Source organism: Mus caroli, unplaced genomic scaffold (genome assembly GCF_978045245.1).
Source record: "Mus caroli unplaced genomic scaffold, Mus_caroli_1 scaffold_15, whole genome shotgun sequence".
NCBI classification, from domain to species: domain Eukaryota; kingdom Metazoa; phylum Chordata; class Mammalia; order Rodentia; family Muridae; genus Mus; species Mus caroli.
This window is the reverse complement of record NW_028227270.1, coordinates 47,918,013-48,062,191: the sequence shown is the minus strand read 5'-3', so window position 1 is coordinate 48,062,191 and position 144,179 is coordinate 47,918,013. Positions and strand designations below refer to the sequence as shown.

The 144,179-nt window shown below is 46.3% G+C and overlaps 1 protein-coding gene across 1 annotated transcript; it reads left to right on the top strand.

Annotated features, from left to right (window-relative positions):
- Positions 1 to 71,608: 71,608 nt before the first annotated feature.
- Lpcat1 (lysophosphatidylcholine acyltransferase 1) lies at positions 71,609 to 127,296 on the top strand. The gene is made up of 14 exons (XM_029468612.2): positions 71,609 to 71,881; positions 89,042 to 89,184; positions 93,524 to 93,738; positions 105,241 to 105,353; positions 106,637 to 106,697; positions 109,684 to 109,742; positions 111,744 to 111,778; positions 113,429 to 113,483; positions 116,067 to 116,149; positions 120,511 to 120,636; positions 121,367 to 121,520; positions 121,825 to 121,923; positions 124,681 to 124,822; positions 125,214 to 127,296. The coding sequence occupies exons 1-14, from the start codon at positions 71,747 to 71,749 to the stop codon at positions 125,396 to 125,398; spliced, it is 1,605 nt and encodes a 534-aa protein (XP_029324472.1). The 5' UTR covers positions 71,609 to 71,746; the 3' UTR covers positions 125,399 to 127,296.
- Positions 127,297 to 144,179: the final 16,883 nt, after the last annotated feature.

Below are 144,179 nucleotides of genomic sequence, written 5' to 3'. Positions count from 1 at the left end.
GTTAGCTACAGTGTACTTAAGATATAATAAATAAATCTTAAAAAAAAAAAAAAAAGTTGCCTTGGTCATGGTGTCTGTTTACAGCAATGAAAACCCTAACTAAGATACGGGGTCTAGTTTGAAATGTGTATTTCTCTCTCTTCTCTCTTTCCCTGTCTTCTCTCCTCTCCTCCCTCATCTTCATCTTCCTTTTTGCCTTACACTCTCCTCTCTCCCTCATGTCTACCATGAGTGAACTGCTGTACAACACACTCCTAGATATGAGGCTGTACTTTTCCAAAGGGCCAGAGGCAATGAAGCCAGAGGCCTGGGCTGAAAACTGCAAAGTCCTGGGCCAAAGGAGCCCTTATTCTGCATATTGGGATAGACTGTTTGCTTGTACCCTCAGCCATTGAATTTCCACTGCTTGATTATTCCAGTGGGAACTCGGGTCATTGCTTTTGATTTTCCACATTTTGTTTTAAGTATTTAATACTATACATTTTCTCCAAACACTGCTTTATGGCAGCAATAAATCTGCTATGATGTCTTCTCATTATCACCCAGTTTAAAATTCTTTCCAGTGTCCCTTATGATGTCTTCATGGAAACAATTACTTAGAAATGTGGTGTTTAAATTTCAAATAATTTGAGATTTCCCCATATCTACTTGTTTATGGTTTTTAGTTTAATTCTTTTGCAGTCAGACATGTACAGAATAATTCCAGCCCATTCAAATGCATGTGTCTTTAAGTTTTTGTTGCTGTGATAAAACACCATGACCACAGGCAACTTGGTCTCACCTTACTGCTTAAAGTTTGTCATCCAGGAAAGTCAGGGCAGGAACTCAAGACAGGAACTTGTGGACAGAAACTGATGCAGAAGCCACAGAGGAGTGGCACATACTGGCTTGCTCCCCATGGCTTACTCAGCCTGATCTCTTATATACACCTACTAGGGCTGACACCACTCATAATGGGCTGGGCCCTCCCACATCAATCACTAATTAAATATGAAGCAGTAGACACTTTGAAGTGATGCAATCACAGGGATTAAGCACGCTCACCAAAGGGCCTGACTTGGGAAGCTTTTCCCTCCCCACCTTCATGTTCTCCCTGTGAGAACAGTCACAGAACCACAGTGAAGGCAGAGCAGCCTTCTCCAGACACTGACTTTCCCAGAGCCTTGATCTTGGACCCCACCCCTAAAACTATGGGAAGTGAATTTCTGTTCTTTGTAATTGATTTGGTCTGAGTAGTGTGTTAAAGCAACACACATGGACATGGGTGTTTACTCTGGCAACAGATCCCAAGGTGACAATGATAACTGTGAATATGGCCAGTGTCTTAAGGAAACAGACCATGGCTCTGGCTTTTCTGGATCCTTTTAGGGTTTCCTGCACTGCTTCAATTATAATGTCCTCTACAAGCAGATTGTACTTGCTGAATATTGTGATTCACTGTAATACTTACATTTCTAGATTGGTGTCTCTAAATAGTTCTAGAAATTTCCCATACATTATTCTGTCACATAGACTGATCAAAAAAAATGTGTTCTTTTCTAAATCTTTTTGTGAAACTTATTTTTTTAATAGCTTTCTTTATAAACTTTTCTATTTTAGTAGTGTTTTGATCATTTTGTGGTTCATTAATCCTTCCCTCAGCTGTGTTTTCTATTGAGCCCATGTATTAAAGTGAGGGTTTTTTTTTTAGCTTTTTAAATTTTATGTCTAAAAAAAATTATGTCTAAAAGTTCTGCTTAATTATTTTGTAAGTTATCATCAACACAAGTTTTAAGCTTCTCTGATCTCTACAAATATTACCAGCCTGACTCTTACTCTGTTGTTTTATACCTTATGTTTAAACACTCTTGTTTCTATATTCTTGTGAGTATTTCCTACCAAAGTGTGCCTTCATAGACCTGAATAATCTCACCCAACAGGGAATCATGCCAGTGAATGTGGGAGGAACGTCTGCCTCTGGTTACAAATGAAATAAGGCATAGAAATCAAATTTCTGAACAAGCTTTTATAGCCTAAAATGGTGACGACCCACATGCCTAGGGAGTTGTTGGCAGTTGGTAGGTGCTGGGAGAGTCCGTTTCCTCTAAAGGTGCAGTCACTGGTAAGTTAACCATGTTCCAGTGAAGCCCACACATCCAACAGTATATGGGCAGCACCAAGTATATTTGGTTGGTGTATTAGTTAGGGTTCTCTAGAGTCAAAAACCTTATGGACTATCTCTATACATTAAGGGATCTTGTTGGAATGACTTGTAGTCTACAGTCTAACTAACCCAACAATGGGCAGTTGTGAGTAGGAAGTCCAATAATCTAGTAGTTGCTCAGTCCCACCAGGCTGGTTGTTTCAGCTGCTCTTCTGTAGAAGCTGGAATCCTGAAGAAGGTTCCAATAGATGTGCTGGCAAGTAAGTGCAAGCAGGCAAAGAAGAGCGAGCCTTCCTTCTTCCAATGTCCTTATGTAGGCCTCCAGCAGAAGGTGTAACTCAAATTAAAGATGTGTACTACTATGCTTAGTTAGATCTGGAACTTGCTCTGTCCCAGGCTAGCCATAAACTCAGAGGTCTCCTGGGATTAAAGGCATGTACTACCTTGACTGGACCTACGCTTTTTATGGCCACTATGCCTCGAGATCTGGATCAAAAGCGTATGTCATCCCATGTCAAGATCTAGGTCAGAAGCCTGTGTCTTCCAGTCTTAAGATCTGGATCACATGTGTGCCCTCCATTTCTGGATTGTAGTTCATTCCAGATATAATCAAGTTGACAACCAGGAATAGTCATCACAGTTGATATACAAATGAATAAAAGAGGACAAAAAGTGTGGTAGGCACGGGAGAGAGACTGGGTTTGGGAGAAATTAAGAGTGGGGAGAAAATATAACCAAAATGCACTGTACAAATTTCTCAAAGAACTAATATAAATGAGAAGAGATCAAAAGTCTTAATAGAGAGAGAGGCTGGAGCACCTGGGCCTAAGACCAGGGCATCAGGCATAATGCCTGTATGAACCTGCTCTCCTTCTGTTGTTCTGTCTGTTTGTTGTTAAGGCTCTTCAGTGGTGGTGGACGAGCTGACCATGACTTTGTCTTCGCTTGGCACAGGGCTGCAGTGGCTCCTCACTCACACAGAACCATCTACCTTTGTTTCCCTCCACTCCAAACGTTTTCATGGTGCCAGTCCAGCTACATTCTCTAGAATGTTTAGGAAAAAAAAAAAGCAAAGTCAATTAGAGACCATAAATGAAAGGAAGGTCACCATCTCTTGGCCCTACAGTTACAGGAAGGTGCAATCAGCTGGCTCCCAAGCAACACTAAGGAAGCCTGTGTATGACAGAGATGAGACTTCGGGGCCCTGGCCTTTTATCCGATATTAGTTGAAACCAGTCAGGGAGGGAGAAGATTACATCATAAGTAGCAGCAAGCTCTGCCATCCAGTGTGCTTCCCACAGAATGTGACCGTGATGGAGATAGACTCATCCACTGCACAGCCCTGAGGTAAATACGATGACTATTCAGCTGAACCTGAATGCCTAAGAGGGCCTGACAACTCAAAGAGCAAAACTAAAACTACTGCAAACCAAAAGCCACTTGCAAGGAGGAGCAAGAGTAATGTGCTTTCATTCCTAAGGCATGGTTTAAGGCTTGAAGGGGACACTGCAGCAGGGACACCTGGGCTGGGTAGTTTTCTGTCAACTTGACACAAAATAGAATCATTTGGGAAAAGGGAAAAAATGCCAACTGAAGAAATGCCCCAGCAGATGGCCTAGCGGGCAACACTACGATGCATCTCCTTGATTGGTGATTGATGTGGGAGGGTCCACCCACTGTGGATGTGTTATCCCTTATGCCTGGGCAAATGGTCCTGAGTACTATAAGAAGGCAGTCTGAGAGCCGGGCGTGGTGGCGCACGCCTTTAATCCCAGCACTCGGGAGGCAGAGGCAGGCGGATTTCTGAGTTCGAGGCCAGCCTGGTCTACAGAGTGAGTTCCAGGACAGCCAAGGCTACACAGAGAAACCCTGTCTCGAAAAACCAAAAAAAAAAAAAAAAAAAAAAAAAAAGAAGGCAGTCTGAACAAGCCCTGGGGGACAACTGAGTAAGCAGCACCCCTCCATAGCCTGTACAGTAATTCCTGCCTCCAGATTCCTGTTTTATTTGAATTCCTGCCCTGACTTTTCTCAGTGATGGGCTGTGCTGTCAAACTATAAGTTGAAATTAACCTATTCCCGCACAATCTTCTTTTGGTCACCATATTATATCACAGCAATAAAAACCCTAACTTAAGACAGCCAAGTCCCCTGAGACCCTTTTGCCCTTACAGCTCCTGGAAGACCTGAGTTTCCAAAATCCAGAAAACAGCTGTCTGTTGAGCTATTTCTGTGGTATTTCCAGTCAATTCAATTCAACAGCCAATCTCTGACTTACCAGTTCTGTGCCCATGATCAAACCCTGGAAATCCATGTAACAGGACTTATGATAGAGGAGCTCTGGGCTCTGGACTCTGAGCAGGAGGTAAGACCTGCTCCCTCAGACATGAACTAAGGAATATTTGGGGTACTCACAATCAGTGTGAGGAGGAAACTCAAGACTGCTTGTCTCCTTCTAACCAGGCACTGGGGGAACTTTGGGTAGTACAACAAGGCTTCCTTGGTCTATCACATGAGAACCAGGACCTTCCTGGTCCATTGCAGGATGGGGGTGAGCCAAAGCTAGTCATTAAGTTCCCTCCATCTCTTGGGAGTCAGTCTACAAACTAAGCAAGCAAGCAAACAAAAAACAACAAGCAAACAAAACAAATGAACAACCCTCCCAAACCCAATAGACAACAAAAACAACAACAAAAAACTACTGTCCCAACAGTTGTGCATGGGATACATTCAGGCAGTGTGAAATCCGCTTCTCCTTCCAGATCTGGAAAAGAGCCCTCATTGCCCACCAGCATTTGGATATCAGCCCTCTACAGACACACCTAGACCCTCTTCAGAATGCTGGTGCCTCTTCTAAACAGATCAAAGCCGCTGTTCGCTCTCTCGGTTAACAGCCTCCTTGTAAATTATGCAGCTGACAGCAATGGATATGGAAACACAGAGATGAGTGTCATGGATGTTCCAACCACTGGACTGTTTGAGCTTCAGCAGCTCTCAGAGCAGCCATCATCACCAGAGTCTATTGCTCTGTCAAGTGCTTTGTCATAGACTGGACTCTGTGTGTCCACCTGGCAGGCAGTGGGACTGAGTCCTGGCTATCATCCATGTTTCCTTTTCTCTTTAGAGGCAGCTTTAGCAGCTAAACACAGCTGCCTTCCCTGACTCCTGCTTCTCATTCTCCTGTGCCTAGACCCTGCTGTCATGTCTCCTGTCTTTGTTTAAACATGACTGTGATAATAGAATTCCCAAGCCAACACCTGCTCCTTCCTTTTCTGATTGTTCTTTCTTTTTTGGGGGGGACAAGGTCACATATGAAATCCTGGTTAGCCTGCTGTGTAGACCAGGCCAGGCTGGCCTTGAACCTGCAACCATCTTCCTGCCTCAGCTTCCTGGGAAGCGGGATTACAGACATATGCCACACTTAGCTGTCCTTTTCCACAAGACTCTAGTCCGAGAGAAAGATCACCTTATTTTCAGTGAATAGAAACCAGCTGGAGATTTCTCCAGTCTCCTCCCCTGCAGGGCAGTGGTCTTCTGGTCTGATTAACCACAGGTCCCTCAGCCTCTGTCCCAAGCCATACAGCCCCAAGTAGCAGAGGGGCAGTCCTATTCTAGTGCATCAGGTCAACACTTGGGGCTTAGGGTAGGTGAAGGCTGAACCCACCTGTCACCTTTCTCCTGCTGGGCTGATGGACAGGCCTTACAGGACTCATCCTTAACTTTAGTCTTTAATAACCAAGCTTCAGGCCACTCCACCTGTAAGACCCAGCATGCAAGTCAAGAGTCCAGAGGATAACCAAGTCTTTAACTAGAGACACCTCTGCAAGCACACCAGTGAGCCTAGTGTGACCTGAGCAGGAGAGGCTTGTCTGCAGGGCCCAGGTGTATGCTGAAGCAAAAGTGCAATACAGGTGGGGATTCTCGGGCCCAGGTAAGAGCCTAAGCATCTGTACCAGTTGGTTTGTGTGCCAACTTTATACAAGCTGGAGTTATCACAGAGAAAGGAGCCCCTCTTGAGGAAATGCCTCCATGAGATCCAGCTATAAGGCATTTTCTCAATTAGTGATCAAGGGTGGGAGGGCCCATTGTGGATGGTGCCATCCCTGGGCTGGGAGTCTTGGGTTCTATAAAAGAGCAAGCTGAGCAAGCCAGGGGAAGCAAGCCAGTAAGTAACATCCCTCCATGGCCTCTGCATCAGCTCCTGCTTCCTGTCCTGCTTGAGTTCCAGTCCTGACTTCCTTTGGTGATGAAGAGCAATGTGGAAATGTAAGCTGAATAAATCCTTTCCTTCCCAACTTGCTTCTTGGTTATGATGCTTGTGTAGGAATAGAAACCCTGACTAAGACAGAATCTTTGCCACAAAGTCTGTAGGTCAGTGGTTTCCAACCTTTCTAATGCGTCAGCAACCCTTTAATACAATTTTCCATGTTGTGGTGACCCCCCTCCCACTATAAACTATTTCTTTGTTACTTTATTACTGTAGGTTTGCTACTGTGTTTTTTTGTTTTTTTGTTTTTTGGTTTTTTTTTTTTTTTTTTTTTTTTTTTGGTTTTTTTCCAGACAGGGTTTGTCTGTGTAGCCCTGGCTGTCCTGGCACTCACTTTGTAGACCAGGCTGGCCTCGAACTCAGAAATCCGCCTGCCTCTGCCTCCCGAGTGCTGGGATTAAAGGCGTGCGCCACCACGCCCGGCTGGTTTGCTACTGTTATGAATCATAAATATTTGATATGTGGCACTGGGTGGGGGTCGTGACCCACAGGTTGAGAACTGCTGCTGTAGGTCCAAATGGGGTGAGGCAGCTATACTGGGTTATGGGTGGGAATCTCCTTTACCGATTACGAGATGATCTTCAACTAGGCTGAGAAATGGAGAGAGTTAGCAAAATTGCCTGTGGGAAGTGACAGGGTTTCTCTTGACAGGTACTCTGACCTGCCTCAAAGAAGCGTCTCTTCACACCACTGAAAAACTGTCCTGGGACAAGCTCAGCCACAGACCTCCAGTCTCCTGCAACCTGACACCCTAAGGTCAGTACCAGGGTGGAGCCAGACCCCGCTGTCAGAGCCTCAGGGTTCCGCGTTCCCAGAGCAAGGGCGCCACCGCTGGGCGGGCGAGGGGAGGGCATCCCGCAGGCAGATTGAGGAGCCGCTTGAGGGGATGCTCTGATTGTGGATCTTTGGAATAAGGAGACTGTCCCCCAGAATCCCTTTCGTAGGGAAGTGGACAAAGTAGCGATTGATACTCCTACCCCAACTCTGGAGACCAGGCCGGCCACGCTCTACCGGAAAGGGGAGGACCACTGTGAGTGGAATGTGGGCCAGCAGTTTCCGAAGCTTGTTGGAGCAGGGTGAGGTCCCTGCCAACTTCCAATCCCTAGATCCTTTGCCTGAGGACATAGGCTAGGTAAACTTATTCCCTCAGTTCCCCTTCTGGACTGCTGAAAGACTATGGAGTAGAAGGGCTGCTTCACCCCTCAAGACTCTTTTCTCCACTCCAGCTGCCTGGATCCCAGCCTGCCTTGAGCACCTTGCCACTAGCCTGTAGTGGGCATCCTTGACTGCTCCCGCTTTGGACAGTTTCACAGGCTCTAGGGCCCAGCTATTGTGGTCCACAGCCCTTGCACCTCCCTCTATCCTGGGGTTCCGCTGCCCTCACTTCTGCTTGGATTCGGCATCACCCCCTGCTTCTCTCCCTCTGTCCTCCTTTTGGAGCCCCTAAGAGATCCTCAGTTGCTGATTATTTGTATATATTGCTTTCCTCCCGGGTCTAAGCTGAATACTAAACCGGTCCCTGCTTTCCACTTTCTCATGAAACTCCTGCCGACCCTTTCTTACCCTTCCAGAACTCTCAGGCTCTGATCTCAGTCCCCACACCTGCCAGGCGGCTTCAAACATGCTTGGATTCTCTTTGGAACAAGTAGGCTCCCAGCCCTGCCTGTGGACACTGTCCCAGGACTGGATGGATGGATGGATGGATGGATGGATGGATGGATGGATAGATGGATGGATGAGCAAGCTAAGGAATGAATAAGCATCTTTTCTTCCAGGCACTGGCACCAAGCTTTCAGTCAGTCCAATTTGGAGGACTGAACTGAGCTTATCGAGTTTGAACACAATTGTCTGCTACAACCCAGTTATGTCTCCTGCTGGTCTATAACATCCAAAAGTGAAACAGTTGCATTTAAGAACCCCTTAAGCCGGGCGTGGTGGCGCACGCCTTTAATCCCAGCACTCGGGAGGCAGAGGCAGGCAGATTTCTGAGTTCGAGGCCAGCCTGGTCTACAAAGTGAGTGCCAGGACAGCCAGGGCTACACAGAGAAACCCTGTCTCGAAAAAACCAAAAAAAAAAAAAAAAAAAAAAAAAAAAAAGAACCTCTTAAATCTGAAAGTGAGAAAAGCCTTGCACGGTTTTCTCTATCCTTTTCTGAGACTCCCCTGGCTGGGCATTTGGCTGCACACCAAGCTTCTTGCCTTCCAGCAGGGTAGGGGCACCTCAGGGAAGGCTATTATTCCACTCATCTGCTGGCCACTGTAGGGGCCCACTGGACTTCACCCTTTCTCTGCAGTCCTGTAGATACCAGTGATCCCTGTCCTCAGTGATAGTAAGGACTCGCCACAGCTGCAGAACCAACTGGATTAGGACATTGTTTCTATATAAACACCCATGATGGTCCTCTACTTCAGAAGACACTCGTCTAAGCATATCCTCCTAAAATCCAACAAACATGATGGTACACATCTGTAAGCCCAGCATTTCAGATCCTGAAGGAGAATAACAGAACTCAAGGCCAGCCCAGGCTATACAAATTCTCAAATTTTAAATTCCATCAACAATGAACAGAGGATGTCTGATGATAAAGCGGCAGATCCTGCAAGATCTGCCACCACCACCACCCTCCACCCCATCCCCTTTGTCCCTCAGACTTCAGGGCTCATCCCAGTCAAATCTTGGATAGACAAAGCTAGTGCAATTCACTGCTGGAGAGAAAATGCGTCCCCTCCCCCGTTCATCCAATTTCACTCATTGCCAAATGCTTCAGCATCGCTCACTAAATGGGAATTAGACAAATCTCTGTAGGTAATGTAACACCTGTAAGCTAGAAAAAAGCCCCTGGCTTTGGAACTTTGTTTTCTGAAAAGAGAATATTAGGATAACTACTGTCAAGGACCTGCAGCAAGGTAGTATGGTAGGATAGCTCTAGGGCTGTTCTCTGTGGCCAACCAGACTGTCCTTTTGTTATTGTGATGGCTAATTACGGCCAACTGAGGCAGGTTCTTCAGCCTCTACCTCTCTTGTGTGGTAGAAATCTCACTACTTCCTTGTTGAGTGAAAAGCTCGGAAAATATATCTATTGAGGTCTGTGAAAGCACTACTCTGTCACATGACTCCATGCTGGAAAATGCCTACTTATAAGATGCAGTCCTCTCTCAGAGTCTGTCAATAATGACTATGTTTTTTGACTACAGCTATAGAGAAGCTCATTACCACTCTCTAGTTCATATAGTGAGATATCAGTATAGACCTGGAATCCACAGATAGGAGCTGTGGAAGAGAAAGTGACCCCAGATCTGTTGGGAGTCAGTGAGAGCCCAGTGATAGAATGGGCGTCTCTATTGATAGTTATATGTCTGCCTTCCTTGCAGAAAGAAGAGCATAGCCCTGCAAGTCAGCTTGAAATGATGTTTCAAGATCAACCATGAAAGTTCATAATTTTTCAAGTCTTAGAATGTTGGAGTCTGTCTAAGTGTAACCATGTATCCCAGCCTATCAGTGGAGTAGACAGTATGTAATGCCAAATGATACAATTTAACATAGTGCAATGCAAGGGGCTACAGTGTAATGGACTAGCACAATATAGTAGGAATGTTACAGAAACCTCAGTGTGTCATATGTGCTCATGTCCTTAGATGCCATGCTGTGTGACCTCCATGCTAGAGCAGCAGCAGTGCAGAATCAGCCAGCTGGCATTCTGCTGCCTAGGATATTGCCACTCCAAGCACTGATATACCATTAATACACTGTCCCTAGACATAGAGGATGCCTGACTCTTGTACCTGGATTCTGTCAAAGTTTTCTGTATTGTGGCTCAGCTGGGAATACTTGAACATGGTCCTCCTGTAGAATAGAGTCCAGTGACACTAAGTGATGACCTAGGTTGTTCTGAGCACCAAAACAATTTCTTGAGAGTGAAGGTGGCTATATCTGCCTCCCACAAGTTCTGAGGACTACTAGCTCCTGATAACAGATTAAGGGGACCTTTCTGTGCAGATGTAGAGTATAGATGTAGGCTGAGTGAGGACAAGCCAGAATGCTTGATCCAGGATAGAATGTCTCTCTCCTACAACCTTCCTATTATGCCTTAATTTTCTTCCCATGCCCCATGGAGTGGGGCCAGGGTCATGGACACTGCAGAGACAGCTGTCTCTTTTATGGGGATATTGCTCTCCAACAGAGCCTGGAGCCAGCTCTTATTTCACCAGCATAGAGTGTGAGTACTTGGCAATCACAGGATGAATATTCCCTTCCTGGGCTGTAAGAATAATGGGTTAAGTCTGGGCTCTGTGGGTATGGAGCTCCCTTAGATCACACAAGTGAGTGGCAATCATTCTGGATCACCAGACACTAGGACAGACAACTGTCAGTGTCCCTACCTGCCTCTGTCCCTGCTGCCTCAACCTTGCGAGTATCTGGAATTCCAAGCTAGTGATCTGGGTATGGGTGAGAAGGAGACCATTCAAAGAGAACAAAGAACCCCATGAAACCACAGCACACAGCCTCAGCTCTATGATAGCGACATCCTTTCAGTGAGAGACCTATCTCTTCACCGCTGGGCATTTTGATGGTTTCCTGATGACAGGGAAGAGACCTGACAGACCTGCCCAAGATTCCAGCAACAGTCAAGAGAGGCTGTGCTTTGTGCCAGACCACTGTGAAGGCTGGGGAGGAACCAGAGGCTCCTTTCCGACATAGAAGCCATTCGGAATTTCTCTTCCTAACCAGTAGGACTGGTGTTTTGTCACAGGGATGAGGGAAATTCTTAATACATCTTGTCACTCAACACTTTCAACTATAAAGGTACTGTGGCCACCACCTCGGTCCCATTGCGAGAAGTGAAGGAAATAAAAGGTAATAGATGTAGTGTGGAGTTTTGAGAACTGACAATTTCTGATATTCCCGAAAGGTCATCATATCAATAACAGGGTGCATGTACATGGTATACAGACATAGGCAGACAAAGAGAGGAGAGGCAGATACACAGAGAGAAGGATGAACAGAGAGAATACAGATAGACACAGAGAAAGAGACAGGGAGAAACAAAAGGAAGAGAGACACAGATAGAGCAGAGAGGACCAAGGTCCTTTCTGGACAATCAAGTTGCTGGTGATTTTTATCTCCTTGACTATTTTCAATCTACAATGGACACGTGTGACCACAAGAAGTACAATCAGATGACAGGTATTTTTGCCTAAATAAGTAATCCAGAGAGGAATCTCTCAACACATTATAGTCAACGGGACAAAATTATGAAACAATATTAAAAACTACAAGGAAAAACAACAAATTCATTCACAAAGTATATTCATCACAATAACATCTGATCATGAACACTAAAAGTCAGGATCTATGAGATGATATATTTTAAGATCTGAAGGAAGTTGGGCAGTGGTGGCGCACGCCTTTAATCCTGCACTTGGGGGACAGAGGCAGGTGGATTTCTGAGTTCAAGGCCAACCTGGTCTACAGAGTGAGTTCCAGGACAGTCAGGGCTATACAGAGAAATCTTGTCTCGAAAAACAAAAAAAAAAAACAAACAAGCAAACAAAAAAGTTCTGAAGGTAAGTAAATGCCCATGTAAGATGACTATTTCCACAAAAATTGTCTTCTTAAACATATACAGATATCAGGACTCATCTAGGAAAAGCATGCAAGTAAGTTTTCTGGAGATGATCCACCACTTTGCATGGCTGCAATGGGTAAACTTTGAATTGCAGAGTCTTAAGAGATTTTGTCCTGGGATTGCTGGTTGCTACTGATATGCCTTTCTTGTTCTATTACATAGTCTAATGATTCCTGGGCATCTGCCCACCCTACTGGGCAGTATGAAGATGTATTATCATGTAGCAGTGCTGTATAGACAAACTGATGACTTCATAATTCCTGATAATGATTTTATAGAATTCCTGATTTGTTTCAAATAATTTTAGGAATAAAGTTTTAAGAGATGGTTTTCGTTGTTTTGTCAGAAAGATGTAATAAAGTTAGAATCAAGAGTAGAATGTAGGGCTGGTGAGATGGTTCAGTGGTTAAGAGCACTGAGTGCTCTTCCAAAGGTCCTGAGTTAAATTCCCAGTGACTACATGGTGGCTCACAACCATCTGCAGTGTGATCTGATGCCCTCTTCTGGTGTGTCTGAAGACAACTACAGTGTACTCATATACATAAAATAAATAATTAAATCTTTTTTTAAAAAAAAGAACAAGAAAAAAACTTTAAAAAAAAATAGAATGTACCCATTCCTCATAGAATAGCAAGTACAGGCTGCATAATAAGGAATACAATGAGTTTTCACAATTACACTAAAAGGAGAAATAGGCTTGGGACAAATTTGTGATCAAGGAAAAATATCCATTCTAGGTCAGGTCCAAGGATGAGCCACAGGTGTGCACTGTGATAAAGCAAGGCCTGTGAAACTGTTGCTTTGAACTTATAATGAGCTTACAGAATGAAACACTGCTTTGAACTGATTATCAACATACTTCTGTAACTCCCCTTTTGTTTATAAAATTTCATCTATTGGGTAATTTTCTAAAGAACTTTTGTCTAAGAGAGTATAAAAAGGCCAGAGAGAAGATATAAGGTAGTGGCTTCCAGCCCCCATCCAAATGAATATGTCTATTTGTCTAGATGCATATGTGTATAAATATATGTATGTGTGTAAGTAAACATGAACACTTGAGATGCTGATGAGACATGTGATCAGGTCTAATAAGAGTATGTGTATGTCTGTGCATGTTGTCTGTGTAAATGAATTTTCTTTTTCTTCTTTTCTTTTCTGTCTGGTCCACAAAGAATTAACAAGTCCAACCTTCTCGCCTGGCCAGAAAGAGATCCTTAAGCAACAGAGAAAACTAGTTTATTACCACAAAACAGTAAGAGAGATTAACAAGGAAAAAGCAGTGCTTATTAGCATAGAACAGTAAGAAAGAGTTAAGTTTCCAGAGACTGGAGAACAGTAAGAGAGTTACATGGCCATGGATCATCAGTCTTTGGCATTTGTCCAACTCTGTGTCTCACCTCGGTACTTATGATGCTGGGAAGGTCCCCAGCATATAAATAAAGACACATCAAGGCAAACGCAAACTAAAGCAATTCTTGACATACATACACAGAGGGAAGAAAGGAGGTCGCAATACGGCAGCAAAGGAAAGAATGGATTTTTTGAAATGAATAAATAGACAAAGGAGATCTAAGAAAAATTTAACTATGTCCAACTCTGTAAATAGCAAATCCTTAATATGAATATTAGAGAAAGGAACAACAAAGTTACAAGAGCCAACAAACTACTATCAAAAAATAACACTAAATGTATAATAAATAGTCATAACTCCGCAACTTATGTATCAGAGAAGGGTGGGAGAGACAGCGTAACATTTAAGAGTGCTTCCTACGCTTGCAGAGTACTGGAGTCCAGTTCCAAGCATCTGTATCAGAAGGCTCATAACTGTGTATAACTCTAGCTCCAGGAGATCTACTATTCTCCTCTGGTCTTTGTGAATACCTGCACACATTAGATGCACATACATACGCATTCGTGAAAATAAAATAGATCTAAAAATAAATAACAGAGTAGTTGATTGGATTAAAAGCAAGATCTAACCATCCATGCCTACAAGAAACCACACAGAGATGGAAAATTAATGTATCAAGCAAATAGAAGTTGAAAACAAGCAGAAGTAGCTATATGTACTGGCTATTCCTGGTTGTCAGCTTGACTATATCTGGAATGAACTACAATCCAGAATTGGAGGGTTCACCTGTGATCCGGATCTTGAGGCCGAAAGACACAAGTTTCTGACCTGGATCTTGGCATGGATATCTTGAGGCATAGTGGCCATGAAAAGCTTAGGCCCAGGCAAGGTAGTACACGCCTTTAATTCCAGTAGATTGAGACAAGGAGATCTCTGAATTCAAGGTCAGCCTGGGACACACCTTTAATCTTGGCCACACTTTCTGCTGGAGACCTACATAAGGACATTGAAAGAAGGAAGATTCACTGTTCTTTACCTGCTCGAATTTACTTGCCAGCACATCTGTTGGAACCTACTTCTACAGAAGACCAGCTTGTACCTCTAGCCTTGTGGGATTGAGCAACTACTAGATTCTTGGACTTTCCATTCACACCTGACCATTGTTGAGTTAGTTGGACCACAGTCTGTAAGTAATCACAATGAATTCCCTCAATATAAAGAGATACTCCATAATTTCTGTGACTCTAGAAAACCCTGACTATATACTATGCTTAAGTTTTATAAAATAGATATCAAACCAAACTAATTAGAGGAGATAAAGGAAGTCACTATAATTAACAAAGAAAGCAACCAACCAAGAAGATATGGTGACTGTAACCATACAAGCACAAACACTGGGACACGTAATTTCTTTTTTTTTTTTATTACATATTTTCCTCAATTACATTTCCAATGCTATCCCAAAAGTCCCCCATAGCGCCCCCCACTTCCCTACCCACCCATTCCCATTCTTTTGGCCCTGGCATTCCCCTATATTGGGGCATATAAAGTTTGCAAGTCCAATGGGCCTCTCTTTCCATTGATGGCCGACTAGGCCATCTTTCGATACATATGCAGCTAGAGACAAGAGCTCCGGGGTTCTGGTTAGTACATCATGTTGTTCCAACAATAGGGTTGCAGATCCCTTTAGCTCCTTGGGTACTTTCTCTAGCTTCTCCATTGGGAGCCCTGTGATACATCCAATAGCTGACTGTGAACATCCACTCCTGTGTTTGCTAGGCCCCGGCATCGTCTCACAAGAGACAGCTATATTTGGGTCCTTTCAGCAAAATCTTGCTAGTGTATGCAATGGTGTCAGCGTTTAGAAGCTGATTATGGGATGGATCCCTGGATACGGCAGTCTCTAAATGGTCCATCCTTTCATCACAGCTACGAACTTTGTCTCTGTAACTCCTTCCCTGGGTGTTTTGTTCCCAATTCTAAGAAGGTGCACAGTGTCCACACTTTGGTCTTCATTCTTCTTGAGTTTCATGCGTTTATCAAATTGTATCTTATATCTTGGGTATCCTAAGTTTTGGGCTAATATCCACTTATCAGTGAATACATATTGTGTGAGTTCTTTTGTGATTGTGTTATTTCACTCAAGATGATGCCCTCCAGGTCCATCCATTTGGCTAGGAATTTCATAAATTCATTCTTTTTAATAGCTGAGTAGTACTCCATTGTGTAAATGTACCATAATTTCTGTATCCATTCCTCTGTTGAGGGACATCTGGGTTCTTTCCAGCTTCTGGCTATTATAAATAGGGCTGCTATGAACATAGTGGAGCATGTGTCCTTTTTACCGGTTGGGACATCTTCTGGATATATGCCCAGGAGAGGTATTGCTGGATCCTCCGGTAGTACTATGTCCAATTTTCTGAGGAACCGCCAGACTGATTTCCAGAGTGGTTGTACAAGCTTGCAATCCCACCAACAATGGAGGAGTGTTCCTCTTTCTCCACATCCTCGCCAGCATCTGCTGTCACCTGAATTTTTGATCTTAGCCATTCTGACTGGTGTGAGGTGGAATCTCAGGGTTGTTTTGATTTGCATTTCCCTGATGATTAAGGATGTTGAACATTTTTTCAGGTGTTTCTCTGCCATTCGGTATTCCTCAGGTGAGAATTCTTTGTTCAGTTCTGAGCCCCATTTTTTAATGGGGTTATTTGACTTTCTGGAGTCCATCTTCTTGAGTTCTTTATATATATTGGATATTAGGCCCTTATCTGATTTAGGATAGGTGAAGATCCTTTCCCAATCTGTTGGTGGTTTTTTTGTCTTATTGATGGTGTCTTTAGCCTTGCAGAAGCTTTGTAGTTTCATGAGGTCCCACTTGTCAATTCTCGATCTTACAGCACAAGCCATCACTGTTCTATTCAGGAATTTTTCCCCTGTGCCCATATCTTCAAGGCTTTTCCCCACTTTCTCCTCTATAAGTTTCAGTGTCTCTGGTTTTATGTGAAGTTCCTTGATCCACTTAGACTTGACCTTAGTACAAGGAGATAGGAATGGATCGATTCGCATTCTTCTACATGTTAACAACCAGTTGTGCCAGCACCATTTGTTGAAAATGCTGTCTTTCTTCCACTGGATGTTTTTAGCTCCCTTGTCGAAGATCAAGTGACCATAGGTGTGTGGGTTCATTTCTGGGTCTTCAATTCTATTCCATTGGTCTATTTGTCTGTCACTATACCAGTACCATGCAGTTTTTATCACAATTGCTCTGTAGTAGAGCTTTAGGTCCGGCATGGTGATTCCACCAGAGGTTCTTTTATCCTTGAGAAGAGTTTTTGCTATCCTAGGTTTTTTGTTATTCCAGATGAATTTGCAGATTGCACTTTCTAATTCGTTGAAGAATTGATTTGGAATTTTGATGGGGATTGCATTGAATCTGTAGATTGCTTTTGGCAAGATAGCCATTTTTACAATGTTGATCCTGCCAATCCATGAGCATGGGAGATCTTTCCATCTTCTGAGATCTTCTATAATTTCTTTCTTCAGAGACTTGAAGTTTTTATTATACAGATCTTTCACTTCCTTAGTTAGAGTCACGCCAAGATATTTTATATTATTTGTGACTATTGATAAGGGTGTTGTTTCCCTAATTTCTTTCTCAGCCTGTTTATTCTTTGTGTAGAGAAAGGCCATTGATTTGTTTGAGTTAATTTTATATCCAGCTACTTCACCGAAGCTGTTTATCAGGCTTAGGAGTTCTCTGGTGGAATTTTTAGGGTCACTTATATATACTATCATATCATCTGCAAAAAGTGATATTTTGACTTCATCTTTTCCAATTTGTATCCCTTTGATCTCCTTTTGTTGTCGAATTGCTCTGGCTAGCGTAATTTCTTGACATTAACACTGTTGGACATAATAGCACAGGGAGTTCCAGGCACAATAATAGTGGATGGCTTCAATACTCTACTCTAGTTGATAAATAAGTCATTTAGACAAAAAAGAATTCAAGGGGAAAAAAGTCAAATTATCCCTATTTGTACACATGTTCCTACTATACTTAAATGACTTTAGACAGTCTATCAAAACATTTGTAGACATGACAAGTCCAGTAAAATAGGAGAATTAAGCATCAACATCCAGAAGTCTGTATGCCAATAACAGGCATCCTGGGAAAGAAATTGGGAGGATCTCATTCACAAGATTTCTCCAGAAGAGAACAGACAGACCGGGGAATAAATCTAATGATAGAGGAGAATGACCTCTTCAGTGAAAATTATAAGACACTGAAAAAGAGTGTGTAAGATTCCAGACAATGGGTTGTAGAGATGGCTCAGCAGTTAAGAGCACTGACTGGTCTTGCAGAGGTCCTGAGTTCAATTCCCAACAACCACATGGTGGCTCACAATCATCTGTAATGGGATCAGATGACCTTTGCTGGTGTGTCTGAAGACAGCTACAGTGTATTCATAAAAATAAAAGATTCTGCTGGGCAGTGGTGGTGCACGCCTTTAATCCCAGCACTCGGGAGGCAGAGGCAGGCGGATTTCTGAGTTTGAGGCCAGCTTGGTCTACAAAGTGAGTTCCAGGACAGCCAAAGCTATACAGAGAAACCCTGTCTCGAAAAAAAATAAAATAAAATAAAATAAAAATAAAAGAAAAGATTCCAGTTGATGAAAACCACTCCATCCAAACAGCTTGATATAATTGATAACAGTCAAGCATTTTATCACAATGGGAAAAGTAACTAACACAAAGGCATGTTGCTAAAAAAAAAAAATTTTTTTTTTTTACTTATTTGGGAAAATCCAGATCAAAATTCCAATCACATCATTCACAGAAATAGAGGGAACCCTATTTATGTATGGAAACACAAGATACCCCAAATATCCTAGGCAGAGTACTGCTAAAGGTTTTGTAATACTTGGTCTCGAATTATACTCCCGTGACACACACACACACACAAACATGCTACTGGCACAGAAACAGATGTGTAGACCAATGTGATAGAACAGAGGGACCAAGAAACCAATCCATGCAGCAACAGCCGCCTGACTTCTTACAACACCCTTAAGAGAAAATGCACTCCCTTCAGTGCCAGGAAAAGAATGTAGGGTATTCACAAATCAAAGAATAAAAGGTACACACATTAATTACAAGAGGTCAGAAGTTCTCCATGTAATGCCTGTAAACTGAAACTACAGAAAGACACAAGTAAAGAGGTTCAAGTCCTGTGGAAGCTGAAGCCTGGTTGAGGGAAGCCGGTCACTGAGAATGGACATTTGAAGGGTGTAGCCCTTCCAGTTACTCCTTTCTGCATCCTGGAATTTCCATCATGAAGCAAGCAGCTTTGCTTCCTAGGCCCTCTTCCCATGATGCTCTGCTTTACCACAGCTCACATCAGAAGAGCCAAATGCCCATGCCCTCTGTCTTCAGAAATGCTGAGCCAAAAGTAAATCTTTCCTTTTCCAGTGCATTTCTTTCAGGGGGTTGTCATGGCTATGGAAAAGTCAAGAAAGGGAGTTTCTTTCCCATCTGTGAACGAGGTGCATAACCCAGACCTAACAAGTCTGGAATCTGGATAAACCAAATGGCCCAGAGTTGAGACCCAGATGAACAGAACATCAGAATCCTCGGAAGTCAAAAGAGAGTGTGTCCCTGCACATGAGACATGGACTGCACTCAGATAATTCATATGCAGGCCTATGGTCTAAGTGCCCAGGTGTTGAAGGACCTAGAACACTCCTGACTAACCTCTAAACCCATAGCATCTACAGTTCTCTTGACATGAATTTATTAGTACTGTAAATTAGCAATCAACTGTGAGTAGATAGATTGAAAACAGGAGCATTTTGTAAGCCACCTTGTATAAAACGCATGGCACACTGTTGTGTCACTTCATCTGATGCCCATTTGGGCTGAGAGTCCTGCACAGGGGACATGGAGCTAGGCTGGCATCTTTGGTATGATTGGGAGATCCTCAGCCAGGCAGGGGCTTGTAATTATTAGCCTTTTATACTTCTTGATTGGCTGATTCTTTTCAAAACAGAGGTATTGTTCTCATATTTTTTAAAAGCATGTTTTTTAAAAAAACAAACAATATGTTTCTGTTTTATTCTTTAAGAATATCATACATGTATACAGTGATATATGGTCATACATGCTCCCCAGTTTTTCCCTTCACCTTCCCCAGTATTCCCTCAATAAGTGGTACTTTCATCTTACACTGATGTTTAGTAAATTCAAATAAATTAACAGAATAACTACAGATAAGCCACACTTAAACTGGGTAGAAAGGTTAAAGTACAACATTTAAGACCCAAGAACATCAACAGTAAAAAATTAACACAAGCTTTGGGATCATGTTTCAAAGTGGTTTTTTTTTTTAAGATATTTTCTTTATTCACATTTCAAATGTTATCCCCTTTCCTAATTTCCCCTCCAAAAATCCTCTATCCCCTCCCCTCTCCCCCTGCTCCCCCAATCCATCCACTCCCATTCCTGGTCCTGGCATTCCCCTATACTGGGGCATAGAGCCTTCACAGGACCAAGGGCCTCTCTTAAAACTACCATGTATTGATGAGAGAGCTAGCTCCTGACACTATTAATGAAACTCTGCTATGTTTGAAGACAGGAGTCTAGAACAACTGTCTTCTGAGAGACTTCATCCAGCAGCAGATGGAAACAGAGGCAGAGACCCACGACCAAACATCAGGTGGAGCTTGGGGAATCTTGTGGAAGAGTAGGGGAATAGAATTGAGCAAGCCAGAGGGATCAAGGACACCACAAGAAGACCGACAGAGTCAAGTAACCTGGGCCCAGGAGGCCTCATATAGACTAAATCACTAACCAACGAGTATGCAGGGGTTGGCCCTAGGCCCCCTATACATTTGCAGCAGATGTGCATCTTGGTCTTCATATGGGTCCCTTAACAATTGGAATGGGGGGGGGGTTCTCTGACTCTGTTACCTGACATTGGATTCCCCTTTCCCTACCTGGACTCTTTGGTTGGGCCTCAGTGAGAGAAGATGTGCCTAGTCCTACCGGGACTAGATGCCCTAGGGTGAAGTGGTACCCAAGGGGGGCTTCCTCTTCTCTGAGGAGAAGGGAAGAGAATAATTGGAAGGGGGACTTGTGAGGTCAAGATTGGGAGGAGAGGAGGAGAGGCTGCAATCGGGATGTCAAGTGAATAAAAACTAAATTATCAAGAAAAAAGTTAAAAGGGTTTTAATTTTTTGTTTGTTTGAGACAGGGTTTCTCTGTATAATAGCCCTGGCTGTCCTGGAACTCACTTTGTAGACCAGGCTGACCTCGAACTCAGAAATCCGCCTGCCTCTGCCTCCCGAATGCTGGGATTAAAGGCATGTGCCACCAAGCCCGGCTAGGTTTTCAAATTTTTAACTGTCCTTGAAAAGCAATGTTGAGCCTGAGAATCAAAGGGCAAAGAGATGGATGGCTGTTGTTTTGGGGTTCTTTGTCCACTGCTGACCCAAATGCAAGTCCCACTACTGACAGCCTCTCTGGGACTTTCCACCCAGGGGCTGCTGTCCTGAGCTCCCAGAATCCCTAGCTAATGGCAGGTGAGGTGGTCACTGCTATGGCAGAGATGGCTCTAAGAACACTGAACCAGCAAACAAATCATTTTACCACCTCATTGAGAAGAGACCTACCATTAGGCTGTATTGCAAAGCACTTGGGAATTTCATACCGTACAAGTTATGCAGCCTAGAAAAGGCCAAGCCTCCCCTTCTGCAACTTCCTTCCTTTACTTCAGGACCCCACCCTCAGGGCTAAAGGAACAAAACAACCAAAGCTAGCCTGCTTTATCAGCCCCTCCTAGAAGATGGGTCCAGGGAGGGAGATGCCAGAAGCCCAGGGTTCTCCAACCCAGCTCTGCCACAGCGGATAAAAGGCCATTATGAATGGATCTCTGGATTCAAAGGATATTTTCTTCATTGGACAGTCTAGACAGTGTCTGCTGTACAGCAGCCTCGAGAGGACACTGCTGTCAAGTCCGAGGTCTCAGACCGGTGACAGCCTCTGTCCATCCTAAACTCCTTTGACAACCTGGGGACAATTAGAGCAAGTTAGTCACTCATTTCTGCCTCATTCTCTATAAGGTGGGAACAATGACTTGTGTGTAGTCAGTGCTATACAAGAAATGTAAAGGTTTTACCCCATAAGGCCCAGTCTAAAGTATGCCAGTTGCTACAGCCCAGGGTTCCCCAGGGACAAAGAATTTGCTAGTTACCCTCAGTGACAAGGATGGAAACTGCCCTGGGGTAAAACAGTGTCTCCTCCAAAGTGGGATGGCAGCATTCGGAGGTCCCCATGTTAACTCAAGTCACAAGGGTGGACCCTCATGAAAGAACCCAAGCTTTCTCCCTGCATCTTCTCTTTACAGACTCAGGGAGTGAGTACCATCTGTAAATGAGGACCTGACCATGCCAGGGCCGGTCTGAGACAACCCTCCAAAGGACATTGTGACACCTGACCTCTCTGTTTAAACAGCAGCATTTCAATAGCGGAGGCTTTTTGTAGACCCCAAAGTAGAAACTGAGAGAGCAGAGCTGGGGATGACATAGGAAGAGAGCGACGGGGAGTTCTCCACAGAACCCCGCGTGCTCTGCAGGCACTGTCAGTCACACAAGAAGGCCATGTCCAGAGCCTAGAGGAGTCCTGGCGCTGACTGCCGCTCCACTCAGTGAAACGCCCTCTACTGGGGGCTCCGCTACACCTCTTCCTCTAGGATTCGCCAGACCCTTCTTTTGCTGGGCAATTCTCTAATGACCTCCCTGAAAACAACCAAACGAATCCTTCAACGAAAATAAACTTCAAAGACAAAAGTCACCTGTGATTCTCAACAAAACAGGAAGCCCGGGATTCCCGAGGAGAAAACGTAGTTCCTGCTTTCCTGAGACTTTCAAAAGTTAAAGAAAATTCTCTTTGTTTCTAAGATTCCAGCATGTCGGAGAGATTTCATTTTAAGTGTGCTTCCCTTGTGATGATCGCCACAGATCCGTTGTTAAAATGCACTGCCCTTGAGCTATGAAGAAAATTAGACACCCTCCTTTACATGGACAACCGAGGGAAGAGAGCAGGTGGCTGGCTTTGTGTTGGTAAATTGCATTTCTCTTCTTAAAAAATTCCACTGTTGTGATGTGCCCTGATTAGATGGGGCTTGCCATTAACCTGCCGCCCTGGGGCCTGAGCCTTCCGCGCCCGCTTGCCTCCCCACCTGCCGGTCCAGCCGGCTGCAAGCTCCATACAGTTATCTCCGTCTAAATTAAAATTGTAAGTCTCCCAGTCCCAGTTACACAAAGCCTCAGCTTTGACACATGCAATTACTACGGACATTGGGGCAACAGGATTGCTAAGGGCCCAGAAAAAGACTTTAATCAGAAAACATGGTCCTGTTCCGGCCCATTTATAATTTCACTACTTGCTATTCCTTTATGTTCTTATGTGTTCTGATAATTAGATACACTAGTTCTTGCTTCCCAAGAGGCCAGAAAGGGCAAAATTCCTATTCTTTTTACATTAAAAAGATTAAATTATAATATAGAAAATCTGTAACGTGGGGCAGAAATGACAAATTCACACTACATTAATTTCAGTGCTTACAAAAATGTTACAAATAATTTGTCCATTCCTCCCCTCTCTTGTAGGCTTGTGTGAATTAATTACCTATCCAATTTCAACATCTTTCAAGTCAGCTTGCCACAGACAACTCTGAAATTAAAAGAAAATAAGGTCTGATTTCCACTAGCAGAGTATATTTGCTTTAGATGTTTAACCATTTAAGCCTTCGTACATGTACATAAGTACATGGACATTAACGGACGTGTTCACCATGCAAACATCATGTGAGACAACAAAGCCCACAGGATGGTAATTACGGAGCACTGGGGGTGAATCTCTGAGTAAGGACACTGCATAGAGGACATGCTGCCACTGCGTACAAGCTCGTTCTGCACCCCCAGGTCAGGAGATTCTGACTCATTCATGGTGGGGAAGCCTCTGATAAGGTGGGGGTTAAATAGTGGTGGACAGAAGCCCAGCCACCACCGGGAGGTAAGCAGAGTGGTCAGGAAGGTCATGGCCTCTGTGTGGCACAGAGAGAACACCCCTGGTCACAGCCACTGATCTGGTACTGGTTGGGTGTGACAAATGCCATGCTGGAAAACCAAACAAGACAACTGTTGTGAGCAGCAGCACCGGGGTGAAGAATAACCCCATGTCTGTGTCCACCTGGAGCCTCAGACTGTATCTTCTCTTTACATGGCCTGAAGATGTGGTCGTGTCATGGTGACATTCATTACCTAGCTTAGAAACTCATCTGGACACCAGAAGCCTGGAAAAGCAGAAACATCTCTACCCTACGACCTACAGCAGGAGCCAGCTGTCCAGCCCATGGGCTCAGACCGCAGATTCCAGGGCTGCCAGGAGGTGAATTCCTGCTGTTCTGGAGAAATGGCCAATGGTGCTTTGTTACAGGAGGCTACTACAGCTGATGTCTGATGAGAAGAAGAAATAGAGGCAGACAGACTGACAGACGGGAGTGCGTGAGGAAGATGGCTTGAGAGACACAGGGAAAGTGCCACAACAAACCCCTTACTTCACAGGCTAATGTAAAAAGTAGTTAAGAAAATTAAAACTAAAAAATTTTTAAAAGTGTGGGGTTGTAGCAGTTCAGGGAAGTGGGAAAGGCAGCTCTAAGAAGGAACAGAAGCAGGAGGATGCTCTATCATCAGAAACAGGACACACAGGTTCACCGCACCAGACTCTGGAGGGTGCTGGAGCATAAACAAAGATGTGCTCTTGCCACTGAGGGGAGCGAGCCCCACCCTCTTACTCTCCACAGCTTCAGGGAAGATCCTGGCGTTGCCCTGGGAGGCTGGACACAGTCCTGCCTGTGTCTAGGTATGTGTCTAGCTGTATAAGATGAATTCGGCAAGTGTGTACCTGTTTTTAACCACAGGTCTATGCTAAAGAATCCTTCTCAGAGACATCAGCACTCTGATGACCAAGTGCTGTCAGGGAAATTATTTTCCCCTGCCTTGGCCCTGCCTCCCCAGCTGTACACAGCCAGGTGGAAGCAGACTCAGGTGGCCCTCAGCTAGGGCTTCCCAGGTGGGAATCCTGCCTTCTTAGTCATCCTGTCAGAAAACAGAGCCCGGTGGATATTTATGGAGACTCTGAGGAAATAGCCACAGATCGTGGCTCCATGCTAACGCTGTGGATAAAGGATGCCTCTTCAATTATTTATAGCGACTCTGAGGATATCACTGGTATCCTGCTGCAATCTCCTCTGAAGAGATGTGGATCACTCAGGAGCCTCCTGGGCTGATAAATGGCATCTTCTAAGGGACATATGGCCCAGAAGCTGGGCCTGTGGGCACCTTCCAAATAAGTTGTACTTGAGGTTAGTGCTTGTGGCTGGCCATGAAGGTCCAACAGAGAAAGAAGAAGCAGGCTCACTGCTGCTGCTTCTCTCTCCCTCGTCCCCTCTTTGTCTCTTCTGCGTTCTATCCTCTGTGTTGAAATGTGTGTTGGAACAAGTCTTCTACTGGGTGCTTTATACTAGTTCCTGTCCTTAGTCAGGGACCTCAAAAAACCCCAGAGGAACCCGGACCTCCATCCTGAGTTGATTCTTCCCACCTAAAAGGCTGAGGGGATAGGAGGAGGCTGTATTAACAACATCCTGCAGTCTCTACAATGAACAAGAGCACCAATCCCTGAAGCTATGATTCAGCATAATTAACAGCTCTGTAACATGGTGGATCCTATCCCAGCCTTCCACTCACCAGCACTGGATGGTCTAGGAACAGCCTCTGCCCTCTTTCATGATGTCACTGCATACCTTTAGACCACAAAGAAATTTCTTTACTAAAAATCTATGAGTTATCCACTGATATATATATATATATATATATATATATATATATATATATATATACACACACACAATAATAACTTTGGTACTTTCTATCAAATACATGTTCAGTTTGACATTGCCTCTGCCCCCCCCCCCTTTTAGAGAGTACCTTCCACCTTCTCTAGGGCTGTGGAGCCCCATGAGATAAAACAAGCACCGGGGAACACTATTAGCATTGTTTGGCTGAAGCTATCTAGGAAAATGCAGTTGGGACTCCGGGGCAATGTTTGTCTATGCTGCACATGAAGGCAGAGGGCAGATAGGCTGATCACCAGCACTATGGCTACCTGTATCTCAGACTTAAGCAGGCCTGTTCCTGAATGGAGCTCGACTAAAGACAGTGTTCACTCACCCTGAACTAAATCTGTGGACATTCCACCCTATATTATCCTCTTTCCAGAGTCCTGCTTACAAGAAGGCTGGTAGAGGAAGAACAGGTCACCTTAGAAAAGGAACAAAGTAGAAGGAAAACAGCAGTAAAGTGTACTCTGCCTGGGGCATAAGAAAGTACAGGAACTGTGTACTATATACCTTCCACTAACACACACACACATATAACATGAACACACGGCACAAAAGCACACTCACACTATAACACACCCTATGTGAGTGGAGATGAACACACACATTTTCACACACCCACAAACAAATACACAGGTTATTGTTACTAAGTAGGAAGATTTTTAAATACCAGGTACACATCTGTCACCAAACAAAGAGAGGCTGGGGGAGGAAGGAAAGCTCTCCAGTACTGCAAAGAAATGCTTTCTTTGTGTTTTTTTACATAATAAACAAGCATTATAGATACGTTACAGCTCAGCAGCGTTTTCAGAGCAGTATGAAAAGAAAACTTTTCCTTCCCACATGAGATGTCCAGGTTAATGACCCACGAGCATCAGTAGGTCTCCAGATCTTTGCAGTGCGCACAAGCACACATAAAAGGTAACATCCTCGCATCTGACTTCTCTTCTTCCCCATGCTACAGCTAGGGGAACACGCGCTCCAGTTTCTCCTGGGTCTAAGGCACAAAGAATAGAAGCTAGGTAGAAAGCCAGTGGCAGGGGGAGTTGAGCAGAGCCCAGGTTGACCATGAGGCTCTGCTGCAACCTGGTATGACTGATGGGGTGGAATTTTTAAAACGTGTCTGAATTTGATCTTTGATAATGTTTAAGGTATATTGGATCAATATTTAGATCTACATTTATATTGATCCAGGGTCATGTTCAAATAAATATCTCACTTGATATTGGGCATTTTCTAAGACTTGATACCCCCAAATTACACCTATACATGAGAGAGAATAGGTGAGACATTGTGCCTTTGCCTAATGCTCTCTGCCACCCCCCAAATCTTCTTAAGGAAAGTAAACAAAAGCAAATTCGCTTGATTAATAGGTTAATTTAGAAAAAAAAAAAACAGAAGTGCATACTCCTCTCTCTCTCTCCCTCTTTTTCTCCCTCTCTCTCTTTCTCCCTCTCTCTCTCCCTCTCCCTCTCTCTCCTCTCTCTCCTTCTCTCTTTTTCTCCCTCTCTCTCATTCCCTCTCTCTCCTCTCTCTCTCCTTCTCTCTCTCTCTCTCTCTCTCTCTCTCTCTCTCTCTCTCTCTCTCTCTCTCTCTTTCTCTCTCTCTCTCTCTCTGTCTCTCTGTGTGTGTTCTAGACCCAGTATGACCTGCCCACCTGTATTTACTGGTGGTAGGATTTTTATTTTATTCTATCCACTTTTACAGAGTCCATAGACTCCCGCAGAGTTAATTTATTAATTTTATGGCTAGGACAGGAAAATAAAGCAGCCTAATTTAATTTAAAGGTCTTAGAAGAAAGTCATCCAGCCCCCAAGAGATAGCATTGGGCCAAATAGAATCTAGAGCCCTGGGGTGGGGGGAGGGGTCTCAAGGACCAGAAAGAGACCAGGCTCTGAGCAGGAACTCCCAGTCAAGAGTGGGCTCACCCAACCAATCCTCTCTTCATTCCTTTCACCTGAGCAGTCCTGTATACTCAGGCTCTTTACCAACCTGCTCCCAATGCCCAGGTGTGAGCTACCTGCCACACAGACAAACCCCACCACCTCCCTAGCCTCTGGCACCCTTCAGGTCTCTACTAAGGCAAAGTCCCATAGAACCACCCTTCTCCCTTCATTCGGGAATTTTCCCAGTGCTTTCCATGTGGTGAGTTTACTATGGAGCATCAGAGGCCAAATAGAGGTTCTTCGGGTACTGGTGGGAAATGCCACATAACTCATACCTCAAGATGATGTTTTAACCTCTAAATAAAATGAGAATAAAGCTGTGTGTGAGCTGACTTTCTTGCCTGGCAATAGGGACTTCACCGCCTTTTTTAAGTTCCCCTGAAATACTGTATTCTGACAGTATCTGCAATTACAGGACTTGAATTTGCCAGTCTGCTAAACTACCTGATGTCCCAGAGACAGACATTTATTCTTGCTTTTATTTTGACTAATGTAGAAAGTGCTGCCCAAAGACTGTCCAGGGACACTGCTGATGCTGACAAACTTGCTCTTCGCTTAGGCTGTTGTCCAGCAGGCTCCTTATCGAGAGCACAGTAGGGCTCGAAGTCTTTGTGGCCACACATGGCTTCCATTAAACTCTTCTTTGTAGTTTCTAGAACTTTAAAAAGTCCAGCCACAGGGGCTAGATAAATGACTCGGTGGCTAAGAACAGTCTCTGCTCCTCCAGAGGACCCAAATTCAGTATCCTACATGGGATAGCTCACAACTTCCTATAACATCAGCTGCAGGGGGCCCGGCACCCTCTTCTGTCTCCTGTGGTCACCCACATACATATATCCATAAACTTAAAATAATAATAAAATATTTTTGAATGCTCAGGATCAGAAGCTGCACCAGGCTTGGCTTCCATTAGCCCCTTCGGTTATTCCCAGGTATACACTGTGGTGGCGGTGGTGGTGGTGGTGGTGGTAGTGGTGGTGGTGGTGGTGGCGGTGGTGGTGGTGTTGGTGGCGGTGGTTGTCAGCTTGGCACAGTTAGGATCGTCTGGGAGGAAGGAACCTGTGCTGATCAGGAAAGGAGTGTTACTTTTGATTATGGTGTTTTGGTTTTGGTTTGGTTTAGTTTTTTGTTTTGTTTTATTTTTTTGTATTTTTGTTTTTTTGGTTTTTCGAGACAGGGTTTCTCTGTATAGCCCTGGCTGTCCTGGAGCTCACTCTGTAGACCAGGCTGGCCTCGAACTCAGAAATCCACCTGCCTCTGCCTTCCAAGTGCTGGGATTAAAGATGTGCACCACCACCACCTGGCTGATTATGGTGTTTTATCACAGCAATATAAGCAAACAAAAGCAGATGCACACACTCGAATTTCTCTACAGAAAAATTATATAAATCTGTGCTGTCCATAGCAGTGACTGAAATTTTTTTTTAAAGATTTATTTATTTTATATATGTGAGTACACTGTCGCTGTCTTCAGACACACCGGAAGAGGACATCGGATTTCCATTACCGATGGTTGTGAGCCACCATGTGGTTGCTTGGAATTGAACTCAGGACCTTTGGAAGAGCAGTCTATGCTCTTAGCCACAGAGCCATCTCTCCAGCCTTGTGTCTGAAATATTTACTGGATATCATGACCATTTTTAAATGGGTTAAATCCACCTTGTGTCTAGTGTCTTCATAGTTCTGGAAGATCTTTGCATATAGAGGGGGTGCCTACCCCTCCGTCTTTATCCTGGATGCCACTAACGTGAGCTGCACTGTCCTGTGATGTATTAAACGTTTTGTCTTTGTAATCAAACTTCAGCTCCTTATTTTGATTTTCTCCTTATTTTGCTTCAGTCAGGAGTGTCAGCCATGCCTCAGAACCCCCAGTTCTGTTCCTCTGGGTGTGGTCCAGGCACTCAGTTGAAGAGCCTGAGTTGCTTCTGAGCTCCAAGGAGAACAAAACTCTCTGGCATTCAGTACACTGGGGCCGTGGTAAAGACCACAGGAAAATCCCAGTGAGGATCTTCCTGGTCACTGCGGATTTTGGTACTAGCTCGGCAGTTGTTATTTCCTGGGGCACGCTGCAACTGGAGTACTGAGTAATGGACCTCACAGAGTCGGGGGATAGCAAGGAAGGGTTTGAACATCCCTTGGGCCACTCAGGCTAGCATGCACAGAGGCTGGGAAATGTAATCCATCTACCTCAAAGATTCTTTTTTTTTATATGAGTCCTGGCGAAAAATACTTATCCAAACTTGAGAATGAATACACAGGCCAGAGGATAGGTTGTTAAAGTTTGCATGTGAGGGCCACATGAAAACAAGCTCCAGAGAGCCACGCTCCCAGGACCTCAAGGAGGGTGTGAGCTCCAGCCTGGAAAGGTGGATCCCACCTTAGAGCTTTATTGACGGACACATTCCCTTTCTCGCCTTGAGAAAAGCCGATCTTCTTTCCTTATGGTTGTGTTTGTCCAACGGCTAGTTGCCAAGTCAAAGGGTTCTTCTTGCAGGACATTTCTTTAGCTTCCGAGGATTTTTTTCACATACTTCAAGATTCCTTCCTTCCCACACATGCTTGCCACCCTAACTGGACTTAACATGTCTTAATTGGCACGACTGTCCGGAAACAATATATCAGGGTGGCTACAGGCCAGAGGACAGGGTGTTAGGGTTTGCACGTGAGGGCCACGCTCTTTGCAACGAACCATGAAAACAAGCTCCAGAGAGCCACGTTCTCAGAACCTCAGGGAAGGAGTGGGCGAGCTCAGGTTAGGAAGTGCCCTGGCAAGTGGCCCCTGCTTGCGTTGCATCTTGACCTCATGGCCACACGGTGGCACTGTGAGCAAGGTTTTCCCCGATGATGCATGAATGTTAATTCGAGAGCTTTATTCCCTCTCTAAAGATTTCATGCTGCCGTCAGTTAGCACACACTAAGCCCAACAAAGAAGAAATGGGAGGTAAAAGAGAGAGGGTCAGTAAACCACCCGTTTAACCCCCAAACTTCATTCGTAACACCACATACACACAGGGACACCATGTTCCGTATGTATTTGGAGCAGTACCAAAAGGCATTGTAATACCTCTGTGAGGCCAAAAAGAAAACCGCTCAACACAGCAACATCATCAGGAAACACAAACACAGTACCTCATGGTGCTCTTGACAGGGAGAATATGGATTAACTGATTTTTACAAAATATATACATATGTATGTGGATATATGTATGTGTGTTTATATATTTGTGTATATATATATATATATTCAATTTTAACAAAATCAGTATTCCCTGACCATCAAAGGGGCAAGTAGGACTCCAGAAGGAAGCTGATCTTTGTCTCGTAGTCTGTGAGGGATGAGCATGTAGGGAAGTTTGGAGAGCTCCCCAGAGGCTCTTCTTAGGAACTTTAAAGGATGGTATTTAATCGCAACTCTGGATCCTCTGCCTGGGATAGCCAGATAGCTTGCCCCTTATTCCTGAGGTATTTCTATGTTCTGAGCATGAGCAAGCAAATTTCCCCAGCAGGCCCACTGCACCCACTGAGTCAGAATCCCCACTCCAGGTCTAATTTAAGCCTGCCGTGACTCACAGCCACATGGTGTCTGAGAAGGAAGCACCTCTAGGCTGGTGGGTATCCGAGGGATACCTCCATTCACCAGGCACTGAAGGTGGTGCTATCTTGGGTGCATGGACTGTGGGAAAGAACCTCATCCCCTACCTGTCACCTGCGGCATCAGGAAGAGCTGTCAGTTCTCTACTCTTGCCACTGAGCAAATCTATACGCCCACCTGACCTTTCTACTAGGCCACTGTCCTTGTTTCTTCAAAAATCCTATTAGGTTCCAGGTCTTTCGTACCACTGAGGAGAACCTGGCCCGCCAGGTTGTTCCTCTAAGCATAGTGGGTCTGTCCTTGGAATGTATGGGACCCAGGCCTATGGAAAAGACATGGAGGGCCATTCCTATGGAGTTGAGAAGGATTTACTGTGCGATTCGGAGGACAACGTCCTCTAGCATTAGGAGCAGCAACCTCAATGTCTGGCAGAGCCCTGATTTCAGCAAAGAAAACAATATAGAACTCCATCTACCTGACAGTACGCCTTCCCCAGCCCTCCATCACCCTCGGAAACCTCACTGCTCACTTAGAGCCTCTGCTTCATTATGACCTGGGTTATAGGTGAGTGACAGCTCATGTGCCCGTGAGGGTGACCTTACCAAGGGAGAGTCTCAGAAAAGTAATCGTTAAAAATGAAACTCTCAGAAAACCCTGATCCAGCGTTACTGTCCTTTTGGCAAGGTGGGCGGTGGTTGGAGGTAAACCTATAGAAAGAAGAAAAGGAGAGCAAACACCGAACCTAGTCACATTGAATCATGTCATAGGAGGGCAGGAAGATCCTCCCACCCCCTCAAAAGGTGTAACATCCATCCTGGCCTCAGATTCAGAGTTCTAGAGAAAGTAGTCTCATTGGGTCAGCTGCCAAGTTTATGGAGCCAGGAAGCCCTGCTTGAAATTGGTCAGAGCAAGAGACCATCATGGGTAGAAAGGTGCACAGCACCTAAGCAATGCAAGACTGACTGACACCTGATGCTCATCCTATAAGATCTCTTTATACAATACTAACCCTTGAGAGTCTCAAAAGCATCTGCGTTAGAAGAATAGTGACTACAGAAGTCAACACATGTAAACTAAAACAGGCTGTGTGAAAAGGAAAGGACACTCATAGAACATAACACTTTTGGATAAAAATCCCAGTGTCTGAGGTAGGCTATCTTCAGATAACTTGTTGGCCAGCGAGACCCTCTAGGCTCCACAAACCATAAAGCTATGGCCACTGCTGTTGGTCACATTCAAGAATTAGACTACAAGCCCTCATTGCTGAAGATTTAACTACAATCTTTGGCTGAAAGACTTGTTGAAGTCAGTCTAGGACTTCCTCCATACTAACTTGCCTTTATAGTGATAAGAGGTAGCATACAGGCTGCTGGCAGGAAATCATCACTAGCAGTAGACACATATTAATAGAGTGTGATAAGGGGCTGGAGAGGTGGCTCAGTGGTTAAGAGCACTGCTGCTCTTGAAGAGGATCTGGGTTCAGTTCTAAGAACCTACATGGAGGCTCACAACCATCTGTAACTCCAATTCCAGGGAATCCCTCTTCATCTCTGTATGCCATGCGCAACAGGCATGCACATGGTATATATATATCTGCAGGCAAAACACTCATATACGTATGAGAGAGAGAGAGAGAGAGAGAGAGAGAGAGAGAGGGAGAGGGAGAGAATTTTTTTAAAACTCAGCTCTAGGTTTGGATGTCAGCTCTCTACTCAACAGAGAGAACACCTGTCTGCATCCACAATCAGAAAGTACTTGCAGAGCAGTCTTTCCCAAGCTTACCAGCCATATTTCGGGATAATTCTCATCTCTATGTGGGGTGGCTCCCTGGCTCTTTCAGACAATACCATGGTGTATTATGTGTGTCACTAGATGTTCTTGGCCTGTTAAGAATTGTCCCTTGAACCCATACTTACTGCAGCCCAGCACTATGGGTGCTGTCTACTAAAGTCATGGGGATTACCCTAGATGCCCCCTGACCTTCACTGCCTGCACAGCCTGTGCAATATGCAGCAGAAACAGGGGCCTAGGGAATTCGTCAGGTGGGATGAAACATGGGGTGCTCCCGGGCCTTGGAGCCATCTAGTTCAGACCACTGGTACAGCTGGTGTACAATGGTCTTAACACAGAAGGGCTAACCTGGGGCATGTACAACTTCTACTAGGAGGTCTGCGGCAAGTGCTAGAGGAGATTCAAAGAGGGAGGTGGGAAAGTGACACAGAGAAGAAAGAAGTGGGAGAGACACAAGAAACATTGATTGCTTCAGGACAATCAAGGATCTGACTTCACGAAGGGTATTTCCCACCATCAATGCCAGTGTTGGGCACAACATGCTTGTAGAAGCCTCCTGGTTAGCATCTCCTTGGCTCCTGTTAGGTTTCCTCAAATGATTCTTCTAAGGTCAAGAGTCACCCCAGGCAGAAAACAGAACTGGTTTGGGGTGGTGGTAGTGGCGGTGGTGGGGGTGGGGGTGGGTGGGGGGGTGGGGGGTGGTTAAAGAGTTTTAGAAAGTTAAAAAGAAAAATAAACCCGCCTTCTTGTGAATAATTGTAAAGCAGTGTGCCAACAAGGATCAAAATTAAAAATCAGAGTTAAGACAGGCAAAAGTCTCAGAAATGGTGCTTATGCTGTTGGCGCTGTCTATTTTTAAATCTCCCACAAATCCATAAAACATGAAAACCAGAGACAGGGTGCGAATAAATAATTCAAAGAACAGAGATACAAGTGACTAGTAACAATGCCTATTAACCACAAAGAAAATCCCAGGATCCCGCTTTGGCTGGGTGGGCAGGTAGAATGGGCAGCTCAAGAATGCATCATGGCTACCGCCGGCAAGCTGTGCACCTCTCTCTTGGGCTCTGAGGAGAATGTTTGAGTCCACACAATGGACTCATGACAGCCAACCTCACCCCATCATGAGAGGTGCCAGGATGGACAAGGTGAGGAAGCCACAGAACCTCTACTGGGGCCTTAGCAGGAGTCAGGCATCCCCATCCCCTCACTAAGTCATTGACCAGACGGGCTCCATGTGCCCTGGGAGAAGTGAGTCACAGAGAACTTCTGAAAATAGCAGTTCTTGGGAAGAACTCTCAGGCTAGCTCCCCAATCACCCCACAGCCTTCCCTCCCCTCTGAGACATCAGTTCTACTAGCACCTTGACCTTGGACGTTGGCCTGCAGAACTACGAAAAGTGCATACTTATCCATAAGCTAGCCAGTGCAATGGTGCTGAGCAGACAAGGCAGGTTTCCACACAGATTCCCTCGTGTGGAAGGGACACGGTTCATCCCACAGGCTGCCTTCCCAAGCTCCTCCTCTGTACAGCTCCATGATTCATATTCATTCAGGACATTCCTATGACTTCTTTTCTGGTTGCTAATTCTTTTTCCAGTCACATCTAAACTACTGTTAAGTCCATGCACCGAGTTTTAAGTGTTTGCTTATTGAGGTTTTCGACTAGGACAATCTCTGTGCTGTATTTACCCAGACACAGGCATATGAGAAGATGTACCTTTCAAGCTATGAAGTTCTAGAAAAGGAAAAGAAAAAACTAAAACAAAAACCCTGGTACCTAAAGAAATACAGTGCAAATACTTCCAAACAAATACTGCCTTTTGATCTAATTTTTGTTTTCCCACAGAGGCCCTCCTTGTCTTTCTTTTCCTCACCGGATGAGATCATAGTGTTGTCTGAACTGAGCTAAAAGCTGGAATCTTTGCTGGTGGTGCATTCTTGGTTTTTTAATATATTTGTGTTGATGTACTGTCTCTCGGAGGAGCCTCACTCTCTGTCTCTGCCTCTGCCTCCTCTCTCTCTCTCTCTCTCTCTCTCTCTCTCTCTCTCTCTCTCTCTCTCTTTCTCTGTGTGTGTGTGTCTGTGTGTGTGTGTCTGTTTCATGTGTGTGTGTATTTGTACCTATGGATGTATGCACATGTGTGTATAGGTGTTCAAGCATTTGAATGCATACTCTTCGGTAGAGACCAGAGATCAGGTGCCATCCCTCAACCACCTTCAGAACGTTCCAGGCTAGGAAAGCTTCCTTTTTCAATACAGACTATAACTCATCTTTATTGTTTTAAGATAGAGTCCCTTACGGACTGAAGAACTCATCATTTGGCAGTCTGGCTAGCCAATTAGCTTCAAGTATCACTATCTGTGCCTGTGCCCAGCTGTGGGGTCACAGATGTCACCACCACACCCAGCTTTTCACTTGGGTCTAGAGGTCTGAACTCAGGGTGAGCTCACCCTTGCACAGCAAGTGCTTTACCAACCTCTGTTTCTCCACCTTACACCCCACATTCTGTGTCAAGTGGTCCCTCACTTGTGACTATACACTCCCCCAGACAGGGTGTGTCCGTACCTGTAAAGCACAGGGCGGGCGATGACTTGTGCTCCTTCACACCATAGCCGTTGTAGTTGTGGTGATCAGCTGACCTCAGAAGACAGCACTGTAACCATGCACGTGTTTCATGGCTATCTGTGGACTTCATATCACAGAGTAGGAAGTGATATAGACTCCCCAGCTGCAGATAACCCGTGCTCCATGGTCCCTATAGCCTGAGGATGCACTGAGTCTCCATGGTGCTGTCCAGAGGTCGTCTCCAGAAGCTTCGGCCCCCTGTTCACTCACTGCTAAAGAATGACTCTGAATCAGCACCCATGGGCCCCCACAAGAACCCCAGGGCTCTTACAAGCATCCTCTACCAGAGACCAGAATGACATCTTCTGCTGAGAAAACACAAAAGACTCCCACATGAGATTTTATGGTGCAAAACATTCCAGAATAGGAGCACCTCCTTGTCCAATTCAGACTGTAACTCATGAGAACGATTTCCAAGTCCCTGAAAGCATAGCTCCTGATTCATCGATGTCTTCAGGTTTATCTTAGGAAATAATCTGAAACATCTGACTGATCCACAAGGCAGGGTGCTCATCGCACAGCTCACTATACTAAAGAAAGCCAACTCACCATCGCCGAGAACATGCCAAGGGCCAACTGCCGCACGGCAGTCAGAGGCACACGGTGACACAGTACATGTTTTAGTGCTTATTAAACTTCATAGGCCTCTTAAAAGCACCCATAAACAATTTATGAAGAACTTCTTTGTTTTGCAAAGTTGGTCACGTTTTTAAAAGTGCAAGTAACTGAGGCAGCCAGAACCTCCCTCTCTGTCACACTGATCAGCAGCAGGAGGCCAGGCTTCCTCCCTTCTGAAACAGGTCTGCCCCTGGGCCATCCATCGGAGTGAATGCGTGTTACTCTCAGCCACTCCTGGAAACAAGAACAGCCAAAGTCTAAGTCCTGTTCTCAACAAGGTCACCAGCTGTCTTGGCCTTCCCAGGTCATGGGAGGAAGGTTAGGACATCAGAGCTGATTTATGACTTCTCACCTCAGGACATCTTGGAGATTAGCTCTTCACATCTATACCTAGCTTTGTTTAGCACTTGACCCCAAAGGCCACAGGTGACCTCTGTGTCACCTCTGTTCCCCTATAGGATGCTTGGCCTGAAGATCCTAAGGCCTTCAGACATAAAATTCCCTACTTTACTTCAGTCTTCCTAATCCTAATAGTTCCTCAGCCCACAGCCCATTGCACCTACAGCATTTCTCCCAGGGCCACCCATCTGGAAGCCCATGGGATCACTTTCAAACTCTGGTGGAGCAAGCGCCCCTAATTGGATCATTTCAGACCACGGAGCTACACACACAACAGTTCCAGCCTCCTCCCAAAGGCAGCCCTGCTCTTACATGCCTACCCTGCAGAGGGGGGCAATTGGAATGAAAAACTAGAATACCACACAGCAGAAGATACTGAGCCATGCCCCTGTGTTCAAAGGACAGTGGGAGGTCGAAAAAAGACACCCCCACTCTCCTGCACAATTTTTCCGAGTCGCTATGCTCTGGAGAGTTCACCCCAGTCACTGGAAGCTTTTGGCAGTATCCGCTTTGGAAAAAGATCTGGGAACGTCTTGTAAAACTACCTGCATAGCCTGTGACTCAGCAAGTCTACTCACAGGTATTTTCCCAAAAGGAAGGAAAACAGGATCGTGCATAGACTTGGAGAGCAGTGTTAGCCACACAGTGACGCTCAAAGCTGGAAATGACCCACTAGAGAGGCAGAGTGGTTAGAGAGTCACGCATGTGTGTGTGTGTGTGTGTACACTACAAAAGTGCACAGCTGTTTGTAGTAGAGCTGCTGACATTCCCAGTGATGTGCTAATTAATATCAAATAATATTAATCTATATATTTTGAGCAGATAAACCAAACAGCAGGCCAGGCCAAGGTGGCTCCACGTGGGAGAGGTTTACTGTGCAGAGATGGAGGGGCGGCAAAGCGGGTAAAAGGGCAGAGAAGAGGAAAAAGAGAGGGGGGGGAGAAGAAAGAGAAGAGAGAGAGAGAGCGAGGAGGGAGTGATCCCCTAATTTGTACGGAAAATGAGGTCACACCAGTGAGGATAGGAACTGAGCCAAGTGGATTGTGGGATTGAGAGTCGTTGTCCTGGCAACGCAGGTCAAGGGTCACATAGGCCAGGGCTTGGAGTGTCCTGGTGCTAACACCCAGTCAGGCCTCAGTAGTGTTCATTGTAATGTGGCCAATTGCCCCTAGGCTTTGACTTAAAAGAATAGCACATACCTGTGGCCAGCATCGCATCTGTGGTCAGGGAATTGGGGATGGGCTTAATGGGTGAGTTCTAGCTTGCTGTTCTCAGGAGGCTGTAAAGGGGTTTGGGTGGGTGGTCATCTGAAGGCCCTATCAAGGCTGAAAGTTACTCCAAAGTGGGCAGAAGGTCTTGGTTCCTCTTCTCAGGACTGCTGGATTGTCTTCAGGATGGTGACAGTGACTCACGGTGACTCACTTAAGAACAAAGAGAGTGCCACATCCCCTTTTTAAGGACTAATATCTATGTGGGGGGGGGGCACGGGGGGAGGCGTGTCACAGCATCAGCATGGCCCACCTGCTCATGACAAAGCTGTGTGTGACTGGAGCTCTGTTCCTTCCTGCTGCTTAGGACGCTTTCAGCCCTTTCCATCCTCCCGGCAGCACTGGGGTGTCTGCCTGTGTCAGCCAACACCAACCTATTGGGGGTTCTTCCCAGAAGCCTCACTATTCTGCTTGGGGCCACACCGACCCGAGGCTACAACCCATCTGCCTGTCAACAGAAATCCACCTCACAGCTGAGGCTGCAGAGCACATCTGGTGGGGGAAGGGAAAGAGAAGTGCTTTGACGCTAGTTTTTTTTGTTTTTGTTTTTGTTTTTGAACTCTAATTGGCTTTGTGTTCTGCATAAAATGAGGGTAAAAATGGGGAACAATCCAACAAATGTTGCTGCTGCAGACAGCATGCTAACTGCTGGCCACTGCTTTTCCTAGCCTCACCTTGACCTCCCCTGCTCACGTGGAGGGTAGAGAGGACACCTGTGAGGAACACGCTGACCAATGTGGTAGTGTGTAACAGTCAGCGTACATCTGACAAGTTCTCATCAACCTTCCCCGGACATACAGGAAGCTCCTCCAAGCAAAGGCAAAGCATGATTCAGAACCTACTGACTATGCCGTCCGACAGCTTTGCAATCAGTTAGACGTCTCCAAAGCACAGAGATTTAAAAATATTGACTGGCTATAAAGGACTTATTTAACTGTCATGGGTGAATTTAGGTGGACTTGTTTTTCTAACATTACTGTGTTTTAATAAAACAGTTTATACCAGCGTCATTTATACCTATACCACACAATTCAGATTTTATGGACCCAGTGTGTGAGCAGCACTGAAATCTGAAAAGGACACTATGATTTGCTGTGGATGAGTAGGTCTTTTTTTTTTTTTTTTTTTTTTTTGATTTTTCAAGACAGGGTTTCTCTGTATAGTCTTGGCTGTCCTGGAACTCACTTTGTAGACCAGGCTGGCCTCAAACTCAGAAATCCGCCTGCCTCTGCCTCCCAAGTGCTGGGATTAAAGGCGTGCGCCACCACCGCCCGGTGATGAGTAAGTCTTACACTCTAACCCACAGCTGGGTTAGATGCAACTCAGTGTGACAGGTGTCTCAGCTCAGCCTAGTCAGACCCCATCACCCCTCTAGCTGTTGATGTAGAGATCCAGGACACCTGGAATTGCCTTTTGTCAAGCACACCTGGCCTGAGGTGATCGTAACTATGGTTTTTTATCACCTGCAGAAAAGGAAGCCCAGAGAACTGACAGGGTTAATGCCTTTTTATAATGCTGTCCAGGAAGTGGTTTCAGTCTTTAAAGTACCTGCTTTAAGTAAAAGTACTTGAAGACAGATGATCAATATCTGGAAACCAGTTCAGGAGAACCTACCTTGGAGGACTTGTTGGAAGTAGAAGCTCTTAGCCACCGTCTGCCCTTTTAATGAAACTGGCCTTGGTCTCTTCAGAGGGAATCTCCAACCCAGACTCTTTGGTAGTCTCCAAAATCTTCTGAGAAGGAATTGCAGTGACCTGTAGTGACCTCACAGATAGTGGGTGACCTGCATCCATCGATGCCTTGTCCAGAGTGTGTCCTCAATCTAGAGCCACAGCCAATGCCAGCAACAGTCAGTGTCTCTGTGAAGAAGCAGAGGAGCTTGTGTGTACAGGAACTGCAAGATGTGAGATAGAGCAGGGAGGGCAGTGAAGGAGTGTGCCAGCCACACAGAGCAATGGCTGCACTTGTCCAGCTTGTGTGTCAGCTACAGACTGACCAGGGCAGTGCACACATGCTGCCTCATCGAGAATGGTATGTGCTGGGGAAAATTGTGCCTGCAGTCCACCTTCAGAGTCATCTGTCCCTGTCACTAAAAAAGAAAGCCAGAGACAAACACGGAGGCTCCCTGGAAGGAGCTCTTTGGCCTCTTGGTGGGCAGTGCCTTCTGGGTAGGATGCTTGGCATACATACACCAGTGTGGGTGACTAGATGATGTGGAGGTTGTTGTCTGGCTTTTTGTTCCCACCCAACTCTAGGTAAGACATAAGCAGGTTAGCTGCTTTATCCAAGTTCTAATGTGTGAGTGGCCACAGTGGCTACAATCCACAGGTCCAAAGTTATCTTCCCTTTGAGTGATTGAGTAGGCCGAGGACATCAGTGCAAGTGAGCGCTAGCCACGGACTGGGAGGCCAGTGTGAAACAGAATTGATGTGAGCTGGGGCAGGGCACTCTTAGCAGATAAACCAGTGGCCCTGAAGGCATCTAAATAGGAAGACTAAGGACTCCTGCCTGAAGACTTTTATTGCTCAGACTCCCAAAATCATGTGTTGGGACAGGCAGGGCTCTTCTCTGGTATCTAAAGACTGTGTGGAGGCCTGACATGTTGTTCCAATAGGTCCATTGGAGCTAGGTCCAGCCCAATGGCCACTAGTGAGGCCTTGGTCATCTAGTGACAACCAAGATGGAGGTCAGAGAGTCTCTGAAGACCAGAGTACTCTGGTGAATTCTCACTTGTGACTGTAGTAACCAAGGTCAGCTACTAGGCCATAGGAGGTCTCTTCTAGAAGATCCTGCCCTTCAATTTTCTGTTTGCTGAGCACATGTAGCATGGGCCATGTATGTTCATCCTGTGATGTGACCCTGAAGGACATAGCACTCTCTGTGCCCTCTAGACTCATGTCAGCCAACTCTGATGGCTTTGTCATCTATCTGAACTCCCAATCCTATCCAGGTTGGCTTTCAGAGTGGCCCATAGTGAGACCAAAAGCAGGTCCACTGCTCCCTCTTGAAGTCATCCAAGGCTCAGTTATATGGGAGTGTCTGGGTTTTGTCCTTGTGGGGTGAACTGCAAAAATGAGTTCTCTGATAGGAACGAACAGCTCCAGAGTCCCCTCAAGTGCAGTGCAATGCCAAGACCACCTTCATCCTGCTCTATGGCCTCTGCCCTGAAGACCTGTGGGTCTCCATGAGCAGGGCTCATCTATTCAGGGAAAAAGTGTCCACCTGTGAAAGGAAATAAAACTTGAGATCTGTAATGCATGTAATTTATGTCAAAGAGCCCAAAGAGTTGTTTGTTTGTGAGCTTTAAAACCTGGGGCTGAGAACATAGTCGAACAGGCCAGGACATGCCCAGGCAGGCCCTCATTACATGTCCTGACTGGCCTGGTGCCTCCCTATCTCCCGCCCTTCTGACAGTCTGTTGATGTTTAAATGGACCAATCATGTGAAACCGCGCCAATTCCTCCCCTGGTCCCACCCCTTTTCTATAAAAGTCCCTAGCTTCCAAGCCTCGGGGTCGAAACCACTGTCTCCTGCGTGAGATACGTTTCAACCCGGAGCTCCGCCATTATGACTCCACCATGTGGTCAACACCTCTGTCTCCTGCGGGTGATATGTGTCGGCCTGGAGCTCCGTCATTAAACTACCTCGTGTTCTTACATCAAGTTGGCCGTCTGTTCTTGGGTGCACGCCGAATCAAGAATTGAGTGGGGGGTTCCCCACTAAGTTCATTTACCTGCATACACTGTAGGGCTCAAAACCCAGGCCTTAGGGATCAGAGGCCACTGTCACTTCTGGAACTAGGCTTTGTCTGAAAGTGTGGTAGTTAAAAAATTAACCCTAAGACTAGCCCTAAGGAACAAGAAAAATGAAAAAAAAAAAAAAACAAAAAAACAAAAAAACAAAAAAATCACCACAAGTGAGCAGGTAGGAACCAAAGACTAAAGCAAAGGCCAGAAGGAACCAAAGGCTGACATGCTTCCATGACATCTCTGTAGGACACTCGTCTCTTCTCGCTGAGAGGAGGAAACAAGTCAGACAGCCAGGTGGGAAAGCCCACAGTACTGAGGAACCGTGATTGTAGGGACAGTTGGGATCCTGGCTTCTCTTTCCTTCAAGGCACCCAGGGAAGGACCTGCTTTTCAGCAGACAAGGGGCGTGGTTGCCTTGGAGGCCGCTGAGGTTGTACATAAAACGTGTAGAGAGGTCTGCAGGCTATTGTGTCCTAGTGAGGGGACATCCTCTTCCTGAGGGAAAGAACTGTGGTACGGACTGAAGCATGGAACTTGGCTCTGCTTGTAAGGTGAAAAGGTGATTCAGAACAGATGAAGAGACCAAGCAGAATGCTCTGCTATAGTCCCCATTTCACTCTCCCTCCCTTAATGATGTGATCACCTTCAACTGCAACCAGAGAGGGGAAGGGAGGACAGACCAACCAGGAGTGATGGAGACCTCAGGAGGCAGTAACCACAACAAGAAACAGAATCCTCCTGGGGGACAGACTTCAGGGAGCAGCTCATTTAGTGGGGAGGAGGGGGAAGGACATGCTTTTTATAAACTCTAGGGATGAGTAGGGGGTGTGGGGTGGCTGTACAGCATTGGTTAGGGCTGTAGTGCTGGGGATGCCTTGTTTGCATAGGGAGGAATTTCACATGCTGCTGGGCGTGACCTTATAAGGAAAAGGGAAGTTGGGGAAGTTGAACTTGACTGAGACTGCAAGGGCCTGAACATGCAGACCCAAAGCAGGGAGGGAGTGGTCCTACTTCCTATCACTCTCAAGACAGGTTTTCTGGGGTTGGGCATCACTTAACTCCACTCCTGCTCTGGACTGGCTCTTCCCAGTTTCACAGTTCCTTGGCCCCACACTCTGGAAACCAATATACTCAAAGAACAGAACGTGGTTGAGGATGACCCCTAACTATATACATGTGAGGATGATCCCTAACTATATACATGGGCCTCCCTGCTGCAGAACTTTTAGGCATGGGATCAAGGGGCCAAAATTTCCTGCCCGACTTACGCTATCTTCACAGGAAGGTCTGGAAAGTTATCCCCTACCCCATCCTTTGCCAGAACAGGCCATGAAACCTTACCCAGAGGGGCCCCAAGTGTAGCTCAGAGCTTCTTCAACACAGCAGCGCAACCTAAGACCCATCATCCCATGTGGACCCTGGTCTCATCACAACCCTAAGAAGATAATTCTGATAAGTCAGATGACATCTGCTATCAACTCAAGACCAGAAATTGTCCAAGGGACAAAGAGTGAAAAGGTGCATCTGACCGAGCCCAGGACAGATGGGAATGGAGCTGTAAATTAAAGTCTAATTCCTGTCGGGCGTGGTGGCGCATGCCTTTAATTTCAGCACTCGGGAGGCAGAGGCAGGCAGATTTCTAAGTTTGAGGCCAAGCCTGGTCTACAAAGTGAGTTCCAGGACAGCCAGGGCTACACAGAGAAACCCTGTCTCGAAAAAAAACCAAAATAAAATAAAGTCTAATTCCTGAAGGTTTGACCAACCAAACCAAATACCAAATCCCACAGTGTTCACCCCAGCAGCACGTCTCCTGACTCAGGTGACTCTGGGGGGCCCACAGTGGTAGTAGCCTCTTCCTCACACTAACATGACAGAGAAGCCATGCCCTGGATCCTCTCCAAGATCATCTGATGTCTGAGGAGGGACCAGGGATGGACACTTCCTGACAGAAACACTAAACAAGGCCTAGAGACTGTGACAGCACATATTTCTAGCTTTGCCTCTTTCTGCAAAGCTTCAGGGAGAGAGTTCCCCCAGTCTGTCCCCACAGTAATGCCCTGGGCCTGTAGCTGTCTCTTACTCTCAGGTTCCCAGGTTCTCTCTTCTTCTTAGGTTTCCAGGATTAGAACCTCCAGCCTGTGGCCTCTGGGGCAAGTGTTCTCTCAGCCCTGTAGAAACCTCAGGAGGTACAGCTATGTGACAGCAGCTTCTGAGTTTCTGTGTCTCACTGGCCCGCTCTCAGGACCCTACATGCTAGAGGGATGAGCAGTGTCCCCTATTAGCATTAGAGAAAATAGGTGCCTGTGTGTGCAGCTGGCACCTGGCCCAGCAACCAACCAACGACGTGCCTCCTGCTGTCTAGGAGGCTGCTTTTTGAGGTGACTGCTGAGTTCTCAGGGTCCAGGAAACAAAGGCAGATTCTTCTTCAAGAGAAGGGGCTGCTGTAGAGATGAGGGGCCCCTTCTCGAGGTTGCCATGGCCTCCTCTGTACCTCACTGCAGGTAGCCCTAGGCTGATGGCCTAGCTGCCAAGTAGGAGCAAAGGCACAGACTGAAGTGAAATCTCCAGGACTAAGCAAGTCCATATGCAGTGTCTCCCCACAAGACTACCATCCCATGTCCCATCCTGTGGCTATCAGGAGAGATGGAGATGAAAAGATCTCTCTCTCTCTCTCTCTCTCTCTCTCTCTCTCTCTCTCTCTCTCTCTCTCACACACACACACACACACACACACACAGAGGCACACACATGGTGCCTTGTAACAGCATCTCTTGCTGGCCTAACATATGCATATAACTAGGCTAGGTAGGCTGGCCAGCAAGCCTGGGATTGTACTACCACACTCAGCTTTTAATGGATTCTGGGCATCAAACTCAAGTCCTTGTGCTTGTGAGACAAGCACTTTATCCATGGAGCTGTCTTGCCAGGACTGGAATGTACTCTCTGCAGACAGCAAACGAATGTTGGCCATGTCCTTATTCTTCTGAAATTTCATAGTACAGAAAAACCCTAAACTTGTGGTCACAGGAATGACTATGACCATGAGAGCCAGGGTGAGTGTGAAGGTCAAAGAGAATACTCAGAAAGGGAACTCTTACAAGGGGGTTCTGAAGGCTGATGCAGAATTTCGGGGAAGAAAGCAAAGATATTCCTGGGGAAGAGACACAAAAGCATGTGGGAAGGTGTGGGAGAGGAGGACTCTGAGGATCACATAGTGGGTTTGTGAGGCACAGACTGGAGTGACATCTCCCAAGTCCAGTGATGGAGTCTGGTGTCATCACATGGGGGGAGGGGAGGGAGAGGGATGGTGAAAGAGGATGAGGGAGGGAGCCACGTGAATTTGGAATCTGAGATCAGAATGATGTGTCTACAATCCAAAGAAGACGGAGGACTGTGATGATTGCCAGGGTCTGGGACAGGGTCTGGGACTGATTCTATCCAAGCCTTAGAGGTTGGCTTTGACTGCTGACAGTGACAGCTGATGTTTTAATCACCTCTTTTGTGGTTCATGCCTGCTGCAGCTTGAAGACACTCATGAGGATAGGAGGATACAGAGCAGGAGGAGTGAGTCCCAGTGGAGTCTGAGCTTCTGGACCTTGGAGATACATCCTACTAGGCTGATGATCCTGGGCAAACCTCAGCCAGAGAGTACTCCATAACCCCCTGCCCCCTTGAATCACTCCATGAATCCTGCTGGAGTCCTGGGCCCAGCTGAGAAGGCTACTTCACATGAAGCCATGAGTATTCTAAGTCTTGGATATTTGCAGCTAGTCTCCTTAGAGACTGACCCTGGCTCACAGCATGGAAGACCAGGACTCAAACTTAGTGGCCTGCAAGGGAGGCAGTCTGGTAGATCTCCTTTTAACAAGTCCACCTCTATGCAGATGAGGTATCTCAGGCCCTGTCGGAGCCAAGAGATATCTGAAATGGATGGAGACACAAGAAATAAATTTAGCCCGAGAACTCCGAATTTTGTGTTTAAACTCACAACAGTATGGGACTTTTGCAGATTAATTTTTTGAACAAGGTATAATATACATTGTTTAAGAGACTGTGTTTCCTAAACTGTGTTTCTTCCTTGAGATTCTGCTTTTTTTTTTTTTTAAAGATTTATTTATTTATTATATGTAAGTACACTGTAGCTGTCTTCAGACACTCCAGAAGAGGGCATCAGATTTCGTTACGGATGGTTGTGAGCCACCATGTGGTTGCTGGGATTTGAACTGTGGACCTTAGGAAGAGCAGTCGGCGCTCTTAACCACTGAGCCATCTCGCCAGCCCGAGATTCTGCTTTTGTGAAGGAGTTTGTATTAGTCCTGGGTGCGTTATGACACCAGTGAGCGTGTCTATTTATTATTTTTATTGTGTTTTATTTTCAGTTCTGGGGAAGCACTCTTACCACTGAGTGACAATCTTAGTGTCAAGTGCTTACGTTTCTTTGGGTCCACCTCCCTGTTGGCCAATGTCATTGCAGGACTCCAGGCACAGCTAATCTGAGATGGTAAACAAGATAGGGAGGTGCATTTTTAGCTTCATTGGACTCTCCCTGGACAGACTTCCTTGACATGTTGTTTAGATCTTCTCAGTGCTGCCAGAGGCAAAAATCTCTTACCTACTGGAGTCCCAGGAATGTGTGTGCATGAACTGGTTGTGCGTTCTCGGCTTATATTGGTATGTATGCATATGTATGTTTTTGAGTTTCTGTGTGAATGAGTATATACATGTGCACAGCATGTGCATGTGACTGTGAAGGGGCCATCATCCATATGAGAAGGAAGAGATTTTTCCAAGCCATCCATGCCTTGAATGGCATGATACCACTCTAAGAAGCTGGACTTTCTTTAAAAGGCTTCAAAACTTCCCTGAAGCCAGTTAACAGTGGGGGTTTACTATTGACTGACCTGGAAGCTCACCCTAGCCCTGTGTTTCTAGGACCTCTGTTCACTCAACCTATAGATCCCAATGATGGTGGCTAGGTATAGGCAGATACACGCACTAGATTGGGTCAGCCCAGGTTAAACCACAGAGAGCTCCAGTCACAGGCTCACACCCACAAGGAAGATCAACTTCCTGGGATCACCAACAACCCAAACACACCAGTTCAAGAACATGCAGTGGTCTCATGACTGCACAGCAGAGCCAAGCGTCTCCAGGGCTGGCAATTTCTGAGTTCATGCTGTCCAACAGCAGGTTTTCTGGAAATACTAGAGAGCTCAGAGCCAAGCAGGCTTCTGGAATGCCATGGCTTAGAGTTGAACCAGGTTTTCAACGAAAAGGAACTCTTTTAGCTTATGAAGGACACAGTAACCAGAGCAGATGGGGGCGGGGGCAGGAGAAATAAAAGGACATCAGCTTTCCTACTCCTCTCTCCGTATGTCCCACATGCTCAGGGTTGAGGCTGCTAGTTCCAAACAGTATCTGCTGAAGAACTGTCACAAAAGCTCTACAGTCACAAACATTTAACAACACTCTGTCATTCTTTTTCCTCTACTTCGTCCCTTCCCCCCTCCCCTTGTTCACCCTCAGTATAGGGCTCTGTTGCTCAGTCTTCCCATTACTGTACCTGTTGGTCGCTCATTACCCTCCAGCCTGAGCACCAGACTATCTTAAGGAAGCCCTCATGAGGATGGCTCTAGCCTAGGCAGCTTTAAACGTTCTAAGGAAACTCAAGGGATGAAGGCAGAGGAGCAGATCATCTGCCTGGCTACAAGACATGGGGGCAGTAGGTGCTCAGCACCAATGTGGACAGTGACTAAGGACAAACAGTCCTGTATGCCTCAAACTCAGTCCTGTCCCACCTTGTGGCAGCCAGTTACGGCTGTAAGTGGAGACATCCTGTTGGAGATTTTTGGCCAGAAACACTGTTCTCATCCCAAAGGCTGTCCTGGAAATGCATGGACTCCAAGGCCTGGTAAGGGCAGGAAGTTGAGAATGGGACAGGGAGGGGGCCATAGAGGTCAGGGATTGTGTCAACTTCCAGTCACGGACCCTTGGGACAGTGCAGTTCCTTCCACCTTGAGCATCTTCGCTATAAAAGGGAGAGGATGGTTGATCCGATGAATCCTGGAGAACGTGAATCCTCAAGGCCATAACTCACCCAGACCTCAGCCAGGTCTTCCATCTGTGAGATGGGCTTATATTTTACTTTATTCCCTCAAAAAAAAAAAAAAAGAGCAGGTAAAGTTGCTGATTGAGGAATAGACACTCTGGTTCTGAGGTGATGTAGACTCACCCAGCTCTTCATACCACACCACACACACACACACACACACATTTGTCCTACAAAGCTTTGGACAGCCCCTTTGAACAAACAACACCTGAATTGGGTAACTGTGAGGAAATCAAGAACTGAAGAAGTGTACTTACCGTGGTGAGATCTTAGGGAAGCTGAAAGTGTTTCTGGAAGCCTCTGGTGTTGACAAAGGATAAAGAGGAGAGTGGTGTCACCTTTTGTCCACAACACTCAAGAGGGTTCCGGAAGAAATCTGAGTCTCAATGTCTTCCCAGATCTCAGGCTAACATACAGCCCTTGCGTACCCAATATAGACACATACCCTGTGAGATGTGGAACACTGGACAGATACCAAATCAAATACAGTTCCCAGGCAACCACCCCACATGGGCTCAGCCTGCCCAGATCCCACAGCAACACCAACCCCACATCCTCTGGAGATAAGCTTGACCATTCACTGGATGGTCAGAGCCCCTTCAGGCACCTATAATATACTGAGCATCATAATGGAGCTATCCTCTGCTATGGGGAGTCCAGGGTGTTTCTCCCTTACCCTTATCATAGAAAATGCAGAAGGCAAACGCCAGGTTCCATACAGCCTCCCCAAACATGCTGAAGAAGGCATCTGCACACAGCATGATTAAATAGGGGTGTGTGCAGCTGAAAGAAAAACATGACTGGACTGCTCAGTGGTAGAGCACCAACCTGGTGTGCTTGAGGCTCTGGGTCCGTTCACTCATCCTCAGCACCAGCAACCAAAACAAAAAGAGAACAAAAACCAACATAACTTTAAAATTAAGGCATTATCAGTGTAGGAGTGAATCCTCCTTTCAAAAAACAAGTCCATTTTCATATTGTATTCTAAGTGGGGCATCTTAATGTATAATATAATAGTAATGGGATCTCATAGCTATTATACATGTATAATATAATAGTAATGGGATCTCATAGCTACCCAAGAGGCATGTGGAAGGGAGGGAGCTGGCAGACACCAGCTTTTCAGATCATTCTCTTCCTGCTCTCACAGTCCTTCTAACCGTGTCTCTGGCCTGTGGCCTTATGAACAGTGGCTAAAATTCACCCACATTGGGTCAGAAGACCAAATCACTCCAGATACAGGGAAGTCACTGAGATGCTGGGAGCCTGAGATGTTTGCCAAGGACCTGGCATAGTGACCTGGATCAAAACAGGTTCCCTGGCCCTGAGTATCTATTCCTGCAACATTCATAGTTGGACCTGGAGAACTCTTATTTGCATGTGCACCTTGTGCTGCTGACTTGATTCAGATACACGCCATCCTACTTACATGACATTACTCAGACATACTCCTCCAGCAGAGTACCAATGTCTAATTAAAATCCATCCATAATGGCTCAGAAGTGGTTCAGCCATTAAAGTGCCCATTGTACAATCATGAGGACCTGAATTTGGATGCCCAGCACCCACATAACAGTGTGTGTGTGTGTGTGTGTGTGTGTGTGTGTGTGTGTGTGTGTGTGTGAGATGGTGACCTCAGCTAGGGGTGTGAGGTCTATAAAGGCAGGCCCATCCAAGGCTTGCTGGCCAGCCAGTCTAGATTAACCAGTGAGTTCCAGGTTCAGTCAAAGACCAGGTCTCAAAATATAAGCAACTGATATATGCCCACCATCTCCTTCTCATAATTCATTTCCAAATATGAAGCCCAGACGAAGCTTAATGTCAATGCACACACATCTGCATGCATGAATTTGCACTTACCCAGCATACACATCACACACACACACACACACACACACACACACACACACACACACATCTATCTACTCATAAGTATTTTTGAAACCATAGGAGAGTCTACTGCACCAGGCAAATGACCTTGGATATGCACACACATCCTGCAACCCCCACCCCCGGCCCCAGGATTGTCTTCTACAAGACTCAAAGTTGCACTAGCCCCGTTCCTTCAGGACCAGTCAGTCACCAGATCAGATACACTGGTCCTGGCCTTCAGTACTTTCTCCTCTGCTGGGAGAAGAATCATCCTTACCACAGAAATAGGAGCAGGGGCCAATACATGGAAAGATGTGAGGGGCCTGGGCTACACACTATACCCTTAATCTCCTCAGTCAGATACTACAGGTCTCCATGGTGCACAATGCAGACCACAGGGTTGAAAACTATCTGAACTTTCCTTAAAGCTATGTTTTAAGACAAAGGCTCAGGGCCAACAGGATGAGAGAGCCTCCAGTTGACCTGCTGGCTTCACCCCTAGCCTGGCCTGTATCCAATGGCCTGAGCCAAGATCACTTGATGATTATGTCCCAGAGGGAGTGAGGAACATGCCTACTATCTTCCCATGCTGATTTCTAAATGTGAAGCCGAGGTGAGGCCTAGCAGGCTGACAAGAAGGCTCTGCATCCCCTAAAGCGTTGTTGAAGCTCCCCTTGACCAGGAGCTTCCTGTTCTATGCTGGGCTGTGTCTGCCCCACAGAGGAGGCAGATCACAGTCCACAATAGGGGTCCCAGTCTGTGTTTCCCCAGGTGGAAAATAACGGAGTCTGAGACGGGGGACTGTAGTTCCCAATCTCCTGTGTATCCAGACGCCACTGGGGTATGGACTGTTGGGAGTTGGGAACAGGGGTCTGCAGGTCCACACTTCTCTTTAGGGTATCTACATGCCAGGCAAAAAGGGGAAGGCTGAGCCCAGATTGGGGGGAGGGGTGGAACCCAGTTTGGTTCCATGTGAGTGCTAAAAGAGGGAAGAACTTCTATGGAAGATTTAGGCCTGTCTCTTTACCCTGCCCCCTAACCCGGTGTTGATCCTTGATGAAGGAAAGGGTCCTTGCTTGTCTAAACCGTTTTAATTTGATGGCAGATATGAATGTATACATGCACCTTACTCAGGTTAAACCAAGGATTAAATACCTTTTATAGGAAGGAATTCCCAGGAATGGAAGCTCATTGGCTAAACACTTGGGGCCTATCTAGATAACTCATTAGCATGGAGAACTCCAGGTTTCAATGCTATCTGACAGATTGTCATGGTCCTCTCAGTAGGATGTCAGGGTTAGTGCTCCAGATCAGGTAGTTTAATAGGGAGCTGGCTCCACAATTGCATTTTTTTTCAATTCTGAGATTCCCTGAGGTCTGAGCCTGCTCAACCTAACCAGTTCTTCTGTCTGGTGGCATGGTCCACTTGCCCCACAGTTCTATAGAAGTCAGAGGTCCCAGGGGAAAAAAGGTCCCACCCTGTGTTGCCCTATCAGTGGGCTAGCAGATATTTCCACCCAAATACCCACAGAAATTATCTAAACAAGCCTACTATGAATCCAACGCTCACCAACTCCGGTTATCTGAAGCCTCCAGCCCTTTTCTACTTCAAGAAGTGACCTGTGTGGACCTGCATGGAGAATATTCTATCCATCTCAGGTGCAAGTCTGTCTCATATCCCATGTTGCACACTTGACTGCCTTGTACTATAAAAGTAGCAATTAGGTTTTAAAAAAAAAAGTGTGGCCAACAAATGGCCTATTGGGTCCAATAGGCTCAGTCTTCAGGTCAGCCAGAGCCTTACTGGCCCCCTTCCCCCACACCACTGCTGTGGGCATCAGGAAATCTCCTTGCAGTTTTCACTGGCTTTCATGCCAGGGAATCATCCAAACAGCTCAGGTTCCTAGCCAAATAAAACAGGGTCTGGAACTGCAAAGGACACCTCCACAGATGGAGCATTCATGTCCAACTTGGGAGTGGTGGGGGCCTCTCTAGCCTCAATGGCAGAGGGGTGTGACTTGAGCCAATATTTGCTTGAGAAAGAGCTGGCTGGGCACACATACTTCAGGGGTAAAGGAAAAGGGGTGTCTTAAATAGCCAGAGAAGCTTGTTAGGGTCCAGCAACTTTGAGATCCACAGATTCAGGGGTGTCCCCTTGACCTGCTGATCTAGAAGTAGAACACATACTGCCCAGCAGACTGACCTAATTAAGGCACTTTCTCCCCAGGCCCAGGTCTATGAATTCACTACCCACAGGCCATGGAGGGGGTAGGAATCTCCCTGTCCGACACTGGTCAGGCCAGGGACAGAGGGCTTTTGTTGTACTGAGATTTCCAGAGCAGAGCTGGCTCTGGCTCTGAGTGATTTTGCTCCATAGGCGAGAGGTTTGGCCGGTGCCCAGCCGGGGATAGAAGGATCTGTGTGTGCTGTTGGGGCTGCATCACTGCCCAGCCGTGGTGGGAAAGCAGGGCAGCTGTTCATGAAGTTCCAACTTCTTGAATGAAGTCCGATTTTCCAGAATAACTCTGACATCAGGCTGTGGTTATTGAGGTTGCCTGCCTAGAAATTACATTCAGATTACAACTGAAACCTAAGATTATAAATGAGAACCTAAGACTTGCCCTTCTCTCTCTCTCTCTCTCTCTCTCTCTCTCTCTCTCTCTTTCTCTCTCTCTCTCTCTCACACACACACACACACACACACACACACACACACACACACAGCTGAATGGAGTAATTAAGATAAAATCCTACTCTTCCAAAAAGCTTTTAGCTAAGAAATTCAGTGCCAAGCCTTAGTCAGAAATCAGCCTTTGCTGACATTATCAGACCCATGAAAACCTGCCTATCATGGAGGTGCTGACACCACCAGATACTCAGGCCACATGGAGATGCCAAATCCCATCAGCTTTGTTCTGAAGGGAGAAAGCTTGACCATGAGCTATCGTCCCGACAGACTGTGAAAATGTTCTGCCTGTGGAAGGCTGTGTTAGGACAGCAGTTTGACAGTCAAGTATAAGATGGGGCTGCAAAAGCTGATATTAAAAAAATGAAACCATTGCATTGCTTCATTAAATACTTGTAAAGCACCCTCCCCTTTTTGAGGATTTCATTCATAAACACAGATATCTCGTAGCTATCCAACCCTCTCCAACAAGTAAGCAAACAGGGGCATGAACCCTGACTCTCAGTGTATAAGTCAGATGTTCAATCAGCTAGGTTATTCAAGTTCTTAAATACTTGTAAATTTTTTTTAGCATCTTACAGCTGTCACATATCCCAATCCAGCCTCAAGTTCATTGTCCCTAACCAGGTATTTTCTTTACCAATAGGAGGTACCCACAAATAAGAACAAGCCCAAGATATAGCTGGAAAAGGGAAAGGGAACAGCAGGGTATGGCAGAGGATAGGAAGAGGGAAAACTCAGAGAAGAACCAAGAGGACAGGGGAGGCTGGAAGCAGCACACAGTTCTGGTTGCAGCTCAGGCTTGGACTTTGTAATTATGCAGAATGAAGAAACAACCAGCCCCATGGGGCAGAAATAGCCTCCCCCGCCCCCCATCATGCAGCTGCTCTGGCCTCAGGAGGTCTACACTGTTTGCTATGAGAGTTCCTGCCTGAGTTGACCTATGGGGTCCCAACACTTGGGATGGAAGAAATCCAGGACACAGCCTGTTCCTACAGGCTCACACAATGAGGGTTTGTTAGTGTTGATGGCTTAGGGAAGTGTCTAGAGCAACACTGTATCCACATAGTCTTGGGAGGTGTGCTGCTCTCTGGGTTAACACCTGACATGACCTTTGCACCCCCTGCCTCAGCCTCTGAGCCCTGTATTCAGATCCTAGTTTCTCACTGAAAGCAGCATATAGCTCAAAATGGGCTGTTCTTCTTGGAGTGTACAGGGTCCAGGAGGCAGTAGAGCTCAGGCTCTAGAGCTGTCTGAAGGAGAGCTCCAAGCTGGAGTGCACCAGACCTCCTATGTTCTGGAGAAAGTGCTGGAAGATTTGGGGAAGGGCAACTTGCTCTGTGAAGGCCACAAGTCTAGGCAGACTCCTGGAGTCTTGGGTGAGGAGCAGCCTTCGTCATCATACTTTCCAGCAAGATGAATAGAGGGCATTCTAAATAGGAAGGCCTTTGCAGAGCCCTTAAGTCAAGTTAATGATGTAAGAGCCTCCGGAAGGTGAAGTGAGAACCTCTTTGCCAACTGCATATTGTAGTTCAAAGCCAAGAGCACTTCAAACCCCCTCCACTAATAAGAGTCTCTTGGGACACCTCAGCTAAAGGAAGGGCAGATCCTCTCCTATCTAACCCCAACGTTAGCTATGCAAGAGGCAAAATGAGGATTTAAATGTTAGTAATCAATTTTGATTGCTGTTTGTAATATTCCCCTGGCATAAGTAGTTCAGGAATTGGGATTGCTGGGACCTCATTGCTGGTGCTGGTGACCACTGACCCCAGGCAGCTCTGGTCTCTGCCTACTCATCACTCTGCTTTGAGGGGCTTATGGGGATTATTCAGGCTACAAGGCCACCAGCTCTGAGTATGTCCACAGTGTATCTCTGAGTATTCACTTGAAAGTGGTTCCCCAACATGGTGACCACTGTGCCTTGCTAGTACCCTAACGTAGTCCCTAATACCTCTTTTCCAGCTTCTTTCTCCTTTTTCTCTCTGGGTTAGCTCAGCCTTGTTTCTCACCTACACTCCAAGTAAGGGCAAGCACCTCAGCATTGCTCTTTCGTGTTTCTTCCACATGCCTTGGAAACCTAACTGCACTTGAGGATCTGATAGGAAGCCCTAGCAAAGCAAGATGGAATATTCTCTAGAAGTAGCAAAATATTACTTTTGAGTAAGTGAAAAATTCAAATGCATAGGAAAGTGTGGATCTCAGAACATGTATGGCATTGATGGTCTGTTTACGTTGTCAATAAAATGACAACAGGCTTCCAGGGCTTATTTTCTGCAAAACCATCTATTACTAAAAATGTTAGAGAAATGACTCAGTGATTAAGACGCTCGCTGCTCTTCAGAGGAGCCGGGCTATGTTTCTAGCACCCCCATGGCGGCTCACAACCATTTTTAGAGTTCTAGGAGATCCAACACCTTTTATGGACTTCACAAGCCCTGTGCATGCCATGTGGTGTACACACACATATTATCAAACTCTCATATACATAAAATGAAAATAAATGATCTTTTAAAGCTTTATAACTGACTTTAAGAAGAACAAAAGGGAAGAGAAATCATAGAAGACAATTAAGTCAGCACCTAATCAACAACGTGAAAGACAGAATAAAACAAGCTTGAAAGGATGGTACAATGTAAACATGCTTGTTGGCTCTTCTTGGATTTTCTTGCAGCTTTTGCTAGAGTTCAGTATTCTGAACTCTGAAGAATTCATTCCTAGATGTAGCGCTTGGGAAATGTTTCTATGTTTCAGCTTCCTCAGCTTCCACAGTGTGTCTTCACTTGCAGATCCAGGCTGTTTAACAAACTTACAAAACACACTGAAGATAAGCCCATCAGGAGAAATGAGTTATTTTGTATCTTATTTTGGTCCCTGTTCAGCCGGCCCTGTTGCTCTGGGCCTGTGTTGGGGCAGCACAGGTCAGAGCCAGTGTTGAAGGTAAGGCTCTGTTCAAAATTACTCTATGTTGCATAAAACCATGAATGTTTCAGGCTGTGCCTTTCCTTGAGATACTTCTTTTCACAAGGAGCTTTTGACTCCATCCTGATGGAAGATAATTGCTCTCCCATGTAAACAAGAAGATAATACTATCTGTCCAGCATCGCCGGCACAGCTCAGACAAATAAAGGACTGATTCCTGGGAGTGAAAAGGGTGCAACCTATGAATTTACCAAGGGGACTTGAGGCAATGAAACCACATGAGTGTATCAAAGTTCTATCAAGAAAAGCAGACCTTATCAGATTTATGAGGCACACCAGACAAGGAAAGGGAGCTTATAAAGCCATATACAGTTAACACTTTAGTGGCCACCTACCAACTTAGCATATGATATCTCAGGTGTGCATGAAGGATCTACCTGTGGAGAGCTTACAACTGTCCCTGAAGCTTCAACTCAGCTTCAGTCCCCCAATATTAATGTGGCCTACTCAACTGCAGCCTTCCTGGCCAACTGCTGGTTTTGCCCATCTGGACTTGCAGCCAATTCTATGCTCCAACATGGTTTTGCCCTCTCATCTCTGTAGCTAACCACATCTTTGATCTCAACCCTGACTTTCCCTCAGCCTGATTTCTAATATCGAGAGCCTGTTTTCTGTGACTGCTGTAGGCTTCTTTGTCTTAGTAACAAACTTTACTTGTGTTTCTCTCAACCCACTTCTAAAAGCCTCTCACATTCTTCTACAGCCTCTTTAACTGATAATCATCCTTTAAGCCACATATCTACATAGAGCTATATAGATGTGCTTACTTTGTGTTGTGCGATATCGGAGTTAATATCAGTAATTAAGATTGAAACAAAGAAATCTGAAGGGCATGGCCACTCACATCTTCAATCCCAGCACTCAGGAAGCAGAGGAAGGTAGATCTCTCTGAGTTCAAGACCAATCTGATCTACGCAGTGAGTTCCAAGCTAGCCAGGCAGCCAAGGTTACGCAATAAGACCCTGTCTCAAAAGACAAGGGGGAGGGGGAGAGGAGGAGGAGGAGGAAGAGGAGGAGGAGAAACAGCAGCAGCTGGAGAGATGCCTCAGCAGTTCAGAGCACTAGTTGCTCTTCCAGAAGTCCTGAGTTCAGTTCCCAGCAACCACATGGTTGCTCAGAACCATCTGTAATGGGATTTAATTCTCTCTTCTGGTATGCATTAAGACAGCATACAATAAATAAATAAATCTTAAGAAGAAAAAGGAGAGGGAGAAGGAAGAGGAGGAGGAGGGAGAGGAGAAGAAGCAGCTATGTTTGCCTCCTCAAGATTATCATGGTTGATGGGATTATGGAAATTTTCTGCCCTTAAAATTGCTGCACCTTGTGAATTTGTTTTATTCAATAAATACTCACATGGTGACATGCCACAGACATGTTATAAACTCTGACATGGTACCACTCCACAGGCTTGTTGGTCTCTGCTTCTGTCAATAATGCACTCACCATGAAAATCCTGACTTTGAGTTCAGGAAACAAAGCAGAGAAAGAGGAAGTGGCTGAGGCCCTACTGTCTTCTGAAGGATTTAGAGTCTTCCCAGTGGGCCTCAGGCCTTAAAGAGTTAACTGTCTCTTACAGTACTGCCCCCAGGACCTTTGGAGGACAGTTAGCCCAGGGCTAAGGCCTCACTGCAACAGGAGATACTAACCAGGGTCTCAAGAACACACTGATCCAGTCAGCCACGGAGCCTTCTCCCCACTCCAAGTGCCCTCTGTCCCAGGCCTGACCTCAACACACTTACCTGAGATGGGAAAATATGTTTTTTGCTAAAATTCTTTTCTGGGGGAGATGGAAGCAATGTTCAGCCCTCCTCCTTAGGTTCTAATGACAAACTGAAGCATAATTCTGCCAAAGTTCTTTCTGGGGACCCAGTGAGTTTTTTAGGCTTCCTTACAGAGCATTACTTACAAGGACACATGCATTTAAGGCAGAGTTGCATTAGAAAAAGGCAAACCTAGTGCCTGATGAAGGCATACCAAATGTACAGTACTTACTTCTTAGGGGGAATTTGGAAGATAGCTGATGTGATGGTTTGTATATGCTTGGCCCACTATTAGGAGCTGTTGCCTTGTTGTAGTAGATGTGTCACTGTGGGCATGGCCTTACGACCCTCACTCTAGCTGGCTGAAAGTGAGTATTCTCTTAGCACAGCCTTCAGATGAACATGTATAACTCTCAGCTTCTCCTGTACCATGCCTGCCTGGATGCTGCCGTGTTCCTGCCTGGAGGACAATGGACTGAATCTCTGAACCTGTAAGCCAGCCCCATTAAATGTTGTCTTTATAAGAGTTGCCCTGGTCATGGTGTCTGTTCACAGCAGTAAAACCCTGGCTAAGACAGCTGGTGAAACCCACCTTTTCCCAAAGCCCCAACTGCAGTCCACCATGGAACACTGAAGAAAGTAGGGCTGGTTCTATAGCCTTGTAAGAGAATCCCTGCCCCAAGCTGGTCCTCAAGACAAATCCCACTCTTAAAGAACTCAGTAGTAGCTCTTGCCACCGGCAAACCTCCCGCTTATTGAGAAGACTATTGACTCTGGAAGGCAGACAGACAGGAAGCATAGGATATAATCGGTCAGCTCTGTTCTGGGCACCAGCACTCACTTTAAGAAAGCCTATGGGGGAAGTTCCACCTGCCCTGTAACAGAGAAGGGCGGGGAGGCAGAGAAGAGTGGCCACTGAAAGATCCAGGGGATGAAGCCAAAAGGCAATGGTTGTGCTGCTGTGGCCTGACCCTAGTGTAGAGTGGCATTCAGGTGTTAAGGTGAGCTGTGATTGTTCCCAGTATCCCAGCGTTGGATATAACAGTGGGTTCCTAAAGGGTGTCTGATCCATCCTGATCCATCCATTCTGGTCCATCCGTTCTGATCACAGCAAAGGAAAGTGATCAGGATCCACAGGTTGCCTCAGGGACTGTTTGTCTAAAGCATAGCTGAGCACTACAGTGTGCTCAAAGATGCTTGGCACAGCCCAGAGTGTGCAAGCAAACACTGGAAGAGCACCTGCCAAAACACGTGGTCTATTCTGGATCATTAATGCATTTTTATTCAAGATGACTTAAAAAAAAAAACACCAATAAAGTGGAACATTTGCCCTTCAGCTCTGACTCCCCAGGAGTTCTGAGAAGAGAGAGCACATCCTATGTTATCACAGAATGTGGTTCAAGCATCCTTTCCCAACACCCAGATACCTTGCTCAGTATCTAATGGCTATGCCCTCATGCTGTCTCTTTAAAGCTAAGTGACTTGAAACGCTTGTAATCTTCAGAGAGTTTGGGCTTGGTCCACTCATGCTGGAACTATGTACAAGGTATTTAGACAAACACCGCCATAGTGAAGAGGCAGACAGACGCCCCTCAGTGTCTGTTATCAGAACATGTGCAGGTGCTTAAAAGATCTCTGTTTGCTGAAGCACAAGTGTGTAGCACAAATGAACTCATGGGCCACCGGGCATGCACATCAACATGCTTAGGTATAAACAGATGCAGGTGTGCCTAGTTGGCTTAGGGGTGACTCTAGCCTCCTGATCGTCTTCATATGGTACCTCAGGGGTCACAGGGAGCTGTGACACACATACACACACACCTAGGATAGCATCCACTGTCGGGTCCTACTTGGGATAGGGGTGGGAGGAGGAGGGAAAGGGGATACAGCCTCGTATATTCTACCCACTTTCTTTTTTATATGACAGAATGTTACAGACCCTGCGGGCCTGCCCTACAATATCACAGGGCCAGCTGCACCAGCATTGATGACCACATAACCTTGCGACCCTGAGGCCCCCTGGACCCTCTCCCAAACCTTCCCAAACTGCCCTGTGGGGAGGAACCCTCTCTGACTGCTGAGGGGTAGTTCTTTCTTTCTCCCCAAGGCTCTGGGCATTTGTTTGCTGTGGGACCATTTTATGCCTCAAGACTGCTTCAGTTGCAATTAACTATTTTAGTCAATTGAATATTAATGAATAGGAAGACACATAGGTAAATCCCTCTTAAGTTTTTTATTTTTCTTTCCCGAAATGAATCTTTTTTTTTTTTCAGACAGTGAATACCACATGACTTAAATGCCTTAGCGGTTTAGAGCCAAAAGCCACATCCTTGAGAATCATTTGCTAATTCCTACAGCATTTCAAGCAAGTCTAGCCTGCACCTTGCAGGGCACATGTGACTAGAGATAGCTAGGAATGTAGCCAAAAGTTAGAGGCTGACACCTGCTTACCTGAACATTTTTTTTTTTATCTTATAGTTAAAAAAGATCACAGAAAGCCTGCTATGTGACCTTCTCTGCACGTATCACAAACGGAAGGAATCTTGGGCCCCAGGAAGATGGGGGATTTGGAGTAGGTAGGGACAATACTGGATAAGTAGTAAGTTTTTACCTTCCGAACACTGTAACCAATGAGGAAATCAGGAGCAGGGAAGCGCAACCAAGAGCAGAAAAACCATTGTTTTGTGCCAAACTGGTGTGCCAGCCTTTTTATGCCTTTTCTCAAGCTGATGCTTGGCATTACAAGATTAAAAAAATAAGCAGCTTAGCTTCCGCTACTCTGAGTCTTCAGTCTCCTTATTAGGAAATGAGGACCATTGCTTCTCACAGGTTGTCATCCCCACAGTTGTTTCATAGCCCAGTAAGAATGTTGTAGCTTCAGACGCATCTTCTATGTTCGAGCCTGCAGGGAGATAGTCAACTTTTAAAAGCACCTTTAAAAAAAACTCAATGAGGGCTGGCGAGATGGCTCAGTGGTTAAGAGCGCCGACTGCTCTTCCGAAGGTCCCGAGTTCAAATCCCAGCAACCACATGGTGGCTCACAACCATCCGTAACGAAATCTGATGCCCTCTTCTGGAGTGTCTGAAGACAGCCACAGTGTACTTCATATAATAAATAAATAAATCTTTAAAAAAAAAAAACAACTCAATGAGACTTGGACTTAGGACTCCTTTGCTTCTAGAACCTAGTCACACAACCACACCCTCGAGGCAGGTAGGCTAAGAAATATAGTGTATCCTGGGTGTGCTGGATAGTTCTATGTCAGACACAAGTTAATGCCACCTGAGAGGAGGGAACCTCAAATAAGGAAATGTGTATAGCCCATTGCCCCACAGAAGTGCCTCCATAAAATTGGGTTATAGGTGGGCTTGTAGGGCATTTTCTTAATTAGTGATTGATGGGAGAAGGGCACAAACCACTGTGAGTGGTGTCATCCCTGGGCTGGTGGTCCTGGGTTCTATAAGAAAGCAAGCTGAGCAAGCCACAGAGAGTAAGACAGTAAGCAACACCACCTCCAAAGGCCTCTGTCTGCATCAGCTCTTGCCTTAGAGTTCCTGCCCTGTTTGAGTTCCTGTCCTGACTTCCTTCTGTGCAAGCCAAATGAATCCTTTTCTCCCCAAGTTACTCAGCTCATGCATGGTGTTTCACCACAGCAGTAGGAACCCTAAGTAAGACATTGTGTGTCAGTGCTCCTCCTGAAATGTGCAAGCTGAGTCACCAGAAAGGAGAGGGTGTCTTTGAGACACCAGAGCCAGCAAACACCAGGACTGGGAGACACCAGGGCCAGGAGACATCAGGGCTAGGAGACATCATGATTAGGAGGAATTAGAGAGTGGAAGAGATACTTAGAGGACAGGAGCAGAGATATGACTCACTCTTTCTATCAACTACAGAGGTCACTGGAGAAGGTATCATCTCTAAACTGGAACCTAGGCCTTCATCAGACACTATAATCCACTGGTACCTTTCCCTTAACTTCCAGGACACTAAGAAGCAAATGCCTGGGCTTCAAGCTACATGATCTCTGGTGTTCTGTGACTAAGACACCACAATCAGCATGTGAGATCACCACTGGGTATGTGGTTCTGATCTTGGCTCCAGAAGGAGGTCATACACTGGATAGTCATCAAGAGAGGGCAGCATGTGAGACTCAAGTTTAGCCAGAACAGTGGAGCCAAAGAGTGGGCTCAGAGAATACCCCAAGAACACCATGATCACAGGATGAAGCAAGACGAACAGAGGGAAGCAGGCTTTCAAGACAGCCAGCTGTGAGGTCCCATGAGATCCAGATAACAGCAGGCACAGGTCGGGCCCAGCAGTGGCTGAGGAGGTTAGAGTCAAATGCTGGGGGTGGGGGTGGGGGAGCCCTCGGAGGAGGGAGCAAGAAGGGCATTAGAAGGGGATCCACCTACAGTTTCTAACTAATGCAAACATAGGACTACCGTTGCTCCAACTCCTCTTACTGTCTTGACTTACCATCACCAGGGCCAATAGACAAGCATGAGACCAAGCAGATGCCTGTAGCCAAGACACTGTAGCCTCAATAATCTTCCCTCTGTAGAACTGTAAACTCCTCAATGGCCAAGAAAAAGTATCTGGCACAGGCTGCTTACATACTTTGATGCCCTCATTGAAATAGAAATGTGGGCTCAGTCCAGGGCGGAGATTAAGAAGCACTGAAACATCAGATTACATGTACTTTAAAGAATGGGTTTTTGGTTATTTGGTTATGTGCCTTAAAACTAAAGGGAGTAGACAGAAATGGCTAGTATGCACTAGAGAAAATCTGTTGAATGCCATTTTTGCTTGGTGTAACTTTCCTTTTTTTTTTTTTTTTTTTTGGTTTTGGTTTTTCGAGACAGGGTTTCTCTGTATAGCCCTGGCTATCCTGGAACTCACTTTGTAGACCAGGCTGGCCTTGAACTCAGAAATCTGCCTGCCTCTGCCTCCCAAGTGCTGGGATTAAAGGCATGCGCCACCACGCCCGGCTGGTGTAACTTTCAAATGGTTAACATTTATTGACTTCAAGCTCTGAGAGGTTGAAGTCCTCCCCTGCCTTACTTTTACTCTGGGATTTCACTCCTGTAGCTACATGATGGCCTTGAATTTAACAATGCAACACAGACTGGTTTTGAACTCACAGTGTAGACCAGGCTGATCTTAGTCTGATAGCAATACTCCCAGATCAGCCTTTTGTCCCTGGTGGGGATTACAGAAGTGACCCACTCTGTCCAGTTTGGGCATAAGTCTTTTGTTGTGAATAGCCCTGGAGCTAATTATATTTGATGTTCATTCCTTTCTTCAGTGAGTGGTTGTGAACAAGGAATGAGTCAGCACTCAGGTGATTTCCTGTAAACCTGCTTCCCACCTTAATTTGTAAAATAAAGGAGAGCTGATGATTGGGCAGATAAAAGGGAAGGTGGAGCAGAAGGTAGGGAGAAAGAAGGAGAAAATGGAAGAGGGAGAGGATGCAGAGGAGGAGGAAGACGAAGAAAAGCAGAGCAGAAGCACATGGCCTGGAGAAACCCCAAGTTCTAAGGGGTCTCATAAACTGTGGAAGATGGTAGTGTAGCAGTAGATCTTCCCAATTGCTGGGGCGTATTTGGGAAGAGATTTACTACAACAGTCTCTGGTGGAAGAGGACACAAAATGATGTATGCTGTACACAACTGTGTCACATTCCCCTTAGAAACACGATCTTTTGCTCACCTTGCGGCAGTGGATCAAGAAGGGCAGTCTAGGTCCAATGGCCGGAACCTCCTTCCATGAAGTATCTGGGGAATCTAAATGCTTTACAGACCCAGCTTTGTTTCCCAGGGCTCTGCTGCTGTGGTCTGAATGGTATGAAGGGACAGTAGCTAGCCCAGAGCATCACCACCTAAAGTCTCTCTCTCGGGTCTTTGGTACAGAACAGAACCAAGAACCCAAAGAATCTACAACAAGTTGAGGTCTTGGGGAACTGAAAGTCCAGATTTAAACTGAGTATCTTCATAGAGGAGATTTTGAAAGTACATGTGGTAAGGACAGTGGAGGGTCCACCAGAATAGGCTGCCTTGAAGGGAAGGTGCTGTTATTCTCCAAACTAGCAGCCACAAAGCTAGAGGGCAGCCAAGTTGCTTGCTCAACGTGGCGTTTGGCTCGGCCTCATCAGCAGAACCACACAGTCCTTTCTCCTATGGGGACAGCACCACTAGATTTAAGGCTGTTGTAACCCCAGCATTGTCTTATCCTGTGGTCTCCAACTGCTGGAGGGTGCTGCAGCACCAACTTCAGTGTGTTAAAACATAGGCAGCAAAGGACTACACCGAGATGCAAGGACTATACTTTATCTTCAGGCTCTGCCTTTGGCTTTAGATTTGCCTGGATTAGATAACTACTTTCATTTGGAATGAGCTTCTCCCAAAGATTTGAAAACCTGGACTCTGTGAATGAGACAACTGGGAAAAGATCTTTGCAAGTGTGATGGAGGAAGAATCTCAGGATGAGACTGTGCTGGGTTTAGGCTGGCTTCACATCTAGTGCCTGATGCCCTGTGGGAGACAGGAAGTGTGATGAGGAAGCAGAGACTCAGAAAAGAAGAGCACAGGGCAAGAAGCTGGCATGAGGCAGCTGTAAACTGAGGAGCATGGTGAACAGAGGCAGGAGCCCAGCTTGGACAAACTCCCTCAAAGCCTCAGCTGGAACTGCTGGAGTATTAGCCACGTGATATTTAGAACTCCTCCTCAACTTCCTGAAGGACATTTGCCAACACAGAACATGTGCTGATTCACCTTCCCTGTCAATTTGATTGGATTTAGAGTCAGCTAACAGACTCATACACCTCTGGGTGTGTCTGTGAGAATGTTGCAGAGAGATTTAACTGAGGAGGAAATACTACCTTAAATGTGGCTATCACTATTCCCCATGGACCCTGAATAAAGAGGAACAAAGAAGAAAGTTGAGTCTCTCTCTCTGTCTCTCTGTCTCTCTCTCTGTCTCTCTCTGTCTCTCTCTCTGTCTCTCTCTCTGTCTCTCTCTCTGTCTCTGTCTCTGTCTCTGTCTCTGTCTCTCTCTCTCACCAGCTACATCACACCTTCTCTGCCAAGATGGACTGATTCGCCTCAAATAATTAGCCAGAATAATCCCTGCTTTCTTTTAGTTTTTTTCTGATAAGGATTTTGTCACAGTGAGAAGAGTAATTAATACAAAAAATCCATAAATTTGACTATGTATGTCACACTAAATATGTTTTTGACTACTATGGAATTAAACTACTAGTCATTAACAGCGCTGGAATATTTCCATATAATAAGAAACCAAAACTCACTTTTATTTTGTCTGTCTGGGAAGTTTTATAAGAGCATGTGTGGAGCTGGGCGTGGTGGCGCACGCCTTTAATCCCAGCACTCAGGAGGTAGAGGCAGGCGGATTTCTGAGTTCGAGGACAGCCTGGTCTACAAAGTGAGTTCCAGGACAGCCAGGGCTATACAGAGAAACCCTGTCTCGAAAAACAAAACAAAACAAAACAAAACAAAAAGAGCATGTGTGCACATGTCAATGTAGGTACACTTCCCATGCATGCAGAGATCAGTGTTAAGAGCCTTCCTTGATCACTCTCCACTTTATCTTTGAGATGGGGTCTCTCAGTAATCTGATTCTTCCCTTTAGGCCAATGGTCCTCATCCTGTGGGTTATGATCCCTTTCACAGGGGGTCAAATGACTCTTTCACAGGGGTCACATATCAGATATTTACATTATGATTGAGAACACTAGTAAAATTATGAAGTAGCAACAAAATAATTTTATGTTTAGAGTCACCATAATATGCGGAACCGAATTAAAGGGTCACAGCACTAGGAAGGTTGAGAATCACTGCTTTAGGCTATACTGACTGACCAGTGAGCTCTGCCCACCTCTCCAACAATAGGGTTTGAGATGTATAATTCCATGATCAGCTTTTACATGAATACTTGAGATCTGAACTCAAGTCCTTCTGATTACAAGGCAAGCACTTAATCCACTATAAACCATCTCCCCAGATCCCTAAAATCCAGTCTTCTAAATAATCTATGGACCAAAGAACATGTCCAAACCGAATCTAGAAAGTATATTAAACTAAATAAAACAGTGAGAGCACATAATGTTTCTCTGCTTGAGCTTCAGCCAAGTCAGTTCCCAGGAGAATGTTACATTGTTGCACATCTGTATCACAAAATGAAGGAGAATGTCAAATAAACACCTTGGCTTTCACTTTAAGGAAGTAGAGGAGGAAGAAAAGCAGATTAAAGACAGAGAAAGGGCTGGTGAAAAATATGTCAAAGGAAGATGGCTCAGTTGGTAAAGAACCTGAGTTACAGTCCCAGCACCCATGTGACCCAGTCACCCGTTTGAGCATTGTGATGTACTTTTGTAATCCCCACTCTGGGAAAACAGAGACAGGCAGAATCCTGGAAATTGCTGACCAGCACCCATCCTAGTTGGTAAGCTTCAGGTCTGACCCTCCTGCTTAGGTAAAGTGCTTGCTATGTAAGTGTCAAGACCGGCGACCGACTGTATTCCCAATACCCAGGAAAATGGCAGGTGAGTGTAGAGGCCTGTGTGTATGTAGTCCCAACCCTTGGGAGGCAGAGAAAGGGAGACCAGGAACATGATGGCTAGCTAGACTCTTGGGTCAAGTGGGACCTTGCTTCAATATATAAACTAGAGAGAAAACAATGAAGACATCTTGATCAACCTCTTGCTTCTATGTGCACCTACCTGCACACACACACACACACACACACACACATGCCAAATCAAAAAACAAGGCTGACAGCTCCTGAGCACTGATATCCCGAGTTGATCTTAGGCCCTCTACACAGGCATGTACACATATACACAGGCACTCCCACATATATGTCCCCATACAAACATGCATGCACACATAAAAGGAAATACTGCAAGACCTCAGAGAAACTAGAGACTTTGCAAAAATCAACAAAGTGGGGGAACTCTTGCCTGACTAAAGGAACTAAAGAAAACAGGAACTATCAAGAGTAACTAACCACATGATGGAGCTAGCCATCATGTTCCTGGTCTCCCTTTCTCTTCCTCCCAAGGCTTGGGACTACATACACACAAGCCTCTATACTCACCTGCCATTTTCCTGGGTGTTGGGAATACAGACTCCAGTCTTGACAAGAACTATCAAGGGAACTAAGCACCTTAACACAGGAGCTACCATGAAGGGTGAACATGGGGAGAGAATATAGAAATGGCAGGTAGGAGCCGGGCGTGGTGGCGCACGCCTTTAATCCCAGCACTCGGGAGGCAGAGGCAGGCGGATTTCTGAGTTCGAGGACATCCTGGTCTACAAAGTGAGTTCCAGGACAGCCAGAGCTATACAGAGAAATCCTGTCTCGGAAAAAAAAAAAAAAAGAAATGGCAGGTAGGAATGAGCACAGTGGCATCCATAAGGCTGTCCAGATTTTCTTTAACAGTGAACAGTATAAGAGTGTGTCAATATGGGAGTGCCTCTCTCAACTTAGATGAGATGGAGAGATTCCTAAAGAGATATACACATCAAGGCTTACCTGGGAAGAAGCAAAACAACCCTATGGCTATGGAGTTATTTGAATCTTAGGTCAAAGATATCCTCACTGGGAATTTCTGCCACCATTTTTAGAAGAAACAAAGCTCTTCAAGAAACCCAGAGGGAGATGAAACAGGCATAAGCTTGTCCATGAGGCTGACATTGTTCAAAGAGGGGGGGGAAGCCACCACAGGGGAGAGTCTTCATGAACAGGGACGCAAATATCCTTGAGATTGTTTGCAACCTACATTGAGGGGAAAGGCAAGAATGAGCACTCCTCATGCCCATCAAGACGACCAGGGACTCTAACCAGTAAAACCCAACAACAAGAAGAAAGCAAGGTGAGAAAAGAAGGGTCAAGACTGTCTTTTTAGTAGAAAACATGATTCTGTACCTAAGAAATCCAGAACCAATGAAAAAGCTAACAGGACTCATAAGAAACTCTGATAAAACTCAAATACACGGAGTCAAGATGTCAATCAAATGCATTTTTGTATGCTAACAATAAACAGTCAAAAAATTATAAGGATCATTTATATTAGTCCAAAACTATTGTATATGGCAGAGGTCAACCATTTTATCCATGGCAAGCCACAAAACATTGTTGGATGAAATGATCCAAACTAGACAAATGGTGTTTTGAACACTGGGTACATGGTTCAAAGGCCCAGCACTGTAGAGAGCCTCCTTTTTCCAAGATACTCATATGAGAGCTAGATGTAGTGGCTCAGGCCTATAGTGCTACTTACTCTGAAGGCTGAGGCTGAAAACCATGTGACCCTGTGACTTGGGGCCAGCATGGGCAACAAAGTAATATTCTGATGCTTAAAAAAGTCAGCACGGGCAACATAGTAATATTCTGATGTTAAAAAAGAAAGTCCTATTTAAAGAATGGAAAGACAACTAGAGGATGTTAGAATGTATTTTCTTTTTTTTTTTAATTATTTATTTATTTTATGTACAGCATATAAATACACTGTAGCTGTCCTCAGACATGCCAGAAGAGGCCATCAGATCTCATTACAGATGGTTGTGAGCCACCATGTGGTTGCTGGGAATCGAACTCTTGACCTCTGGAAGAGCAGTCAATGCTCTTCATCACTGAGCCATCTCTCCAGCCCCCAGAATGTATTTTCAAGTCATAGACACTATAACAAATGAAATCAGAATGCACAAACCTCATAGGCTGCCTGCCTGTAGCCCTAGCACATAGTAAGCTACAATAAATGAATGATTGAGTTGCAGGCCACTCTGAGTTGTACAGCCAGTTTCTGTCTTGGAAACAAACAATCTCAACAGACTCACTACAAAATTGTAATGAGGAAGATCTCTGGACAGAGAGCTCACTAGGTGAGTTACAGATGGCAAATGAGCACATGTAAAGATGCTCTCCCATTGCAAATCCTATTAGTCAGGGACCACAACATGAATGCTAGTCCAGGTACTAAGTGTTGGCAAGGACATAGAAGTAAATAGAAGTATAAAACAAAGCCTAGCTGCAGCAGAATTCTACAGTCACCAGAGAAAAACCCATAGAAACAAAGGCAAAGTAAACATATCTCAGATAACCACAATGTAGAAAAGTACAAACAAACAGCTCTACAATTCAGAATGTTTAGTAGAATTTGCTCAGGACAAAGGAAAGCAACACAAGAAGACGATTAAGATATGCACAGGGCAATGAATGAGTTTAAAAGGCGACCACTGGCATAAGTACAAAAGTCTCTTTATTATCTTGAAAAGATAATTGACTGTTAAAAGCAAAAATAATAATAGAGGTTTAGCATATATAAAGTTAAAATACACAAGAGCAGTGGTGGGAAGGGAAGGAAAGAAACGGAAGTGGATGCTAGGGAGTCTCACATATAAAGTGACATCATACTGCTTGAAATGCCATCAGAGAATGCATATGAAGCCCTAAAACAGATACTAAAATGTTAATGAAGAGGTAAAGCTGACGAGCCAATGGTAAGAGATAAGGGAAAACCTGCTGAATTGGTCCAGAAGAGAAAAAGTACAAAGCATGGCCAGAGAAGATAATCAGAAAGCTAACAACAGAACTGAAGATCTAACCCTAAGTCTGCTGGCATCTCAGATGCAGAGGATATAAATGCTGCTGGTTTGGGTTGGTTTGATGTGGTTTGATGTGGTTTGGTGTGGTGTGGTATGGTGTGGTTTGGTTTGGATGAGGGGTAATTTTAAAAAAAAACAAGAATCTTGCAGTGTACATTAGGCTGGCTTTGAAAACCACAGAGCTCCTCCTGTCTCAACTTCTTGAGTGCCAGAATTTTTGATTGAACCACCAATCCCATTTATCTAAATAATGATGCCAAAAGGACTGGATTTTGAGGTTGGTTGAAAAGAAAAATATGTTAACAAGAGGGGGAAGCATGACCATCAGACTCCATCATGATAAAGAGATTGATTAGTGGAGAAGCAATCCCTTTGAGTATGTTTGCACCTAATGACAATGCTGCAAAATACAGAAAACAAGAGCTAAAAGCATTCAGAAGTAAAATAGAAAAGTGCTCAAATAAGCTTTGCCTCCATAATTAACAGAACAAGTAATACAAGTGTAGGAAGAGGTAGAGCCTGCACAAGACCATGCACGATGTAACCCACCAGCATTCACAGAACACTCCACCCCAAATGCATAATTACAGGCCACAAATCTAATGTGTTCACAGAGCCTATGTGTTGCGACCACAAAGGAGTTATTAAAATTAATGACAGGAATGTGCCTGGCACCTTCCCAAATATGTGGACATTAATATCCAGCTAATGAAACAACACATGGGTCAAAGAGACCACCAGGGACAATAGAAAGTAAATTAAAAACTGAAGGAAAGTGGGAAACTGGCAGGCTAGCATGTGTGGGATGCAGACAAAGCCGTGCTTATAAGAAAATGGACAGTATTAAATAAGAAAGGTCTGAACCAGCAATCTGCACTCCCACCTCTCAAAGGCAGTGAAAGACTATCACATTAAATGTGAAGGAGAGGGAAAGAAATAATTCCGGCCACTACAGCTATAAAAGGGTTTGCAGTTTCCACTCTGCCACTCCTGTGATCTGTGAGCAGGAATGTCTTCCTTTTGACAGTTATTTTCTGGCCTCTGTGTCTCACCAAAACCTGCTCTAAACAAATCATTTCCTTCCTCCAAACATGCCTCATCGGCCCAAGGATACACTGTGGGTTTCCACCAGGTCACATTTCCGATGGGGCTTCCTCAAAGGTAGAACAGGGCAGGTGGTACAGACAAGTCCTCTCCTGGGAGTGGGACACTGACTCTGCCTAGCCTATTCATTTTGCTTAGATTGCAGGGCTGGGATATGGTTCCTCCCTAATCCATTTGGGGACTCATACTGTACTGTGAACCTCCTGGGGCTCTGAACAATTGATTACAAACTGGATGAAAAAACAGCTGCATCCTCTCACATCTCAGAAAGATAAACGTCCAAGATCAAGGTAGAGGCACCTCTCCCTGATGTCTCTAAGGAAGGGTCCTCCCAGCTCTCTCTCCAGCTTCAGGTGGCTGAACATCCTCAATCAGGAAAACTTGGTCTTACATGGCATCCCCCCATTCTGCCTTTGTCTCCTCATTCAAATCTCCCATTCATAAAGACATCACTAATACTGGATGGGTCCTGACAAATCTATTAGAGTCATCATGATCATCTGCAAAAGATTTTCTTTCCATAAAATATGTGGACTTGGGTCAACACAGCTACACAAGATGTTCACAGCTTTCTTTTTTTTTTTTTGGTTTTTCGAGACAGGGTTTCTCTGTGTAGCCCTGGCTGTCCTGGAACTCACTTTGTAGACCAGGCTGGCCTCGAACTCAGAAATCTGCCTGCCTCTGCCTCCCGAGTGCTGGGATTAAAGGTGTGTGCCACCACGCCCGGCTCACAGCTTTCTAAGACCCAGCTTTGAGGCTACAGAAATCCTGGCCCAGGATACCCTCAGGCTTCTTTGCTTGTAGACTTCAGGTGGCACCTGGTCTGCCTGTCTTCCTTCCTCTAAAGGTCTGTTTGTAAGCCTGATAGGCCTTTGTGCCCTGGGGTTTTCTTGACAGGGAGCTGAAGATCCTTGGATGCTACACTCTTGTGTCTGAGACTTGAACAAATGGGAATTAAAATCTAGAATCAGAGGAATCTAGGCCACAGGACAACATATCAGAACATTAAGATTGGGTGTGATGGCGCATGCCTTTAATCCCAGCACTGGGGAGGCAGAGGCAGGCAGATTTCTGAGTTCAAGGACAGTCTGGTCTACAAAGTGAGCTCCAGGACAGCCAGGGCTAAACAGAGAAACCCTGTCTTGAAAAACCAAAAAAAAAAAAAAAAAAAAAAAAAAACAAAACAAAAAAAACAAAACAAAAAACCAAAAACCCATTAAGGTTGCTCATAGTCCTTAAGGATCTCCACAGCCTTCTTAGCCCAGAGGATAGGCTATGTGTACTGTCGCTGCTTCATGGCTCATTTTACAGAGGGGACAGGGAATATCAAGATAACATCACATGTCCAATACAAGATGAAGCTTTGAAGTGACAAGATCTGTGCGAGCATTTTCATTCTAGCCAACTTCTCAAAACAGAGTATGCTCACATTTCTGTCAGGAGTTCTCAGAGGCTCTGGTCACTCTATGTACAGGCTTCTGTGAGAGGATGTGGTGGAGACTCTGAGAGCTCTGGTGTCCACAGGAAGTTTGGACTTTGGGGAGGTTAGGCAGGAAGCCAAGGGTATCTGGAATTAGGCAGAATTTAGCTCCTTTCTTCTGTCTGGTTACTGAGGCTAGACCCTCTGTCTCCCAGTACCTACTTGTTGAGGGTTCTATGAGCTATACAAATAAAAGCACCTGGTGTTGCTACAAAAGGCATTTTAGTTTTTCAAATGTATACATTTTGATCAGAAAGCTACTTTGTATCCTATTTTAAAACAGGATACAAAGTACAAAAGGCACCCAGTGAGTCAAACGTATACATTTTAGCAGAAAGGCTATTTAGAGTCCTAGTTAATGGTGTGATACAAATTAGGGTCCCCTAACCTATCTTCTCCCTCGATGGCGACTGATGGATTTCAGTGGTTAGGGGAAGGAAGCTGCCTGTGAGGACAGCGTTGCGCTGAGAAGTTGGCCTGCACAGTTCAGAGTCCTGAGACTCAAATTTTAAGGTCTCCCTACACATGCAAATTCGCAGGATTCCCCGAAGTCCAAGAGCCTTAAGACGCGCAGGCGCATTCATAGCCCAGAGCGGTCTGGGCGGAGCACCCCGTTGGCCCCACCCACGTCACGCCGCCCCTCCCGCGCCTGCGCCTCCGGGCGGCCGCGCATCCTAGGCCCTCTCCCGCGCGCTCTGCTAGCTCTGCAGCTCTCCGCTCCTCTGTGCTTGGCTCCGTTCAGCTGAGCTCGGTCGGCTGAGCTCCATCTGCTCTACTCCTTGCTCAGGCGCGGGCCGCCATGAGGCTGCGGGGCCGCGGGCCGCGGGCCGCCCCCTCCTCCAGCTCTGGGGCAGGCGACGCGCGGCGCCTAGCGCCCCCGGGGCGGAACCCCTTCGTGCACGAGCTGCGACTGAGCGCCCTGCAGAAGGCCCAGGTGGGTTCTCCGCAGCGCTGCTGTACTCTATCCAGGATGCGCTCGGGATGCGGTGGGGAGGGGCTGGGCGCCGCCCGGTCCTCCGTGAGCCGCACCCCTCCCCTGCAGCACTCTTCCAACCCGCGCCAGGGTCCCGCTTCCCGCCGCCTGCGTGCACGCCGACTTACACCCTCTTTGGTTTCGGTACTGGACCCTGCACTCCATCCCTTGGGCCCTGCACCCTCATCCCAGGCCTGGCGCGGGTTCCCGCCAGCAGGAGGCCTGGAGGTGGGCGGGGGTGGGGGGTGTCCTCGCATCAGGCAGCCCCTTTCCAGCGTCTCCGCACAGCTAGGAGGCCTACTGTGTGTCTCCGTGGCCTAGTGTCGGAACCAGAATTGTCATCTGGAGCACCGGACGCGCGGGGCCCCTGGCATAACCCAGTAGGATGATTTCCACATCCATGTTTGCAGATTGTTTCCTGTGTCTAGTACACTGTGTCGGTTGTTAGTGATGTTCCTTTGGGCTGGCTGTGCCCGGTATCAACTTTATACAACATAGTTCCCACGTGAGAGGAAACCTGTGCGCTGCGGCTGGCTAGTAGTGAGCGGGGACCTGGATCTAGACACCGTTGCCATCTGTTCTTGTGGCTCTCACCGTGAGACCCGGCACGTGGGACCTTTTTTTTTTTTTACTCTGGGGCCAGGTCTGTGTTGCTGTGGTCACTTCTGGGACCCTTCTTTGAGTAATGAGCAGAGCTCACAATTTCCGACTTCTGTGGTTTACAGGCAGAGTAGTATTTCCAACTGTAAGGGACCAGCTCTAGGAGGAGATGGTGTTTTTAAATGTGTAACCTATCAGACATAATATTAAGGTAAACTCTGTTGAAATTATTACTTTCCCAAGCACCGGTTTCTGCTCAAAGCATCCAGTGGGGTTAGTTATCACCCGTAGGAACGGATGGTCAGCAGAATTGAACACAGTGTAAAGTAAAGGTTGCCTCATATTGGCCCCCAGGTCTTGTCCTCTTTCCTGATTGTGTCTGGAGCCCGTGGGGCTTTTCCTGAAGCCTTTGCTGCTGTCAGGTTGGTCCTCACTGCCTGGGGCTGTGCCCAGCAGGAGGGCTTAGGGTGCAGTCATATTTGAACTTTGTTACTCTCAGTTTCAGTCCACAACCCCCTACCCTACAACTCTATCCCTCGTCACTTGTGGGTCTTCCTTCCTCCCGGATCTGCTGCCTGCCTGTGTGGATTTGGGACCCCTCCCAAGCCAGGTCCCTCCTGGTTCATCATACCCCATCCCACCCTAATCACCGTAAACAACCCATTCCTAGTTATTCTTTCCAGTCCTGACCTTGTTAGTCTGCCTCTACCCTATCTTGGTAGGTTCCTACCCCCATCTTAATCTCCTGGTTTACCTCACACTGTTTCCACCCCCCTACTTTATGTTCCTGTCCCTTCCTGCTCTGTATGCACTGCCTCAACTTAGTCTGGATGAAGTATCTTTCTTCCAGAAACCTAGCTCCACATTCTTTATGCATTCATGCTTGTCACAATCTTAACACAGTTGGTCTGATTCTAGGGCTGGGTCTTTGTTGCTCAAAAGCATGTGTCCATAAGGCCGTGTCCAGAACATTAGTGTGTGTAACTGCTTGGGTGTCTACAGCCTGTGGCTAAAGAACATATTTATAAATGCCCTCAGAATTCTCTGTTGTACGTTCCCCAAAACATGCTTTGCAGAGCCTTTGCTTTTTTTTTTTTGGTTGGTTAGTTTTGTTTTGTTTTGTTTTTAGGTTTTTCAAGACAGGGTTTCTCTGTGTAGCCCTGGCTGTCCTGGAACTCACTTTGTAGACCAGGCTGGCCTCGAACTCAGAAATCCGCCTGCCTCTGCCTCCCGAGTGCTGGAATTAAAGGTGTGCGCCACCACGCCCGGCCGAGCCTTTGCTTTTGTAGTTTATAGAGGATGGGTAGATGACCTGTCCTTGGGGGGGTGGGGGGGGAATCCAGCTTCCCCTTAAGGCTGAAGCACAGAAACTTCCAACTCCAAGTGGCTCTAAACTGCCCTGGGAGGAGTTACTGGATAGCTTTGGATTAAGGACACACAGGCCACCTCGGCCTCTAGCAGCCCATCTGTCACTTAACTACAGATTTAGCAAGCAGCTTAAGCATTTAGTGGACAGAAAATAACAGGCTAAGGTCTGTACACTGGGGTTGAAGTACTCGCTGCTTCCTGTTACAGCAAGGATACAGATGAAGGAAAAGCCTCAGAAGGCCTTGGGCTGTCATGTCAGCCAAAAAACTTTACAGTTTGTTATGTTTGAAGTCATCAAGTGCTTTTCTGTCACAGGGTTTTTGGGGTACTTCCCATGGGCTCTGTGGTACAAGCATTTCCTGTCCCAGCTCTGATGTGTTTCCCCAGTTTTAAAATTTACTGAGATCTGAGTTTACTTCCTGGACCGCAGAGCCACCTTCTGCTGGAGCCCTGTCCTAGGTCAGTGGCATGTTCAGAGGAGGCTGTGAACCCCCAGCACCCAGGCTCATCCCAGGTGATGGTGAGTGAGGTCAGGTGACCTCAACTAACTTCAGAGCCCTGAGTGGAATTTGCATAAAGACTGGGAGGCTCATATAGCCCGCTTTTCTTCTAGTGTCAGAAGACAATGCGTGGCATAGTGTGCTACAGCAGTGCACAGCTGGGCTGTGGCTGTGACCCGGCTCCAGGAGGAATGGTGATGCCATCCTGACAGCACACATCTTGCCACTCCTGTAGACGGCTGGTGTTTTATGTTTGGTCTCCAGGCATGTGGGCACAAGGATGGCAATGTCCTGAGGACTCCTCCTGCCTTCTGGGTACCTGGCCACTGCAGGAGACTTAGAGAGGGGTGGTCTGTATTTAAACCGTCCTGTTGCACCTCATCAAGCTGCCTGGAGGTACAGGTGTTCTACAGTCTTATGGACAACAGACATACTGGGGAAACACTGGACAGGGAGGATTTGTAGGAGGAGGAGGAGACATACTGGAGTAGCTGGCTTGGGTTGCACAGTACCTAGCCCTCCTGAGTCTCAGATGAAGGTATAAAGGACTAGGTTCTGAACTGACTGTCTCTTACAGAAGTGTGGTGTACCTTAGTGTAGATGTCTGCCTGCCTTTACAGGGAATCCTTATCTGTAGCGAGCCTGTAGTGGTCCCTCTGTGGGCTTCCCTTTCATGTTCCTTAGTGTTAGCAGCAGCAGCTGACTTTTATTCTGCTGTGGACTGTGCTCTTTACGTTTTCTGCACTGGGCTCCACACAAGGCCTAGGTAGAATAGCACTTCCCACAGCACAGATAAGAGATGACAGTGGAGAGCTTCCCCCTCATGGCCTTGGTCACAGCTCCCAGAGTTCAGCAGAGCACACATCTTGGCCTCCAGATTGCTTGATGGCAAGACCTCTCCTTTCTGTGGTTCCCTGCTGGATGCAGCTGGCGTCATGGGGGATAGTGTTCCAGAGGGAACCACTGGCTGGTGTCTTACATTGTATTCTTTTTCGGCTGTAATTCCAGCCTTTTGGTTTAAATCGAATGTCACCCTTTCCATCTACAAGTGGGCAGTGACCTGTACAAGTAGCAATGACCTGTACCTAACTTGTGAAATGGACTTAAGAGGTATGCAGGGAACCCCAGCTCAGCCATCAACCCTCTAGGTCTGTGCCAGTTCCATGCAAGCAGGTAGCGTTAGTAACTTCCATATGCTAGTGCACATGGCAACCTGAAACTCGAAGAACAGACCAGGAGCCTGAGGCTGTTTGCTGGCTGCTCCTGGATGCTGCTCTGTTCTTCCATACGTATCTCCCTGTGGCAACCTTAGTCTGTTGCCAACCCTGATGCAACTATATTTTTGTGCAACTGAATTATGTTTCTCCTTTTTTTTTCCTTTTTTCTTTTCATGTGTGTGTACATGTTTGTGTGTGTCCCCATTTCTGTCGGGGTGTGAGCATGTCGGTGCACATGCATGTGGATGGAGGCCCAAGGTTGATGTCAAGAGTCATTTTCAGTAGCCCTTCCACCTCATTTAATGAGGCATGGTCTCTTCATCACACTCAGAACTCAGCAATATGGTCATTCTGCTAGTCAACTTGCTCTGGGGACCCCATCTCTGGCTTATAGGGCTAAAGTTAAGGGTGAGCTGCTATACTTGCTAGAGAGTTTCTTGGTGTGCTGGCTGGTTTTGTGTATCAGCTTGACACAAGTTAGAGTCGTCAGAGAGAAACGAGCCTCAGTTGAGAAGATGCCTCCATGAGATCCAGCTGTAAGGTATTTTCTCAATTAGTGATCAATGTGAGAGGGCCCAATCCATTGTGAGTGGTGCCATCCCTGGGCTGGTGGTCTTGGGTTCTATAAGAAAGCAGACTGAACAAGCCATGTGAAACAAGCCAGTAAGTAGCACTCCTCCATGACCTCTGCATCAGTTCCTGCCTCCAGTTCCAGCCTGCTTGAGTTCCTGTCCTGACTTCCCCTAATGATGAACTGTGATCGGAAAGTGTAAGCCATGGAATGAACCCTTTCCTCCCCAACTTGCTTTTTGGTCCTGGCGTTTCATCGCAGCAATAGAACCCCTAACTGAGACACTTGGACTCGGGGGACCCCAGACTCTGTTTCTCACACTTGAGTGGCAAGCATTTAATCAGTGAGCCATCTCTATGCTAGCCTGTGCTTTTAAAGATCGGGAATTTTGCGCCTTAAATGGTGGCCATCTAGACCCAGCTGCAGACCCTAGGCTTGGGACCCACCTGTTGCCCTTGTCAGGCACTTGTGTCCTGTGCCGCCGCCCCCCACCCCCAGCAAAATGCCCACAAGTCCAATTATCTACTCCCATAGTGTCTGAGAAGGCTCCCCAGGCTTCCTTTCCCAGACCCATGAGGCTTGAGTGTCCAAACAAATCTTCCATCAAATCGTGTCTCTCGGAGCTGCATTCCAGCATGCCAGACCCAGGCAGCCTTCTTCTTACCTGATGGGGCTCCTCCATGTCTAGTTTCGTTGGACATAACCCAGGAAAACGTGTAACCAACCCATATGACCAGGATCGAAGTTGCTGCTCTGCACTCAGTCCTTGTGGGTCTGTTGCAGTATGTTAGAGTATCTTTACCACTCCTGAGCAGGAGTTCCTGAAGACTCTAACCTGTAGTCTAGATGTGAATTATTGTGGAAATGAGCCCTGAGCCTGGAGGGAAGTACCCAGTTTTGGGGGTGGGGCGTTTGTGATGTTTTGCTGGGGTGGCAGCCTATGTTACTTTGTATCACCGTGGCAGTTTTTTTTTTTTTTTTTCTTTTTTAATGAGTTAAAGCTAACCAATGTGCTTCTGGGCTGTTTTCCATGTGGTGGCCCTTCAGCATGCTGCCAATGTCATAGGTGGCACTATTAGCTGTGACTTAACCCGGGAAATGCCACTGGAGCAGACCATTAATGTTGTGGGCAGCTCTTTTCCTGAGTCAGCATGTTACTGTTCAGTTGCATCTGCTTTAGAGTCAGAAAAGTGACTTAATTTTTCCTAAGAACTTATTTGCCATCTATAGGCATTTTTAAAACATAATTTTAACTGTCTAGTAGACATAGAACTATACTGACCTAAAGTCTGGGAAGGCAAGGACTGACTTTTGTCTGTGTTGTGGAGAGGAGGGCTTGTGCAGAGATGCCTATGGGCTAGGTTCTAGCCGGATCAGGCAGCAAGTGCTATACTTTAGGAGTTTTTTACAGTATTTTTGTATACTGGCTGGTTTTGTGTGTCAACTTGACACAGCTGGAGTTATCACAGAGAAAGGAGCTTCAGTTGGGGAGATGCCTCCACGAGATTCAGCTGTAAGGCATTTTCTCAATTAGTGATCGAGGGGGAAAGGCCCCTTGTGGGTGGGACCATCTCTGGGCTGGTAGTCTTGGGTTCTATAAGAAAGCAAGCTGAGCAAGCGAGGGGAAGCAAGCCAGTAAATAACATCCCTTCATGGCCTCTGCATCAGCTCCTGCTTCCTGACCTGTTTGAGTTCTAGTCCTGCATCCTTTGATGGTCAACAGCAATGTGGAAAGTGTAAGTTGAATGAACCTTTTCCTCCCCAACTGCTTCTTGGTCATGATGTTTGTGCAGGAATAGAAACCCTGATATTTTGCTTGTCAAATTATCCTGTAAGGGTGACAACTCCTATGCCAGGAAGTCTCTCACCTACAGGAAGGAGTCCTTGGTTATTTTGTAATATGTTCTGCTGGTTTTTCTTTTGACTTTCACATCTGGCCTTAAGTTCCCAAAAGCTAAGCCCCCTTCCAAACAGGCTTCATCCTCCCCTATGCCTCCCAGACCTCTTTATTCTGGCCAGCACCCTAAGACTGTGTAGCTCCTATGGTCAGTGAGGTGGGAACCTTCTCTCCAGAGGCATGGGATCAAGATGACCCTGTCCTTCAGCAGAATAATCAATCTCTGGGACACAGTCCCCATAAACCTCCCCTGCCAGCTAAAACAGATGAGATGTACTAGGGGAACCCTCTGCGTCTGCAGGTAGTACGGGGAGGGGAGTTCCTGGGGCAGGGGGTTCCCACCCACACAGGTTGTTTAGGTGGCCCTCCTACCAACAGTAGAGCGTGTGAGCCTCCCTCTTTCCAAATAGCCTGCCTGCCAATGAAAGAATGCTCAGGAGCATGAAGCTTGTGATTACCATACTCAATGGGTCTTGGGACAGCCACAGATCAGGGTGGATCTGTCTCCTGGATCCAGCTGAGTCTTGGCTCCTCAAGGAAGATGGCACCAGAGTGAATCCCTACATAACTCTCAGGTCTGTCTCTTCCACTGCATGGTAGACCTCTACTGTTGAAGCTTTCCCAGGGTCCCCTCCTCTGTTGTCTGATATTCATGGGTTCCAACCCCCATGACACGGTGCTGCTGAGTTCACCTACATCTCAATAGTAGAGTTAGAATGTGAAAATGGTGCTTGGGTTGGGGAGAGAATGGCTCATCATGACTGGTATCCCTAGACAGGACCTCCATGTCCCGGACACCTGCAGGAATGACCCAAGGATGTTAAGAAACAGGCACTTCTCTGACAGCTGATACTTGAAGTACCTCTTCTGGGAGCCACCGTCCTCAGCAAGCAGGGACAGGGTTAGGGTTAGGATCTCTGGGAGCCAGCAGAAAGCAAGCCCTTTAATTCCAGTTCTCTCTCTAGTCTTCTGAGACTGAACTGTTCACCCCTAGGAAGCCTGGGACTCCTGCAGGCACGCGGGCCCTGGGAAGCTGTTGCCAGGGCTCCTGTTCCTGGTAGCTTGAGCTATCTCTACACGTGGTATTGAACAGAGTGCCTGGAAAGCTCCCTTTTGGAGGACTGTAATTATGGGGAGTCCTTTCTCTAGTGCTCCCTAAAGTAGGTCAACTGCCAATGAGTCCCTGCGGCTCTGGAGAGGGATTTAGGACCAGTTTCTGTTTTTTTGCGTCTCATTCTTAGAAGGCAGTGCATAGCCCCCAAATGTATGTCTTTAGACCTTTCTGCTTGGGCAGAGCCCTTGGGTGGCAGGCCACCCTGGCAGGACCCCAGCTACAGTTTATATTGTTGCAGTATTTTACCTCTTAGGCTACAAGACTATCAGAACAGAACTTGGGGACCAGAGAGACAGAGCCACCACCCACCACCCATCTACCTCCATACACACACGCGCACAGTCACACACAGAGACACAAGGGGAGGATTTGTGTTGACAATTGTAGGAAGAAGAGAGGAAAGCCCAGAGAGACCCCTGATGCCAGACCAAGGCCAGATGCCTGCCAGGATGGTCCTGAGTCAGGGAATAAGCATTGTCCTGAGGAGCCATGTATGCCGCCCAACCTGGGCCCTTACTGCACCTAAGAACTCACTGCACCTCTGTGTGGGATGCTGCACCTTTGTTTGGGATTCTGCCTTCTGCCCATTTTCTGGAATCCGCCAGTCACTGCAGAGGCCTCTCAGAGTCACATCACCCATTTATTAATTAGTACAGGGGTCTGCCAGCAATGGGGTTCTGTGCTGCTGTTTTAGGAAGCCTGCTGTCCAGACAGCATGTGGGTAAAGGCTGGTTAAGTAAGTGTTCCGTCCACAGGCTCCCAGAAGGGAGAAGACAGTCCAGTCTGGCCAGAGGGAGGCATGCCTAGGAGTCTGTATCTACAAGCCACGGAGCTGATGGAAGCTCAGCCTTTCTAAGGGCTGGGCAAGTTCTTGACCTTGAGCACACAGGTCTACAGGGCTCTCAAAGCCCAGAGGCCTCCAGAATGAGGCTAAAGAGTAGAGTTAGAAAGGTCTTGTCTCACCGAGGCAGGCCCAGAGGGGTCTCTTGACACCTAGCCTATTTTACTCATCTGCCCTTGGGATGCTCCCTGAACCTATTCCACCCCCCACCCTCAGGTAGGATGACTGCTTCTAGTATGCTCATTTCTTTATCTTCCAAGTGAGAAGGCCACACCTGGGTGTGCTTAGGGTGTTTCTTCTGAGCTTATCTAGAACTCGAGAACTCAGGTCATCTCTGACCCTGCAGTGTCTCTGATAGAGCCTGCTCTTGGGAGTTTCCAGGCCTCCCATTACTCTCCCTTTGTGTGTCTGTCTGTCTGTCTGTCTGTCTGGTGCCTTGCTTCTTTCCCTCCAAAGGCTGCACTGTGTGATTATGTAGTGTTTCCTCTGACTGCACAGATATTAGGGTCAGGCCTGGACCCTCCCTGCTGGGGGTGGGTTGTGCTGAGATAGACAGCTATGTAGCCTCTCCTGCTATGTGGGGCTCGTATAGGATGAAGCTTACCCAATGCCCCACATAGACTAGACATGGTCACATGATGTCACTACCTGTGCTGTGGAAGCCTGCTGAACTAGATGGATAAACAGTTGCTCAGTGGGCACAGAGTCCCAGCAGCTTCCCATAGGAGCACAGCTGTGCTCAGGGAGTGAATAGCCAGGCGGTAGTGCTGCATAAAAATGCCAAGAGGAGACCTGAGCCTGTAATGAGGGTGACTTCCCAGGTCCTTGTTTGTTAAATTATGGGCTTCCAGAGCCATCTCTAGGGCCTGACTCAACGCTTGACATGGTCATAGTGTATCTCCAAGAAGAGGTGTGTTCCCAACCTGGGTTGTAGTTTGCAAAGAGGTCAACCATGTGTGGCTAGCCACAGGGAAAACAGGACTGAACCACAGACAAGGGAAACCAACCCTCACATCCACACGTGCAGCCTGCCCTTACTTAGCTTGCAGCCTTCCGTGATCACACACCAGTGTCCCCAGAATCTGAGGCAAATGTCAGGGTGTTCTGGCACCACCCCAAAGATGTTTCCCTCAACAGTGCCATGTGTGTCCCGGCAGTGAGGCACTATACACAGGCCTGAACTGGGAGGATAGAGCTGACAAAAACAGTTTGTAGGATCTTCCCAGCAGACCCACAATGGTTGGTGAAAAAGAGTCCCACACTTCTGGTGTACTGAAGCTAGGGGTTGTGTAAGACCAAAGTGACTGTGAGGACGGGACGGCAAAGGCGAGTAGCAGGGCCAGCCCTCTAGGAAATCACTCCTGTAATTGCGCGCGTGGTTCCTAAGGTGATTTGTGTTTTTGAGTGTTTCCCTAAAGACAGGCTCCGATCAGTCTGCATCAGAAATGTTCTGGATTGGGTGATAGGCTGAGACTTCATTGGATAGCCCTTGGGTAGACCCAGTATAGACCTGGGGAGTTGGGACCGAGGGCTTAGAAGAAAAAAATAGCTCCATCTTAGAAAAGCTATATTTAATTTTAGATTTGAGTGGGAGAACTAAGAAGTATTTATAAATAGCCACGAGCACAGCCTCTGAGGAAAGTTCTGGTGGAGACGTGGACGCTTCTAGCTGTGCCTGAGCATCCGAAAACTTCAGCCCACTACACAGTCGGGGGTCTAAGACCATCAAGACAGGAACATGCCAGTGAGAAACGGACAAATGAACTCAGTGTAAATAACTCGGCTGAAGTGTCCTTTGGATGTCCCCTGTCCCGTGTCCAGCCTCATCTTGGGCTCTGGGGTATATAGGATACTTGAGCAGCAGGCAGGTGCTATGGGATTGTTCTCGTAAAGAGGCTAGGGTCAGAGGATCTTGCTTGATAGGGCTGGTTTGGGTAAAGAGAAACTGCCTGCAGCAGCTTAAGATGAGTTCTCCTCTTCTACTTCCTGAGGTTTGGTTCTGGACATGACTATTGAAAGCTCCCTGCCTCAGAGCCATTGTTCAACAGGAACAGAGTCACTCTGGACCTAATTAAAGTACTGGGGCTGCCTAGGGCAGGGGTCACCTGTTGGCTACTCTGCTTATTTGCTTCCGTACAGTGTGGATCTAGATGTAGTCACCTGGGGCTCTGGGTGGCTGTGGGCTGTAGGCTTCAGCAGTGTGCCTTGGGGTTAAAGCTGAGAAATATGTGCGTGATTTATAGTGTTTTTTTTTGTTGTTGTTGTTGTTTGTTTTTTTTAAGCTTTCGTGTACTCTCACAGTAAAGGATAAAATAAACTACCTGTGTCTTTCCTCTCTGGTTTGGGCAGTAGTAGCTCTTGTAGGTAGGTTTTACTTTTATGTTGCTCCAGACACTAGTCATTAGTTACCAGTTTGGGGTGTTGGCCCACAATTGACCCCAGGGCTGATTTCCCCAGGTGCCCTGGAGACATCCCTGGAGTTTTTACCTCTCTTCTGTAACCCATTTGGGAAGCCTAATGCTGTATCCTCAGAGCCTCGAGCTGTGCAGGTTGCCCACCAGCCTACGAGGATAGATTTTTGGAATACACAGGGAGCAGATCTGTCTTCCCTTCTGGACTCAGTCATTTCAGTGTCAGCCTTGCTCCCAACAGGGCTCTGGCCCAGACTCCCTCTTCTGGCTGCTGTCACTTGGCACTGAATAATGTCTCACCCATTACTTCTTGTGCTGGGGTCATCTAGACCAGGAACACATGACGTTTGCAGCCATCTTTCCACCCCTTCTCAGCCACCATCATAGTCCCAAACCCAAGAGGCAGAGGCCCATCTTGGGCTGCATTCTGAATTTGTTTTGTAGGAGCAATCAAAATGAGCTGCTAAGAGAGAGACAACTGTGGTTGTCTGTCCCCCAGGATAGGACCTGTGGGGCAGGACAGCTGTGCTTTGGGGAGGGAGGGGACCCTAGGAGGAGTACAGACTCAGCCACCATGTTGGTGACTTAGTTACCCTGCTGATCACTGGTAAAGGAAGTCCAGGGTGATGTCACTGTAGTAGTACTGTCCTTGTGTTATGAGCTAGCATGTCAGAGATGTGTGTGTCCTGATCACTGGTAAAGGAAGTCCAGGGTGATGCCACTGTAGTAGTACTGTCCTTGTGTTATGAGCTAGCATGTCAGAGATGTGTGTGTCCTGAGAAGAGTAGTGGTTTCCGGCTCTGGTGCCTGCTATGTCCCCAAGTGGTTTTCCTGTTGCTCTTTGAACCCCTGCCTTGGGCTCTGACCAACTGCTGCCTTGTTCCACTCTGAGGCCACCTGTGTTTCTCATTCCCTCTAGGGTAGGTGAGGATTTAGGGCAGTCCTTTGTGTGTTTCCCTCTAGGGTGGGTGAGGGTTTGTGTGTTGTGCCCCAGCAGCCCTTCATTTTGCATACCATCCCACCAATCCCTGAGCAAATCCAGCTCCTACCCTGAATTTCTGGATGAGGAAGTAACATTTGGACCTTCTGGCCCAACCCCTTAGGGACTGGTAGCAGGTCTCTGTTACCTGTGTGCTATGGTGACTGCTCGAGTGTGATGGTTAGATCTCTGCTGGTTTATTTTATAGTTCTGCACGCCCTGGCCTGGCCTGGGTGTACTTGGGTGTTGCTCATTGCTGTGGTCCCAGCTAAGTTGCTGGCTGTGTTGTTAACACCCTGCCCAGTCTCTGTGTCCTCCAGACTGTTGCACCTGTCTGGGACTCCTCCAGTTGGACATCTCTGTGACCCTTGAGCTGTGTTTGCCCCAAATGCTGAAGTCATCCAGGCAGCTGGGGAGCCATCCCTGTTTGTTTCTATGTCCCTACGCTTGTTACCTCGGCTCTTCCCTTGGTGCCTTGTGTAACTTGAAGCTCCACCCTCAGCTGTCCCACAGAGAACCTAGACTCACCTGACCCCCAGTGGTGCCCCTAGGGTGGCATCCAGCTCTGCTGCTACCAGCAACATTAAAGTTGGCAGCCACAGACTGTCTCCTGGATCTATGGAGGAGTGCAGCTCCCCAGAGGACAGAACTTACCCACATTCCCACTGAGTATACAAGGCATCACCTTCTGCATGGAACCATGCAGCAGAAAGCACTTGTCCTAGACCCTTCCAGGCTCTTCTTCAGGGATACCAGAAGTAGCCCTGTCAGGGGGTGGAGTGGTAGTCCCCTAGTAGACCTGGCACATCCTTGGTAAGCAGAGAGAGACCCTCAAGTCTGAGGGGTGGGGGTGACCAAGGCTGTGGAACTACTGAGAGTGAATATGTGGAAGGAGCCTTGCCCAAAGACTAGTCAGCAGGGCAGAGAGAATGATCACCTCCAGAGTGCAGGGACACCCTCTGCCAGTGGCTCTGGGTCATTGTGGTGCCAGCCTAGGGCAGGGATAGAATGGGACCTTGGCTATCAACCTGGACTGGCTTACATTTGATCCCCTAGACAAGCATGGGAGTCCTTTAGCAGTCTCCCAGGAAGGATTGCTCATGAGAGTGTGTGGCTGTGACCCCTGGTTGATTTTTTTTTTTTTTTTAAGGAGCCAGAATGTATTACCGTGTGTGTGTGTGTGTGTGTGTGTGTGTGTGTGTGTGTGTGTGTATGACAGTGACATGTGTCGTTTGGAGGTCAGAGGACAACTTGAAGGAGTAAGTTCTCTCATTTCACAATGTAAGCGCTAGGAATCGAACTCAGATTGTTAAGGGTGGCCATCTTTACCCACTGAGCCATCCTGTTGGCTCAGGGCCAGGCTATTAAGAATTATCTGACTACTGCTGGTCTTTGTCCTGCTGGCCTTCAGGAACTGGTCCTCCTGGTTTCCTTTTGCTATCCATCACTCTCTTGCCTGAGTCTTTCTAACTGCCCCCAAATACCACTCCAGGGCCCTATTGTCATTGCGTGTCTTCCTTGATCCTACCCCTGTATCTATAGGAGACTGCCTGACAAACAGTCTTCATAGGAAGGGTGCTGTAGCTCAGTGTTCAGCAGTGACCAGCTTCATGTGTAAGAGCTGGTTTAGAGGTATTTACCAGGGACCGCGGAGAGAGTAAAGGGTATTTATGGATCTGTGGTAGTTTGGAAAGGAATGGCCCCCATTGGCTCATGTGTATGAATGTGTGACCCATAGGGAGTGGCACTATGAGGAGGTGTGGCCTATTGGAGTAGGTGTGGCCCCATTGGAGGAGTATGTCACTATTAAGGCAGGCTTTGAGGTCTCTTATATGCTTAAGTTAGGCCTAGTGTAGCAATCTCTTTCTGCTCTGTGGATCAAGATGTAGAACTTTTAGCTCCTTCCCCAGGACCGTGTCTGACTGCATGCTGCCATGCTGCTTGCTATGACAATAATGTGACCTCTGAGACTATAAGTCATCTCCCATTTAATGTTTTCCTTTTTAAGAGTTGCCATGGTCATGGTATATCTTCACAACAATAAAACCTTAACTAAGATAGTATTCATGTGTTCAGTGTGTATGAGAATGCATATCCATGTTGTGTATTAGTATATGTGTGTACATGAGTAACTGTGTGTGTTCAGGGTGCCCATGTTATACATACTGACTTAGATGTATACCAATGTATACATGTTTAACTGCAGTGTGGTCATTGTATGTGAGTATGTTCATATGGCACTGTATGTGTTCAGTGTGTATATGAATTGTGTATATTGGTGTGTGTGTGTTCATGAGTATTGTATATATGTGTTTGAATATTTGTCCATATTGTATGTGTTGGTTTCTGTCTATAATTGTGTAGATGAATATCTATGTGTATGTATATGTGTTCAATAGAATGTGTCCATATTATGTATATTGGTATATGTGTATGCATGTATATATATGCATTTGTGTTTAGTGTGTGTATAAATATGAATGTGTCCATGCTGTTTGAATTGGAATGTTTGTACATGTGTCTATATGTACATGTTTAGTGCATATATGAGTGTGTCCGTGTATATGCTGGTGTGTATGAGCATGTAAATTTGTATCAGTTTCTACCAATGGGTGTGTGACTGTGTATCTGCCTGTGTCACTGAACATTTGTGTGTTTGTGTGTGTATACTTGGAAGCAGATACCCTTGAGCCCCAGCCCTGTGTCTGTTGTCTTCATTGATGCTTTGAAGCGCTGTCCTGCTGTCCTGCCCTGTGGACTCCTGCTTTTGCTACTTTTTATTGTGTCCATGTTTGCTACACTGGGTACTGCACACCTCCTGTCCTTGACCCAGGCCCAGCCACACAGGGAGCCTAGGTTTCATGGGATAGATGCTGTTGGACAGAATCCTCTTGTTGGAGACAGGTCATAGCCTCCCTCCCAACGGGGCTCTCAAAATCTAATTGAGACTGTCTTCTCTGCTGTGATGGACTGTGTGTGTATACCAGTGCCTGTTCATCTGGTCTCTATCTCCCTTAATGGGTTGCTTGGTTATAATCAACCTTCAGAGGGCAGTTTAAATCAACACAGCCTCGGGCTTCTTTACTGAATTGTGGCTTAGTTACTCACTTCCAGCTCACAGGGGAGGGGACCAGTTCCCGTATAGGGTAGTCAGTCTCTACCTGCTTCCTAACCTCTGGTGGGCAGCCATACTGTGTGTGGTTTTGGTAAAATGGGCCCTGGAGACCTTCTCATACACATGCCACAAATTGGCATCCAACATGAACCTGGACTTCCTAGGTGTGGGAAGTAGACTCCTGTCTTCTTCCCAGCTTCCCTCTGGCATCCCATGCTCTTGATGTGAACAGTTCTCAATCCCATAAGCTACAGCAAGAAAAGGTGCCTTGCAGGCTTTGATAGAGGAAGACCCTGCCCTGGTGGTGGACTCACACACCTGGAAGGCAGGACATCTGGAAAGTTGTCTGACATTTTCCTGCTCTTTGGTCTAGCCTCACTTTCTAAGAATGACTTTTGTGGCTGCCTACAGCTTTGCTTCTCCCCATACCCGGCACAATCACTAGCAAAATCAGCTACTCTGAATATTGTCTTAGTCTTCAGGCTAGCCATTTCCCTTTGAAGTGCCTCAGAAACATCAGCCTCTCCTATGGCCTGTGGTCCCCTAGTCTGTTCAAACTCGTTTGCACCAGGGTGGCATTGATGATCTAGAGACCAGTGGCTATGCAGAGTCCTCTTGAAGATGGTAGCTTGAGATGTGTGCAGAAGGTATAGTAGTAGGTTCTAGAAGGACTGTGGCAGGCCCCTTCAGTCCTGCCTTAGTTACCTGGAGAAGGGTTCACTGTTCCCTGCAGTACAGACAAAAACTAGAGGGCCAGCATTGAGTAAAGATGGAGACAGAATACAGAGGAAACACTTAGGTGGTCTGGACACCTGAGGCCTGTTGACCCCTCCCTAGCATGCTGTGCTCTGTGACTCCATGAAGCCACCCACACACTGCAGAGCTGCTGAGGTCTGTCTGCTCCCTTCTCCCACGCAAAACACGGATGCAAAGGGCTTCCTCTCTAGCTCACATCTCTCCCCACAACCGTTAACAGTGTTGTGGCCTCTGCAACATTGTTGCAGAGGCCTAGCTCCTCAACTCTCAAGTTTTGCAATGTCAGGAAGCCTGCTGACAGTTTCTGGGAAAACTCCTCATGGAAAATAAACAGGACTAACCCAGGGGAAAAAAACCACAGTCTACAAAGCTGGGATCCTAGAAATCCTAGAGGCTAGGAAGGGATGTGTCAGAAGGAAGCAGCAGTTGCAACAGCACAGGGTCAGCGGGGTATTAGAGGTGTCTCACAGGCGTCCTCCCAGCACCCCAACACAAGCCCTAACAGGTGTCCTCACAGCACCCCAACAAACACAAGCCCCAGCAGGTTACTTCCTAGCATTGCAACCAAGCACCTGACATTAGAGGAGTCCTGACCACAGCACTTTAGCATGTTGCATAAGAATAAGCATTAAATCCCAAATAGAGGCGAGAGGTGTTGATAATGTTCTTACCTCCAAAGCCACTAGACAGCCCACTACTGGCTTATGTGGGACTGGAGAGTCATTGCCAGCTATGAGATGCCATATGTAATCATTGCCCCAGTGAGTGAATTATGTGTTGGAGTAGATATTGGTAGCTGGATCTGTCCTGTCCTCAGGCCACATGCGACTGGTGGGCCTTTAAAAGGTGTGAACATAGATGGACAATTCTCAGTGTCAAGTCTACACTGATTTCTAAGGCTGTGAAAAATACCTTCCACTAATGCAGCATCTGGCTCTGCCCCACAGAGCTGAGCTCCCACCACATGTCTTCCAAACTCAGAGACACAGGCAACAACAACAGCCTGATCCTGTAGCTTCCGGCTGCCCCGAAGGGAGTACTGGCTAGTGAGCCATGCCTTCCTTGGGCTCTGGCTAGAGAGTTGCCCTGACTCCTCTGCTCTTTGGTTTCAGGTTGGTCTTACAATTTGGCTTAGCCCTCACTGCTTCACCAATATTGTGTCTGCATATACTATCTTTGTTCACATCAACAGTTTCTGCATGAGTACATATATACACGTCGAAGCCATGAGACCAACCTCAGCTGAGATTCCCTGGACACTTTGAGACTGGGTTTCTTACTGGTCTGGAGCTCACCAAGTAGGCTAGGCTGGCTGACCCGTAAGTCCCAGAGTCCCATTAATCCCCAGTGCTGGAATTTCAAGTTTGGGCTGCCACGCCTAGCTGTCTTACTTGTGTTCTGGGGTTGAACTCATCTTCAGCCCCACCATAACGTTGTTAGGGAGAGGTAGGAGGCTATTATGTGTTGAACAGGCATGGGGGCCTGGCTCCAGCATTGGGTGCTTGGGCTCCAACTTTGGGCGCCAGTTGTCTGCATGGATGTGCTGTCAGAGTCGGAGCAGAGCTAAGTGCCAGTCAAGCTCCGCCTTGTTGTTCCCCAAGTGTCCCCTCCGTGTCTTTAGTGAGAAGTGGAGAATGGGAGCCACAGGGATGACAGTGCATTGTCTAGCTGTGACCTGGCTCTGCCAGGGTACAGGCAACTCCAACCTGTTCTCAAGAAGGAGTGCTTAAAAAATAACACCTGTTTTCCCAGGTGGCTTTCATGACGTTGACGCTGTTCCCCATCCGGCTCCTGTTCGCTGCTTTCATGATGCTGCTGGCCTGGCCCTTTGCACTCCTGGCTTCCCTGGGACCTCCTGATAAGGAGCCAGAGCAGCCCCTGGCCTTATGGAGGAAGTAAGTAGCTCTCTTGGCTGGCAGTCTGCATGGTGTGTGTGTGTGTGTGTGTGTGTGCGCGCACACACACACGTGTGATTATTGTCACCCGTTTTGAAGATGGTCTTGTCACTCTGGGACTCTGGAGTGAGGAAGGAAGAAAGGGGTGATCAGGTCCTTTTGTCACCAGGCAGCATACTGCTCACCAGTGTGGCCCCTCTCTTCCTTTCTAAGCCTGCTTTTACTAAGACATGCTATCTTCTTGCTGCTTCCTTTGAAACTAGCTTGTTCCTTCCTGTCTTTTGCTCTGGTCTTTAGGCTTCATCTTCAGAGTTCTCTGGGTTATGTGGCTGCTATACCCATGTCCCAGAGCACAGAGATTCCCCACCACCATGGCCTACTGTGTTCTGGAACTACTTCTGTCTCTTGATGGTGTTATGATTCAAACCAGAGTTCCCAGGCCACCCTAAACCAGCTCTGGAGTTGCAGAACACAATCTGCTTAGGCTGAGTGGACAGGTCTTAGGCTGAGGTAACCCAGCACCACAGTGACACAGGTCCCTGCCTCAGCCCCCACATTGTGGGTGCCATGGGCTGGGGAAGGAGCACACCTTCCAGGTATATTTAAAGTAGTTTCAAGGAGAGCACCTTCTGAATGGCAGATTGTAGCTGACACACCCTGCCCACCTGGGGTCACTGAAAGTAGACAAGCCTGCACCGAGTCTGGTATTTGATACCTAAGCCTGCTTTATGACCAGACTTGATAAAGATGAAGCTCTGGCTAGAATAGGCTGAGGCCAGACAGTCCTGCCCTAGTTGGGACTTTGCGGCAGTCCATGCCTCCTGAATGGTGGACATTGTCGCTATAGGCTGTGTGTCCCTCAGACCCAGTGCCTATAAGTGTTAGATACACATGAACCTCATCTGTCTGAAGATGGGTATGCTGAGAACACAGCCAAACTGAAGCTCTGTTAAACCAATCACAGTGTCAAAGATGCCATAGACATTTTAAGTGATTCTCTTTTTGTCTTTCCACCTGACACAGGTATCATACCCAGAGCTCTAAGAATGCTTTGCTGATGTCTCTAGAGCACCCTGTCAGCTCAGACAGAGAGGCCTACAGGCCAGATCTGACTGCTATGCAAATAACTTTTCCCTGAAACATTCTATACTTTCTCACAGGGACATGAGTTGTGTGGGTGGGTGGGGCTCTGTGGCCCCAAAGCCTAAAATGTCACCACTTGGCGCTCTGTGAGCTGAGTGTTCACCCAAACGGCCCAGCCTTTTTTCTTTCTCTCTCTCTCTTTCTTTCTTTCTTTCTTTCTTTCTTTCTTTCTTTCTTTCTTTCTTTCTTTCTTTCTTGTGAGGGCCTCATGCACTAGATGTTTGTTCAGGAGAGAGGCAAGAGGGGACCTCATTGTCTAAACTCCAGCTCTCTGGATGTTAGATCACAGTCAGACTTGAAGATCTGTGAGCACCCAGTATGAGTTGTAAGTGAGGTTGGTCGGGGGTGAAGTTGTTGCTTGCTCTCACTTCTTCATTTATCTGAGATTTTCCCAACCCTCTAAATGGCATGCTTTGTTGTGACTATCCTTTAAAAGACAAAAGACCATAAAATATGAGTCTGGTATGAAATACAACCAAGCACTTCAAATCTAGGTCAAACCAGATCCTGTTTTTGAGCATGCTGAGTATAGAGGAATTTTAATCCAGCACCGTGGCTGCTCTGTCAGGGAATTACATTCAAAGACCTTCTAGGTAGGTCTGTGTGATCTGGCTGGAATACAGACACACCTTTAATTCCTCTGGCTACAATACAGACACGCCCTTAGTACATATCTTTAATCCTAAACAACGAAGGTAAAGTTGGTTTGTAGAACGATGCATCTATGATTGAAAGTGACGTTTAATTGAGGGACAGACAAAGTGATGAATCAGAGAAAGATCTGACAGAATGAGTCAGAAATGGGACACACCCAATTCTCACTATGGCAGACAGGAAAGACAGGTGACCTAAGAGAGCATTGCAGATGGGATGGCAGGTTTACAGAGACAGGTTGCAGGTGAAGACAGAATGAGCCAGACAATGTTCTGCTCTTTAGAAGGTTAAAACAGATGGCCAGAGTTAGAGACCAAGCAGAATAATTCAGCCAGAAGCCAAGAGAAGCCAATTTGAATCAGTTAGTTTGGGTCAGTTATCAGAACTAGAAAGTGTGGGCTTACTCAGCAGTAAGCCTCTGAGGTGACAATTACATCTGGCAAATAAAAGTTACATTTACAACTGAGTCCAGAAGTTATTCTGGGAAGCTAGTTTGAGTGGATTTAAGGGTATTTGGGTAACAGGTGTTGGCTCTTGATGACAAGGGACTGAGGACACTTGCTGTTGCTCCATATGCTGCCTGGTGACAAAAGGTCCTGATCACCCCTTTTCTTTCTTCCTTCCTCCCTCACTCCAGAGTCCCAGAGCAACAAGACCATCTTCAAAGTGGGTGACTTAGGCTGAACTCCCCCCCCCCCCACACACACACCTCCCCATGCTCCCCTCCCCTGGCCTCTCCTGTGTACACACTATGAAACATATACATACATGTACATATATGAATATTCATACATGAGAATATGCATTTGTGTGTGTGTGTGTGTGTGCTTGTTGGAGTGTGCATTTAGATGAGAGTATGGATATGTGTTTAGATGCTGAAATATGTATTATGTATATGTTGCTATATGTACATGTATGAGTGTACACAGGTAAAAGTATGTGTGTATGTACACATGTATATATGAAGATGATGGAGTATATTTCAGTGTGGGAGTATACATACATACATAAGTGTGTTGTGAACATGTAGGAGTATGCCTATTGTACTATATATGTGTGTATAGTTAGGAGTATGCAAGTGTGTACATGTTGAAATGTGCATATGTATAGAGTGCGTACATGTGTTGGAGTGTGTATGTATGTGCATGTACACATGCATATGTACACAGGTGAGAATGATGTACATACAATCATTTGATTGTACAAGTTGGAGAATATGTAGATGAGTATGGGTGCATATGTGCAGAGTGTCATGTGCAGTGCACCCATGTACATTAGACCTACATATACAGTGCTGTGACACATGAAGCCCTAGACACCATCATTCAGGATCTATGGGAACTCAGTGGATTTGTGGCCTTTGGCTCTCATGGGTGCTTTTGACTTCTGGAAGGAGACATAGTAATAAGAAGCCTTAGTTATAGTGGTACAGAAAAGGCAGGTTTTAAAATAACTGGCTGCAGAGTAAAGTTCTGCTGAGTTATAGCAGCAGATTCATTCAGACTCAGGCTCGTGTTACGTTTGCACAGCAAAACTGTTGTGAACAGATTGATGTTAAAGACAGTTTTTTTTTTTTCCTGAATGAAGTTGGTAGCATTCAGACGTTTCCTGAAAATCTCAGTGACTGACACAGTTTTTAAAAGGAAGCTTATTTTAAGTTACTTTCAAAATACAAGTGTCATAAAAATCACAGTGCTGCCTCTTGGTAGCACTGACCACTAGACTGGCTCCTCTACCACCAGAGAATTCCCAGGGTGGGTCAGGCCTGCAGCCAGGGCCTCCTGCTGCTTCTTGGCTGTCTGACAGGAAGCTCGAGGAGGGGCTTGTTCCTGAGAGCTCCTTGGGACTCAGTTCCTGGGCTGATAAGATGCAGTGTCACCCAACTGTGAGACTGAAGTCTTGAGTATCCTACCTCCTACCCTCAGAAAGGTTATCTCCTCCATCCTGGGGAACTTCCCCTGTCTGTGGCATCCTAGCCACACCCTGTGATTTAAAGTTTTAAATTACATACATTCTTTGCTTTGCATTTGGACTACAGCCTTTGTTTTTGCTTTCTTTCTTTCTTTCCTTCCTTCCTTCCTTCCTTCTTTCTTTTTCTTTTCTCTTTTTCTTTTCTCTTGCAGTTTCAATATCTCTTTTTCTTGCTTGTGGCAGAAAGAGTGTCAAAACCCCCAATTCAGCCTCAGTTCTCTAAGCCCTTCATGGTCAGGCCATACTGGGGGTAGTGCTGGCTTCCTGGGACATCCAGATCAACCACTATCTGAAATTCCTGTTGCACCTCTCAGGTAGATCTGTCTCTGAGACCTAGTCTGTCCCCTGTCCTGCCTCCTCTTGGTTTTTGTTGAGGACTTTCTGGAGGGTCAAGTTCTCTTCCCAGAAAGAGGATTTGCAAGAGGAACTTAGACCTGATTAACCACTGACAACCAGGTGCCCTCCTCTCTACATGGCATTCTAGTGGGACAGAGTGCAGCATCCCTTTCCCTTGCCTCTTCCGTGCCTGTGCCGTGGCAGGAACTCAATGCTGTCTATTTCTTTCTTACAGGGTCGTGGACTTCCTGCTCAAGGCCATCATGCGTACCATGTGGTTTGCTGGCGGCTTCCACCGTGTAGCTGTGAAGGGGCGGCAGGCCCTGCCTACTGAGGCTGCTATCCTCACCTTGGCTCCACATTCCTCCTACTTTGATGCCATCCCAGTCACCATGACCATGTCCTCCATTGTGATGAAGGCAGAGAGCAGAGACATCCCAATCTGGGGAAGTGAGTGAGCACCTGAGAGTGGGTGAGACCGTGGGAGTGGATGAGGCCGCAGGAGTGGGTGAGACACCGTCTCACTGACAGGCCCTGACTATGCTGGTTTTGTCACTGTGGTTCCCTGTAGCATGAGCTCCTTCATTTATCAGTACTGACATGTGCAGAGATGCATTTCTGAAGTCTTGTCTTGCAAGCATTCATTTCCTGAATCTTAGCAGTTCAGGGTCTCTTGAGCATCTGGGCAGCTGCTCCTGAGCACCAGTGACCCCTACAGATCAGGAGCAGCGGTGTCTTGAGGCTGCTGGCCAGATCACAAAACCTGAATGGCTTGATGTAGCACAAGGCCTTTCTGTCACATTCTAGGAACCACAAGCCCAGGGTCACCGTGTGTGCAACGGGGAAGCCCTCCAGAGTTTCCACAAGGGATTGTCTTGCCTGTCTGATCACATGGCCGGCTTTCCTTTTTCCCTCATCTGTGTGTATCTTAGCTAAGAATTCTGTCAGTGGATAATTCAAGATAGCCTCATTTTAAGATCCACAATTTCATCTGCATAGACTTTTGGTCTGAAAGGCCATGGTCACAGGTTCTGGGGTTGAGAAATGGTTCCCAGGGAAGTTTCTAGACATGAGGTACATTTCTGGGGCTCCAGAGGGTGGTGGTGGTTAACCGGGTACTATAGAGATTGTGGTAACTGTGGTGTCCCACAAGAACAATGGAAGGAGGATGGTTCAACCTGAGGCTTGTGTTAGAAGAGCCCACAGCTCTGTTACCCTCATCATGATGAATGAATCTCCTGAGTAAATGGTGAGAAGAGAGACAGACTTGGCAGGAGGGCTCTGTGCTATGTCCCACAGCCCTGCTGTGTTGTGTGGGCACTCTGTGTCTGTGAGTAAATGTGCTGAGGTAACTCTGTGGCTCCGTGAGGCACATGAGCATAGCCACTCGGCAGCCTCTGTTACACTATAAAGCATGGGTTTGATTCTTCCAGGCCCTGACTATGCTGGTTTTGTCACTGTGGTTCCCTGTAGCATGAGCTCCTTCATTTATCAGTACTGACATGTCCCCCAGTACTGTCATGTCCCCCAATACTGTCATGTGCAGAGATGCATGTCTGAAGTCTGTCTTGCAAGCATTCATTTCCTGAATCTTAGCAGTTGGGCAGTGCCCACTGTGTGGGCACTGCCATCTGAAAGCAGGTGCTTTATCTTAGTTAGGCTGCCACTGCTGTGTTGAAACACCATGACCAAGAGCCCCTTGGGGAAGAAAGGCTTTATTTCAGCTTAAAGATACACACCACTGTCTCTCACTGGAGGAAGTCAGAGCAGGAACTCATGCAAGGCAGAGAACTGAAGCAGAGACCATGTAGGAGTGCTGCTTACTGGCTAGATCTTCCTTCATGCCTTGCTCAGCCCGATTTTATATATATATATATAATCATATATATACCCCAGAACTACCTGCCCAAGCGGTGGCACCTCTCAAAAATGGATTGGGCCCTCCCACACCAATCACTAATTAAGAAAATATGCATTGGGTTGCCCAGAGGACAATCTGGTGGTGGCATTTTCTGTGTCAAGGTTTCTTCTCCCAAAATGACTTGAGCCTGTGTCAAGTTGTCATAAAACTAGCCAGGATACTAACTGGTATCCTGATTTCTCTGTATATACCAGGCTCCTGCTCTTTTGAATTCAGAGAGACCTCTAGAATCTTGAGGTATGTTTTGCCTGGGAGATGTGCAGAAGAAAGGACATGGCTACCACTATGAACTACCAAGCACTGATCCCTCTGATCTGGCCCTGATCCAAGTGTCTCTCCTAGACTTAACCACAGAAATAGCCTGCTGTCAATTTGGCAGGGTTATGAGGAAATGTTTCTCACACTTATCTGAGGGCACTAGATTTTTCAGATGTGCCTGCAACCCAAAACATGTCCTCACTTTCATCTTTTTTCCTTTCCTGAGCAGGCACTCTCCCCGTTGCATATGGAAACATTAAGGAACTGGCTCATGGCCATGGGGAAGCAGGTGGTGAGGGAGGCTAGAACCTAGGCAGATGGCAAACAAGGTCCTTAGCCCCAGACCAAAACAGACATCCCTTCCCCCAACACAACTGTGACTTTTCAGAGGCATCTGGCTGTGGCTAAATCCACTGCAAACATGGTCTTCACAGCCTATGGGCTTTTTTACTCAGGAGGTGTCGTCATGCCCACCCACGGGAAATGTGAGTTTTCACCATGCACTCAGGCAACACTGTGGTCAGTATCCTAAGCACATCCAAGACTCACAGACCCTGGGTGAATACCTTTCATCCACAAGATGCTGGTGAAAGACCCACAACGTGAGGACTCCCTCACGTTCTGACTCAGGAGAGGCGACACCCCAAAATCACCCACAAGAAACGATCTTGCTGCAACTTGCAAGAGGATTTTTATTCGAGAGCGTTCTCGGGCCCATGGTCATACACCACGCAGGGGTAGAGGACCATGGCGCCCTGAGTAACTGAGTAAGGGGGTATTTAAAGGAAGAAACCACAACTCAAGGAAGTGGGGAGGGCGTTGTTGGAAAAATACCAAAGATACCAGTTAAGAGTCACAAGGAAGTATGAAGTCACAAGTGTCAGGTTATCTCTCAAGACAGTTTCTAAGAGCCCCTAACAATCTAAGAGCCCCTAAAGATAGCACATTTGCATTGCAGGTTCCAGTAATGGTCAGGGTGCCATTCTTTGAATTGAACCCAGGAAGCGGGTAGGTGGAGGAATGTCGCTATCTGTTTTATGACCAGTTCCTGGAGCACTAAGCCACAAAGGCTACACTCCCAAGCCTGGGTCCAAAAGCCTCGAATTTTGTTTTTACTTTGCTATACTTTTTTAATACTTCTTCATTCCCCACTTCTTCTAGTTAATAGTTCTAATCTTAGAACTAGACACTATCTTCTCCCTGACATAGTTGATCCTTTAGGGCATGGTACTGTTATCTCAAAACTAAAAGCCACACTGCATTAATTCATGTTTTAATAAAGGTGACTTGCCTATTTAACACACATGGACCTATAATTAAAAGCAGAAGCAAAATCAAAAGGGGTCTCATAAAGGTAGATAGTAGGGTGGTCAAGAGTACAAGATAAGGGCCTTTCCACCCGAGACTCAAGGTTTTCTGCGTGGAGACGTCTAGCAGGTCTTCTGGAGCAGGCCTTCTGGAGCTGCTTTTTCACTCGCTGTCTCACTCACTGGAGCACCTTGAGCCTAGAGAACAAAGGCTGGGAAAGCAGCATGTCAGCACTATGTACAGAGGCTATTTTTACCAGTGGAGGGGGCCCCCTATAGAGTAATTTATAAGGGGGTCAGTCTAAACTGTCCAGGGGTGTTTCTAACCCTGAAGAGCAAAGGGTAGGAGAGCTATCCAATCATTAGCGCCAGTCTCTGTTGTCAATTTGGTAAGGGTCTCTTAATGGTTTTATTTATTCTCTCTACCTGTCCTGAGCTTTGGGGCCTGCATGCACAATGTAACTTCTAACCGATCTCTAATATCTTGGCCAGTCCCTGATTTACCTGGGCAACAAAGGCAGGTCCATTACCTTGGGAAGATTTCTTTTAGAAATTCTACCTCATCATAGCACAGGCCTTGCAGCTTTTGGCTATTTCTTCTGTCAAGTCAGAGAGTCCTGTAACATAGTAGTGAAAGGACCTAACCACACCTTTGAATTTCTTGGCCCCCAGGCCAAGTCAAATACTGTCCATAACTTGATAGTGCTCAGGGGTGTATCTAAAGCTGGTCTCTCTGATGTCATAATAATCTTTAGGCTCCTTGACTGCCAGGATCATTGCTCCTTGAGTCACCTGTTTGGCAGTTAGATCTGCTATCTGATTTTCTTTAGCCACAGCATCTTAGGTCTTTCTCTGCAGATGTCAACAGCCCTCTTTGTCTGTATATTGCCCCGTACAGTGGCAAAAGCATACCTGCTGTCAGTGTAGACTTTTCTTTTGCCATTTATGGACCTTGTCTCAAAGTTACAAGTTCAGCTTTCTGGGCCGACGTCCCTTCAGGGAGGCTGCTGGCCTAGATCACTTGCTTTCTGTCCACCACCATACTGCTGTCCCCGCCTTCTGCTTACCTTTAACCTCGAGGCTACTGTCATCAGTGTACCAGCTCGAACCCTCAGGCCAAGGCTGATCTGATCCTTCAGATCATTTCAAGTACCAGTTTCTCAGCACAGTGATGAGTAGGTGCAGTCTCACGCAGTGGGACAGCAGGTGGAACGAAGCGAAGGTCACTGGTTCAGTCAACAAAAAGTTCTGATGTGTCACAGGAGCATTGGTAGTCATCCATCAGTCAGGGGGCTTTTGGATAATGCTTTCAAGAGCGTGGGATGCCATTACAGCTAGTTACTGTCCCAGAGTGAGCTTATCAGCATCCTTGACAAGCAGATTATGGCAGCAATAGCTTTCAGGCAAGAAAACTACCCACTGGCAACAGGGTGTAACTTCTTTCAAAGTCCCAAAGTCTGAGAAAGGACTCCTCTGGTGACCCCTGATCTCTCTTCCACATAAAGAGTGAAAGGCTTGGTTAGGTCAGACAAAGGCTGGCCATCAGTAGGGCCTGTTTTATTTCTCTAAAGGCTTTCTGGCAATCCGGGATCCACAAAACACCTCCCCTTTCTTGGTTAGGGGGTACAACAGGGCAGCTAAGGTCGCCAACCCAGGTGTCTAGAGTCTGTAGAAGCCAGCAGTACCCAAGAATTTTCTTACTTGCCTTAGCGTAGTTAGCCACTACTTCCCGTCTCGAAGGGTGTATCTCAAGTAAGTAACTTCAGTTTGACATAGCTGAGCCTTTTTAGCTGAGGCTCGGTCTTCAGTTGCCCAGGTTTCCTGTCTAGATCCTGTCTTTTTCTTTCTCTCCTATCACTGTGGCCAAGATTCTAGTCAAATTTCTCTCTTGTCTACGATCCCTCCTGTTTTCTCTTTCTTCTGCCTCCCGCCTCTCTCTCTCTCACACACACACTTTCTCTGCCTCTTTCACTAGACTGCCTAACTGTCTCCCTCTTTTCTCTGAAGCTTCTTTCTGATATCGGGGGCCAACTGCCTTATGAAGGCCAGCCAGGCCACTGAGGCCTTCTGGGCTTCCGAGGTAAGATTAAAGGGAGTGAACTGCCTGAAGGCTTCCATAAGTCTTTCAAGGAACATTGAGGGAGGTTCGATCGGCCCCTGCATTACCTCTTACCTTAGCCAAATTAGTGGGCCCATCTTGAGGCACCTTGGAGACCAGAGCCTGGCGTTAGATTTTCAAGCTCTCCTTACCTTCAGCCATGTCGCAGTCGCAACTGGGGCGAGTCAAAAGGAATCCCATGTCGATCTCATTTTGTAGCTGTGTAGACCTCCGTTGGCTTCCGGGCCATTTTTCTAGCTTCTAACAGAATTCTCTCTCGCTCTTTGGTTGTTAAGAGCATCTGCAACAGCTGTTGATAATCATCTCAAGTAGGCTGATGAGAAAACATAAGGAACTCTACCAACCCTGTGAGGCGTTGGGGATCCTGAGAAAGGGGGTGGTTAGTTTTTCAGTTATAAATACCAACAGAGGAAAATGACCAGTACTGAAGGGTTTAAAGTTTGGGCGGGTCCACCAGAGTCCACCCGGACTCTGTGCTCTGCTGTTCCATGTACCACAGCGGTCCGCCTCTCGACACCCCGAGGGGTTTAGGGTTCCCTCGGCAGCTGGGGTTGAGGCTGTGGATAAGGGGAAGGTTGTGGACTAGGCCACTCAGGAGGCTTCATACAACCACAATTTTGAGAAGCAAAACCAAATTTTAACAGTGAAAACAATCTAGTTTTTCTTTAAAAATGAACTTCAAAAACATTACTTGCTACAAATTTTGGCTGCCTGTTCCTGCACACAAACACAAGAAGGTGTAGTCGCCAATATTTCAAAAAGACACTACCCTAAATCTTATCTTTTATAAATCGGATTTCTAGGATAAGAATTACATAGAATATTACTCAATTTAGGCGTATCTTTAGAGACCTGTTCCCATGGATTGTCTCATGCTGCATGTTGTAGTTCTAAATTACTCTAACCCAGAGTTACCAGTTTAAGTCAACTTTTTGTTACCAGTGTTACAAATTTTTAATCATAACTAATAACTTATGAGCCACTAATCTATAACCAAGACATATAAAAACATATTTATACTTTTGAAACTATTTAGAAACAAAAATGAAATGGCCGCATACATTTGTTCATTTAAACCAAACAAAATTCTTAATTTTTCTAGCTGTAATTTCAAGAGAGGAGCACCTTGTCACCTGATGAATCCAATAATCACAAGCACAGAGATTTTTGTAGGAAAAACAGCCATTTGTTCCCTTACCATAGAACTTAAGAACTTGAGAAGCTGGTGGTCCCTATAAGAGCAGCGTTTATAATCAGCTCCTAGCAGGGCTTCTCTAGCCACACTAGATTCCTAACTACAGGTGCAGGGCTCCAAAGACCAATTAAAACTGTTTATTTTATTTTATTTTTTTTACCAAATTATCCCCAGATAGTCGGAGAGTACTGCTTTTCTCAAAACCCATTCTCTCACATCTCAGGTGTAAACTATCTCTAGTCAGGGTATAAAGCACCTATGAGAATTACCTTTGCTTTTCTAGATTTTCACATAGCTCTAAACACATACACAAAAACACATAAAACAGAAACCAACAGATCCAGACACATTTGACCCTTTCTTGTCCTCTACAAGCAGGCAAAAGAATTAGACGATTTTGGAGGGGGAAGCTTCCGCTTCAACAGAACTCGGTCCCTCTGACCGATCCGGAGACGGCCAGGCGTCCCTGGCTCTCCTTACCTCCCAGGGCGTCCCCCAGGGCCACAGCCTGTGGTCCTCCTAGCACGTCTGCCGACCACAGTCCTCCGGTCCTTACGGCCCAAAAGGACAGCTGCAAATACCGACCGCGCGCGCATTTCAGACCCCATCACCCCATCGTCTACAAACACCAGCATCCATTTCTACCTAGACGACCAAAACCAGAGAAGCACACTTGTTCCTCACTCTGCCAGGTGTAAAACCAAGGCACGAGGTGGGACTCGAACCCATGATCTCGCAACCCGAAAACCAAGACACAAATTTCACTCTGCCAGGTGTAAAACCAAGGCACGAGGTGGGACTCGAACCCACGATCTCGCAACCCGAAAACCAAGACACAAATTTAATAAACTCAGATGGATCCGAACTCAGACTTCGCCATGCTTCAGAAACATAGGACAAGACACAAACAACCCAACACAACAAGCACATGTTCCAATGTTCGTTTCAGAAAACAGACACTCAAAACAGAGACACCGGCCGGCACACACACAAGAGGGGATCCCCATACCTCCAAGTCGGTTCTCGGGTGTGAGGGGTGGTCGCGTTTCCCGGCCAATGCACCAAATGAAAGACCCACAACGTGAGGACTCCCCCACATTCTGACTCAGGAGAGGCGACACCCCAAATCACACAAGAAACGGTCTTGCTGCAACTTGCAAGAGGATTTTTATTCGAGAGCGTTCTCGGGCCCATGGTCATACACCACGCAGGGGTAGAGGACCATGGCGCCCTGAGTAGCTGAGTAAGGGGGTATTTAAAGGAAGAAACCACAACTCAAGGAAGTGGGGAGGGCGTTGTTGGAAAAATACCAAAGATACCAGTTAAGAGTCACAAGGAAGTATGAAGTCACAAGTGTCAGGTTATCTCTCAAGACAGTTTCTAAGAGCCCCTAACAATCTAAGAGCCCCTAAAGATAGCACATTTGCATTGCAGGTTCCAGTAATGGTCAGGGTGCCATTCTTTGAATTGAACCCAGGAAGCGGGTAGGTGGAGGAATGTCGCTATCTGTTTTATGACCAGTACCTGGAGCACTAAGCCACAAAGGCTACACTCCCAAGCCTGGGTCCAAAAGCCTCGAATTTTGTTTTTACTTTGCTATACTTTTTTAATACTTCTTCACTGGTACCCAGTTGACTTGTGTAGAGGTAAAGAAACCAGATTGGGGCTTGACAAGTGGTTTGTGGTTTGTATGGAGTATTAGATGGGAGTGTCTCATCTTTGTCAAGCATTTGTATCAGTCCCCTGATCTAGATAGCCAGGACCTTGCAGAGAGGCCAGCAAGAAGGCAGAAGGTGGGACTGTGTGTAGCTTTTGCACCTGTGAGTGGTACAGCGGATCCTATAGACAGAAATGAGCAGCCCAGTGTAAGGACACCGGTTATGAAACAACTCTGAGCAAGCAGGGTTACTCCCCTTCTTGACAAAGCCCTTGGAGAGAAATTGAGCTGTTTGGGCTATAGATCTATCAGTCTGATCACAAATAGAGGATGTTATTGCACCTGCCTGGGAAGTTGGGTTGAATTCCAAAAATTTTTTGGAAACTAGTTGGGGTTGTAATTGGCAGATGTGCAGTTTACCTCAGACATAGACCTGAGACTGAAGGGTGGTGGCAAGTTTACCAGAAATGTTCATCATCCAGGTCCAGTGATGTCATGCGTGCCTATAGTCCCAGCACTTGGTCTCCTGAGCAACGCATCAAGACCCTGTCTTTAGAGGGAGAAGAATATTAATCAGCTTCCAAATAGAGCTTCTCCCGGTCTGTTCCTTACCCAGCTACCTGTGAATGCAATGTGCAAGATTAGGTACTTGCTATCCTGGGCCTTCAGCTAAGGGTCTCCTTTACCCCTCAAGAGCCCAGGATGTGATCTGGGTCCTATCTCAGAGCAGGGTCATGTAGGCATGCTTGTCCCAACTTCCAGCCTTCATTTGGGTCCTGGGACAGACAGCTCCTAGCTGTTGAAGGGATGAATGTTGAAACTATCTGAAGGGTTTCATCTTTAGGTCTCTGAGTATCAGGAGTAACCAACCTCATAGCTGTTCTGTCTGTGAGTCACTTTTATAATGTGTCTGTCTTGGCTGTTTTTCCTGCTGTGATAAAACCCCACGACCAAAGAAACTTGAGGACAGGCTTTATTTCTGCTTGCACTCCAGGTCCCAGTCCGTCTCTGAGGGAAGGCAGGGCAGGAGGTCAAGCAGGGCAGAAACCAAAGCAGAAGCCATGGAGGGGTGCTGCTTACTGGCTTGCTCCCCATGGTTTATTCAACCTGCTTTATTAAATAGCCCAGGGCTATCACTCAATCATTAATCAAGAAAATGCCTCCCAGACTTCCCTACAGGGAGGGGAGTGCTAAGGAATCATTTTCTCAATTAAGAGTCCTTTTTCTCAGGTAAGTCTGAGTTTGTGTTAAACTGACAAAACTGGTCAAGTGACGTTTAGAGGTGAAAGGCTAAGGGATGAGAGTGTATTCACAGGCCTATTGGAGCTTCGGGCAGGATTGTGTCGGCCCTTCACACAGCATACATGGCCTGCTGACAGGGAGCTGTCTTCAGGAGCAACTTGTCCATCAAAGTGGAACCCTCAAAGATACCATCCTGGATGCCCCGATGAGCACTTTGTCTTGTCCTATCCCTGGAGCCTGTCTTTAGGGTCTCACGGCTGTGAACAGACACCATGACCAAGGCAACTCTTACAAGAACATTTAATTGGGTCTGGCTTACAGGTTCAGAGGTTCAGTCCATTGTCATCAAGGTTGGGAGCATGGCAGCATCCAGGCAGGCATGGTGCAGGAGGAGCTGAGAGTTCTAAATCTTCATCTGAAGGCTGCTAGCAGAATTCTGGCTTCCAGGGAGCTCTGAGTAGGGTGTTAAAGCTCACACCCACAGAGGCACACCTATTCCAGCAAGGCCATACCTACTCCAACAGGGCCATACCTTTTAATAGTGCCACTCCCTGGGCCAAGCATTTACAAACTGACCACACCCAGGAAGCCTCAAGATACCTGCCTGGGTGCTCAGATGATCACTTTGTCCTTGGAGTCCTTCTTGCCTCTGTGTCCCTAAAGGACCAGCAGGCATCTTCCACTGTCTGAGTCAGTTTTCTTGGCATCAGAGACACAGAAAGCTTCTGTACTCAGCCCCATGAAGCACACTAGACAGTGAGACCAGGTGAACCTAGCGCCTCTGGGAAGGTGATGGCGTTGTAAGGCAAAGCAGCCTCACCACATCCGGTCCTTTCTCTTCCCTTTTACTCTCTAGTCACTTTAGCAGCAGCAGGGAGTTGACAAGAAAGGATAAAGCACATGCTAGAATAACAAGACAGCAAAGAGACATGATTGCATCCCTTGTGGGCTTGGCTTTCTAGAAGAGTTGTGGAGACCCAGTGGGTTATTGTACAATCAAGGGATTTCCTTTCCTTTTTAAATTGTTTTTTTTTTTTACTTCTGCATTTTGTGGAAAACCTCCTAGAAAGAAGCACAAAGCATCCATCCATCCTTCCTTTCTCTCTCTCTCTCTCTCTTTCTTTCATTCATTCATATTTATTTATTTATTTATTTAATATATATGAGTACACTGTCACTGTCTTCAGCCACACCAGAAGAGGGCATCAGATGCCATTACAGATGGTTGTGAGCCATCATGTGGTTGCTGGGAATTGAACTTAGGACCTCTGGAAGAACAGTCAGTGCTTTTAACTTCAAAGCCATCTCTACAACCCACAAAGCATCCTTTTCAAAAAGGATGCTACAACAAGAACCTACAGCTAAAATGGTCCCGGGAAATCAGCTGCAGACATGGTGGAGCCCCTGGAGTCCACTCCTTTTGTCTCAGAACAGGGACTTACCTGAGGGCAGTTCATAGTAAAACCTCTTCAGAGTATTTTGAGCAATATCTTATTTCTACATGGTCTTACTCTGGTGGTCCCTAACAGTTTGGTCAGTTGAGCACCATCAGTCATGGCAGAATTAAGTGTGGTGAACCTAGACCAGATGTAGAGATAGCAATTACTCCCCACGGCTGTGTGTGATCTCTGGGGTTCTTGCAGCAGAGAAGCAAAAAGAGTTTGTTCTCAACTCCCTGGAAGACAGAAGTCCAAGAGGAGGGTGTTGGCAGACAAGCACCTGGTGGGAACTGGTAGTCCTTTTCACTCTGTAGCTTGAAGATACATCCTATCTTCTCTCTCTATCCAGCCTTCTCTCCCCCTGCCTGTGTTATCTTACAATAACCTCAGACACTGATTGGGACCACACTAATTAGGGTGATAAGCTGAACTTGATTGTCTGCAAATATCTTATCTTCAGCTAGGATCATATTCCCAAGTACCAAAAGTTAGGCCTTCATCCCTGACTTTGAAGAATGTAAGTTCAGCCCACTGTGAGGTCGGGAGTACTTGAATCTCCTTGTTCTGCTAATGGAGCAACAACTGACAACCTGTGTGCGAGGGTGGGGTTAGGTTTCCATTATGTGCTCTGTGCTCTACCTGATGATAGTCCAGGGCACAAAGATGGAAGGTTCCTTACCTTCCGTGTATCAGCATGGCCCAGGGCTCTAGGTGTCTTTGGGATATGCAGCTCACTATGGCCCCTGAGAGGTCTCTGCTCACGCCTGCAGTTGGAAGCTGTGCATGCTGATATCCTGTCTCCTGACTCCTACAGCTCTGATAAGATACATCAGGCCAGTGTTCGTGTCCCGCTCTGACCAGGACTCACGAAGGAAGACAGTGGAGGAGATCAAGCGACGGGCACAGTCGAATGGAAAGTGGCCTCAGGTAGAACCATCCTCCTTGTTTTAATAGATGTGGACTTAATGAGAGTGGGAGAAAGAGGAAACCACAGGCCTGCTCTGTCCACCCCTTATGCTGAAGTTCACCTTGCTCTACCTTTACGCAGTGTATGTATCCAAGAATGTGCTTGGTGTTGGATACTTTGGGTTTCTGTGTTTGGAATTAGAATGTAAACATTCTCTTGAGTGTCTACTTCTTGTATCATATAGCGTGGCACCTTGCTGATTACCCTGGGTATAGTCTACTCTTTGAGTTAACTATGAGCCTGGGGAATTCAACACTTCTAGATCCTGGACTGAGCCTCTTGTCCTGTTGACTGACTGCTATAGCTACATCCATAGGCTTGCCTTTGCCCACGGCCCCTGGAAACGTACACTGCCTCGATGTTATACATGTTCAGTTTATTTTCTTTCCCATTGAGCCAACAGACAGAGCCTGGAGGTTTTACGGGATGTCCTATCTGTAGTTGCTCAAAAGCACTGCAGATCTGGTGCTAAGTATGCCCACAGTCAGCCTCTGTGGAGGCTTCTGGCTTCTAAGGTGTAGCAGGCACATGCATGCATGCATGCATGCGCGCGCGCGCGCACACACACACACACACACACACACACACACACACACACACACACACATGAGTGCCTGCACAGACAAAAGTTGCTCCCTCTTCTCCAAGGAGCTTCCCTGTGCTCTCTGTGTCTTTGTGCATGCCCACGGAGCCCACCTAGCCTCCTCAGTGGATCACCTTCCTTTCAGAGCTCAGATATCCTGTATGAGCTGTGCTTTCCATCATGGGGAGTCTTAGTTTGTTCTGTGCTGCCTTGACTAGTGAGTCAGCCATTGGCGTGTCCATGGGAACAGGAGTTTCTTCACACTAGTTCCCAGTGGCTGCACAGTTCCCTGCTTGTTCCCAGCATCTCTATGCTGCTGCACAGTTCCCATCTCATTCCACACCTCCTGGTGTGTCCACTCTTGGCCTCCACTCTCTCCCGTGATGCATGTGTGGCTGAGAACCATGATGTGAATCCTTCACTGCTGCTTACTTTGCTAATAGCTCATTTCGTTTCATTCCCCTTGCCCCCAGCCCTGGGGGTGCTTCCCAAAGAATATCACCCCCAAGCCTAAGGGTGGCTTCCCAAAGGATCCTCCCCTTTCCAGGAGCCATAGTCTAAAATTATGTCAGTAATAGAAAAATGCACATTGGTAGGTGGGCTCTTGTGGGCTCTGGATTTAAGTGTGATGGTTTAATGCTATCTTTTTCCTATTTTAAGATAATGATTTTTCCAGAAGGAACATGTACAAATAGGACCTGCCTCATTACCTTCAAACCTGGTATGTAGCTTTTTTTGTTGTTATGTTTTTATCTTCCTCAAAAAAGAGGAAACCAATCGTGACTTTTGAAGTAATGTCATCTGCCAATAATGGAAATCTCTATTGTTATCTTGTATGGCAAGTTCTTAGAAGTCACAGAAGTCTCAGAGTTTGAGCCAGGAGCTAGAGTGTCTGCAGGTCGATGAGGAGGCTGTGAAGGCAGTGGCTACTATGAGTGGTAATGTTTGCCTGAGCTCTGAGGTCCTCACCAGTGAGGTCCTGATATGCTGAAGTTTTTTTTTTTTTTTTTGCCCGTTGGGATACAGGGTGCCCTGGGCCCTGGCAGCTCCCACTGACTAGAGGTCTTCCAGCCTGTAGCTCGATCTTCTGGTTTGAGAACAGCTGGAAAACAGCACTCCTTCTCCATTGGAATGAACAGTCACCCATCAATTTGAACACTTCCTCGGGGCGCTCCCCTAGCCTAGCACTAAGATTGAACCCCAGCATTTATCAACAGCGTACAGAGACCAATCCAGACTACCTGGTTAAAAGTTTTGTATGCCCTGGGTGATGTAATAGGTTTGTCCTTGGTCCTGCTGTAGCTATTACTGCTTGCTGTTAAGAGATAGATAGGACTATCCTATACTCTCTTTGCATGGGGCATGCACACCAGTTCCCACAGACTGGGTCAGACTGGCCACAACTGCCAGTATTCTGCTCTGGGCTGCATCACACAACGCTGTTTTGGGTGCTTTCAGAATTCATGATCTTACCTTCCTTTTTAGTACTGGATGGTAAATTCCAGAGTCTTCCCCCTCTTCGGGCCACGCTTTTTCTGCTCATGTGCACATGGCTGAGTCCTCCCCTCCTTGACACAAATAGTGGTAGCAACTTTCATGGACAGAGATAGAGTATAAGAAAGGGAACCCTTATTCTCTCTCCAGTGTGTCGTGGTTGCTCTTTCTAAAATAGGCTTAGCAGCTAAGGCAGCATGTTGTGATCAAGGCCTATCTGCAGGGGAGTGTCTAGAGCCCTCCCCACTTGGAACCTTCATCCTGGGTATGGCCCATAAAACCCCCCAACCATTTTGTTTGAAACTTCAGTAGTGATACCTAGCCATGTCCCCAAGGCCATGGGCAGAGTATAAATGAACTGTGAGGGAATTGGACATCTCAAGCCATGACAGGTAGCTGTGAGGGAACCATCTGTCTTCCATAATAGTGGGATTTACCTGTCCTTGAAAAGAACACCTGAGGATTGGCACTTCACAGATGCAGCTGGGCTTCTCCTGTGTGAAGCTGAAGGAATGTAGACACAGAGAGGGCAGCGCACATCATGGGGGAAGTTGTATGCCTCAGTTACCCACGAGGACTAACTGTGTGGTTCCCAGCTGTGGTTCACACCAAATCTGTTGTTTAGTTAGCACTGGACCAGCATCCAGCCTGCTACTATACTCTATGATACATGCGAAGTCTCTGTGTGGTGTGAACTCCTGTGTTCTGGAGTCTGGGAAGGGGCATCTCCTGAGAGTATCCCTGCAGCTGGCTGCTGCTCAGGAGCCTGATGTCAGTCCGGCATCTGTTTCTCCCACATTGTAATTACCTCATGGCCATACATGTTCAGATGTTCACTTTCACCCAAGTTCCAGGATTAGACATGAGAAGTTTAAAATAGTGGCTTTTAAACGCTTACCACTTGGTTTGAACAGTGTCACCATGACACATGTCAAGATGAATGTGGCAGTGAATACTGCTGCCATGCCAGCAAATCATGGAGGCATTTGTGGTCCATGCTTAGTCCCCTGAGGTGATAAGCATGTTCACTAGTATGCACGTCTGAAGATGCTGCGGCTCCATTGACTGGTCCTGGTGATGAAATATGAGCCGAGGTCTACCGACCCCTGCCTGTATACATGTATATAGAAATGCTTGCATAGCCATGACCCCAGCCCTACAGGTCCAGGGATGGGACTGAAGGTCAGACTTGGGGGTTGTAGGATCTTGTGCCTGAGGCAGAATCTAAAGAGCTTGGGTCATCAGCTCTGATATGTTCTGACACTTGTCTCTGGCTTAGACCGCTGTGGAAAGGGAGCTGGCCTTAGAGACAGAAACTCTTGACCACCCCACGTGCAGATTTTTTCCAAAGGTATTCAGAAATCTTGAACTAAAGGATAGAGGTGGCTGCTGAAGCAATCAGAGAGCTTCCCTCTGGGGCCTTCCCCTCTCAGAATGGGCACACACCACTAATGGACGCTGATTTCCATCAGCTCAGAAGAACATACACACACACACATGTATACACATATACAGACACACATGCATACACTCACACACATGCACAAGCATATACATACACACACACATGCATATGTGCGCACACACACATATGCATACACAAATTCAACTGCCCATCCTTCAGTGTATGGGTGTCCCTGACACCTTGGTTTTCAGAGGAATGAACCTTCAAACATCCTTATTTAAATGGAATAGAATATTGTAGCTCAATCAGTATATAGACAGTAGAAATAACTGTCAGGGCAGTCCTGAGCGTTCTCAAGAGATATTTCTCCAGTGTTCAGGCAAAGGCTGGTCACACATGGGGACAGGACTAGGCTAGACTGTCCTACCCCAGGCAAGACCAGGTGTTCCTCATTCTCCATGGTGACCTACCCCAAATCCAGGCCATGGGCAATGAGAAGAAACCAAGATGGACAGCACAGATCTATGGAGAAGAGGGTGTGACGGTTCTGAGCTCTGAGGTATCGAACCACTGGAGGCCCTCACTTCCCATCTGTGTGTTCATGTTGGTACTGAGACACTAGCAACTCTCTTCCTGAACAAGGAAAAGAGGTAGAGGAAATAGTCCAGGAATCCAGAAAATATCTCCACTGACAAGGAAAGCTGGCCCAGAAAAGCTCAATTCATTAAGCCTGCAACAGTGCCATAGCTAGGTTCCACCTTCCATGCTTCCTGTTGCCAGCATTGAGACCCTACACTTTCCTTGTCAGGTGCGTTCATTCCTGGAGTTCCTGTCCAACCCGTGGTGCTACGCTACCCAAACAAATTGGTAAGTCATGTCCTGGGATACGTGTTGAGAGGAGTTCAGGATGAATGAGAGCTGGGTAGGTGTCTTGGTTGTGCCTGGTTTGCTGTGTCCCTGTGTCCTTTGTTCATACACAATAGTTGAGAGAACAGTTAGCACCATCACACAGCCTCAGCCCGGAAAGGGAGAGGCAGGCTCTGCAGGTGGAGTCCCGAGTGTAAGCTATCTCTGTGGTGTGTTTGTGACACTTCTAGAATAGTCTCAGTCTTGGCACACAAAGTTCCACTTTGCACAGGCTCTGAAGCAAAAGCCTGGCTCACATCCTGGCAGGTTTAAAATCCAGAGCTGCTTATGTTCTAGAAGACTGAAGAAGGAATCAAATGGCTGTAGAGGTCGTGTGACATTATTGTACTTCCCTCTGCTCCAATTAGAAGTCTCACTAACTTGTTTTAAAGTAAGACAGGGCAGTTGGGTCCAGAGCTCTCAATGACCTGGAAGGACCCCAGCCCGTAGGAGAGAGGATTCTGGATGAGGGAGGCCTCAGAGAAAGTTCTGCTGTGTTTTGCCACTGGGACTTTCTCCTAAGTGCCCTTAGTCCTTCCCTCTCCCCTAAGGAGAGGAGTCAGAGCCAGCCCTTTTCACAGATGCCAGCTGCAGCCTCCCTTCTGATGTGACTCTTGAAGCAGGCTTTCTTGGGCCTTGATGGCTTGCACAGTTAGAAGTGGCCAGTCTATGAATATGAGTCCCCAGGGCCCTGAGGTACTGTACACATGTGGCATTTCTTACTCATCTGTGGAGTAAGCTCCTGGTGGAAATAATGAAGTGGAGGTGCGTATCACAGAGAGCTTTCCCTGTCTGCTGCCACAGTTAGACATCATGACAGCAGAGGACAGCATGGAAGATAACCTTTCAGCTCACAATCTAATATAGACACTTTATGGACTCAGGGTCCAGCCTGCCCATCTGGGAACCAGGCCTGCTTATCTAGGCATGGGATCCCCTGAGGCAACTAGATAAGCAGTGGGGGCCATCTGGACCATCAGTTACTAACACTAACAGAGTGGACGACTCTACTGGGTATTGCTGAACCACAGGAGAGTCCATTTCCCGTTAGTTTCCTGAGGAAGGTCCTGCCCTCTGCAGAGAGTCTGAACACCCAGGAATGGAGCAGCCTGCCAGCCTATGTGGGAGTGAGGTTTCCATTCTGAGTTGATTCGTCAGCCTGGGGTGAGGGGGTGGGGCATAGTCTTCACTGGTCTCCTCGAGCCTTGGAATCTTGGTTATCAGAGAAACAGGAAATTTGCCTATACTTATGTTTTTAAGGTCTCTGTGAGCTTCCTCAGCCGTTTAGCTGCAGGATGTACCCCCACTGCCAGAGTTCTGAGCATAGACTCTGCCTAGGGAGCTAAATCATGGTAGGAAAAATAGGTTGAGGATGGCAAAGAAAGAAGCCATGCGAGGTGTCTAGTAGCTATTGCCCAGTTCCTGTGAAAATGGTGCAGCTGCTAAGGGTAGTTTCTCAAATCCATCTGGATACATATAAGGTGAGGCAGCCAAGTCTCTCAGGTGGCAGGGGCCCCCTTTGAAGTCCAGGGTTGACCTGGAAAGAGCACATCTGTGGTTGTGTTTGGACACTTGGGGTATGGATACTGCCTTTGAATGAGGTGGCAATGAGATCTCATGACCAAGTCTAGACAAACCTTACCTGAGGCACCTATGGGGCATCTTAGAGGGGGCAGGTGACACAGCACAGTTGGGAATTACAGGTCACTGGAACACTTTTGGAGAGAGAAGTAATGGTTACCAAGCCTACTTAAGCCAGTGTTAGAATTGGCAGCCTCAGAGAAGTGATGAGAAAGATGGACATTTAAGATGTTGGGTTGGTTGAGCCCTGGAATCCAGGGCACAAGCTTCCTTACTCTTCTATATCAATGCAGGAGGACAATAACTCCATCTCTGGGCTGCACGAGACTGGCCCTCACATGTCTCACTCTACATTTAATCCTTATTCTTTCTCACTCCTAGGACACCATCACATGGACGTGGCAAGGACCTGGAGCGTAAGTCGGACACCGTGTCATCCTGTCTGTCCTCTCATTCTGTGGATACACAGGCCGCTGGTGACTCCCTGTGCCCTCGTTACTTTTGCAAATGTGAAAACTACTCTTGACAGCAATTAGGGTCAGCCCATTGTGAAAAAAAAGTTAAGTGTTCCCGTGTGGCTATGTAACACTCCTGGATTTGGGGACATAAGTTCCTCGACGCCAGCACCCACGGGAAGGTAACTGAGCCCGTCCCTTCCCCTCCTAGTACATCTGGTACTGTCTACCTGGCAGTGCCTGGTGTTTCCGGATGGTGGCTTTTGTGCAGGCAGTGAGATTCAGGTGGTGCTAGGTGAGGGTGGCCCTCTAGAGTTGGTGTCCCTGTCCTACAAGCACACACACCGGGAATCCATTGTGCTGTGATTATCAACCTGATGGAATAAGAGAAACAACAGCAGCCACATGTGGGGCACAAGTATGTCCATAATACTGGAGCTGCCATTTGTGTGTAGGGAGAAGGGGCCATCCAGGGACAAGACAGCCTCAAGGCCTTCAAGGAAGAAGTCAAGTCAGATACAAGTTCACTCCTAGGCCTTCCAAGGTATTTGGAGCACAGTGCTGGGGCAGTGCCACTCCAGTGATGTCAGACCACCGCTTCTGAGGCAGGAAGTCAGGCTGAGAGGAGTTCTTGGAACTGGGCTCCAGTGTCTCTTCCTGGACTCAGGCTGACATGGTAGGGCAGAAACAGATTGGCTCAAAATTAAGGGGTGTCTTAGTCAGGGTTTCTATTCCTGCACAAACATGACCAAGAAGCAGTTGGGGAGGGAAGAGTTTATTCGGCTTACACTTTGCACATTGCTCTTCATCTCTAAAGGAAGTCAGGACTTGAACTCAAGCAGGTCAGGAAGTAGGAGCTGGTGCAGAGGCCATGGAGGGATGTTCTTTACTGCCTTGCTTCCCCTGGCTTGCTCAGCCTGCTCTCTTATAGAACCCAAGACTACCAGCCCAGAGATGGCACCACCCATAAGGGGACCTTCCCCCTTGATCACTAGTTGAGAAAATGCCTAACAGCTGGATCTCATGGATGCATTTCCCCAACTGAAGCTCCTTTCTCTGTGATAACTCCAGCCTGTGTCAAGTTGACACAAAACTAGCCAGTACAGGGGATGACTGACTTCAAGGGGGTGAGAAAAGAATGTGGCCTCAATGATGGGAACTCCAGGTAGCTCTGTAATTCCATTCAGACAAACAAGTAGTGGCAACAACACTCAATATCTAGGACCCTGGAAGTCAGGCAAATGGGCCATGGCATGACTTAAAGCCTGGATCTCTGCCTAGATTAGGTAGCTGGGCATCCTGGAGACAAGGCTGTCAAAGCAGAAGGGCAGGGGGAGTATATACCTCTCTAGAGTAACCAAAGGACCAAAGCAAACATTTAACCAGAAAACCAAAGCTCCCTGGTTAAAATCATATTTGCTCAGTTTTTTTTTTTTTTTTTGTTTGTTTGTTTTGGTTTTTTTTGACCTTTCAACTTTAGGAGACTCCCATTCCTCCCGACTCACTGCTCAGCAGCACCTCCTAGAGGCTCTGGGCAGAATCTGGAATCATTCAGGAAAAGGAGCCTTACTTTTTAACCGTGTTGTAAATTTATTCAATGCTGTTTTTAAGGTTGAAAATCCTGTGGCTCACTCTGTGCCAGTTTCAAAACCAAGTGGAAATTGAAGTGAGTGGACATAGTGTTATGAAGTACGGGTAGTGGGTGGGGTGGGGGTGATATCTGGCTAGGGGGCAGTTCTACCATGGGTTTTGGGACACTGGGTTTCATTGGGGTCTGAAATCCTGCAGCTTTTGAACATTATTAGACTTGGAGCTGTGTGAATACAGTGTCACAATGTTGCATTGGGATATGAATGGATACAATGTGCTACACTGGTGTCTGTTTCAGCAGGGTTAGACACCCCCCACCCCCATTTGTGTGAATACAGTGTCATACAGTGTTACACTGGGGTCTGTAATGTTATAGTGTTACAACAACGTTAACCCAGAGCTGTGTGGATACAATGTCACATAATGTTGCACTGAGACTCTTAATTGACACAATATCATACAGTGTAACACTGTAATCTAAGACTTATTTAAAATGCTATTAAGCCAAGAGCTGTGCTGATTGTTACAAAGTATCTAATCTATACAGATACTGTTACATAGCAGTCCTTGAGTATCTTTTCATTTGTCTTGGTCCTCCAAGAGCTTTAAAGTCATCTTTCTTTAGTGGCCTTGTGCCCTTTGTGTAGCTTAAATACATGTGGATGGGATTTTTTTTAAAGATTTGTTTGTTTTTATTTTGTGTTTATTGGTATTTTGCTTGCATGTGTGTGCACTATGTATGTGTATTGCCCATAAAAGTCAGAAGAGGGCGTCATATCCTCTAGAACTGGAGTTACAGATGGTTGTTAGCTGCCAAATGGATGCTGGAAACAGAACCCCTGGTCCTCTGCAAGAGCAAGTACTCTTATCTGCTGAGCCATCTCTTTAGCCCCCAGACAGGATTTTAAAAAATTAACAAGGAGAGGCAGAGGCAGGCGGATTTCCGAGTTCGAGGCCAGCCTGGTCTACAAAGTGAGTTCCAGGACAGCCAGGGCTATACAGAGAAACCCTGTCTCGAAAAACCAAAAAAAATAAATAAATAAATAAAAAATAACAAGGAAACTAAAGCTATCATTTTTTTATTGAGATGAAGAGTATATAAGAATGTATAAAATTGCCTAAGAGTATATAAAATCGATACATATACATCTTTTTGCCAGCAAGACAGTGGTAGCACATGCCTTTAACCTTAGTACTCAGGAGGCAAAGACAGGCAGGTCTCTGAGTTCCAAGGCCGCCCCACCTACAAAGAGAAACCCTGTCTTAAAAATAAATAAATAAATAAAATAAAATAAAAGGAGAAACCTTTTCTTTTTGCCTTCAGTACTAATACCACTATAGCTAGATTTGAATAACTAAATTCATTCTGTCACTTTACTGCTTAGCTGTAAGTCATGGAGTATGACCTGCCTTCCCAGCTCTCAGCTCTTAGCAGGTTCCTAAGTACTGAACTCACCCTCTAGGTTAAATTCAGTACAATCATATGTGTGGCCTATAGAATTTTCTCTAAGTAGAAGGATTGGTGTTTTTGATTTTGGATTTGTTATTTGTTTTTCTTTAAAAAAGAAAGAAAGAAAAAAGAATAAAAAGGGAATTCTTCTGATGGGCCTGCATCTAACCTCAGAGATGAGTTTATGTACTCCTGTATTGACTCAAACAGTCTGGTTACTTCCCATAAGTACTGCAGAGCAATACAAAATGGACAGATGAGCTAATGTGATTTCTACTAAGAGCCCAGCCCAGAGCGTGCTGGTCCTTCTGCTGTGGATCTTTCTGTGGCTCTTCACTCAGCTGTCAGGAGAGAACAGAATCAGGTCTGGGAAGGAACATGGTCTTGTACTGGTTGGGACCCCTGTGGTTTTGAGCAGAACTGTTTCAGACCTGGTCTCCTCTTCAGATTTGAGAGACTGACAATGGCCCTGTAATAATCTTTACATATCCTTCTTCACATTGCCTGGTATATGGTACCAATGTTAATGAGAAAGACCATTGTAATTTTCTAAGTTTCTAAAATGTAACTGTAAACACATTACACACTGTGTGCTAGGTTTTCAGGATGTTCCTATATTCTTAATATCTTCATTTAAGAACAGGAATCAGAAATAGTCTTTTGCCTTTTCGTGCATGGTAAAGTTGGCACTAACATGAGCCACTAGATCATTTTAAGTGCTGTATTTATAGGATGTTTTATCACAGAGATATAGTAGATTTCAGGTGTAGAAACTGCAGTACTACAGAACTGCATTCTCTGTAATCCCCAACATAAAACTGTCATGGAAAGATAGAGATATGCATATCATTAGGAGTTGAACATTATACCCTGGGCCAGAAAGTACTCCTGGTTAGCAGTGCTGAGCTATAAAGTTTGCAAGTGTGTGAGTGTATGTGTGTGTGAGAGAGATAGAGAGAGTGTATATGTATTGTGTATGTCTGTGTGTACACATACATGTACATGAGTGTTGTGTGCATGTGGGTCTAGATATGTGTATGTGTGGTGTGGACATTGTAGTTATGAATATGTAAATATGTATAGGCATGGGTGGACAATTCTAGAGGATGGGTTCTGCTAGTTTTAATGTCACACAGGTAACCATTATGGTGGCTTTGGTGGGATCGGTGCCATGCCTTAGCAGAGATAACACCGTTCTTCTGTTCTCAGTTTCTGCCTGTGTATTGCCCTTCTGAAGAGGAGAAGAGGAACCCTGCCCTGTATGCCAGCAATGTGAGGCGTGTCATGGCCAAGTGAGTGAGCGGCTGCCAGCGGTGCTGGGGAAGTGGGTTTGTACAAGAGTGAACATGCAGGCTCTGCATATGCTAGCAGTATCATGTGCTTGCCCTTGAGTTTGTGTCTCCTGCTTTTATCTGATGATGTTTTGACTTGTTTAACATTTAGAAGATGGTTAATCTTTGCTTCATTTCGCAAGTTTCAAACCCCCCGTAGTAATCTGTGACCCTGGTGTGTTTTGGGGTCATGCACTGACCTGGGCAGATGTCAGTCTCAGGTCACAGCCTCCTTGAGGCTTCACTGTGCTTCTGTCTCGGGATTGTTTGCTGGCACTATCACGCCCCCTGCTGGGCAGAATTGTAGTATCTGTATGTTTAAACCCCTAGGGTGTCCTGTGCTGCCATCTGCCTCTGGTGTACAGTTGAGAACATAAGTATTGTTTTCTCTTTCTGGTTCCTGGAGTCTGGATAATGATGCAGGTGCCCTCTTTCTCTGACTTTCCGAGCCCGATTTCTTATTCATATACTTAAAACAAGGTCCCTAATATTCCGCATACACACCAGGCAAAAATCGCAGCCCCATGGGGCCAGGCTTGTTTCGTCTCCTGAAGAGGCTGTGTACAGTGGAGCTTAACTGTAGCCTCTACCAATAGCAGCTGCTGGAACCTTGGAGGTTCCTCCACCTGGCAGTGGGGACGGGGGCAGGGAGGGCAGTCCCACTCTCAGTTCCTGACAACAGACCGAGAGAGTATTCTAGGAGCGCATCTGACAGGACCCCAGCTCAGATCTGTAATCACTGTTTAGAGCTGGTTCTTGCCTACGTCCTCCTTGTCCCACTTGAATGGTATATGCCCAGAGAAGGGGTGGGTTACTCCAGTCTCCACCCTGAAGTCCATTTAGCCTTCACCACAGACAACTCTGAGCATTTGTTAACTAAGGGAGCACTCAGGCCAGGCCAAGGGCCCTGCATCCCTGTCTTCCGTTCTGACTTGATCTGCTTTTGAGGGTGGAAGAAAGAAATTGGATCTTTTAGAACTCAGCAAGTGATTGCCATTGTACTTATTACCAGATTATAACACCTGCCTAAGTCAGATTTGGAGGGATTTTAAGGAGTTAGTGCAGAGAACAGAACACAGTGTTCTCTTAAAGTACCATCCAATCCACCTTGAACTTGACTGCCGTGTGTCCTGTCCCATGCCCATCCCCGCCCCATGGGGATGTCGGCCCCTTCTGTGGGCTGTCTGCAGCCCACATTCCTAACCGCATGTTCTCATGTGCTTTCTGGTTGCTTGCTTATACAGCACTGCTGGGCAGCATCAGACTTACCAGAAGCGCATTTTCTGTTTTTGGTTTTCTTTCTTTCTTTCTCTTTTTAAAAGAGAAAGAAAATAAAAGTTGGGTGGGTATGGAGGTTGGGGGATCTGGGAGCAGTTGGGAAGGGGAAAACATGATCAGAATATATTGTATGAAATTATTTTCAATAAAATAATATTTTGATATTATAATATACTTTTATTACTTCCCCTTCCCTTTCTTCCCTTCAGACTCTCTCATGTGCCCATTCACCCTTTTCTCTTGCAAGCTCATAGCCTTTTGGGGGTAGAGGATGTTGCTTTATTCAAGGCAGGGTTTCTTTGTGTCGCCTTAGCTATCTTGGAATTCACACTGTAGATCATGCTGGCCTTAAGTTCAGTAATCTGCTGCCCCTGCCTCCTGGCAGCCTCTTTTTCTCTAATTGGTGTGTGTGTGTGTGTTGCTAAATACATAAATACAGCCTGTCTTTATAATGTTACTTGTGTGTATGTTTTCAGGGCTGACCATTTGGTGTTGGATAAGTCATTGGTGTGCTCACTCCTGGGAATATTATTTCTCCCACTCTCAGGATTCTTGAGTTGCCAGTGGTTCTTTGTGTAGGCCTCCCGAGCTTTCCCTGTCTATGCTAGCATGTATGTCTGTTGGTGCCATCCTTCTTCAGGTCATGTTTAGGCAGCCATGTTGGTAAGATTTCACTGGTTTAGCATCTCTGATATTTCTAGGAGACACAACCTTACAGGAAACTCCCTGTTTCTCTGGCTTTGACAGTCTTTCTGCCCACTATTCCATGACTCTTGAGCAGTAGGTGCAGGACTATCAGTCGACGCTGGGTTCTACAACGCTTTGTTTTGATGGGTTGTGGTTTTTCTATGGTCGTCTCTGTGGCGAGGGGAAGTTTCCTTGATGAAGGGTGGGAACTACACTTATCTACGGATATGAGGGCAAATATTTAGAACATAATTAGGGATTATGCTGTAAGTTTAGAGATGTGGCAGTTACAGGCTATCCTTCAAGATCCATGACTTAATTAGCCCTTGGTAGTTTGCTGGGTTTTTGGTACCAGACATGGTTTCCCTCTTAATGAACAGATGTAAAATCCAATAGAGAGCGTTCGGTTACTGCCAAGGTATGTGTGCCACTACCCTTATGGTTACAGTGCCCCTCAAGTCAGAGTTGTGCTTTCTTACTCCTGCTAGCTGAGTAGCACTGATGGTCACTGCCCTCCTTTGGAAGCTTGCAAGATACTGTATTCTGGTAACATGAAAGTTAATCTTCAGGGAGAAGGCTTTAAGGTCAGATCTAGCATGGAGGCCTCTGGGTCCCGTGTGGAAAATGCCTGGTGTCTTCAGTAATAGGGATTTTTGTTCCACTTCTGAGGATAACCAAAAGCATTATCAGTAGCCTGTAATGTTTTGAGTGTCTCTTGGACAACATTGGCCAATAACTCAAAACAAAGGAAAGCCCATTCTTCTTAAGGGATTCCTAGGAGAGTTTTGTGGGGTTTCCTTCATAATGCACGTAGTGAGTTTTTCCTCCATAAATGTGTTTAATATGGGGTGGGAGGTATTTTTTTCTTGAAATCTGACATAGCCTTTATGACAGTTAAATTCTTAGGATAAGACCTTGTCCTACTGCAGAGGCCCTGTGGGATAATAAAATAGCTCCTCCAGGCCCATTGGTCTAAGGGCCTCTGCTGTCCTGATTGCATACAGAACATGCGCACCTTGCAATTGTTCAGACCACAGGCACACATGGTATTCGTGGGATGGGTAGCAGAAACAAGCAGACACAGGTCTGGGCAGCCTGAGTGCCGAGAAAGGGAAGTTTGAGATGGCCGTCAAGCACACATGTTCAGTGCGAATTGTGGACTGTAGCTGTAGGACTGTGGGGCTGAGCATTCTGTATAGCCATCCCTAAGGACTCGGCACTCAGCATTACTTCCCTTGGGGACTCAGCACTGCCACCCTGGGCTTCAGTCAAGGCTTTTGCTGGCCATAACCCACTTCCTCTCTTCCAGAGTTCATGTAAAAGTCTCATCCTGGCTGGCTCTGGGGAACATTCCAGTGGCAGAGGTGTCAGTTCCTGTTTGGGTCTTTTCTGTGGTTCCCTCACCCATTCCCTCTAAGTTTCCATTGATAGACCATGGGAGGGACTAGCTTCCTGGAGAGAACAGTGGCATTTCCTGCTTGTTTGTGTCCACCTCAGTGACATAGTGGCAGAGCTGCCCCTACCCTTGGAGTAAGCCTGGGATCCAGGTCCCATGCTAGGCAAACTCTTCCATTCCAGCTCCTTCCAGGTTCCTTGATACCCATGGGAAAGAAAACACACCATGTTACCACAGCCCTAAGCCTCTGCCGAATGCCAGCCCTCGCCTCTGGTGGACTCACAGCATGTGATGAACCTGAGGACCAGAGTCCAGAGGGTTTTCCTGCTAATCTGAGTGCTTGGTGTGTGCTTCTGTGATGGTTTTGCAGGCATCCCATTGGATGTCTGGGCAGTGCCAGCGTGTGGGTTCACTGCACGTAGGACACAGCAGAACTCTTGTTCTCAGGAGCCCTGTGCAGGGCACGATCTTAGGAAGTGGCAGCCACTCTCATTTTGCTTCTCTCTGTGTTCCTAGGAATTTCTCTTCTTAGTATATAACTGAAAATAATGTTTTATATGGCTAAAATATTAGCACTTAACGTCATCTCAACAAAGGCCTTGTCCACACATGGGTAAACCAGCTTCAGGTTCCAGGAGGGAAGGAAGGATGTATGTACCTACCCATCCTGGTCTCCGACAAGGGTATATGATGCTAATCAGCTGCTTCCCCTGAGGGAAGGTCCTGATGACCTGGTACTAGGGTGTCCAGTAGTCAATGCCTCTGGTGTCCCCTGGGCTTTCTTCTCTTGGTATGAGCCTCTCTGTCATAGTGAGTGCATGCCCCCCCCCCCGCCCCCCGCCCCAGACCATCAGGAGCTGTCCACTATGGTTGCATTCTGACAGTTAGTTCATTGTAACTATCGTGGTTGCTGTTACTGCTGGGTGAAGAGATGGGGTTCATGACAGGATCTCTCTTGCAGGGCCCTGGGTGTCTCAGTAACCGACTACACATTTGAGGACTGCCAGCTGGCTCTGGCAGAAGGACAACTTCGCTTGCCTGCTGACACCTGCCTGCTAGAGTTTGCCAGGCTTGTGAGGGGCCTCGGGTGAGTTGCCTGTAGCTCTTGAGCGTTCATTAGAACTGGGTGCTGCTGAGGTTGCAGGAGATCTGTCAGGAAATTCTTTCTCTGTTTATGTTGGGTTTCGGGTGTCATCAGCAGGCCACATAGAAGGACCTTAAAAACCTTCTTGTTGGACACCACCTGTGTGTTCGGGTGTTGTCCCTGTACACCAGCCTAGGAATATACCCAGGGGCCAGAAGCCTAGCATCTTGTAAAGTAAGGATGTGCCAGGCTCAGAAACTAACTTTGTGATTGTTAAGAAATTTTTAAAATATTTTGATGAGTCCCCAGACCTCAAAATAAGTCTCCTGTCTTAGTTTCTATGCTGTGATTTTTTTTTTAGATTTATTTATTTATTTATTTATTTAATGTACATGAGTACACTGTAGCTGTAAAAATGGTTGTGTACAATCATGTGGTTGCTGGGAATTGAATTCAGGACCTCTGCTCGCTTCGGACCCTGCTGGCTCCAGGTCCCACTCATTCTGGCCCAAAGATTTATTTATTTATTATATGTAAGTACACTGTAGCTGTCTTCAGACACGCCAGAAAAGGGCATCAGATCTCATTACAGATGGTTGTGATCCACCATATGGTTGCTGTGATTTGAACTCAGGACCTTCAGAAGAGCAGTCAGTACTCTTAACTACTGAGCCATCTCCCCAGCCCTACGCTGTGATTTTATCAATAAACCTCTCCCTCATTTTTTATTTAGACTAAAACCAGAAAATCTTGAAAAAGATCTAGATAAATATTCAGAAAGTGCAAGGATGAAGAGAGGAGAGAAGATCAGGCTTCCAGAGTTTGCAGCCTACTTGGAAGTTCCTGTCTCAGATGCACTGGAAGACATGTTCTCGCTTTTTGACGAGGTGAGTTCACTGGGGAGCTCTGGGCAAAACCTCTGGCTTATGAATGTGTAAGCCATTCTTAGTGGATTGGATCCCGCAAAGATGCCGGCCACCTGTTCTCCAGGTGCAGGCTTTGGTTTGCTTTCTGGCAAAGCTTCAAGAATTAAATGGGGTTCAAGCAATTACATCTGGGAATGGTCTTCCAAGTACAGGTTTTTATATATGTAGATATTACCAAGTCAGCCTGGGATGAACCACTTAGCTAGAGCTCCCCTGGGACATGCAAGCAATCAAGCCGTCATCTGAATGTGTGTCTCTTTTGCAGAGTGGTGGTGGGGAGATTGACCTTCGTGAATATGTGGTCGCCTTGTCTGTGGTGTGCAGGCCATCCCAGACCTTAGCCACCATCCAGCTGGCATTCAAGGCAAGTGGATTCCTTGAGTGGGATTTGTGTTGCTGTTCGTTACGCTTATTATCGCTGTGACAAACACCTGGCAGGAGCATCTTAAAGGAGGGAAGGTTGATGGGGATGTGGTTGAGGAGGTGACAGCCATGGTGGGTAAGTCATGAAGGGTAGGCTGTAAAGTCGCTGCTTGTGTCACACTAGAGGTTAAAAAGTAAGAGATGAATGCCAGTGTTCAGCTGGCTTCTTGCTTGCCCCGCTTTTATTCAGTCTGGAGCGCCAACCTGTGGGGTGGCACTATATCATTCAAAGTGTATCTCCCTTGGTTAAACCTCTCTGGAAACACCATTACAGACATGCCCATAAGTGTTTCCTAACCTCCATCTCCAGACTTCAAGATCCCCCCCACCCCCTAAAAGTTCCAAAGGCCTAAGAACTGTGTGATGGTTTGAATATGATAGGCCCAGGGAGTGGCACTATTAGAAGATGTGGCCCTGTTGGAGTAGATGTGACGTCAGTGTGGGTCTGGGCTTTAAGACCCTCACCTGGGTGCCTGGAAGCCAGAATTAAGCTGGCAGCCATCAGATGAGGATGGAGAACTCTCTGCTCCTCCTGCACCATGCCTGTCTGGATGCTGCCAGGCTCCTACCATGATGATAATGGACTAAGTCTCTGAACCCGTAAGCCAGCCCCAATTAAATGTTGTTCTTATGAGAGTTGCCTTGGTCATGGTGTCGGTTCAGAGCAGTAAAACCCTAACTAAGACAAACTGTTAGCAATTTTCTATATCAATTACCTTTGTCATTTTTGTAACCAAATACCTAACAAGAAGCCACTTGAATGTCTTATGCAGAGATGGCTCAACATAAGAACACTTGCTGCTCTTGCACAGTACCCAAGTTCAGTTCTTTGCATCCATGTCAGATGGCTTACACCCATACACCATGATTCCCTCTTCTGGCCTCTCTGGGCACCTGCTTGTTCATGGTGCACATACATACATACATACATACATACACACATAAATTAATCTTAAGCCACTTAAGGAAGGAAGGATTTGCTTTGGATTATAGTTTAAGGGACTACTGTCCAACATGGCAGAGAAAGCAGGGCCACAGTAGCGTGAGGCAGCCACGGCCAGAAACCAGAGCTAGAGGGATGCTGGTACTCAGCTGACCACAGCTCATGGGCGGCACCACCACATTCAGAGTGGGTCTTTCCTTCTTAGACAGGATTATCTGCGAGCACCCTCATAGATACGCTCAGAGGTGTTAGGAGCCCCTGGTCTCTCACGGCCTCCAAAAGCTCCTTTGCTTTCTTCTTACCCGCTGTACCCCTCCACAGTACTCTTAGGATGTATCCCCAGTTGCCAAGGTCACTCATATGGGTCACTCCAGGAGAACACTATGGTGTCAACGCCTGCTGACTGGTTGGGAAAGCCTGACCCTCCTGCACTTACAATGTGTTCTGCTCTAATGGCTCAATCCCACTTGGGGTGACTTAAAGTCATCAAGGAGAAGCTGTTGTAGTGGTGGAGCGTAACGGTGTCAAGCAGCATTCGGGTTCGTCGGCAACACAAACAGCAGAACATGGTCCAAGCCTCTCACAGCTGCCTGGACGAGCAAGTGCAGCAGGCGGCTGAGCATCCTGGTGGTCATGCTGGGGCCGTATCCCCACTGTGACCATACCCCACTGCACCTCACTCCTTAGGCCGGCTGTCACCCCTCCGACTTCCACAGTACCATACCTACAACTATCCTTGTCTGCTATCCCCAGGTCATAATGGCCCTGGGAACTTTAGACAGGAGTGACAGTAACAAGGTATCAGTGGAGTGTTCTATAACAAGGCTGGGTGTTCCAGCACTTCCTGGAAAGACACATCTCTCCACCTGGTCTTAAGAGCATAGGCAAACCAATAAAAGATTCCAGCAAATCTAGCTTTTATTGGGTTCCCTGTGCAACATTGCAGTACTGTGTGATGGGGTATGGACCCTCACGCCATAGTTAGGGCCAAATGTCAAGATGTAAAACAGCTTTGTGACTGTGAGTAGGACCCAGAGACTGGTACTCCTAGGTACTCCTGGAGGTGAACTCTAATGTATGTTCATGCCCCTTTGGGGTCTCTTGTTAGTATCACCCCTATAGAAACGTTTCACATAGGGACTTTGGAGACACCTAGTAGCATGGGAAAATGGGAAGAGACCCTCACAGAGCAGTATGTCTATCTTCTGTAACCCCTGTTGTTCATTTTTTTCATACAGTGAACATTTCTGATTAGAAATGCAGACTTAGTCCTTGCCTTCTTCAGAACCACAGCCTCACAACCCCAATGCATTGTGAGCTTAATCACCAAACGATTCTGCAGTGTATCCATTGACCACTAGGTGGCACCAGAAGCACACTGTTCTGGTTTCCCGGTTCTTGTTGCAAGAGCCCTGCAGCCCCAGGTTTGCTCTGCCACACTGAGCCCTTCTGCTACTTCCAGCTCCAGTCCCATCTCTGTTCAGTCTCCTTCTACTTGTTGCTTTGCTCCCACAGTTATAGCATCCGAATCTCAATCAAGACATGTTTGTGCAATGTCCATAAGGGACCGGCAGAGGTCAGTAGAGGCAGAGGCACAACTCTACCCTGAGCCTTAACATCTACTTTTAGGCACCACTTGCTCAAGGGTGCCAGCTGTTTGAACCAGGTGGGGTCAGGAGCACTGGGGAAAATGTCCCAGGCCTGCCCAACACCAGAAGGAGCGTCCCCAGTGTAACTCTTCACTGTCCCTTGCAGATGTACGGATCTCCTGAGGATGGCAGCATAGATGAGGCCAGCCTGTCCTGCATCCTCAAGACTGCACTGGGTGTATCAGAATTAACAGTGACCGACTTGTTCCAGGCGATTGACCAAGAGGACAAGGGAAGAATCACATTTGGTAAGTGAAGCAGAGGTTGGATGTTCTGGGTACTCCAGCCCAGGGGTCCAGGGGACATGAATGGAGCCCCTGTCCCATCTGCACACACCAGGCTACCCTCTCCCCTCACATAGCACTGGATCCCCTGAAGAAGCTGCAGGGGCTTCAGACCTGGGTCCCCTGTGGGGAGGACACCCACCCCAGCTCCATTGAAGCTGCTTTCCCAAAGGCTTCAGTACCAGAACCCTGGCACCCTGTACTTGGGCCCTGGCCTGAGGAATATCTGGTCACTGCACCAGCATTGGGGGTGACGACTCTTCCTGAAATATTCCCCTTTCTAGCAGGGGTCTCTGACCAGTGCCTGGTAATGGGGCTCTCTCGGGTCCCAATAATCACTTCCTTGTCTTTGCAGATGACTTTTGTGGGTTTGCGGAAATGTACCCCGACTACGCAGAGGACTACTTGAACCCTGACCAGACACATTTTGACAGCTGTGCACAGACACCCCCAGCACCAACTCCCAATGGCTTCTGCATTGACTTCAGCCCTGAGAACTCAGACTTTGGGAGAAAGAATTCTTGTAAGAAAGCGGACTAGAATGGAAGATTCTGGAGGGATGAGGCCCCTCCCGCATCACCACCTGCCTCCAGTGGCCTGGAGCCTGATTGTGTGTTGCGCCTTTTACCTTTCCCTGTCTCTCTCTGTCTGCAGGCCTGAGGTCCAAGAGACTTGTGATGTTATTTGTTTTCTGTAAAGTCTGTCTCAGGGCCCAGCTGGGCATTTGCAGGGAAGCTGTATGTGTGTCCCATCTGCCCATTGCAGGCAGGCAGGCAGGCAGGCAGGCAGGCAGGCAGGCAGGCAGGCAGGCGGGCGGGTGGGTGCTCGGGGCCTCCCTGTGGGGCAGGACTCCACAGGCTGAGTGGGCACAGGTATGGCTTTGTGCTCACCTAGAATACGCTGGTCTTGAGTTTGTGTCTGTCTTTCCCCTCTTTGTTTGTGTAGTGGGCACAATGCAGGACCTCTGTGCGTGCGCTGCACATACCCTCCCTGGAACAGTCAGTCACCTTGTCCTAATTTAGTGCCTCTGCCGTCTCTGGCTCACGTGACGGGGGCACCGTCAGATTCTAAGTGTTTCTGTGTCGATGCAGGAGGTCGTGACTCTTTTATAAACCTCACTTTGAAAACATTCACCCTTTTTTTAAAAAAGAAGAAAGAAAATTGGTTTTCTACTTCATTTTTCACCTTAACGTAAAGATATTTATTTCCAGGCTTGCTTTTGATAGACTCTGAGACATCCTGATGGCCGAAGCTTAAGGGGCCTCACTGCCCTGCTCCCATTGAAGTCATGGGACATTTAGCCACAAAGACTGGCCCCGGGGTCCTTTTCTGCTTTCCTTAAGCCTTCTTGAATCTCCATCTTTTTTTATAAACATTGCCAGTTTGGTATTTCAGTTTCAATATGACAAAGTCTACTTCATGTAACCACTAAAAGCATTGAATGTGGGTTAAAGAGTCAGCCAGAGGGAAAGAACTGGAAAGTGTCCCCTTATCTTTGTGCTGATTTTAGCCCTCTGAGCAGACATACTGAGAAGGCCAGGAGGTCCTGCCCAAAGCCCATCACCCTCTGTTTGCACCGGTTGCCATGGTGACTTAGGAAAAGCAGCCACCATCTGAGCGTAGGTGACTTTACTCTGTGGGGGTGACAGCTGCAGGGGACAGGCCACAGAGTTTGCTGTGCTTGGCCCTTCGTGAGATCAGGAAGGAACAGGGTCCAGGCTGTCACCTTCAGCATTACTTGGTTTCTCTTTTTTTTATGACAAGACTTATCCGTAAAGCACAGTGACTGTAGGTTTAGTTGGTTTCCTAAGCTTTGGAATCTTGGTTTTTTACTCCTAAACTAGATTTTTTTTTCTCATTTGGGGCATTGCTATAGGAGATGACCACCAAGCCAGTAAATGCAGGAAAGGTGTTTTCTGAGTTTCTCAGAGGGAGTGTCAGTATGTGCTTTCCCCAAGAGAGATCACATAAACAAACCTGTCAACCTCAGTCACACAGCGCCACACTGCCGTGGGATGGGCAGGGAGATCGACTTCTGAGCTCTTAGCTGGTTAGGTATGAATGAAATGTGAACACAGCCTTTGTAGCTAACGGGTTGGTTTTATAACTGTAGAGTACAAATTTTCAGAAGAGAAAAGCCACTAAAAGGCCAATGAAGGAGACTAATGAACTGAGATGTCCCGAGGCTTGGGCTCTGCCCTGCCATCTGCAAGTGATGGATTCCTGAGGAATGGCCACTGGTCATGTTGAAGGAATCCTGAGCAGACCTGGGACGGATGTTCATCCTCCTGATGACTCTCTCTAGTAACCTCAGTCCGCGCATCAGAACTGTGAATGTACATACCGGGCAGGGGAGGGGGCAGTGCCCGCCCTGCCTGCGGGCTCCTTTGGGGTGCGGGCTTCAGGTTTTCAGTGGAATAAACATGACACAACGTAAAGTTGTACAGGCTCTAGTGTGTTTTGTTAATAAAAGCTTCACTTAGAAGAAAGTTTGCTGTCACTCACGGGACACACCATGGTGCCTTGCATCCGGAGGGTCAGCTGGTTCTGTAGTTTTTCCTGTGTACGTAACTCGTAAGCACATTTGTTAGCAGATCCATCCTTTGAAACCTGTAGAAGAGAGAAGAAGTAAAACAACAGGTAAATGATTACACCCTCCAAAGGTGCAAGGAGGACTGAGGAGAAAGCCCAGTGCTTAAATGTTTGCTGCAGAAGCCTACGGACCTGAGTCAGTCTCCAGAACCAACAATAAAAATGCAATTGAGTGCAGGTGAGTGAGCTGTTAACCCAGTGCCAGGGAGATAGCAAGGGATCCCTGAGGTTCACTGGCAGCTAGCCTATCCCAGTTGGCCAAGTTGGTAAGAGAGACTCAGTCTCAAATAACAGGCTGGATTGTGCCTGAGGAGCAAGAACTGAGATAGTCCCAGGTACACACGTGCACACACACACTGTATATGATAATCAAGTTGTGGGGTGGTGGGCTGTGCACAGATAGCCTGGTTCCTGGTCAAGCATAGGTCTGGAACACCCTCTCCGCACACCTCCCCGGAAGCGCCAGTGGGAGGAGATTTCCACCTGCATGGGATGGCAGTTTGGCCACGCCCCCTGGGCCACAGCCTTCCCACAGCCCCCTGCGCCGCTTCAATCACACAGTAGCTGCACCAAGCCCTCCCACATGCAAATAAGGTTTCCCCAAAGTCTCAGTCCAAGCCAATGAGAAGTACCTGCTGTCAGATCCTGAATCATCCCCAAAACTGTATATAAGTCTGATCCAGAGAATAAAGGTGTGCAAGAACTACTCCGTTGTCTGAGCCTTTGTCCTAAGAGCAGTAACACTTGGGGAGAGATCCGCTCTCTCAAAGCACCACCTGAGGCCCTGCCGCACTCTTCACTGGCTCCTCTGGTCCGTCAAGCCCAGCCCAACCCAACTCAGTGCAGGGCAGCACAGCAGAGACAGAGGTGGAACTGGCACAGCAGAAGCTGGGAAGTGACTTCCCCTCCCTGCCCACGCCACATTTGCTTCCTTTCGCCGGAACCCTCGCAACAGGCCTGGCCAGAGATCTCCGTGGAAAACCTCTGGTACCCAGGCCCACATTATTGCAACTAGTTTCAAGGAGTAAATAACACTGATGTTCACCAGAACCGTGGTACATGTGGTTGGGCCCCACGTAGTAAGAAAGTATGTTCTAACTTAACACTGTTTCAGAAAGCTTTTCTTCCCACCGTGTTTTGTGTGTGTTTTATTTATTCTTATGAGTACATTGTAGCTGTCTTTAGACACACCAGAAGAGGCTACTGTATCCCATTACAGATGGTTGTGAGCCACCATGTGGTTGCTGAGAATTGAACTCAGGACCTCTAGAAGAGCAGTCATTGAGCCATCTCTCCAGCCTCCGTGTGTTTTAAGATTTAGTTTGTATCAGTTTTAATTATGCGTATGTGTACATGGATGCAGGTACCCTTGCAGGTCAGATCAAAGGTATCAGATACCTACAGCTGAAGGTGGTTGTGAGCTGCCCATGTGGGTGTTGGGAATCAAACTCCTTGGGTCTTACAGAATAACATCAAGTATTCCTTGCTGCTGGATCTCCATCCCTCTTCCTTTGTACCTTTTTTTATGAACTTGTCACTTTTGGACCATCAACTCCAAAACTAAATTTAAGATCATTTTAAAATTTATTCTTGCTTATTTTGAGACTGGGTCTTACAGCTCTGACTAGCTTAGAACTCACTGTATAGACTAAGCTAATCTTAAACTCAGATCTGCCTGCTCTGCCTCCAAGTGCTGGGATTAAAGGTGTGCATATGTGGCTTGTTTACAAATTTTTAAGGGTCTAACCAAGGCATGAGTTGCATTCCTGTCATGCAGACTGGTCTGGGAAAGTTGTCACCTGTAATCATTTGGTCACAGGAGAGATTACATCTCCAGGCACAGACTGGCCACACGTGCAGCAGAGCAACCAGGTGAGCATCAGGTTCAGATGCTGGGGCCTTGTGCTTGTCAGACAGGATATGTCTGCTGCTCTGATCATCCAGTTCTGCCACACTGGACTTGGAACCAACCTGCCAGAAGCCGCTCCGGAGGTCTTTCAGAAAACTGCCTGTCCTGGAGATTCCATAGGAAAGCAGGGTAGGGAAGGTGAGCACCTACTGCTTGGAGCCCACACATACACACAGAGCATAAGGTTACACATCCCTGTGTGTCCTCTTGCATGGTGCTGAAGTCATAAACCCAAGGCTGTACCTTCTCCCAGAAAGATGGCTCCCACCAGCCTTGTCTCCACTGTAGGATGAGCCGAGTTTGGTTTAGAGCCCATCTAAACATTTTCTTTCGGAAAAACTGAGTTTCAAAGTTCACTGCTCTTTGAAACTCTTGATGTTCTCCGTATAAAATGATAGGGGTTCCTGAGAAGTGGGAAGAATGAGTAACCATTTAGCCAGCTGGTGTGCCAGTTCACACACAAGCATGCACACATATAGGCATGCACACAAACTCACATGCACACAGATACATGCCCAGTCAAGCAAGCACACAATCTTGTGGTTGCTCTGTCCCTGTTTTTTGTGTCTCACCGTATGATGGGAATACATGTTTACAAAATTCTTCTAGTACTTATTTATGCTTCCCTGATCCCAGATATGGCAACACTCTAGACCCAGTGTTAATCACAAGAAGCACACGGAGAGCCACTGGGTCCAAAGGCAGTGACATCACTCTGCCCATCCTATCCAGTTTCATGAAAATACCTTCCCATCCATCTTTAGAGCCAGCCATCCCATCTGATATAGTCACATTTCTCATGCCTTGACTCAGGGGAGTCAGCCTCGGGGCTGGCAGCTGTTTAAGTTGGAGCAGCACATGTCTTCTGGTCCCAGGTAGAAACCTCTGATCTTGGGTAGTCAGGCTCTTAGAGCAAACTTTATCAGCATGAAAGGAGCAGCAGAATCTCTGGATGGGCCTGTAAATCTGCCCAGGCCAAGTTACACAGTAACACATACTGACAGAGGAGAGTAGAGGTCAGCAACAGAACAACACTTCCCGTTTGTTTCTGAAATCGTAATTATAATGTTACTCCTTTCCCTTCCTTCCTCAGAACCTTCCATATACCCCTGCCCACTGTTATTGTCACTGTGTCCCAGGCTGACAGGCCAACCCCCTCCAGAGATGCCTGTCAGATGACAGGGAAGAGAGAGGTCTGTCCTGTGTTGGTCAGACATCCTTTGGCCTTGCTGGGCACAATAGTCACCTGACCAGAGGCAGGAGTACAGTTGAGTGGAGAAGGACCTTGAAAGAGTAAAGGGAGCATTTAGAACAGTATCACAGCCACCAGCCATCACCAGAGGTGACTGGGCCAGTGCTAATTCCTGTTACAGATGCTTTTCCAGTCATGGTTAGCAATGTGCACTAGTCCTCAGTTAAGGCACCATTCTCTCTAGAGGAAAGTAACCAGAAATTTCAGGTCCACTTCCAATGACAGAGCCCTGTGTCCTTCCAGGCTGCTTTTGCTGTGTAATACATTTTCTAGCCATGGGTGGGAGATAGACAGTAATGAATGAGGCTCACTGCACTCCAGGCAATGTTAGCAGGAAATCCTAGAAGCCAAATCTGTTTCTGGAGGTGTATATCAATCAAGAGACCTTTGCAGTCATGGAAAGGTCCAGAGAGATTAGCCTGCCCCGGGGAACCGGTAGGTCCCTCCCAAAAGTGTTGTCAGCTCCGGTCTGGGAATTCAATGGCAACCTTGACCGGACTGGGTAGTTGCTGACCAGTTTGGCTGCTGATCCACATTTGGTCCCCACTTCTCCTTTCCAGCTGGTGGGAAGAGACACGCTCACAAGTAGGTGATGCACTAAGGGATAAAGCAGGAACCTGGAGGTTAGCAATGTGCAGAACCAGCAAGCATGGGCAGGAAATACAGAGAAAGGAAGGGAGTAACCCAAGAAACATGGTCAGATATAGCCTTTCAGGGACAGAGAAGAATATTTGACAAAATAATAGCCATAATTTCCCCAAAATCTATAAATGCAGACAAAAGTAGCTGCTCAGTGAGCACCAAATCGAACAAATACTAAGCGAGCTAGACCTGCCACCAAGCCTGATGGGCTGAGTTTGACCCCCAGCACCCATATGGAGCTCCACTTGTGTGCCTGGCACAGGTACACACACACACACACACACACACACACACACACACACACACACGCATGCACGCGCGCAATAAAAACTGTAAAAGGAAAATCTAAAATCATCTAGAAGAAATGTGTGTGCTTTCAGGGTACAAAGCCTGCCGGGGTACTGCTGAGTGCCCACTGGTTAGTGATGAACAGCTTTCTTCCCAGTGCCAGCCAACCCCTCAGGGAACGACAGCTGACTTCTCAACAGTAGTCCACTTCTCCATGAGAACCAAACTCGCAGTGACAACCAATTTTCTTAGTGACTGCCAACTTTTCAGTAGCAGCCAAGTTCTCAGTGACTGCTGACTGACAGTGGCCGGCACCTTGATAGCCACCAACTACTCAGTGGCCTCTGACTGTGCTAGCGAGAGACTGGTGATAGCCTCAAAATTAAAGGTGAGAAAAATGCCAGGCTGGAATTCTGTGCTTAAAATACCTTTCTAGAGTCAAGCAACATAAAGAGATTTTTAGTAAGCAAAAACTGAGCCAACTCATTATCGCCAACAGTAATCACGAAAATACAAGAATACAAAGGCTAGTTATTATCTCAAGGTACGCAATTGGAAAGTGTATCTCAGCCAGGAGCGGTGACATAGCCTGTAGTCCTAGCACTTGGGACACAGAGACAGGCAGTTCTCCGAGTTCAAGGCCAGCCTGATCTACAGAGTGAATTACAGGACAGCCAGGGCTACATGCAAATGTTCTGTCTCAAAACAAACAATAAACAATAGCAGCAAAGAAGGAAAGAAAAAGAAATGTGTATCGTAAGTCTTCCAAAGGAAACAAGACCATAGTTAGTATAAACATGAGTTTTATCTGAACTAGGCAGGAGGAGGAGTGAGAAGGACCGTAAAACAAATGTAATACAGCCAGGTGATAAATTTAAACTTCATCTTGGCAGTATTTCCATTAAACTCAGACTAAAGCTTCAATGGCAAGGAAAATAGCTGAGGATGTATAGGGCAAGCATAGACTGAAGGTAAAAGGATGGAGATGCAGCTAATGTGACCCAAAATGGGGCAGGTTGTAAAGTTGCCTTGTGCTGGTGGATTTTGAGACAAGAACTTTCAGGTTAAAGAAAGACATTTCGTGAGTATAACAGTTCCTTCCTCAAGATACAGAAATCCTCAGGACTGTGTACCTGCTAACTCAGAGTCAGGTAAGCAGAATCAAGCGGTCTAGAGGCAACACACTGGTGAACGTGGTTGAAGACAGTTCTTCAGAAATTGATCCCTTCCAGGCAGGGGATGTAATTAGGTAAAAATGTAAGTGACCCTCTCTATCAAAACTAGTGGAGCAGCACAGATCATGTGCTTGGCTCTAGAGTTAATCTCAATAAGTTCCAAAGTGGTTGGGTCAAGGAATATTTCTCATCAACATGAGGCCAGACAGAACTGAGCTCTGAAACCCATTCAGTAGCAAGGGATGCATGCTATGTTCACTAAAAAATTATGGCAAGAGGAGTATCTAACCTGTCCAGTTTTAAGAAAGGTGGTTGAGTTGCTGGCTCTTTCCTAAGCTACAAAAAGTTGTTTCAGGTCACTCTGCAGAAGAAAGCCCAGGTCATTGGGATCTCAGAGGAACTCTGGTGGATTTCCCTCCACAGTGAGGATATGTTAGCCCTAACATATGTACTATTCAGGTCTCAATAAACAAATTATAAAAAGTATGACATAAAAAGATGACCAAGCTCTGGAAGCCAAGGATAAGCCCCAGACTTCAGCAAGGATGTGACGTCACCCATATGGAACAGGGAGTATCTACAGTGGCTGGTGACGAATCCCAAACCAGGATGCAAACAAGTAGGAAACTGGAACCTGGAACCAAAAGAAACAGACCCAGAGATCACTCAGGTGTTAGAAGTGGCAGATTGCTTGACAGTCATCACAACTGCATTTTACCACACAGAGAACAAGCTGGAGGGAGATTATTGCTTAGGAGACATGTGGAAGATGTAAAAGATACAGAACTAAGTCCTAGGATTCAAAATGTGCTGCTTAGGAATGAGGGAAGATTAATATCTTGAAAAGAGTGAAATTAGAAATGAAATGAAGAGCCTTTGTTTAGGTTTGTTAGGTTTAGGTGTCAGGTACTTATGGATTCATAGAATGAATTAAGTAGTACTCCTTCTGTTTCTATTTTTGTGGAATAGTTTGAGGAGTATTGGCATTAGCTCTTCTTTGAAGGTCTGAAAGAATTCTGCACTAAAACCATCTAGCCTTGAACTTCTTTTGGTTGGGAGTCTTTTAATAACTGCTTCTATTTCTTTAGGGATATGGGATTGGAACTTCAGACTAATTTCATGTTTATAAACATTGATGCAAAAATACTCAATAAAATTCTTGCCACCCAAATTCAACAACACATCAAAAACCTCAATCATCATGATAACATAGGCTTCATTCCAGGGACAAGGGATGGTTTGATATACAAAAATCCATCAACGTAATCCACTATGCTAACAGACTGAAAGACAAAAATCACATGATCATCTCATTAGATGATGAAGAAATCTTTGACAAAAATCTAACACCCTTTCATGTTAAAAGTCTTGGAGAGATCAGAGATACAAAACACATACCTAAACATAATAAAAGCAATATACAGCAAGCCAATAGACAGCATCAAATTAAATGGAAAGAAACTTAAAACAATTCCATTAAAATCAGGGACAAGAAAAGGCTGGCCACAGTCCCCCTCTTTATTCAATATAGTTCTTGAAGAGCAAAAAGACAAAAAAAGGAAATCAAGGGACTACAAATTGGAAAGGAAGAAGTCAAGGTATCACTAACAATAGGTGGTATCATAGTATGCGTGAGTGATCCACAAAATTCTATCAGAGAACTCCCTTTTTTTAAAAAAATATTTATTTATTTTATGTATATGAGTACTGTAGCTGTACAGATGGTTGTGAGCCTTCATGTGGTTGTTGGGAATTGAATATTAGGACCTCTGCTTGCTCTGGTCAACCCAGCTTGCTCCAGCCAGCCCCACTCTCTCAGTCCCTGCCCAAAAGATTTACTATTATACGTAAGTACACTGTATCTGTCTTCAGATGCTCTGGAAGAGGGTGTCAGGTCTCATTATGGGTGGTTGTGAGCCATGTGGTTGCTGGGATTTGAACTCAGGACCTTTGGAAGAGCAATCAGTGATCTTAATTTCAGCAAAGTGGCTGGATATAAAATTAACTCAAAGAAATTACTAGAGCCCCCCTTTATAGAAATGATAAACAAGCAGAGAAGAACTTAGGGGGAAAGCACTCTTCACAATAGCCACAAATAACATAAAATATCTAGGTGTCACTCTGAGCAAACAAGAAAAAGATCTGCGTGACAAGCATTTCAAGACCCTGAAGAACGAAACTGAAAAAGATATCAGAAGATGTAAAGGTCCTATGCTTGGGTTGGTGAGATGGCTCAGTAGGTAAGAGCACCCGACTGCTCTTCCAAAGGTCCGGAGTTCAAATCCCAGAAACCACATGGTGGCTCACAACCATCTGTAATGAAATCTGACTCCCTCTTCTGGAATGTCTGAAGACAGCTACAGTGTACTTACATATAATAAATTAAAAAAGTAAACAGTTTTTTAAAAAATCCTATGCTCATGGTTGATAGGATTAACATAGTAAAAAAAAAAATGGCCATTTTACCAAAAGCAATCTACAGATTTAGTGCAACTCCCATCAAAATTCCAGCACAATTCCTTATAGACCTTGAAAGGGCAGTTCTCAACTTCATGTGGAAAAGCAAAAGGCCCAGGATAGCTAACATAATCCTGAACAATAAAAGAACTTCTGGGGAAATCACCATCCCAGACTTCAAGCTGTACTACAGAGCAATAGTGATAAAAAAAAAAAAAAAAAAAAACCAACCAAACAAACAAACAAAAAAAACCCTGCATAGTGTTGGTACAGAAACAGACAAGTTGATCAATGGAATAGAATTGAAATCCAGAAATAACCCCACACATCTTGATACTTGATTTTTGACAAAGAAGCCAAAACCACATAATGGAAAAAAGAAAGCACCTTCAACAAACAGTGCTGGTCTAACTGGATGTCTGCATGTAAAAGAATGCAAATAAATCCATATTTATCACCCTGCACAAGACTCAAGTCCAAGTGGATCAAGGACTTTAACATAAAACTGGATATGCTAAACCTAATAGAAGAGAAAGTGGGAAATAGCCTCCACCACATTAGCACAGAAGACAACTTACTGAACGTCAATGGCTCAGACACTAGAATCAATAATAAATGAGACATCATGAAACTGAAAAGCTTCTATAAGGAAAAGGACACTGTCAACAGGACAAAATGGCAGCCTATAGATTGGGAAAGGATCTTCACTAACCCTACATCTGAGAGAGGGCTGATATTCAAAATACATAAAGGACTCAAGAAGTTAAATTCTAACAAACCAAATAACCCAATAAAAAATGGTTCACAGAACTAAAGAGAGAATTCTCAACAGAAGAATCTTGAATGGCCAAGAAGCACTTAAAGAAATGCTCAACATCCTTAGTCATCAGGGAAATGCAACTCCAGAACTGTCCTGAGATTCTACCTTACACCAGTCAGAATGGTTAAGATCAAAAACTCAAGTGACAGGACGTGCTGGCAAGGATGTGCAGCAAGTGGAGCACTCCTCTATTGCTGGTAGGAACGCAAACTTGTACAGCCACTCTAGAAATCAATCTAGTGGTTTCTTCAGAAATTAGAAATAGTTCTACCTGAAGAGCCAGATATACTAGTCCTGGGCATATACCTAAAAGATGCTCCACTGTACCCCAAGGGCACATGCTCAGCAGCTTCATTCATAATAGTCAGAAACGGGAAACAACCTAGATATCCCTCAACCGAAGAATAGATACAGAAAATGTGGTTCATTTACACCATGGAATACTACACAGCTATTAAAAACAAGGGCATCATGAATTTTGCAGGCAAATGGATGGAACTAGAAAATATCGTGAGTGAGGGAAACCAGACCCAAAAGGACATACACACTATGTACTCACTTACAAGTGGATATTAGCCATAAAGTACAGGATACCTGTGATACACCCAACAGACCCAAAATAAGAAGGAAGCCCCAAGCAAGGATATTTGAATCACACTTAGAAGGGGGAACAAAGCAGTCATAGGAAGCATAGGGAGGGAAGTAACTGGGTGGAAGAGAGGAGGGGAATGGGGAGGCAGGATTAGGTGTGGGGAGAGACAGGAGAGAGGCCTAGAGGATCAGGAGAATAAATGGAAAGCTGCGCCTGCCAGGGGGAGGGGATCCCTAGGAAGTCCCAGAGACCTGGGTTAGGGGAGGCTCCCAGGAGTCAATGTGGGTAGCCAGCAGCCAAGGTGTCTAACAGTAGGGACATGGAACCCGAAGAGGCCACCTCCTGTAGCCAGGCAGGAACCCCAGTGGAAGGACAGGGACACCAACCTATCCACTAAACTTTCAACTCCAAATGTGTCCCATCTAAAAGAAATGCAGGGTGGAGTAGAGACAGAAAGAAATGCAACCAATATCTGGCCCAATTCAAAACCCATCCCATGGGCAAACATCAATCCCCGACATTATTAATGACACTTGGTTATGCTTGCAGACAGGAGCCTAGCATAACTGTCCTCTGAGAGGCTCTACCTTCCAGTGGACAGAAACAGAAGCAGATAACCACAGCCAAACAGACAGAGGTCTGGTACACTTATGGAAGAGATGGGGGAAGGTTGAAGACCCATAAGTAGATGAGAACTCCACAGGAAGACAGAGTCAACAAACCTGGACCCCTAGGAGCTCTCAGAATCTGAGCCACCAACCAAAGAACATACATGGGTCTGAATGAGACTCTCTGGCACATATGTAGCAGACAGGCAGCTCAGTCTTCACACAAGATAGGTGAGAGCATTTGGAAATTTGGGTTCATAATGATGAAAAATAAAAAGTACTTGTGGAGATAGTAGAAAACCTTTTCTGCACCATCTCAATGTCTTTTAAAGAGTGGTCATCTCTTGACAAGTTGGGCAATGTATTCTACAGTACAGCAAAATATCTGGTGCTGATGGCACAAAAACTCAACAGGGTGCACCCTGGTCAAGTGCTCATGCTTCACAAAGCTAAAGCATGGTGTCTTGGACAGCAGACACCATGATGTAGAGCATGTGCGTGAGTACCCTAAGCAGCAGACAGAACAGCCTAACAAGGAGACAGTGGGAAAAGGCCGGGTGAAACAAAACTCACTCAGTGTGAAAAAGGACCAAGACAACACAGAAGAAACATAGAAAGAGCAAGCTCGTAGACATTAAGTGAAAGGAGCTCTCTCTCCTTTTAATGGTACCTTTTTAATGAACGTCTTAGCCAATCCCAGACCCACCAGCACATAGAAACTCCACTAAGGGGCAAATGTTGCTTTTCTTGTGGAACAGGCTCAATCAACGTAGTCATTTCTCTCTTAATCAGAGCAGCTGTGATTACCCATAGGAGACCCTCAGCAAGATTAGGTTTGTTGATGATCTATCAGGAAAAAAAAGTGAGGGGGTGTCATTAAACCATCACCCGAGGTAACAGCCACTCCTTCCTGTGTCCTCCAGCCCCAGCTCTATGGAATTCTGGGCCAGTAGATAGCGAGGACTCTATGCAGCTCTTGGGAGGCTGTTACCCCCATTGGATTTTCTGAGAGTGCAGCTACTCAGGGTGACCCACACGTTTCTAGGTAACTCCTCACCCACACATCTGTTAAGTAAACACACTGTACCGATTGATTCATCAAACTGGACTTTGGGGGAATCATTTCTTTGATCTGTGGTCAGGGCCCTATCAGGGGTGAACAAGTGTTTATTTCCACTTCTCTGAGAAGAGTCACACAACACCAAGGAGTCCTAACAGGAAGGAGTAGCAGAAGAAACCTGCTTACCTCCTGGCAGCCAGGAAATGAAAAAAATGCCCCCACTGGGGTGGGCTCTGTTCCTTTATCCTAGCTTATAAGATTCTGCCATGAAGACTGACGTAGCTTTCTCTCCTTTTAGCAATCCCTGTATAAATTCCTGCCCGGTACTCAAGATGGCAATCCATTATTGTCTTAGTCACTGCTCTATTGCTGTGAAGAGACACCATGACCAAGGCAACTGTATTTTTTAATTCTTTCTTTCATATATTACATCCTGACCAACGTTTCCCTTCCTCCCAGTCCCTCTCCCCACCCACTCCTCCTGTTTCCCTTCAGAAAAGGGCAGGCCTCCCAAGAGTATCAACCAAACATGACATATATCAAGTTGTAATAAGACTAGGTACCTCCCTCATATTGAGGCTGGACAAGGCAACCCAGTAGGAGAGCAAAGATCTCAAATGCAGGTAAAGTTGGAAATAGGCCCCACTCTCTCTGTAAGGAGTACTACAAAAGCAAGAAGGTTTACAACAAGGTATACATGTGTAAAGTGTGTGCAGAGGCTAGGTCAAACCCATGCAGGATCCCTGATGGTCAGTTCAGTCTAAGTGAGCCCACATAAGTCCAGGTTTGTTGATTCTGTGGGTTTTCTTATGGTGTCCTTGATCCTTCTGGCCCCTACAATCCTTCCTCCCTTTCTTCCACAGGACTCACTGAGTTCTGCCTAATGTTTAGCTGTGGGTTTTTACATCTGTTTCTATCAGTTACTGGATGGAGCCTCTCTGATGGTGACTGAGCGAGGTTCCTGTCTGTAAGTATGACAGAGTAACATCTGTATTTGGTTCTATCCTACACCTCTGGGCCATCTGTCCTCTGGTTTCTGGTCCTCCAGGCTGTGTCAGTGGTGGGCTCCTTCCCATAGCATGGGTCTCAAGCTGGACCAGTCATTAGTTAGCCACTCGCACAATTTCTGTGCCATCTTTACCCGAGAACATCAGCTGGCAAGACAAATTGTATGTCAAAGATTTTGTGGCTGGGCTGGTATCCCCATCCCTACACTGAAAATCTTGTCTGGTTATAGGAGACAGCTGGTTCAGGTTCCATATCCTCCATTACTAGGAGTCTTGGCTAGGATCACTGTATTAGTTTCCTGGGAACTGTCATTGTACTAGCTTTCTACCTCCCTCTCAAACTTAACCTCAGTTCCAGTTGCCTCTCCCAGTACTCTTTCCCTCCATCTTCCCTTAACCTGATCCATTCTGTTCCCAATCCTTACTTGCCCCCCCCCCCGCCACTTCCCCATCTACTTGCCATATCTATTCTATTTTCCCTTCACAGGGAGCTCCTTGCATCCCTCGTGCCCCCCTGGCTTAGCCTCTCTGGGTATGTGGATTATAGCAAGATTATTCCAAGACAACTCTTATAAAAGAAAATATTTAATTTGTGGCTTGTTTACAGTTTCAGAGGTTACTCTATTATCACCATGGCACTGGAACATTAGCAGAGACCTACTGATCCACAGGCGAGGGAGAGGGGGAGGGGGAGGGGGAGGGGGAGGGAGAGGGAGAGGGAGAGGGAGAGGGAGAGGGAGAGGGAGAGGGAGAGGGAGAGGGAGAGGGAGAGGGAGAGGGAGAGGGAGAGGGAGAGGGAGAGGGAGAGGGAGAGGGGGAGGGAGAACATCTGGCATAGACTTTTGATGACTAATATATGAGCCTATATATCCTGCCTTAGTTAGGGTTTCTATCAATGTGAAGAGACACCATGGCGATTCCAACTCTTACAAAGGAAAACATTTAATTGGGGTTGACTTACAGGTCCAGAGGTTCAGTTCGTTATCATCATGGTAGGAAGCATGGCAAGCACATAGGCAGACATGGTGTTGGAGAAGGAGCCAAGAGTTCTACATCTGGACCAGCAGGCAACAGGAAGAGACAGACACTGGGTCTGGTTTAGCATTTAAAACCCCAAAGCCAACCCACAATGACACACCTCCTCCAAAAGACCACACCCAACCCAAGAAGACCACACCTACTGCAAGACCACATCCACCCCAAAAAGACCACACCCACCCCAAGAAGACCACACTCCCAAATCACTACTCTCTATGAGCCTATGTGAGCCATTTTTCTTTCTTTCTTTTATTTTTAAAGATTTATTTATTTATTTTATGTATATGAGTACACTGTAGCTGTCTTCAGACACACCAGAAGAGGGCATCAGATAACATTGCAGATGGTTGTGAGCTACCGTGGGGTTGCTGGGAATTGAACTCTAGACCTTTGGAAGAGCAGTCAGTGTTCTTAAACACTGAGCCATCCCTCCAGCCCCAAGCCATTTTTCTTCAAACCACAACAAAAGCACCACCTGTTTTCTCTTTTCCTTTTCCTTCCTTCCTTCCTTCTTTTCCTTTCCCAATGTTGTTCCATTAGAGAAAGTTGATTGTTCCTCCCCCATGAATATAAATGACAGTTCTGTTGTTAACATTTACTCAAGTGGCTGGGTTTACATTCATTCATTCATTCATTCATTTTTTAAAAAAAGATAAAAATAAAACAAAATATCAAATCAAACTCAGACAAAACACACAAACAGAAAAAAAAGAGCCCAAGAGAGGTCACAGAAACCCACTCATTTGTATGCTCAGTAATCCCATAAAAGCACTAAACTGGAAGCTGTAATACTTATGCTGAGAACCTAGTACAACCCTGTGTATGCTGCTTCAGTCTCTGTGAGTTCATAGGAGTTTTGCTCATGTTGATTTAGAGGGCCTGTTCCCTTGGTGTCTTCCCACCTCCTATTCTGTGGGGTTCCCTGAGCTCTGAAAGAAAGGATTTGTCTTAGTTAGGGTTTCTATTGCTACAGTGAAACACCATGAGCAAAAGCAAGTTGGGCGTGAAACTTACACTTCCACATTGCTAATCATCACCGAAGGAAGTCAGGACAGGAACTCAAACATGACAGAAACCTGGAGGCAGGGGCTGATGCAGAGGCCATGGAGGGATGCTACTTATAGGCTTGCTCCCATGGCTTTGTTCAGCTTGCTTTCTTATAGAACCCAGGAGCACCAGCCCAGAGATGACACCTCCCACAATGGACTGGGCACTCCCACAATGATCACTAAAATATCTTACCGCTGGAATTCACGGTATTTTCTCGACTGAGGCCCCTCTCTGATGACTCTAGTGTGTGTCAAATTGACACAAAACCAGCTAGTACAACTGACCCCTTGTCAGCTTGACAAACACCTTCCTTTCTTATGCATCCCCAAGATCTCACCTTAAAAACATAAATAACGTAAAAGTCCCACAGTCTTAACAAATTCCAAACACATTAAAATTTCAGTCCCTTTAAAATAGCCAATCTCTTTCAAAAATCCAAAGTCGTTTAAAATTCAAAATCTCTCAACTGTGGGTGCCAGTAAGATACTTTCTTACTTTGAGATGGAAAAATCATAGCATAGTCACAATCAAATAAAATCAAAACCAAATTTGAACTGTCCAATGACTGGGATCCACTAGTTATCTTATGAACCCCTCCAAAGGGCTTGGGTCTCTTCTCCAGCTCTGCCTTCTTCTCTATCACACACAGCCTGTCTTCTAGACTCCAAACGGCTCCACTCCATAGCTGCTCCTGTTCATACCATAGTACTGGTGTCTCCAAATCTGTTTGATCCCTTGCTGCAAGTGGGTTGCATTTTCACTAACAGTCTCTCATAGCTCTCTTCCTGGTGCTAAGCCCTAGCTGCTCTCCATGACTCCTTCATGATTTCAAAACCAGTACCACCTGGGTAACTTACACATTACCAAGTCCAGCTGCCAGCATGAGGTATACGGCCTTGGCTATCTCTGGATCACAGCTGCTCTGTGCCCTCATAAAACACTTCCCAGAAGATTTCACCTCAGTGGAGGTGGTCTCATCTTAATCATCACTAAGCTCTTAGCTCCAGCATCAATTTGTTGTCTCAGTAATGCAAAGGTTTCACTTCAGTGGTGTTGGTCTCTTGCTAACTGTGATTGATTCTTCAGCCCCAGCTGGCAAGAATAATAGAATCTTAATTCAAAATGGCAAATGGCTTTGATAGAGTCTAAACTTTCCTTTGAAACTTCACAAGCCAAGCCTCCATCTTCTGCTCTGCTTTCAACATTCTTATCTTCCAAACTAAAAAAAAAAAAAAAAAAAAGCCAAACAAACAACAACAAAATAGTCCAAGGAAGTCTCAAAACTCAATGGCTTTTCTAGCCAAAAGTTCCAAAGTCCTTCCACAACCCCCCCCACAAAAAAAAAAAAAAACCATGGTTAAATCTGTCTGTCACAGTACTCCACTCCTGGTTCCAACTTGTCTTGGAAACACCCTTGTTAGGGTTTCTATTGCTGAAAACAAACAAACAAACAAACAAAAACCCAAAAAACCAAAACCAAAAAACCATGACTAAGAAGCAAGTTGTGGAGGAAAGGGTTTATTCCCATTACACTTCCTCATCGCTGGCAGTTCATCACTGAAGGAAGTCAGGGCAGGAACCTGGAGGCAGGAGCTGATGCAGAGGCCATGGAGGGATGCTGCTTACTGGCTTGCTTCTCCTGGATTGTGCAGCCTGCTTTCTCATAGATCCCAGGACGACCAGCCCAAGGATGGAACCACCCACGATGGGATGAGCCCTCCCCCATTAATCACTAATTTAAAAAATGTCTTACAGTTGGAGTTTTTTGAAGGCATTTTTCTCAGTTAAGGCTCCCTCCATTCAAATAACCCTAGCACGTGTCAAGTAGACATAAGACTAGCCAGCACAGTTGGTTATTCTTACAAGCTTGGTGCCACCATTGCCCTAGTGTATCTTGCAGATGGTACACCACTGTAGATAAAGGGTTTGTGGCTGGCCTGGTGTTTACATTTCTCTTTTGATCGCCCACAGAGTACCTTCTTGTTACAAAGATCCTGGAACATATGTGGGCACCAGCTTGGTATCTTTATGTTCGATGAGTTGTGTTTGTGTTGTCTTCAAACTGGGGACTGACTTGCTACCAGTTTGTGGAAAGCAACAGTCTTAGCAATAGCCTGGTTTGTTTTCTGAAATCCAGTGGAACACCTTTGGCCAACAGTTTAGTTTGATGTAACCCAAACTCAGTGCTGGAAGCTTTGTTTGATGACAAGACATCGCCATTTGGGTCTGTCTCTAATTGCTTGTCAATTACACACACATACACACACACACACACCTTTTGTTTTAGGAGGTTTCTACTATATTATCCAATACTCTGAGCCGATAGCCTCAGCAACAACCATAAGGAACTGAGCTCTACATTCAGCAAAAGTTCTAACATGCAAAGATCGGCTGTTCAACTAGGTTTGATTAACTGAGAGCCAACCACACTGGATCTACCAGCACACGCCCAGAAAGGGAGGTAGAGATGCTTGCACTCTCAGTTCTCTGTCATTTGTGATGAGGGCTGAAGACACAGCCAGTCCCCTCAACTCATTTCTCTGAGAACACACAAAGTCCCACTGTCCTAGCTGCATGGTTAGGAATCAGGTGTGGCAGGAGTAAAGGTTTCCTGGATATGGGACGTTGGCCAATATGCATCACGTGGTCTCTCCCTGTCACTGAGCTTTGACACTACTAACCTGGTGTGTTTTGTCTCTATGCCACCTCAATTTTGTCTCTATGTCACTTTACTCCTCACACCATAGGTATTCTAAAGGTCCCATTGTGCAATGGTATTTCTTTCCATACACCCTGGGTAGTGCAGATCATTCTTTTGTTTCCTCAGGGCT

Excerpts from the sequence above, each read along its gene's own strand:
- Lpcat1 (XM_029468612.2), top strand. The coding sequence starts at position 71,747 with ATGAGGCTGCGGGGCCGCGGGCCGCGGGCCGCCCCCTCCTCCAGCTCT. Across the intron at positions 121,521-121,824 it reads TGTTCTCGCTTTTTGACGAG|AGTGGTGGTGGGGAGATTGA; the intron begins GTGAGTTCACTG and ends TCTCTTTTGCAG. Across the intron at positions 124,823-125,213 it reads CAAGGGAAGAATCACATTTG|ATGACTTTTGTGGGTTTGCG; the intron begins GTAAGTGAAGCA and ends TTGTCTTTGCAG.